Source organism: Delphinapterus leucas, chromosome 11 (assembly GCF_059928025.1).
Source record: "Delphinapterus leucas isolate spDelLeu-1000000601 "Yukka" chromosome 11, BTC_Dleu_Yukka2, whole genome shotgun sequence".
Lineage (NCBI taxonomy): Eukaryota > Metazoa > Chordata > Mammalia > Artiodactyla > Monodontidae > Delphinapterus > Delphinapterus leucas.
In genome coordinates, this window is record NC_143139.1 from 41,722,427 (window position 1) to 41,827,365 (window position 104,939).

The following is a 104,939-nucleotide window of genomic DNA, read 5'->3' on the forward strand; positions in this document are numbered from 1 at the left end:
AGGGGAACAAGGGCACTGGCAGCAGAAGTTCTGGGAAGTACTCCTTGGCGTGAGCCCTCCCAGAGTCTGCCATTAGCCCCACCAAAGAGCCGGGTAGGCTCCAGTCTCCCATCTATTAAGTAGGGAAGCTCAGGAGATGCAATGCCTTCTCACCTATAGGCTATGGCAACCCCTGGATTTCCTAATCCCTGCAAACTTTCAAGAGGGTGGAGAAGTTGTTAGAGAGAGGATATCTGTGGATATAGGATTGGGGAGAGTCAGTCTAAGGAAGGTGGGCAGAGTCAGAGGAGGCTGGAATGGTTGCAACCAGGAGGGCCAATGGGCATGTATGTGGCACAGGGCAATGAGAGGCTGGGGGCGGGGTGGAGATCTGCAGGACCGTGTGGCTGCGAACTGAAGGAAGGGGATGGAGAACAGCACTTTTAGTTACTTGTTTACCTCTGGTATATTGTCAGTACCTAGATAGGTTATACTGTGTTCTATGTACCCGTGAAGCACCCCATTCCAATAGAGCAGGTCTAGAAAAATGATACCATAAAGTACAGGGGTTTGCATTAAATGGAAGGGAAGAAAAGAGAAGTGAAACGCCGCAGCTAGCAGTCTTCCCCGCCCCCCCCCTCCGCCCCCATAGCTGCTGTGTCTTAGGGGCAAAGGCAGGCAGATCAGCTTAGGGCAGGAGGGAGGTGGGGGGGGTTGGTGGGCAAAGAGAATAGTGTGTCTGTGCAAGACATTCAGGAGTGGGGCTTGTGACAGGACTGACATGGGGGCACGGACTGTACCAGCCATCTTGCCATCCCAGAGGAGGGCGTCACTCCTGATACTTTATGTGTTTGGGGAGCTGGGCCAGCTCTTCTGAGGCCCTTTATGCCCTCATCCGCCACTCTGGGCACTGCCCACAAGGCAGCCGTGGTGCTCCCAGCCAGCCAGCTGGCCGGGTGTCCTGAGGAGAAGCCCTGTGAGTCAGGGTGCAGCTCACACACGCTTTGCCTTTTCTACCAGTGTAACTCCCTATAAAAATGCCACGCGTAAACATGAGCTAATTACTAATGGCTGGTCTTTGCTAAGCAATTTGAAAGGAGCAGCAAGCAATTTAAAACAAGATATTACAAAAAATTCAGATGTAACATTTCATTTAACGTCAGGTATTATTAATGGCTGCTAATTTTGAAGACCTAAAAAGACATTCAATCTGTAGGTTTTCTTAGAGTAAAAAAGCTTGTGGTGGGGGAAGAGAAGAGGGGAGGGGGGAAGAGTTGGCAGAATGACCACTCCGTGGTCTTGGCTCTGCCAATGGGAGCTTTATGGAAGTTAAAATTGCTTTTATGGTGAAATATACCACCCCCCAAAAAGAAAGTATAGGTGGTGTGCCTACCACCTGTAGGAAGAAATAGAACATATGTGTAACTTAGGAGCTTCCTCTGAGCCTCATTCTCGCTGTACCCCCTTCCTTCCTGATCCAGGGATGGCTCCTCTCTGGGATTTTGTGTTGAATCATTCCCTTGCTTTTCTTTACAGTTTAAGGACCAAGGAATGCATCCCTAGACCGTATATGATTTAGTTTTCCAGTTTTTGAACTTCATATAAATGGAATCATAATGTGTGTATTCCATTGTTCAGTGTTGCTTCCTGTATTGTGTTCATTTTCACTGTGGACTGTATTCTTTGTATGAATATGTCACAGTTTATTCATCTTTCCACCCTGGTAGCCTCATGGTTGCCCCCAGAGTTTGTATTATGAACAGAGCTTTTCCATGTCTTCTGGTGTATTTGTGCAAGAGATTTTCTAGGGTATGTGGTTATTTAAAAAAGATTATTCAGGTAGCGTATACTTAGCGTAGAAAACTATTTTATGAATATTCTTCCAAACTTATAACAACATCTTTTGATGTTCATCTTACTTCATAGTAGATACTATACTGATTGCCCAACTTTCGTTAATGCGTTTAATTTTTACAATTACCCTCTGAGGCAGGTGTTATTATTCTAGTTTTACAGATGAGGACCCTGAGGCCTAGAGGGTTAAGAGATTGCTCAGGTTGTGTAGTTAGAGGCAGAGCTGGCACTCAGAGCTTGGTGTGTTTGATCCCAGTGGAAGGGATGAGTTTATCTCACTGCACTCCTATCCATCCACCATCTGTCATCGCTAAAGTATCACATGGTAGATGGTGTTTGTATAGGACACAATCATACACACTTGCTAATCCCTCCCTCCAGTACCTCTTCAGGGTCCTTCAATGTGCTCTCAGGGTTCAGGGCCAGAGGATGAACTCACCCTTATTTGATGTGAGCTTCCAGTTCTAAGAGAAAAGCTGAACATATACTTAGATCATGAACAAAAATGCAAACCCTGCAGCACACCAATGGGTACAAATGTTTGGTTCATGGCTATATTCCAAGCGCTTGGCACATAGTAGGTGCTCAATAAATATTTCTTGAGTGAATGATATGAATACCAGCTGCATATTAAGTGCTGAGTAATGGAGCCATCAAAGCTTGGTGGTTAATAATGCAAAGCTTTTTGGTAAGATGGGGTGGGGACCAGATGAAGCAGACCAGAGGGCAGCCATTCCTGGGGCTACGGATGGGATGGGGAGAGATCCGGGATGGGGCCTGAAGGAAAGATGCAGTGAGTTGATGTGTTCTTTACCTGAGTCCTTGACCTGAGTGATGATGGGGTGGTAGGGAAAAGCAACCAACAAGGGCAAGAATTCTGAACGCCATGGGTCAGAGTAGAGGTGGGGTAGGGTTGGGGAAAGAAAGAGAGAAGTGGATGGAAGGTAGATTTCTAGATAAAAGGAGGAAGAAGATGCTTGGTGTTAGACCCTCCAGGGCCCCTTGGAAGAAGAATGGAGACTGGCTGGGGTTTGAGGAGAATGGGAGGGAGGGGAGATTGGGGGAGACAGAGAGGAGGGGAGGGAAGTGGAGGACAGTGGAGGAAAAGAGGGAGAAGACCCATGGGAGAATGGTGGGGAGACACTCCAGGGGTGGAAGAGCAGAGGAGGATGAGGTTGATGGGGGAAGGGGCACAGCACTGAGGACACGGTGTAGACCTACCTGGAGGGGTGGGCAACCTCGTCTCCAGCTGTAAAGAAATGAAGCTTCATGGGGCAGAGACGTGGGCTGGGGGCGGTGCAGGGGCTCAGCCTGGTTAGTGGGAATGGGCCTCGCCAAGGGTGGAGCTCCTGAGTCAGGCTTCATCCTCTGCCAGACTCTCCAGGATGGCCTTTGGCCCTCCCTCGTCCGGTGAGTTCTCATGGATAATTGGCCACTGTTTCGGCCTGTCTTGGTGAGAAGGCAGAGCTCTGGCACGACCTCTTGGATACCTGCGAGCCTAGAGTGCAGTTTTGGTATCTTCCAGATGTAGAGTCCACAGGCTGCTTCCCAGCCTCTAGCCATGGAGCAGAAGAATGACATGGGCCCTGCTTCTGAGGTCTCTGTCTCAACTGGCTCTCTACTGTCACAGCATCTCAGGATCCCTTCCTCTTCTGCAGGGTCCCTCAGCTGCCCGTACCGTCCACTCTCTGAAATATCTCCATGTACATCTTGTTACCAACACTGTCCCTCCTGCTGCCTTACTGAAGCCTGTCCTCACCCTTTCCAGGGAGCCTTTCTTGCCTTTCTCATCAGACCAGCTGTATTTCACATTGCCTCAGAATGGGCACTGTCAGTAGGCCTTGTGCTCCTGAGCATCTGATGGTGTAGCTAAAACCCAGCCCTCTTCAGATTTCTGGACTTTCTCAGGAACTTCTGGGTCTGTCTTCCTCATCAGATCAGGAGCTCCAGAATCCATGTCTCCTTCCTCTTAGTGTTTTCCTCCCTCCCTCCAAAATTAAGACAGGGTTCAGCATATTGCAGGGACACATCCATCGCAGAATCCCTGAATCCCGCAACAAGATGTTACCTTGTTTAAGCCATCATCCATTTTGGGGAATCTGCCTTATAACATCCTCCAGAGGAGCAGGATGGACTGAAGGGAGTCTTGAACAAGAATTTCTCAATGTTAAAACCACCTGATTTACCCCTTCTTTCCAGGCAACCCTTGAAACAAGATCTACTTGGGCTAAAAGAAGAGGCTGTGATCTCCAGATATGAAGGTCTTTTGGTTCGCCCTGTCTCCACAAACATGATAGCCACTCCAGAATAAACAGTGTTTCTCTTTTACATAAAGCTTCCCTAAATGGGAGACATAATGCAAGCTCCTTAGGAAACCATGACTACTTGACCCCCTCTGGCAAGTCTTTCCTCAAATCCAACTTCTGTCTTTCCAGTCGCAGCGAAAGCCTGACTTCTCTTGCTCTCTTTGGAATTCCATTATACTTGGATGGATTATCAATGGCAAATCCCCCACTCTCAACCCCATGGTATCCCTGGGCTACTGACCAATCAGGAGTTTTCAGAATCAGGCAAAAAAGCAAGATGAATGAGCATGTCATTGATTTATGGCTGAGGACTTCCAATAAGGCCAAATAAGACATACACATTTATCAGTTACTACAGAGAACAGACTTTTTGGACTGTCCAAGCTTTTCTTTTCATTCAGTAGTGTGGTTGCCCAAGGATTGGTGACATTTTCCCTTTGCCTAAGAGGAGAGATTCTCATTGGGCCATCCCTGGGGCAGTTGGGTTTGAGGATGGATGTTTGATTTGGGGTTCTTTTCCAGGATAAAGGAAGTGACGATGGTCAAAGGTCTCCAGTCCTCCCTGCCCCTTGGACTGACCTCCATGGTAGAATAAGAGTTGATAACATTTATTGAGCACTTGCTATGTGCCAGGTGTTGAGGTAAGCATTGTCCATGTATTTTTAAATTTAATCCTTCTATTAGTCCTTTCAGATAGGCACCATTAGCGGGAATTTTACATAGGCGGTTTAGGAATGTGGGTAGGTATGTTCCATCAAACCTGCCACTACAACTACAGCAGCAGCACCCATACCGACCACTAATATGATTACATACTCAGAGTGTGTCAGGCTCTGTTCTAAGTGCTTGACACTGATTAATTCTTTTAATGGGTACTATTATCCCTATTTTACATATCATGAAATGAGATACGGAGAGGTTAAGTAATTGCCTGAGGTTCCACAGCTAGAAAGTGGCAGAGCAGGACTTTGAAACTAGGCAGTTTGGAATCTGGGTCTGTGTTCTTAACTGATAAACCATGTACTTAAACTTTTTAGTTTCAGTTATATTAAGAAATAACTTTGCGTAATGACTAAGTACGCACATACATACATATCACACGCTGTTGAAACAAAAGATCCTGAAATGTTACTTTTACTACAGAAGTTACACTGTAATATTTTCTACTATATTCTACTCTACTTGATTTTGTCCTAATCTGTCTCATTAAAATTCTGGTCGTTCCTATTGGTGGGTCACAATATGAACTCTGAAAAAAAAAAAAATGCAGTCCCAGAGCCTGCTGCTTCTTAATGATTACAGTAAAGCACATCTGCGCTGTGCTCTGGAATTTACTGAGCATATGCACATTTCTGTAATACTCCGAGGCAGCACTAGGAAGAAGAGGCTCAATCCATTTCCCAGAGGAGTGAACTGCTTTGCCCCTAGATCACACAGAGCTATTCATGGCAGAGCCTTGGTTCCTACCCAGCCTTTTACCGTTCAAGGCCCAACCTATCCACACTGGATGGATGGATGGCACACATCAAAATGGATGTGTTCTGACATCTTCCAAGGCTACCGACCAACTGCTGTAAAGGGAAGGGGCTTGCAGGTTTGCTAGAGCATGGAAAGCAGTACGGGCTAAGGGTGGTGATGGCAGGGGGCTGGATGCTCTCCTTATATGTCCCTATCTGGAATGATTCTCTGGTATTTGGAGCCAAATGCTATAGAGATTTATAACAGCTGTGTCTACTCCAGTCCTTCTGGGCCCTGGAGAAAACATGGAGACAGGAGGTGAACTCCAGACAGGCTATCCTTGCCTGGGGCCTTGTTGGAAATGGCTGGGCATTCCTGAGGCCACTGAGCCCGTGTGTGCCCCCTTAGGCCCCACGGAAGACTCTGAGGGAGGGATTGCCTTCTCTCAGCATAGGTTGACAAAGAAGGTCTAGTAAGTGGCCTAGGGACGGGTCTGCGTGCAAGTGAAGGTAGGTAAGTGTGGATGTGAGCACGTGTGAGTGTGTGTGAGATTGTGAATGGGAAGGCCAGCGTGTGAGTGCACAGTGTGTACGTGTGAGTGTGTGAGAGAGGCAGAGAATATGTTGATGGGTATAGGTGAGGGATTTGGGAGCACATGTGCGATTAAGTGAGAGACCGTGTAAGTGTGGGGCTTTGGTGGTGCAGAAAGAGGCCGTCAGTGTGAGGGAAATCACCAAGTGCGCCTCAAGTTCCGCACCTTCTGTTGATCTCACACTCCCCCAGTGTTTCGGGGCACCATGGACAGCGGCATGATTCATCAAATGGGGCAGGACAGGAGGAGCCGCAGCCCGGTCTCTCCCTGCCCTCCATTCCAACCTGAGTCACTGCTCCCCCATCCTCCAAACCCGGAGCTTTGCCAACTGTGTATAGGGAGGTTGGGGGTGGGTGGGGGAGGTCAGCTGGCTCTTTGAAATCAAAAATTGTGCATTTTAGGGTAAAGGCCAGAAACATCTGGTCGCATCTGGCCCCCAGTTAAGCACATTAAGGAAGAAGCAATAGCAGCTAAACAGCCCAAGCCTATAAAAGTCTAACTGCTTGTAACCCATGGATGTGTCAGGCTCCCCACATATATAAAGGGTCCAACGATGTCCAAGAAGTAAACACCTTCGTCCACTGTGCCCTCCATTAGGCCGTCTTCCTCCTCAGAGCCTCCCGTGCCCCAAAAAACACCATGACTTGTGGATCTTACCGTGCCGGCCAGCCTTCAGCTGCGTCTCAGCCTGCGGGCCCCTGGGCCGGCCGCTGCTGCATCACGGCCGCCCCCTACCGCGGCATCTCCTGCTACCGTGGCCTCAGCGAGGGCTTCGGCAGCCGCAGCCTCTGCAGGGACTTCCGCGCCGGCTCCTGCGGCCGCAGCTTGGGTACCGCTTCGGCGGTGTGTCCGGCCCCAGCCCGCCCTGCATCACCACCGTGTCGGTCAACGAGAGGCTCCTCGCGCCCCTCAACCTGGAGATCGACCCCAACGTGCAGTGTGTGAAGCACGAGGAGAAGGAGCAGATCAAGTGTCTCAACAGCAGATTCGCTGCCTTCATCGACAAGGTGGGTGTCCTTGATCACACCCTTCCTGAACCCTCCCTTCCTGGGCAGGCACTGAAGGGGTAGTCGGGGGGCAGGAGAGATGTGGCCCAGGTGAGCCCCGAGTCTGATGGAGGAGACGGACACATATCCAGGGCACAGAAAGATCAGAGAGATGAGTCTAGAGCAGGGGCTCCTGATGATGCAATTGTTATTATATACAACCTCTGTCCAGACAGGCAGGGTCCCCATAGACAGACAAGGACAAGGTTGGGAACCGCATGTCGGAGGAAGAAGGCCATACATGCAAACAAGACACAAAAAATGCACATAAGATATAGAAAGAGGACCACAGGTCACCCTTTGGGTGGGTGTCCTTGATCACACCTTACCTGAACCCACCCATGCTCAATTCAGGCTGGGCACTGATGGGGGAGTCAGAGGCAAAAAGATCTCTACTTGGCTCCTGACCACATGCCACCTAGGCTCAGCACGTCAGGATAACTCAGTTCACCTGAGCAGAGACTGATCATTCCCGGCCACTTGCTCTCACCCCTAACTTGGAAAATCCAAACATAGATCCCAATCCCAAAATCCAGAAGTTGCCTTGTCTTCCACAGCACCCTCTGTGTAATCTCTGCTGAGCTCCTGGTTTGGGAGTTTACCTTAAAGCAATCAGCACCCTCTCCCATCCCCACATGCCCCAAGTAGGCTTTGGGGCAGTGGGAGCCATCTGACCCATCCTCCCACCCCAAATGGCAGGTGCGCTTCCTGGAGCAGCAGAACAAGCTGCTGGAGACCAAGTGGCAGTTCTACCAGAACCGCCAGTGCCGCGAGAGCAACCTGGAGCCCCTGTTCCAGGGCTACATCCAGACGCTGAGGAGGGAGGCCGAGTGCGTGGAGGCCGACAGCGGGAGGCTGGCCTCGGAGCTCAGCTACGTGCAGGAGGTGCTAGAGGGCTACAAGCAGAAGTGGGTGCGGTCAGGGATGATGCTGGGCACAGGGATGGACTTGAGTTAAAGCCTACTGGATGAGACTGGAGAAGACTTTCCAAGAAGGGCCAGTGACCTTGCAGGGCAGGTGGGCGCTGTGCAGCAGGATCTTCACATCAGGCAGTCATCGATCAGATGCCTGAGAGCAGGGCCGTGATTCCCCAGGAGGTCTCTCTCTGCTCCTTCAGCCTTCACTTCCTGGAGCCTGATCACCCAGCAGCTGTGCCCTGCGGTCTGTGGGGAGGGGGCTTCTGCAGTCTCCCAAGCCATCTCCTCCCGGCCTCTCAGGCTCTCACCTGTAGCACCTGGACTTGATATGAGTCCCAGTGTCGCTCAGGGCTGCCAGGTCCTGGGGCTGCTGGTGTCCCACCGTCTAGGGTGCGGAGTGCTGAGGGCCTCTGGGACTCATGGGCCCTCCCACAGCTGAGCTAGGATGGACACCCAGGAGAGCGGAGGCTGCAGTGCCCCACACGTGCTGCTGTCCACTCCTAGCATGGGGCTGGTGCTGAGTCCTTATTCTCCAGACGGGACCTCAGAGCAGCTTTGGGAACAGGGCTGTGAGGTCCCAGAAGAGTGGCCCCCTGGACCCCTCAATGCAAAGTGGAGAGAGAATCACAAACACATCCCAAATCCAACCACAGCGGACCCCAGCAGGGCTGCCAGGGGGTGGGCTCTGTTGGCAGGTCCCTAACATTGCCTCCTTCACTGGTATGAAGTGGAGGGGGTTCTGGGGAGACCTGCCCTGCCATGACCTCCCTTTCTGCCCTCTTCTGCCTCAGGTACGAGGCGGAAGTCACTCTGAGAGCGACAGCGGAGAATGAGTTTGTGGCTCTGAAGAAGGTGAGTCACATGGGATCGGGAAGCAGAGCACGAGGGATCTCAGAATGACAGGCTCTTGCTGGGGAGACCCATGGTCTCAACCTCAGTGCGGGGTGCAGTGACCTTGCCAAGTCAGGATGGGAAATTCCCAGGGATTAGGTCATGAAAGGCCCATGTAGGGCTCTGAGAAGGGCACTAGCCTTGGAGTATCCACCAGCACCCTGCCCTGAAGCCGGGGCATGGCTGAGTTGAGCTCTGGATGTTCTTGTGCTGCTCCAGAGGTGGTGGTGTGTGGCTGGGGCCCCATGGAGGCATGGCGGCTCCAGTCTCGCTGTTGAGGGATGGTGTCCTGTCTAGTGATGCAGGAAGTCTGATTAGGAAGAGGGGCACAGTCTCAGGATCTCGGGGAGGATGGAGCAGAGCCAGGAGAGGCCAGGTGGAGTCTTGGACGACTGCTGGGGGACAGGGAAGTGTCAAGGTGGCTGAGTGAGGGAGCCAGTCTGGCAGGCTTCCTGGTACAGGGGAGGGTAAGAAGGAGAGCTGGGAGGTAAGAGGTCTCAGGTAGGAGGAGTGAAAGGCTGGTGACCCATCTCCAAGGCACGAGGCGTTTGTTCTTAGAAGCGGAGGAGGTGGTAAAGTGCCTCCGGGGAAGGTCAGAGGTATGGAGATGGCACGGGAATAGTAGCACTGGGAATCCTTTCCCCCTCACCTCCATGTAATGGGTGAAGAGAGAGAGGAATGTGGGGGTGGTGATCACCAGAGGTCCTCTGAACTCAAAGACTCCCCACCTTTCCAGGATGTGGACTGCACCTACCTCTGCAAGTCAGACCTGGAGGCCAACTCAGAGGCCCTGATTCAGGAGATCTACTTCCTGCGGCGACTGTATGAGGAGATGAGGGGTTGTGGTCCAGGCAGAAAACCAGCAGCTGACTTGGAAGAGAGGGTGTTGGTCTGGGATCAAAGTGGGACAGGGATTTGGGCAGGAGCTGCAGTCCGTGAGGCTGTCAGAGAGGGCGGGGGCTAGAGACCAGGCAGGTCTCTCACTGTGGTGGGGGAGGGTATGGTGTAAACCACACGCATCTTCCTCCTACCCCACCATCTGCAGGAGATCCGAGTTCTCCAAGCCCACATCTCAGACACCTCGGTCATCGTCATGATGGACAACAGCCGGGACCTGAACATGGATAGCATTGTGGCCGAGATCAAGGCGAACTATGACGACATTGCCGGCCGCAGTCGGGCCGAGGCTGAGAGCTGGTACCGCAGCAAGGTGAATGTCTCAGGGCACCTACCTCCTAGACGTGGTGGGAGGGATGGGTGGTATATATGAACAAGGCTTCTTTTGTGTGGGGACTCTGATTCCTAGAGGTGGAGAAAGAAGTGCAGACCCCTCTCAGGTTGTAGTGGCAGGACATGGCTGCCACGTATGGTTGCACAGGCTGTGCTGTACAATTTGCAAATCATCTGTGGTGTCCCGAGTGGGTGCGATGTCCCATCCTGAGTTTCATGAGCCTCTCTGCTTCCCTCCAGTGTGAGGAGATGAAGGCCACGGTGATCCGGCACGGGGAGACCCTGCGCCGCACCAAGGAGGAGATCAACGAGCTGAACCGCATGATCCAGAGATTGACGGCCGAGGTCGAGAATGCCAAGTGCCAGGTAGGGGTCGTTTGAGGCCCACCCAGGGTCCCACAGGCAGTGTGTGCACCCAACTGGATCTCACCTTTCATTCTCCAGCCCATCTGCATGACCTGAGTCCCAGGTTGTGGTCACTTAAGGAAACCCATGTGATGAAGAGAGACCTGTTTCTGGGGTGATCCCAGCTGGCCAGGAGAGACTGGATGCATCCAGGAAGTGGACACAGAGACCCAGGGACCATAACCCATCTTGTTCTCTTCTGGGCCTTTAGAACTCCAAGCTGGAGGCCACTGTGACCCAGGTGGAGCAGCAGGGCGAGGCGGACCTTAATGATGCCCGCTGCAAGCTGGCCGGGCTGGAGGAGGCCCTGCAGAAGGCCAAGCGGGACATGGCCTGCCTGCTCAAGGAGTACCAGGAGGTGATGAACTCCAAGCTGGGCCTGGACATCGAGATCGCCACCTACAGGCGCCTGCTGGAGGGTGAGGAGCACAGGTGCGTACAGTAGCCAAATTTCTCTCTCAGCCCTGCCTGGGTTCTCAGTGTGCTGTCCCTCACATTCCTACTTGACTCCTGTTTCCAAACCTCCCCATCCTGCAACTGGAAAGGTAATTTGAGTTATTCATTAGGTATGTTTCTAGCCCCATTTGAGTCTCTCATGCCCACTTAGGTGCTGATCTGAGATTGGTGCCTTTTGCAAATCTGTTTCTCAGAGCCCGGGGTCAAGGCCATAGTCATTGCTTTTCCTGAGAAGCCCTGTCTGGGCTGGGCCACCTTCCCTCTATAGTGCCTCTTCCGTCCCGGGCCCTCGTTGCAGATGTCCCTCAGGGTTCCAGGTCTCTTTTCAAGCCTGGTGCTGGCCCCAGCCCTGGGAGTTCAGATTTCTCCCCAAATGACAGCTTCAATAGGAGGTTTTATCAACACACACTTATATATTTTAACCACAGTGAGCATCCCTAAGTGGTCGTCCATTGCAGCAAGTGGGACTAAGGATAGACAGACAGCAGGGACTGGTCTCTTGAAGCAGCTGCCCTGGTCTGGGCATTTTTGCTTGTTGCTTGTTTTGAGGGCGTGGGGAGACCCACTGGTCTTCAGCCTTCTATGTTCAGCTGGAGGGGGGCGGCTGAACAGCTCCTATGAGGACAAGAGTCCCGGGGTGTTGCCTTTGGTTCTTTCCCCAGTTAGTCAGGTGCTCTTACCCTGAGCCTTCCTCTTCTCATGTCCAGCCAGGCCCTTGGTCCTGGGAAGAGTAGATTGAGGATGCAGAGGGAGCGTCCTGTGTGTTGGGGAAATGAGGACACAGGTTTGGTAGCTGGAATCAAAGCGATCACATGTGAGACTCGCAACAAACGCAAGTAATTGCCTTGGAGATTTCAGAGGCACTGGGGCTCTCTGGGCCTGGGTAGTTTCATTGGGGCAGAATTCTAGGAGGGAGAATTTTTCAAGACTGAGTTTGAATGCTGGAGAGACACTGGAAACAGTAGCACTGGAAACAGAGGTCCACCCCTTTGCCACAAAGCGCTCTTGGAATGAACTCCGAAGCTTTGGTGTGGGTTCCCTAGGAAACCTGGGCATGGGACGGTAGATGGTGGGCTGCGGATTCTCCACATTTCTGAAGCTGATCTTGACAACCCTTTGCCACGGTCCCTCAGAGGGACTCTGTGTGTTTTCCTTAAGGAGAGAGCGTTGTGTGGGAAGGAAACACGGGCTGGGTGGAGTTAGGTGGCAGGAGTGATATCCCTGCCTCCGGCACTGGTTATTTCCTGTCTCTGGGCCTCAGTTTCTCCATCTGTTAAGTGAGGGAATTGGTGTAGCTAGCCTCTGAGCCTGCTCTCAATGGGTTCTAACATCCCATTCATTCATGCAAGTTATTTATTGAGCCAGGTATCGTTTGGGGCACTATCTGCAATGGGGAAAAGAATAGACAAAAAATTCTGTCTTCCCGAAACTCACATTTTAGTGACACCAATCAGACCAGATTCAGGAATTTTAATTTGCTGCACCTCAGTTGTATTTACAAGTCCATAAGAACCGAAATAAAGAGTAGCAGCTACCATTTTTGAAGTGCTTACTGTGTGGCAGGCATTATGCACTTGTAGGCGTATTCTGAGTTCATTCTCACAACAGATCAGGGAGTAGATTTTCCCCAGGAGGAGACAGGCTGAGGGAGGGCATTTCTGAGGTTGCTCAGCTAATAAGGGGTGGAGAGCTGGCGCACCAGGTGATCTGTCTCCAGAACCCATACAGTGACCCGGCTACCGCTAAATCGCCCCTTCCCCTGGGCAAATGCGCAGAAGGAAGGTGGGGGACCTCACCTTTCACCTTGTTTGTGTGTGGTCCAGCGACTTTTCAGGGCACTGACCTTTCTCCGCAGGCTGTTCGAGGGCGTCGGGGCTGTGAATGTCTGTAAGTAGCCTCCCCTCCCCCTTCTCCAGCTGGGTGGTCACAGTGCCTTTGGGGAGGGAGCATTTTCGCTGCCCCAAGCCGCCTGGCTGTGGCAGTGCCTGACCCGCGTCTCTGCCTGTTCTCCCCCCATCCAGGCGTCAGCCGCTGCCGCGGGGGCGTCGTCTGTGGCGATCTCTGCGCCTCCGGCGCTGCCCCTGCTGTCACCACCAGCGTCTGCAGGGCCCCCTGCAGCGACAACGTGGTGGTGGGCACCGCCGACGCCTACGGCCCCTGCTCCGGGCTGGGCTGCAGCATCGTGGGCTCTAAGAGGTGCTAGGGTCGCCCTGCGCCCAGCCAGGACCTCTCGCAAGCGGAACGCCCCTTCCGTGGCCCCACGCGCCGCCGGCTGCTGGCCTCCGGAGAACAGGCTCCAGATGTGTACCTTTTGCCTCTCCTGCTCCCTAGCTGCTCCCTCTGTGTGCCATCCCCCGGCACCTGAGCCCCACTGAGGCTGGGGCGCACCTTGGCGTCTTTCTGCAGTCTTTCCTAGTAGTCGTTTGGTTGTTCTGAGGACTTATCCTTTCTTCCGCCTTCTGTTTTTTGCTGGATTCATTGGTCTTGCCTGATCCCTTCATCTAAGCTTGGGGGAACAGGACAGGCCCCAGAATCTCCCCATCTGCGCATCCTGGGGAATCTGCCAGTGTGCTTGTACCTATGGAATGGAGATAAAGAACACTGATGGTGGTTTTCCTGTAACTCTGTGAGGGATGTGACCCATTGGAGGGGAGACCATCACCTTCCAGGGACGCCTGCGGAGGCTTCTATAAAAGCCGGTGAGTCAGCTGCCTGCAAGTTTGTTTGCCTTTATTTCACTCTTTGTTTCCAATAAACTAATTGTAACTAATCCAGCCTGGTGCCTCAGAGTCTTGCAAACGCCAGGGCCCTCCTGTGATAGGTGCTCCCTGCCAGAGATTTCTTCAGGACTTCTCATGCACTTAGTTATTTTTCAGTAGGTGAAAATGACTGCAGTAGAAGCTGCCCACCTGGCCTTGAGCAACCTGAGGCTTGGAAAAACAAGAGAAGACCCATGGAGGCAGGGAATCCCTCCCTGCCTTGTGTGGTTACGGGTTTCTATAGACCAAGGTTTCTCAACTTCAACACTATTGACATTTTGGGCTGGAGACTTCTTTGTTGGGGGTGAACGTCCTGTGCATTGTAGGGTGTTTAGTAGTAGCAATGGCCTCTACCCACTAGAAGCCAGTAGTACTCCTCACCTCCAATTGTGACAACCAAAGGTGTCCCTAGACATGGCCAGATGTGCCCTAGGGCTTCTCAACCAGGGTGATCGTCCCCTCCACCCTGCTGGGGACATTCCTGGAGGGGGAAAGTACATGAGGAAATGGGTGAAGGAAGGCATGTGGGACGACAGTGTGAGGGAGACGAAGAGCTTTGGGTCAGGAGAACCAGGCTTCTAGCTCAGAGTCCCGATTCTGCCATTTCTTAAGTGGGTGACTTTGGGCAAATTGCTTCCACCTTCTGAGCTTCAGTTTCTTTGGCTATAGAATGAGGGATGTTGGACATTATTCCTAAGGTCCCTTCTGGCCGCCTAAGTGAGATTATGTATTTAAAAGAGCTTGGTTAATACAAACCTATGTTTGAATGTTGGTTCGCCATTTACTAGTTCTGTAATTGTGGGCAAGTCATTGATCCTCACTGAACTTTAGCTTCTCCATCTGTAAAATGGAATAATGATACCTCCTGGGTTGTAGGGAGGTTTCAGATATCTATTACACATAACGAATCACTCCAAAATTTAGAGGTTTGAAACAATAATGCTTTATTATTTCTCATGATTTGATGGGCTTACTGGGCAGCTCTTCTACTTTATGTGATGTTGTTTGGGATGCTAGGATGTCTGGAAGGTCCAAAATGATCTCATTCCATGTAGCTGGACTTGGTACTAGCCACCAGCTATGAGTTCAGCTGGAGCTATTGGCCAGGATGTGTCAGTCAGGGCCTAATCAGGAGACGATAATTTGAACAGATGAAGTTTAATATAAATAATCATTAACTATAACAGGGGATTGAGTAATGAGAGACTGGCTAGTAAGAAGCAAAAAATCTAAAGCGTACAGGAGCTGCTGGACTACCCTGGTGGTGCCGTGGTTAAGAAGCCGCCTGCCATTGCAGGGGACACGGGTTCGAGCCCTGGTCTGGCAAGATCCCACATGCCGCGGAGCAACTAAGCCCGTTTGCCACAACTACTGAGCCTGCGCTCTTGAGCCCTCGAGCCACAACTACTGAAGCCCACGTGCCTAGAGCCCATGCTCTGCAACAGGAGAAGCCACAGCAATGAGAAGCCTGCGCACTGCAACGAAGAGTAGCCCCCATTCGCCACAACTAGGGAAAGCCCGCATGCAGCAACAAAGGCCCAATGCAGCCAAAAATAAATAAATAAAATAAATAAATTTATTTAAAAAAAATAAAGCATACAGGAGCTGCAGATATAAGGAGCAGCCCCTACCCCTAGGCCTGAGAGAGTGCACCCAAGGAAGTGGACCCCCTGTGGCCAAGATCTGGACCTCAGATCCAGGGAAAGCTAGGGAAACCTGTTCAAGAAGACATGTCTCCACCTCAAAACCGCCTGAGAAGGATGTTGGAAGCTGCTGGCCACAGGATACTGCTGACTACCGTGCACTGCAGCAGTGAAGCTACTGCACGGCAGGAGCAGTTCTGGAGAAACTGTGGGTGCTGCCAGAATCTGCGAGGAGGAACCTGGAACCAGGAAGGAAAGCCCCTTCCTCCTGCAATATCTCTCCAGCGTCCTCTACTGACAAAGCTTAATACTGTGCCAGCAAACAAAGGAAAATATTGAAAGAGCCCCTCTAAATTTTCACAGAGCAGGCAATGACGGGTGAATCTGGAGCTGAGAGAAAATACATTGATAATTGGCATCCAGAGACTTGGTTGTCCTCCATATGAGCCTTTCTCATGTAGCTGCTTGGGCTTCCTCACAGCCTGGTGGCTGGGTTCCAAGAAGAAGGAAGGTAGGAAGCAGAAGCAGCCAGTCCTCTTTAGGCCTGAGCTCAGACGTTCACTTCCACCATATTCTATTGGGCAGAGCAGTCACAGGGCCGGCTCAGATTCAAGGGGAGAGGAAATAGGCTCCTCCTTGTGATGTGCAGAGAGGGAAGGAATTGTTGGGGCCACGTGTGGAGACTAGATCCCACAGTGCACTCTCTGTTCACAACAATTCATGTCCCTCCCACAAACAACATATGCTCACCCTTCCAGAGATCCCCCCAGGTTTCTCCCCATTATTATATCAGCTTGAGTTTCAGGATCTTGCTATTTGGATTCAGTCCAGTTACACGTGAGGCTCGTGGGATATGGTTCTTTTGTTGCAGCTCCCCCATGATGGTCTACCTCAGTCTGAAGTCCTGTGAACCAAATGGCAATTATCTATGTCCACCACACCTATCATGCAATGGTGAGATGGGATAGGATAGCCATAGTCTGCACTCTCATTTATTTTTTTAATTTTTACTTTTATTTTGGCTGCGCCACATGGCTTGTGGGATCTTAGTTCCCTGACCAGGGATTGAATCCGGACCCACGCCAGTGAAAGTGCTGAGTCCTAACCACTGGATAGCCAGGGGATTCCTGCACTCCCGTTTAGAAAGAGGAAAAGCTGGAGGCACTTGGAAGTCCCTGATTCATAATAACTCTAAGTATAGTCAGGCACCCACTGCAAACGCCTCCTGTTGTAGTGGCAGAGGGAGTATATCTGATTCACACATGCCTCTTATGTGGGGATCCAGAATTAAAACTCAGACTTCTGGTGGGAGGACATTTGCCCTGATGGCCTGGACAGAGACAGTTGATTGGGGACCTCTGTCTCCGGCATATTCTTGAATTGACAGTCCTCAAGAAGTCCCACCAGGGAAGTCTGTTCAGAGTCCCCTCAGATGCAAAGGGTGTCCCCCCTGGATGTGATAAGATGGAGAGAGGGGTTTCTGGTGGACAACATTCTTTCACTTGTTTTATAGGAAAAACTCTTACTTCTCTCACCTTATGTTATTTGGGATTTATAAAAAGCGATAGCACAGGGAGATCAGCTCGGTGCTTTGTGACCGCCTGGAGGGGTGGTATAGGGAGGGTGGGAGGGAGGGAGATGCAGAGGGAAGAGATATGGGAACATATGTATGTGTATAACTGATTCACTTTGTTATAAAGCAGAAACTAACACACCATTGTAAAGCAATTATACTCTAATAAAGATGTAAAAAAAAAAAGACCTGATTTGGTAGAAGATATTTTGTCACAAGAATACATATTTGATCTGAAGATATAGAAAAACCTTTGAGTAGTTCTCCCTGGCAATGCCAGGGGTGACTTCAGAAGGTGTCCCCAAGGGGCACATTGGTCCCGTGGGACTCTGGGATCTTTCTCCAGATCTTTCTTCATGTGGTATTCACCTAGTCTCTGCCTCCTGGGCTTAGAGGGTCCTGCAGGGGCTGCACCTTGGGCACAGCATGGTCTGGATTCCACCAACTTTGAGCTGGCGAGAAAATCAGGTTCAAAAGGCCACTAGATTTTCTCTGCGGAGGGAAAGGTGTTGTACCAGGATTGGAGCTGGGGAAGGGGGGGTGGTAGAAATGGGGGAGGGTCTACCTCTTCTTTCAGATGGTGGTGGTGGAGGGTGTGTATATGTATATTTGTGCCTCTAGTGTTTCCTCCATATTTAATGCAAAAGCTCATCTTCTGAATGCTCCCTTGACCCACTCCCTTCCCTGGCTGCTTGCCTCTCACCACCGCTCTTCAGTAGCACCAAGAGTATAAGAGCGGGGTAGCCAGACAAGAGGCGATTCCCAGATGGTCATTTCCAATGTCCCTGTCCATTCCAAAGAGGGTTACACTTTGTGATTTCCTTGATCACGTGATTACCCTGCATTTCTCACCATGCTTGGTTCGGGTGGATAACGGCTCCAGTTTGTACTTCCCGAGATCCCAAGGACTGAAGCAGGGGACAGTTGGCAGCACCAGGGCCGGGAGAAGGAGAAGCCTGGGTGTGGGTGTTTGTGAGGATGGTCCAAAGCAGAGGGGATTTGAGACTTGCTGGAAGAGCACTTGTGGCCTCCGAAAGGAGCGAAGAAGACCCCAAAGCCCAAGCTTACCTGACTTTTTGAAAGCACTATAATCCATACTTCTTTATCCTTTGGAGATCCTGTGTATTTTGGGGAGGGGCATTGAATGTTTGCATAGGAGTAGAATGTGGATAGAAGGTCTGATTTTCTCTCGATGGGGGTCTCAGCTTGGTTTGTGGAGTTTCAAAAAAAAAAAAAAAAGAGCCCTGGAGCCACCAACGTGGGCCTCATTATTGTCTGGGCCCCTTGCTCTCCTGGCTTGTTCTTGATCTAGAGATTCAGACCACTTGTCTTCTCCTTAAAATTTTTGTTTTTTCTAATGAAACTTTAATCCTCAGTTACTCTCGGAGCGTGCCCTTGGCTTTCTGCAAGGAATAGCTCTTTTCTCAGGAGAGAGCTGTGGGAGACCCAGAATCCTTTGAAAAGAGAAGAGCTTGCTCTGCATTTTTGCTGTTGGCTGCAAGGAGGGTGGTGGGGAGAGGTTTCATCTTCATAAGTCGATGGCACCTCGGGCTGCCGTGCACACAAAACATGGAAACGTATTAAAAAGCTTATCGATATCTCCCAGCTCCTGGTTGTTTGACTTTTCAATGCACGGTGTCATATTTTTGGATATCAGATTTGGCATTTTAGTTGTGCTTGGCCCAGACCCAAGGTAACATCAAGGTGTTTTCCCCAAGCACAGACTCACTGCACAGGCCCCCAGGCTGACGCCCAGAGCATGGAGGCCACTTCTTGCCCAGCGTCTCTCTGAGACATGGCAGAGCTGATGCTCAAATTCTGATCTCCTGACGTTTCAGCCCTGGAGATTTAACCTTTCCTGTGGATGAATGATGTGCCTTAAACTGAACGTTGGCCTATTGTGAGTGTGACCGTACCCTTGAAGCCCAGAGAGATGGTAGAAAGAAGGAGAGGGGGCCAGAAACTTGGAGGAGGCCTGTCTGGTGTCAGCTGGCAAACCTCAAACAGCAGCAGCCTGAGCACTCGGGAGAGGCCTCCAGTGGAGTCATAGCTCTTTGGGTCTGAGATGAGGATTCATCAGAATGCACAGGCCCTTAACATCGCCTCCCAGGGACAGGCTGGGGGATGGGGCAGCAGAGGAGGCCGGCAGGGGGACATCTGCCTGGAATAGCGATGGCCAGTCTGTTCTCCTAATGGAGAAATAGAGGTGAGCCCAAGAGGGCTGATGTCTACACCTCCTGCCCTACCAGCTGCCTGAGTTCATCCAACCGTCTCAGGCCTGACGTGTTCTGGAGCCCCATCCTGGGACTTGGTTGGGGGTCAAAGCCAGGAGGAGACACTTCCTACTCTCCAGGAACTTCCAGCTTGATCCAGTGTCCAGACACACCCAGTGACATCCCTGGCCACGAGCCACAAAGAAAGAACCAGAGATCCTCAGGGTCTGAGACACTGTGGGGCAGGAAGCAGGGGATGTGTATGTGTGTGGGGAGGGAGGGTAGGGAAGGGGGGCAGAGGGAGTGCTGAGCAAAGGCAAATGGGAGGAGGGGTGTGGGGTAGCCTATGTGTCCACGTGGGATAGTCCTGGGAGGCCTCAGGCGGCAGACTTGTCTCCATTGGGTGGAGCCTGCATCTGGGAAGGTGAGCATCTGGGTGGAGGGGTTGCACAGGGCTGAGGAGCAGCTGGGGAAAGAGAAGATGGAGGAGCCTGTGCCTGACATAAGGAACACATGCATATGCTGGGAAGTGGTGTGAACCAGGCAGTGGGGGATGAGAGCTACGAGTCTGGGATTCTGGCTGCTGGGGAGGGGGGTTTGTGGAGTGGGGAGAAAGAGGTCATGTGGGGATATGGAGCTGTGGTCCAGGCCTGAGGGGTCTGAGCTGGAATCAGGCTACGGAAGTGGACAGGAAGAGGCAGAATCACTGGAGGGCTGGGAAACACTGCATGGGGTTGGAAAGGACTGGCCAACTGGAGATGGGGCCAGAGGGCTCCGAGTGTCCGACTTGTTGCAGGTACAAAGACAGTGTTGTTCACAAGATCACGTGTCTTTGCATAGCAGCAGCATTTATTGAAACAAGGATTGAGACAACCCAGAAGGCGAGGCACCCACAGACAGTCATAGCAAGAGGGAGACCCAGGTAGCGGCCTCACCTGCTCCATCCCACCCACTCAGCACTGGACAGATCCCTCCTGCACCGGCAGGGGGCGACCTTGGAGCAACCATGGTGTCTTCTTTGAAATGTATAAAGGCGTATTGAATAGCAAGACCTGTCCAAAGTCCGAAGAATTTCCCCCATAATGGGCCTCTCAACTGGGAGGTCACAGGAGGAGTTTGGCTGGAACAGGTTAACCCAGAAGAAGGCAGTTGGTTAGAGAGACAAGCAAAACACAAACAAAAATGACCAAGGGGCAATTCTTTCCTGCAGAGACCTTCCCGGCCAGGAGAGGGGAGCTGCTGGAAGTGGCGGGGTGCTGCTTCCTCTCTGATTCTCAGGCTGTGGGAGACCAGGCTGTAGAGTTAGGCTTATTCCTTGTGCCAGGAGAAGGTCAAATTTTCAGCATGTCCAGCGGCCCTGGGTGACGGGTAGGGTCCCAGAGAGCCTGGTGAATAATACAAATTGGCCACTGGTATTTAGGAGTCAAATCGGAATTGAGTAAAAGGGCTGGGAATGACTCTCTCTAACTGAAGCCTGTTGGAGAACCAGGAAACAACTCCCTAAAGTGAGAAGGTGGTGGAGAGCAGTGGAGGGTCTTTCCCTTGGAGGAACACGTGGAGGATTCTGGCAGCAAGCACACATTTTCCATTCACACACCATTCCGTGCCCGGGGGACACAGGCGGGGCCTCAGACTCTAGGCAAAGCGGACGGACCTGCTCCCGCAGCGGAAACTGGAGACGCGGGGCTGATAGGGGGCGCAGGACTCGGGCGCCATCACTGTGATGCTGCCCCCAGTGGCCACGGGGCCAGAGGCATTCTGGCGGCCCAGGGTGGTGCTATACTTGAGTCCCCCCAGGTGACTCCACCGCGGGAGCTGCTGACGCCTGTGGGAAGAGAGGGGACAGGAAGGGCTGAGTGGCCTGTTGTGATGTCACCAACCCCAGGACAGGCCCTAAGGGCTTCTGCACCGCAGGAGCTTCCTCCTCCTCAAAGGGGTTTAGTGGTTCATAACTCAGACTCTGTTCTTCTCAGCATCTCAGCCTTCTAGGGCAGGGGTTCCCAACCCCTAGGAACCGGGCCACACAGCAGGAGGTGAGCCATGGGTGAGCAAGCGATGTTTCATCTGCTGCTCCCCACATCACTCCACCATCATCCCCCCGCACCCCACCTCCGTGGAAAAATTGTCTTCCACGAAACTGGTCCCTGGTGCAAAAAGGTTGGGGACCAATGTTCTTGGGCACCTGGGTGAGAAGGAATCGAGGACCCCTACACTCAGAGGGGCAAAGTTACTGTGCCCTTATTACCCTGGCCTGCAGTTCACATCGCCACCAGTGGATGGCCCTCAACTATGCCTTTGTTTAGTGCCTCCAGGGAAGAGTGGGGCAGGAGGGGGGCATGAAAGTCCCCCTCCCTCCCAGGCCCGGAACATTCCGGGTTTAGTGGGTTAGACTGTCAGGTTCAGATCTGCCCATCAACAAAGCCATTTTTCTAGGGGTGCTTCAAGCGGGTACTTACAGACATTCACAGAGCCCACACCTTCGCACAGCCTAAGGGGAAAGAAAACTCCGTTCATTCTGGGCACTGAGCTGGATTCCTTGAGGCAGATGGTTGCTTGGCCACAGAGAGGGCCTTCCTGTGTACAGATCCAACCCCCAAGAGGCAGGAAGTGCTCCCGCAAAGTCTCTATTAAATGCTCACTCTCTTTAACTGTTCTCTGACCACAGAGACAAGGCCTTCTGATTTTCAGCAGAGGTGAGTGAGTTTATGAACTCCACCCGTGGCCTCCAATCTGAATGGCGTGGCCCACCCTGGATAGTGCCGATCAGGCTCACAGAAAGGAGAGTCGAATTGAATGCAGCAGCGTGTGTGAAAGGGCTTGATGCCAAGGAAGAGCTACAGCCGCAGGGTGCATCATTCTTATAATGCACCCGCCTCCGGGGCAGGCCACGCTTCAGTCTCCTTTAGGAAGCTACTGGAAGACAATGGATTTTAGAGCCATATGTCTTGGGTGCAGGTCCTGGCTCTTGTGCTTGTTAACCGTGTGGCCACGAGAAAGTCACTGAACGCTGGGCCTTCTTTCCTTATCTTTGGATGGGAAAAATGATACCTACCTCACTGGACTGGGAGGATTAAAATGAGCACCTAGCACAACCCTAATAAGCATTCAGTAAATTATCATTATTATTGAAGCTTGAGTTGTGCTAGCAGTGGGCAGAGATACAGCTCACATTTGGGCTCAGCAAAATTCACTGCCAGAGGACCAGGGCCTCCCCCTTCTAGACCCCGAGGTCTCCCTTAGCCCCACCTGTGCTCCTCGCTCTCCAGCAGGCGCCTGTAGGTGGCGATCTCGATGTCCAGGCCCAGCTTGGAGTTCATCACCTCCTGGTACTCCTTGAGCAGGCAGGCCATGTCCCTCTTGGCTTTCTGCAGGGCCTCCTCCAGCCCGGCCAGCTTGCAGTGGGCATCATTAAGGGCCACCTCGCCCTGCTGCTCTGCCTTGGGCACGGCAGCCTCCAGCTTGGCCCGCTGTGGGGAAGGAGATGTGAGGACGTGCAGGAGAGAGAGAGAAGGTGCAACTTGGCTCCCCTGAGCGGAGGGAGCTGGGGCAAGGGTCCCAGAGAAAAGGTAGGTTAACTACCTATAAACAGGTAGTTAATGGGACTATGAACACGAGGGAGGAATGGGCACTTTTCACCACCTCTCCTTTGGTGGTGTTGCAGGGTGGCCAGGGAGGGGGAACATCAGTGATACAGCTCATCCCAGCTCCAGTGCTGTGTGACGTGCCAGGGGCCCTGCCCTCTCTCTGGACCCCTGCTTCCTCACGGGCACATTCTGAGGCCTGATTAGGGCCAGGCCTTTGCTCTCCTGCTGGCAAAGGGCCTGGTGCTGCGGTCTCCCTGTGCTGGGTATTCAAGCTCTCCCGGAACCCATACCTGGCACTTGGCATTTTCAACCTCGGCCGTCAGCCTCTGGATCATGCGGTTCAGCTCGTTGATCTCCTCCTTGGTGCGGCGCAGGGTCTCCCTGTGCCGGATCACCGTGGCCTTCATCTCCTCGCACTTGGGGGAAGCAGAGATGCTCCTGAGGCTCAGGATGGGCCATCCCGTCCATTCAGGACAACACGGATGATCGTGCAGGTTGTACAGTGCTCAGCCTGTGCAGCCAGACATGGCAGCCCCACCCTGATGCCCAAATTGAGATCTGTCAGTCCTTTTCTTACCATCCCTCAAGATCAAAATCCCCAGACAAAAGAAGCCTTTTCTAATATACACCTTGCATCCTTCCCAGTGCCATGTCTAGGAGGCAGATGTCCTGGGCGACTCACCTTGCTGCGGTACCAGGACTCAGCCTCGGCCCGGCTGCGGCTGGCAACATCATCGTACTGAGCCTTGATCTCGGCGATGAAACAGTCCATGTTCAGGTCCCGGCTGTTGTCCATCTTGACGAAGACTGAGGTGTCTGAGATGTGGGCGTGGAGGACCTGGAGCTCCTGGGAGGCCGAGAGCCAATGCATTTGGTCCTGGTGCCTTGTCTGGGCCACGTGCTCCACCCCTGGGGGCCATGTCCACTCCCTGGAGTGGGCACTGGTCATGTATGATACATGACTCCCACTCCCTTTCATTCACACAGAGGTACATCATAAGACAGTAAAGCTGGGAGGGGCTTTGGAGGTCAGCTGGGGGCAGTCCACGACTTAACAAAGGGGGAAACTGAGGCCCAGCATTTGAAAAAGGACTGACTCAAAGTCATTCAGCAAGAGAGCTGGGGTCTGAATGCCGGGACTAGTGATCTGTCCAGGAATTAAGACCCCCTCTCTAACTGGAAACTCACCCTACCCCCCTCCCACATACACTCTTTCATATCCATGTAGAGACCAACACGCACAAAGGCCAGCACACAGGCACACACGCTGCAACACCCAGGGGCTCACCAGCACAGAGAGGCCCAAGCACACTCGAGCACCACCGTCCTTGGGGCTTACCTGCACGTGTCTGTGACAGCTACACGACAGGCCCCTCTTGCCAGTGCGTGCATGTTCTTTACATGTACATGCTTCCATCACTCAGGGGGCAAATGTGCACACAACACCTCCCCCCACTCCTCACGCCTTCCCTCCCTGCTTCCTGGCTGGCTGGCAAGGGCCTCCTCACCTCGTCATAGAGGCGCTTCAGGAAGCTAGACTCCTCCACCAGAGCCTCCATGTTGGCCTCCAGGTCTGACTTCCGCAGTTAGGTGCAGTCCACGTCCTGGCAGTGGGGCGAAGAGGAGGGGGTGTGCATGTGGGAAGAGGCCCCCGGAAGGTGCCTCTGCGTCGGTGTGGTGACCCACCACGGTGCAGGCTGCACAGAGGGTGCCCCTCCCTCCCTGCCCTGTGACCAGCCCCTCACCTTCTTTAGAACCATGAACTCGTGCTCTGCTGTGGCCCTCAGAGCCCCCTCCTCTTCATACCTGGGGGTGGGGGAGACAGGGGCTGGAGGTGAGGGGTCGGGGCTTGGCAACCATCTCAGCTCCTGGGCAAGCTCTTCCTGGGCTCAGAAGGGATGAACTGCAAATGTCATCCTGTCCTCTCCTTGGTCTATTTTGGGCATTGTTCGTGGGCTAGCCCTGTCCCAGCCTGGCTTATTCCACCCCACTCCTGCTGCCTCTGGATGAGTAACACTCCATTCCCCAAGTCTAAAATCATCTGTGCATCTTAGATCCAAAGAGAGGTGGTGCCACGGGCAGGAAGGGCACGGAGCCCGTGTCATGAAGGTGAGCGGGAGTGGAGGAACAAGAAAGCTGTAGAACCCCATAGTGGGTTTCCTTACTCCCCCGAAAACAGCTCTGAGACTCACGGGCCTCCACGGGGTTGAGGTGGAGCCAAAGAGTCTGAAAAAATCTAGGCCCCTCCTGACTATCCCCTTGGGTCCCAGGCAGCCCCTGTTGACAGACAGGCAGGAATCTTAATGAAGCTGCTTCAAGAGGCTTGTGGGTGGAGCTTTCCCACTGCCCCTGTTATTCTGGGTCCGGCGCACTCACTTCTCCTTGTAGCCCTCCAGCACCTCCTGCACGTGGCTGAGCTCCGAGGCCAGCCTCCCGCTGTCGGCCTCGACACGCTCAGCCTCCCGCCTCAGCGTCTCCACGTAGCTCTGGAACAGGAGCTCCAGGTTGCTCTCGCGGCACTGGAGGTTCTGGTGGAACTGCCACTTGGTCTCCAGCAGCTTGTTCTGCTGCTCCAGGAAGCGCACCTGCCGCCCAGGGTGGGAGAAGGAGACTCAGGAGGAGACTGGGGAGGTGCCTGCCTCCCCAGAGCTCTCTCTCCCTCTGCTCTGATGTTCTCTGAACAGCCAGGGCCAGGCGAGGGCTGAGCCATGGAGTGTCTGCGACTCAGCGGGCCTTGCTCCCAGCCCCCTAGGGAGGCACTGTGGGTGTGAGTGCCCCCGGCTTGAGGCCAAGGGTCTGATTCAGCTCCCAGGTCTGCCACTGTAACAGCAAGTTGTCTAACCTCTGGGTGCTTGGTTTTCTCATTTCCAAAACGGAGATGATAATAGTACCTTCCTTAAAGTTGTAAAAATTGAACAAGTTACTATATGTAAAGCGCTTAGAACAGTTTCTGACACACAGTAAGTGCTCAATCAGTTGAACTATGGCTCGTTAATTATCAGTCATTCTTCATTTATTCATTTATGCAGCAAACATTTATTGAATATTTACTATGTGGTGCCAGGACTTGTACTAAGATACACACACACACACACATCTTTGTCTATGTCTGTACCTATCAATCAATTTTATTCAATTCTCACAATGCTTTGGGGGGAGATCTTATTTCTCCTATAGTACAAAAGTGGAAACAGAGACCCCAAGGTGTGAAGTGACTAACTTATTGTCTCATAATTAGTAAGGAGTCAGGATCTCATGTCCCTTGAGTCCCCTTCACTTGCCTGTCACCATAGTCTGTCTAAGCTGCTCACTAAACTCTCAGCTTCAATTTGTTATTCAAAAAATAAAGATGATAATATCTACTCCATTGAGTCATGTTGAGGATTAACTGAGATCACTAAAGAGAAAGGGGTAATAAGAAGGTACCCCTGTTGCCCCCGATCCCAGACCCCAGAGCCTGGTCCTCCTTCCTCAGCTGGAGTAAGGCCTCAACGACACAGTAGGAGCCGACATGAGGGGAGATGCAGAGGTGGCCTTTCTGAGAGGCAGCCTCAGGGCAGTTCCGGGTTTCTCACGCTCTGCACTGGTGGGCCTCCTCCCGCCATCCTGGCGGCCTTGCCTTCCCCATTCCCAGCTCTGCATCCGTGAAGGAGGCTGCCAAGCCTGCTTGGTTAACTGTTACACCTCCTCGCCCACTACTGTCCTTGGAAAAGAATGCTAACAGCTAACGTTTATCAAGCACTTATTGTGTGCCTGCACTGTCCTTGCATGAACCCCGTGAATCCTCACACCACGCATGTGAGGCCGGACAAGCAGCCCGCATGAGGACTCGCGCGGCGGAGGGGCAGAGCGAGGGTGGGGAGGCAGCGTGGCTCTGAGCAGCACCCTAACCACTTCCGGAGCTGCAGCACCCTAACCACTTCTGGAGCGGCCCCACCGCAGGAGTCTCCTCTCCCCACTGTCTCCCGCTCTTCCAGTACCCAGTGCGCTGTGTTTCAGCGGCAACTCTGATATTCCCATGCTGTCTTGTCTCGGGAAACACGCACACTTTAGACTATAGACTCAATTTCTGGACCACAATGGGTGTCCGATATACTTTGCAGGAATTAAACGAGAAGACAGATCCTTCCACGCATTTTGGTCTGCATTTCTCTCCCGCTGCTGGCTGCCATGCTGGCTCCCCTACAGATCCTCCTGAGGGGAGGGCGGGGCTGCGGCTGTCTCTGGACCATCCCAGGCCTCACTGACCTTGTCGATGAAGGCAGAGAACCTGCTGTTGAGACACTTGATCTGCTCCTTCTCCTCGTGTTTCACACACTGTGCGTTGGGGTCGATCTCCAGGTTGAGGGGCGCGAGGAGGCTCTCGTTGACCGACACGGTGGTGATGCAGGGCGGCCTGGGGCCGCACACGCCGCCGAAGCGGTACCCGAAGCTGCGGCCGCAGGAGCCAGCGCGGAAGCCGCCCCCCGTTATGCGGGGCCCACAGGATCCCAGGGCTGAGACGCTGCGGCTGCCGAAGCCCGTCAGCCCCCGGTAGCAGGACATCCCTCGGCAAGGGGCAGCGCTGAGGCAGCAGCGGCTGCCAGTTTTGGGGGCCACAGCTGAGCACGAGCTGAAGGTCCTGGTGACCCCACATCCCGGGCTGACCCTGTAGGAGCGGCAGGTCATGGTGTGGGTCTGAGCGGATGGAGGCTGAGCGCGCTGGGGTGCCGAGGGTGGCGGGTACACTGCTTAGGACGCTTCTGGCTCCTCTGATCCTGGTCCTTTTATTGGTGGGGAGAGCTGGGCTTGGCTGCATGAAAGGAGTGAAAAGTCATTTTATGTTGTTTATTGGCTTGGGGAGTTTGCCAGCAACTCCCCAAGGACTCGTCTTAAAGGTCAGCTCAGTGGCAACTCTGGGCCTCCCTAAAAGTATTGAAGATGTTATTAGGGATACTGTGTGCTTGCACTTTTCATCTTCAAAGCTCGTTTACATACATTAGGTAATGAATTTTCTTGCAGTCTCCCTGTGAGATGGCCTTCACCCACACCTGGAGGCGGGTTTGAACTCCACAACAGTCTGAGGTGGCTGGGCATGGAGTAGGGGCTGGGACCACTGTCTCCAGGGAGAAGTTCTAGGGTCCCAGGTTGGGTGAGACCACCAGCGGTCATCACCTCTGTCCTCTTGGCTCCACACTGAACACATTCTCAAGTAAATCGATGTGTTTCAGGGGCTGATAGATCAGGTGAGTCAAACCCACTCAGGCAACATTGCTTGGAGGTCGTTCAGGTCCAGAGGGGCCATTTTGACCATGCTCCCTGCAGAACAGAGGGCTGGAGCACGTGGTCCCTTAGAACCTTCTGGATTCCACCCTAGCAGTTTCTGTTCCAGAGCCTTCATTTCTCACCCGCAGAATTGCAACTCTCAGTGGCCACAGTGACGGCCCCTTGTGGATAAGGGGGCGCCTCCCTTTAGCCACTTTCTCCCACTTGGCTGAAAGGATGGCAGAAGCCGGGATAACCTCGCTGCTACGGACTTGCTCTGGACACCGTCCCTGGGTTCTTTAAGAAGAAACATGCCCTGTGAGTCTCACTTCCTTCCAAGACCACCAGCCAGGGCAGGGGCAGGGGCTCAGCCTGTTTGTCAGCTCCAGAATTGTCGCCCCTAGAAGAACATTCAGAGACTGCTCTGCACAGAGACGGGGGTGGGAAGGTGGCTTTTTTTTTTGTCCAAGGACACTGTGATTTCTGGCTCCTGGGGGATCTGAAATCGTCGTTCCTTCTAATATCCCTGCATCCCTGTGTGTCCTGGGGCCATTTACTAGGATAATGGTGGTTAGTCTTTAATGTTCATTGAGCACAGACCTAGGGATGTGATCTGTGCTGAGGGAGGATAGCCAGGCCCCTGAGGGGTCAGGAACTTCAGGAAGAAGAGCTGAGGAACTTCTTCTGAGGGTGACAACCCCTCCAGGGAGCCTCCCGGAACCGCATGCTGTCCCTGTGCCACGGTTCCCTGAATCCTCCCTCAGATGCCCCACGTTCTGTCCTGGGTCTGCCCTTGTCTTCACAGCCAGATCCACTGCAGGTCTTTGCCCAGCACCAAGCTGACTGGTTTCTATCTCCACATCCCAAGCCTGTCCTTCCAAGTAGGGCAGAGACTTTGGGTAGGCAAGGAGCAGGAGACCTCACTAGCTGGCCCCAAATAGTCTTCAGATCATACAGTCACCCATGGTGAAGCCGCTGGCATTTAGCAATCTGGGCAATGGAATCCAAATTGGAGGACCTGGTATAAATGTCAGCTTGGACACTTCCTAGCTGTGTGGCTTTGGGGAAGCTCTTAACCTCTCTGAGCTTCTGATTCCTTGGCTGTAATGTGGGATTCATTCTTATCTTCTGGGGTTGTTGGGGGGATGAAGTGGATAATATACAAGAATGTGCTTTGGGGACCAAAAGGGTCTGTATAAAGGAAAGGGACTCTTGCTTCCCATCAGAAACTCCCCTGCCACCCCCTGCACCCCCCACCCAGCAGAGAGTGGGCCTGCTCCTTGCCCCGTCCACAGCCTTCACTTCCTCTGCACATTTATGATTTCATTATCCTTTCAAGGTTGCTTTTAATGTTTTCTTTAACCTGTTTTCCCTAGTGTACAAATTTGGGGTGGAGTCTGGGGTGGAGAAAGGAGGCTATACTGGGGAGACAGGGGATGGTTTCCCAGCCCCCACCCCTCAAGTGGGGCCCTGTGGGCCTGGATCCAGGGATGGATTCTTGAGCCTTGGACAGTGAGCTCACTGACTGATGGTGGTGTAGACCTGGATGGCGTGGTGTGGCCAAGAGGGATTCAGACCCTTTGAAAGTGAGGAGGGTGGGGCCTGAGCATGGGAGGTGGAGGAGGGATGGGCCCTCCGCTCTGCCAGCCTGGAGAGCCCATAAAACCTCATTCGCTTCTCAACTCCTGTGAGCCTCTGCTCTCCTTCAGCCTATTGAAGAGGATGGAAAACCCATGTCTGCCTCTTGGTAGCGGGAGGGAGCGGAGGCTTAGCCCCAGAGGGAGGTTCTTGTGTCAGCTGTCCCCTCAGGCCCCCAACACACACACACACACACACACACACGCACACACCCCGCAAGCCTCCACCTCAAATTGGGCCTAGGCACTGAGGATGGGGAAGGAGAGCCAGCGGACTCAGGAGACCTAGAGATACCCCACTGCCTTCAGAAATAAAAGACCCATCCAGGACCAGCAGGACTATTCAGAACCAGGGTGTGAGCCCCTGGGTGGGTGTGCCGGGAGTGAGGGCAGGGCCCGCCCAGCACAGGGATGTGCTCGTGGGCGCTGGGTGAAGTTTGCATCACTGCAGGTGGCAGCAGAGCCCAGGGCCAGTGGGGAATGCTCGGGAAGACCATCCACATGGTGCTTCGGATTGAAGGGGCTGGGCTGGAGCGGGAGGCTGAGTCCTTATGGGGCTGTTCCCAGGTCATCCTGGGCAAGTGAGAAACTCACAGATCAGGCCAATCTGGCACAACGCCCTGGAGGGTTTGTGTAGACCTATGGGACCTGGGTCTTTTCCATCTGGTTCTACCCAAGGGAGGCACAGAGAACCCATAGAACCATGCCCATCTCTACCCATCATCCAAACACACTGCTTAGTGAGACCAGATCCTTGTCTGGGTGCTGGGGTGGGATCTGGATCTCTCTTTACTGGCCTTCTCCTCATTTACTGCCCACATGTGCCCTGTGGGTTCTCCGGCCCCCTCTCCCTATCCCCAAGCCTTCTCCCTGGTCACACCTTTGCCTGGAATGTCCCGGAACAGCCGGCCACCTCTTCCAGGAAGTCTTTTTGGACTAGTCAGAGGAAGGCTGTGATTTCTCCTCCTCTGGCTCAGCAGGCAGCTCACTAAATGCCCTTTCCAGGGCTGCCCGGTTAACTCCAATTAGCCTCCTCCACACCCTCTTGTCCTGGGTGCTGGCATTCATCATGCTCTTTGGTCCTGTCCCATTGTGCTCCCCCCACCTTTTGAAAGCCACACCCAGTGTCAGAATGTCCACTCGAAAACCCATGGCCCTCCCATAATTTAAAATACTCCCGAGAGGCCACTTTTTCCAGGAAGTCTTCAAGCGCTAATTGGCTGAGAGAGGTTTCCTACTCCACCCTGGCAGCTTCCATGACTCCCTTTGAATCTGCTCCATTCCTGGAGTCCCTCTCCTGGGGCTCCCCAGAGGCCTCACCGCTCATACTCACACCCACGGCTGATGCTCCATCCTCCTCCCGCATGTTGCCTAAGCTGGGATGCCTGCTGGGGACACGCGTGCTCTTCCACCCACCAGGCACTCACTACCTGCCTTCCCTTCTGCTTTCTCTACTGTGCTTAAAATCTCCCTGCTCCTAGGAGGGCTTCCTGGATTTGTCCAAAGATGGGAGAGCGCTGATACCTTCTCGTCTTGCCCTACGTGTCCTTAGAGCTGCCTGTTGACCCGGCTGACTAGTTCTCTGGGATTGACCCTGAGAGCTCCCATGGGCCTGTCCTGATCAGGGCCTTGGTAGCTGCCCACACAGTTCATTCAAGTTGGGCATCTCCCCTCATCTCTGCCGGTCTTTTCCACAATTTTATTATGCGTCCAGATCTACGCCACCTCCTGATGCTGGGACACAGTTCTTGAAGGGTCTTTTAGCCCCGTGACACTTCCTCTGGCTTTTGCAAGACTTGGGTGTGACTCAGAGACCCTATGTGAGAGGAGTGAGGTCAGAGCAGCAGAGAGGCGTTGGATGAACGCTGGACCCTCCCAAGCGCATCTGGGGCTGGGCCCCTCATCCAGCTGGCAAAGCCGCTCCCTGGGCCACCCCATCTTTCCTCTCATGGGCTTCCCTGCCAGAAACTCTAGACTCTCCTCCCGAGCCCTGTCCACATGCCTTCCTGCAGGCAGCTTTCTCTCATGGCTTTGCTGTTTCCTGTGGCTATTCTGGGCCAGAGCACATGCTCAGTAAATACAGAGCCTCAAATTTCAAAATTGGACCATATTAATGGTTTTGAAATTTTCTTCCTCTCCTCCTCCTCCCCCTCCTCCCCCTCCCTTCCCCTCCCTCGTCTTCTCTTCCTTCATCTCCTTCTCTTCTTCTTTAGCAGTAGAACCATTTCCCTAAATCTTAGGAGGAAAACAGCTATATAAACCTGCCTGTCTATCTATCTATCTGTCTGTCTGTCTGTCTGTCTGTCTATCTATCCAGCTATACAAACAGATAAGATGGACATGATGGGGCTTCTCTGGTGGTGCAGTGGTTGGGAGCCCGCCTGCTGGTGCAGGGGACACGGGTTCGGGCCCCGGTCTGGGAGGATCCCACGTGCTGCGGAGCGGCTGGGCCCGTGCACCACAACTACTGAGCCTGCGCTCTAGAATCCGCGAGCCACAACTACTGAGCCTGAGCTCTGGAGCCCACGAGCCACAGCTGCTGAGCCGGCGTGCCTACAGCCCATACTCTGCGGTGGGAGGGGCCACCACAATGAGAGGCTCGCGAGCAGCAAGGAAAAGTAGTCCCTGCTTGCCACAACTAGAGAGGGCCCGCGCACAGCAATTAAGACCCAACAGCAGCCAAAAATAAATAAATTAATTTATTAAAGAAAAAAAGGTGGACATGCTGATCTCTGCTTGCCCTGCCCACCCCCACTCCAGTGATCCCCTTAAGACACTGAGCTGCGCCACTCCTCTGCTCAAATGCCCCGATAATTCTCCATTTCACTCAAAGCAAAAAAAGAAAGAAAAAAAAAAAGTTCTAATGATGCACCGCCTGTGCCTGTTGTTACAGTTCTCACCTCATCCCCTTGTTCTCGTCACCCACACCGGCCTCCCTCTGCTCCTCAGACACACCTGGCCCACTCCTGACTCAGGGCCTTTGCACTGACTGGCCCTTCTGCCCTGAATGCTGTTCCCTCCGCCACATGGCCCGCTCCGTTGCCACCTGTGGCTCTTTGCCCAAACATCACTACTCAAACAGGCTTCTCTGGCATTTCTTTTAAAAATGGCAACCTCCCTTCTCCCTCCCAGAGCGTTCTCCATCCAGCTTATCCTGCTCTGATCTATTTCTTTGTTCCATAACACTTAACACCTTCTAGCACACCCTATAATTGGCCTGTTTGTTCTATTTCTTGATGATTATCAGTCTTTCCTCTCACCCCAAAATAAACTCCATGGAAGCAGGATTTTTGTCCATCTTGTTCACTGATGGTTCCCAAGCACTTGGAACAGTGTTGGGGATAGAGTAAGTGCCCAGTAAATACTTGCTGACTGAATGACTGTGTAAATGAATGGATGTCTTGGATACTTTAAATATTTTATGTGTGGCGTTAAATGCCACTGATGGGAAACTGGCCCTTGAGTCCGGAGGAGCACACTTAGTTTGAGAACCATGGCGCTCAGAGCCCTCCATGGCTCTTTCCTGATTCAAGCCTGTGGTTTTCTGAGCATCTGTGGGAACACAGGCTGACAGAGCCACGGGACGGTGAAAACAGTGCTGTGCTGGGCTGGTGAGTGGGGGGTGGATTTCTTTTCCTAAAGTTGCTATTCAGTGTTGCAATGTTTGTGTCCTAAACACAGTTTTGGAGAAAACAATTTGTTTTTAAAAGACTCCCCTCTCATAGCACAGGGAACTGCACTCAGTATTTTGTAATAAACTATAAGGGAAAAGAATCCGAAAAGGAATATTTATATATATATTTGTATATGTATATAGAAATGAGTCTCTGTGCTGTACACCTGAAACTAACACGATATTGTAAATCAACTATACGTCCATTAAAAAAAAAACTTAGGGAAATTGATTTAAAAAAAAAAAGGAAAGAAAACGAAACAAAAAACTCCCCTCTCCCTCCACAAAATCCTATTGCGGGAGTGCTTTGAAAATGCCCTGGTGCGGTGTCTCCAGGGAAGTTGGTGGCCAGCAGAGGGCAGCAAAGCCCCACAGGCAGCCCCGCAGAGGCTCAGTCCTAGTTGCCGGAGCTGGAAAGGCTAGGGAGCCGCCTGCCTGCGGATCAGAGCTGGCGCTTCGGTGCAGACGATGCAAACAGTCCGCTGACACCTCGGTATCCACCCTTGTTTGGTCCTGGAGTGGCTGAGCTGCTGAACACAACTCTTCTCCATTAGCAGTAAAACTAGAACCACCACCACCATCACCATCAAAACAGTAGCAACGGTTTACTGTGCATCACCATGTGCCAGGCTATGTGCTAATAATCTTTGAAATAGGAACTATTTTCCATTTTACAGATGAGGCAAGAGGCTTAGTGAGATTGTGACAGACAGAACAGCATGGTGGTGATGAGTGTGAGTTTTGGAGTCAGAGTGCCTCTGCTTTGACCCCTGGGCCTTGATTTTGTCATCTGTCAAAAGGGAAATTATTAAAGTGCCTACTGCGTAAGATTGTTGAAAAAGTCAAGTTAAAACACAAAACACACTTGAAACTCTTCTCAGTTCAATCTATAAGTATTATTCTTGCCTATTATTACTTTTGGTCACACAGCTATTTTAAGTAGAGAGCCTGGGATTTGAACCGGGGTCTGTGAGTCCACAGGTTTGAACCTTATGCCATCTTTGGGGGAGAATCAATGTCTTAGCAATATTGAATCTTCCAATTCATGAACATAGTATGTATCTCCATTTATTTAGGTCCTCTTTGATTTCTTTCATTATTGTTTTATAGTTTTTAGCATACAGATCCTTTTTAAAGGCTGATACTTAGGTATTTCACTTTTTGGGTGCTATTGTAAATGTTAAAAATACTTTAAAATGTTTTAATTTCCAACCGTTCTTTGCTTTTATAGAAATGCAATTAGTTTTTGTATATTGAGCTCACGTCCCATAATCTTACTAAACTCACTTATTAGTTCTAGTAGGTTTTAGAAAAAAGATTCCTTGGGGTTTTCTAAATAGAAAATTATGTCTTCTGAAAATAGAAAGAGTTTTATTTCTTCCTTTCCAAACCATATGACTTTTATTTCTTCTTCTTGCCTTAGTTCACTGGCTAGGCCAGCTTGTGTAATACTAAGGGTGGTGTGAACAGATACCATTATCTTTTCCCAGTCTTACAGCAGAAATCATTCAGCCTTTCACCATTAAGTATGTTGTTAGCTGTAGGATGTTGCTTTGTTATTTATTTATTTATTTATTAGATGCCATTTAGGTCAAGGAAGCTCTCATCTATTCCTAGTTTGCTGAGAGTTTTTATCATGCCTGGAGGTTGAATTTTGTCAAACCCTTTAGTGTATCTATTAAGATAATCATATGATTTTTCCTTTTCAGTCTGTTGATGTCATGAATTACATTAATAGGTTTTTGAAAGTTGAACCAGCCTTGCATTCTTAGGATAAACTCATTGTGATGATGTGTTATCTTTTATTTGTTGCTGTATTCAATTTACTAATATTTTGTTGAAGATTTTTATATTTAGGTTCATGACAGATACTGATTTGTAGTTTTTCTTTTCTTATTATTTCTTTGCTTGGTTTTGGTATCAGGGTAATGCTGGTCTCATGAAAGGAGTTGGGAAGTTTTCCCTCCTCTTATGTTTTCTGGAAGAATCTGGGTTGAATTTTTCCTTAAATATTTGGTAGAATGCACCAGGGAAGGCATTTGGGCCTGAAGTTTTCTTTTTTGGAAGATTTTAAACTACATGTTCAATTCTTTTAGTAGAAATACAGCTATTCAGGTAGGACTGGCTACACAGATTGTGGGGCTTAATGTAAAATAAAAATGCAGGGCCCCTTGTTAAAAATTATTAAGGAATTCAAGATGATGACAAGAGTCATTAAACCATGTGTGGGGACTTTCTATGGTGTGAGGTCCTCTGTGGTTGCACAAGACACACGTTAAGAGTTCTGGTCACAGTTCCGATGTGTTTGTGTGCGTGTGTGTGTGTGCATGGGGTTTCTTGTACCAATAAGCAGCTGGTGTCCCACAGTTCAACTCAATTCTGACACTATCTACCTGGAGATAGCATCAGATTCCACAGGTCAAGGGTTCAGTCCTACAAGACTGCCCACCCCCAACCCTGCTTTAGTTGCCAGTTGCAAACCCAGGCTGTCACCTGGACTTTTGACCAACCGGCTATAGATTGAAAGTTTCAAAGACTTCTCCTTGGCTTTGATTAATTTGCTAGAGTGGCTCACAGAACTCAGGGAAACATTTTACTTACTAGATTACCAGTTTATTATAAAAAGATATAACTCAGGAACAGCCAGATGGAAGAGATGTATGGGGGAAGGGTGCAGAGCATCCACGTTCTCTCCACGTGTGCCACTCCTCCACATGTTCACCAACGCAGAAAGTCTCTGAATCCCCCAGTCCTTATGGGGTTTTTATGGAGGCTTCATTACATAGTCAGGATTGATTGATTGATTCAACCTCCAACCCTGCTTCCCTCCCTGGAGGTTGCGGAGGGTGGACTGAAAGTTCCAATCCACTAAACACATGGTTGGGTCTCTTGGCCCCTGCAATGATCCCAGAGGAACTGGGGGCAGGGTGGGACTTGGGGAACAAGTGAAGGATTTCGCCCTGGTAGGGAGGAGGCTGGAGGGCAATGCGTGGAGAGAAGTGGGCTGCTTGGCATTTGTTTTCAGAGCTTTTGCTATATGTCTCGTCTCCCTTGCTGAGTTGTGAGCCCCTCCAGGGAGGGGCCTGAGCGCTCTTTCCTCAGTACCTCCTCTGTCCCAGGACACCAGCCTCTGCCCTTGGCAAGTCCCCAGGGGGGTGGGCTAGTGGAGTCTAGGAGGCAGGCTCCCCCATCCCCAGTGTGATTGGGAAGGAAAGGCCAGAGTCCTAGTGATGCTAGCTTGGCAAGTTTATTGAAATCCCAGCAACACAAAGAGCAGTACAGGCAGGCACCCACCCCAGCCCAGGCCTTCCTGGAGCGTGCAGACATAAACCCCCCTGCAGTGAACAGAGTTGGGCCTCCCTCACACCACCAGCAGGGGCGTGGACTGTTGCAGGGTCCATCTCTCTACCAGCACCCACCCACCTCTTGGACTCACATGCCAGGGTTACACCAGCACCCCAGGAAGAGAAGCAGCTAGGATCTATGCCACTCGGAGAAGAACCATCTCTGGGGACTCAGGGATCCCTTGGCCCACCAAAAACGGTGGATCCTTCTGGGTCAGGAAGAGAAGGAAAGGACCTTCTCCTGCCAGGGAAAGGAAGGGGAGGGAAGCAGAGGACGGTGGCTGAGACACCTGCTGTGTGGACAGCCAGCTCTCCATTCTCTAAGTTAATCCAAAGCTAGGACCAACATGCTGATTTTTGTAATTGCATTGAATCTGCATTTCTTGAGGTCTTTGGGCTGGGTGGTGAGGAGTGACCCAAAGGAAGGAAACTGGGAGTCAGGGAGAGGCCAGTCCGCTGGGGCTGTGGATGGAGCATCTAGGTGGTGAAAAAAAGCCCCCCAGAGGACACAGGCCAGGCAGAGCAGCCCTTGGCTTCTTGGCAGGATGGGTACCTAGAGCGCCCTCGGCCCAGAGTCCGGGCACTTTGGGGACAGAAGCAGAAGCCGTGGAGATGGTTCTTCCTGGTCGGTGGCTGGCCGGCGCTCGGTTCGAGGTGGTGGTGGACACGAAGTGGACGCTGGAGCCGTGGCTGCTGAAACCGCCTTCAGTGGGCAGCAGGCAGGGGACGCTGGGGGCTCAGGTCTCGCCCACAAGCACAGAGCTCCCCTCCCCGGAAGCCCGCGCTCAGCGGGTCCCCACCGCCCACGACCTGGGCCCCGCCCACATTCGAGCTCCAGAAGCCGCTGGACCGGTTGCTGCTGCGGCCCGAGATGGTGACCCCGCCGCGGGAGAGGCTGCAGGTGGTGACCAGAGGCTCGGGCCCGCACACCAGGCCGCCCCGGGAACTGCTCACTGCTGTGGGAGGATGAAACCCTCAGTGAGGCTGCCTCATCCTCCACCTCCCACTGGGGGTGGGGGGAGGGACGGGCGGTGGCAGCAGGGGAAGTGGCCTGGGTCCGAGTAGTTCCTACTGTCTACATAGTCAGTACCCACTTTTCCCTTCTCTTGTCTGGGTGTCTCAAAGGCTGTGACTCCACTGAAGTCAAACATTCGGACTAAAATGGAAGAATTCAGCCAGTTCCCCAGGTGTTGGCCTATAGCCATAAGTCCACCACCATTTATAACGGCCAAAGTCAGGTTGGGTTGAGTGAGGCGGGTAGTGATCTGGGTTACCCAGCAGCTGTGCCAGTAGCTTCTATGAAGCCACAGGGCTTCTCTCCTCCAATGACATCATGCTCCTTGGCGGTCCCCACATTGCCCATCAAAAAGGTAGTCCTGGGCTCCCCTGGTGGCGCAGTGGTTGAGAGTCCGCCTGCCAATGCAGGGGACACGGGTTCGTGCCCCGGTCCGGGAAGATCCCACATGCCGCGGAGCGGCTGGGCCCGTGAGCCGTGGCCACTGGGCCTGCGCGTCCGGAGCCTGTGCTCCGCAGCGGGAGAGGTCACAGCAGTGAGAGGCCCGCGTACCGCAAAAAAAAAAGGTAGTCCTTCGTTCCTCCTGACCCACTGATGGCTCTGCTCTCTAGCCCTCTGGTCTTCACTGGGCACACCTCCATGACCCAGGACGCTAATCTGATTAAACCTTGCTTAGACCAGCCCCCAGGGTGGACGGCCTCCCTATCTTCCTTCTCCTCTCACCAGAATCCTTCCCGCCATCTGTGACCCACCCGGTTTAGCATACACAGCTGTGTATATTTGCGCTTTTGGATCAGAAATCTGGGTTTGAATTCTGGCCGTGCCACTGACTACCTTTGTGATTTCTGGCAAGTCCTGTATTTTCTCTGATCGAGTAAAAGGGGGTTGTGCGTGCCTATTCCTCCCCCCGGGGTTTTGAGGATTAGGTTGACGGTGGATAGGACCCATCTCAAGAAGATTATAATTCTGGAGAGGAGGGGCTGGGTCTCACCTTCTTTGTGTCCCTACCCTGCAGAGCCCAGCACAGGTCCTGAGCGCTTTGTTTGGTGGCTGTAGCCGCAGCAGCAGCAAGGGGACTTGCGTTTAGCCTTGCCATCCCCTGCCATCAGGAGGGGAGGGAACTCCCTGGCATAGACCTTTCCATTCCTCCTCTGGTCTTTGCCCTCGAAGGACAAGACCACCCAAAGCAAAAAGGCTGACTGTCTTCTGGAACCCTCTCCCACCTACCAGGCCCTGCAAACCTTTGTGATTGCTTAGCTCCAGGGAGGAAGACTCTGGTGGTGTCTCAGACCTCAGCTAAAGGGATGCTCTCAGTTTAGAGGCCAGATGGTCCCTGCTCCCCTGGATGTCATGGCCAGTCTGGCCATGGGCTCCTGACCCCAATGTGGGCTTGAGTTTAAAGGACATTTGAAGGGCCCCAGGAGAGAAATGTGTGAAGAGGAAAAGACTGAAGGTTCTTACATATGTCTACTGGTCCAACACCTTCATAGATCCTGGAGAGAGAAAGAAACAAGTTCACAAGGTGTCATTCCCTGAAAACCTAGGTGCTATCAGAGGGCTCAGTGGACCAGTGGTTCTCACCCTTGGCGGCACAAGCATCAGGGAGCTTTGAAAAATGACACGTTCCTAATCCCTGCCCCAAAACTATTGAATCAAAATATCTGAGGGAATGTCTTCTTCTTTTCTTTCTTTCTTATTTTAAAACAAGCTAACCAATCAAGCAGAACTCCCTGTGATTCTGGTGCAGCCCGTCTACAGGCTTGCACTGAGAGGCACAGATCTAGAGCCATCTTCTAAACCCCTGCCAAGGGCAAACCCGCCTAAGGTTTGCAGAAAACATAGTTACCCCTAGAGAGTGCCCATTTCAGCAATTCTTCATGTAGTTCCCTCCCCCACTTAGTCTTTCTAGAAGCCGGAAGTCTGACCCCACTCCCACCTGCTGCACTGAGAGCACTTAGTGGCTCTCCTCGCCTTCCAGCAGGCGCTTATAGGTGGCGACCTCGATGTCCAGGGCCAGCTTGACATTCATCACCTCCTGGTACTCCTTCAGCTGCCGTGCCATGTCCTGCTTGGCCTGCTGCAGGGCAGCCTCCAGCTCCGCCAGCTTGCACTTGGCGTCGCTGAGGGCTGCCTCGCCCCACTGCTCTGCCTCGGCCACAGCGGCCTCCAGCTTGCAGTGCTGGGGGGAGGGCAGTTTGCAGGTGGGCTTTGGCAGGGACTAGGGGATCCTCAGGTCAGACTAGAAACTCTGCCCCCTGTGAGTGAGCACATGGCATGGTGCTAAGCCAGGGATGGAGCCTGTGGAGGATGCTTTCCCAGGGATTGTCATCCTGTAGTTTGACGTCACCAGGGAGCAGAACATTGCTTATCGTCCATTTCTGTCCTCACTGATTTTGCACTTACTGATCTCTGCTGCTCTAAGACCAATGGGGTCCAGAGAGTAAAGTCATTCTTTCTGCCTCACCTTCCCCTCTAAGTCAGCCCCAGGTCTTTCCTTCTACATGGGAGACTCTTTCCCTGGTTCCACATTTTCCTCCCCCAGGAAGTCTTCCTGGACTAATTCTTTTATTCCTATGTTTCTGGGTCCTGGTGGCCTCCCCCACATCTTCAGACTTGGGCTCCCCAAAGCTTGGGGCCCTGCCTGTCCTCCCTGTGGGGCTTTTTCTCCTTTCTTTCGCCCACCTGAGCCTTGGCGTGCTCGATCTCTGCCTTCAGCCTCTGGATCAGGCGGGTCAGCTCATTGATCTCATCCCGAGTGTTACGCAGGTTGTCACAGTGTTGGCCAGCTGTCACCCGCATCTCCTCATACTGGGCCTCGATATCGGTGATGACCCCATCAAAGTTCAGGTCCCGGCTGTTGTCTATCTTCACGATGACTGATGTCTCAGAGATGTGTGACTGCAGCAACTGGATTTCCTGCGTTGTAGGATCAGCGAGACAGATGGGCTCAGAGTCCCGTCAGTGACCAGGGCTCTGCCACAGGGTCCCCAGGATGCGGAATCGGGGGAGAGAGCATTGCTTGTTTGTTCAGAGCAAAGCAATGGGGCAGATCATCCAAACCAAAAGCAAAGAAAAAGAGGTGGCCCAGAACCGTTTCAGTTCGACTTTAAACCCTTGTTATATACTAGGAGATATTCCTTTAACATCTTAACTTCTTAGGTGACTATTAAAACCATGGGGGCCTAAGGACTTGGTGGAGAGGAGTGAGACCATGCTAAAGCTTAAACTTCCTTTGGCTTATCCACACAGTGGCTGTGCCAGTCTGGATCATTGAGAGCTGACAATATTTTAGAACATGGTGGTCTAGGAATTCCTATATCCCAAGTCCTTAATAGAACCAGGCGTGGGGCTGGGGGAGGGCTGGGAACTGGCCTGCAAGGTGAGGGCCCCAGAGGGAGCTTTCTTCAGCCTTTCCACTCAGAGCCAGCCACTTAGCTCTGATTGGGACCGTTCCAGACCAAACAGAAGCAAAAGATCGCTAGTTCATTTGACTAATTAGGTAACACAATTTTTCTTACATCTCCTAGAAAATCAGTTTTCCAGGGTCTTCTCATCAGTAGATAGGAAGTGACATTCCTAGACCCCAGTCTTGAGATTGGTCAACAAGAAGTTGGCTCATGGATCCAAGGAGTTGATTCATAGACCTGAGTGAGGCTGCTGAGAAGCCTGCTCCCCTTACCTTCTCCACTTGTACATACATCAACATATAGAGGATATAGATTTGATGGGAGGAAAGATGTATGATACCAAAGGTTAGAAAATACACTAGTCCAGTGAATCCCCCAGGGAGTCCAGACCACACATTGAGCTCCTTGGATAGCTCAGAGGGGATGATCACTTACCGCCATGTATAGGGTTTTCAGGAAGTTGATATCCTGAGTTAAGGTATCCACGTTGGCCTCTAGATCAGACTTATTTGAGAAAGCTGTATCCACATCCTGTATCAAAGAGAGAAGGATAAAATGCTCATTACTTGCACACTGTTTAACCTCCCCACCTTGGCAGGCTCTGGAGGTGGGTGGGAAGACCAGGCCAGTTCCCACAGGGCCAGGCCAAGTGGGACAGATGGGAAAGTCATTGGGTGGAAATACAGCTTAGTGACTCTTGTTCTTCTCCCTTATATAGCATGAAACCCCCAGGGATGCTGGACATTTTCTGATGCTTATTTAGCGGCAAGAAGAGTCTGGATAATCCAAGACTCTTCAAATGTCATCCCTTCAGACCTCTGCTCTCATGAAGACCCAATCCTAAGTCACTGGAGGCCAAATCAGAACTTCGAAGGGAAGCGGTTGTGACCTTAGGGGGTCCGCTGTGTGCGAGTATTCACAGGGCTGTCCGGGCAGTGTCCTGGAGTTGCGAGAACATTTGTCTGTCTGGAGGAGAAGTTTGCCTGGGCCTGTTGCTCTCCTTACCTTCTTCAGAGCCACACACCCATTCTCAGCGTTGGCCACGAGTCCCACCTCCTCTTCATACGTGGATGATAAGGATGAAGAGGGTGAGTCCTCACTCTGAACTGAGAGCCGATTACTCCCAGCTCCCCAGTTATCACCTCTTGTGACCTCTCTGCTCCGTCCAGGAGCCTGGCTCCCTGTTGCCATCTGCATGTTTTCATCCACTCTGTCCCATCTTTAAGACCTTTTATGAGTCCACAGCCCTTGGTTTCTCCAAATCCCTTTTACTTTCTCAAACTGGATGTGGGGTCTGAAAATCTGGACCTTTGCTGGGCTCTTCTGCTGGAAAAGCCTGAGGGTCACTGCACTTAGAGGAAGTAGGACCTTATTTGTGGCCGGACTTAGGCACTGTTCTCAAAACCAGAGAGTTTCTTTTTCTGGGGTCAACTCACCCATGCTCACAGGCAGGATTAGGGACAACCATGCCCAATTCCAAGTCTCCTTTCTCCTCAGGACCCATGGAGGGCCTCCTCCTCCCATACATATCACATCCCCACCCCTGTCTTCAGGCTGGGAATTGAAACCAGCATTCAACCCTGATCCTTCCGGCAGCTCTCATCCAAGCTTGGCTGCTGCTTTGGGGACCAGCCCGTGCCCATCCTAGGTCAGTACAGTCCAGCAGCCGCTCACTTCTTCTTGAAACCCTCAGGGACATCCTGCATGTTGTTCCTCTCAGCCTCCAGCCGGGCCCGTTCGCTGTTCACTACGTCCAGCTGTCTCTGCAGGCTGGTGATGTAGTTCTCGAAGAGGGGCTCCGGGTTGCTCCTGGCATATTTCTGCTCTTGGAGGAAGTTCCACTTGGTCTCTAGGAGCTTATTCTGCTGTTCCAGGAACCGCACCTAAAGCCACAGGGGCAAAGACATGGCAATTGAAGTGCTTGATATAGTTACCTGTATGTCAACGTTGCTCAGATGGCCAGAGGTGACTTAAACCTGTGGTGACATCGTTCCCCCGCCCCTGTTGAATTTAGCTCCTCCTCTAACTCAGTAGAATCTGGCAGAGCAGGTCTGCAACCCCTCCTCGTGCTCAACCAGGCTTATCTACAAACAGAAGCTTTGGAACCAAAGCTCTTCAACCATTTCCCTTTCAACCCTCTGAGAAAGGTGAGGGCTGGTTCACTGGAAAGTTGGAGATCGATTCTACCTGAGCTGGGGTTTGCCTATATCTAAAAACTGATTTCAGCCATCCCTAGCAGGGAATGAGGAACAGAGTAAAGTACATTGGGCTGGGAGGTGGTGTTAGGAGGTGGGAATTCTCAGGTCATAATTCATACCCATCACCTCAGAAATTCCATCAGCTGAGACTTATAGAGCTGGAGGGGAACATAGAGGCCATTTGCTCCAACCCCTCATTTCGGAGTGAAATGAAGCTCACAGAGGTGAGTTTCCAATCTCAGACACAATAGAGCATCCCCACTTCACGGAGACACGGTCTGGGGTTTGGGGCTGTGTCAGTTCCACCTCCCTGTTCCTCTCATCAGCCTGAAGACCAGTGGCCACCAGTGGTCATTCCCTACTCTTTCCCTCAATCTAGGCGACTCAGCTGAAGCTGGATATCCCAGGTGGGGGAGGGGTATGAATTCTTTGCTTTGTACAAAAATTACTCAACTCCATTCTCCATTTCTTTAAGCCTGAATAGGTGTGGCCACTCAGCCTCAGAAACCATGGAAACTTCAAAGAGAGCATGAGGATCTCAAAGGATAAAACCTCTTAAACCTGTACCAGCCAACACCTGGTGGAGGTGTTAGTGTTTCTAGCCTGTTTGGGAGATATTTCTAAGTGACTAGGTGGTAGGTCTTAGTTTGTTCAGATGCCTTCAGATTTGGCTGGATGTTCCTCCTTCCCCCAGAAGACACCACCACTGTCTTAATCTATCCCTCTATGCAGCGCTTCCTCGGGCTCGTCCTGGCTCCGCAGCAGAGTGACCCAGAAATCATACCGCCATGTCTTTGGCTGGTGCCTGAAGGATCTGGGGTCAAGGTCGATGCCCTAGGTCTGGACCAGTTCTTCTTAAGGGAAAGAACATCTCAGTGCATTTAGCTCGCATCATCCCAGACCCAGAGGTTGAGCTGTCACAAGTACCTTGTCGATGAAGGAGGCAAATTTGTTGTTGAGGGTCTCAATTTGCTCCTTCTCATCCTTCTTCACCCTCTGGGCATTAGGGTCAATCTCCAGGCTGAGGTGGGTCAGCAGGCTCTGGTTAACAGTCACTGCTGTGATGGACGGGGCTGCTGGCACTCCAGCTCCTCCAACTTGGTAGCCAAAGCCAGGGCCGCCAAAGCCATAGCCGAGGCCACTGCCAGCTCCAAACCCCAGACCAGCACCGCTCCCATCACCAAAGCCAAAGGCCATCCCACTGCCAGAACCAAGGCCAATTCTGTAGCGGATGGGCCGAGGGCACACAGCTCCTATCCGGGGTGAGCACGATTCAAACGTGATGACACTCCGACTGCCAAAGCTGCTAAGACCCTGGAAGCGGGGCCCACTCCTGCAGGAGACAGAGCTGGCCCGGAAGTGGTTCAGGTTCTGGGGGGGCATTGCTGAGCAAGAGCTGAAGCTGCCCACATGGCGACCAGAGCTGACTGTGTCAGAGCGGCAAGATGTGATGGTGTCCTGGGTGAGAGGCAAGCAGCGACTGCAGAGCAGGGGGAGCTGGAGCTGGGAGGCCCTCTGAGGCCAGTGGATCCCTCTAAGCACTTTTATGTGTGTGGGGATCTGAGGATTGGCCCCATAAAAATGGAAAAAGCCATTTGGAAGCATTTATGAGCTTGAGTAGTTAGCAGAAAATCTTCCAGCCTGCAACTTCCTTCACAATGAGTTAATCTCAGACACACCTATTTTCCTCAGAATCAGGGCCATAACATCAAACCTATAAACATTAAAAACATATAAACACGTAAACATTATGGTCCTACTTTTCCCACAAGTCCACCACTATTGCCATTATGGGGACCTTAATTTGCTTTGGTCATAAATCCAATAGACTTTCCACAGTAAGTGTGGCTAACCACCAGAAAGTTAGGATGGTAACTGCTCCAGCAAGAGGCTGCAAGGGATGCAGCTATACAGATAACACCCTCAATAGATGGGGGTGTGCAGAAGACAGGCAGGGTTTTCATAGCTCTAAGTAAGAAATGATATGGTAAGAATACAGTTTGTTGCATTCCTGTAGGAGGATTAAACAGTCCAAAAACATTTTGCAGTGTTTTATCTAACCTCTATGATCTGATTTGACTGTTTACATAAAAATTGAATTGTCACTAAAGCTCATTTGGGGTAGTGTAGATACATGTCTGATTTAAGACACTCAAAGGAGATCCATTCATTCATACATTCATTTATTCATTTGACAATTACCAGTTACTCTCTCTCAGGTAATGTGCTTGGTGCCGAGGGTACAGAGATAAAAAGATGGTCTCTATCCTCCTGGTGTTGGGGGGAGATTAATCTTGAGGACTTCTACCAACCAATACTTTTGTGGCATAGTTTGAGGCCAAAATTCTGTATGATTTGGCCATGTATCTGTGTGGAAAGTTAACCACATAATTTTGAGCCCCCAAAATACACATTAGGGCTGATCTATAGTCCTGCCTATGCAGGTTCCTTGCATTATTGATGAATGTTTGGTTAGGAGGGAGAGACACCAAGCAATAAGCATCTGGGTAGGAAATGAAAAGTTCTAAGTCACTGGATATCATTATCATTGTTAATCAATATCGCAGGTATTTCAGGACCCAGAGACAGATGTTTGCCTTTTCTATTCTAGAGAGTGAAATGATTTGTCCTACTCGTCTGTGCCTGGGGGAACTTGTGCTTGACTAGATGCTCACTTGGGATTCTACTTGGAAGGGGATATGTGCTTTTCTCTGGAGCTATCCATCTCAGGTCTTCACTATTTTCTTCCATCCCAATCTCTATATCTTTGATTTCTTTTTCTTGTCTTACTGCATTAGCTAGGACCTCCAGTTTGATGTTGAAAAGCAGTGGTGAGAGGGGGCATCTTTGCCTTATTCCTGATTTTTGGTGGGAAATCTTCACGTTTCTTACCATTGAGTACAATGTTAGCTGTAGTTTTTTTGTAGATATATATATATATTTTGTCAAGTTGAGGAAGTTTTCCTCTGTTCCTAGTTTACTACTGTTTTATACAGACCCAGCTATCAGGTGTATGTCTAATGGGAGAAGCAGAAAAATAATAATAACACAATACTTCTTGTGAAGGTTGCATGTGACCTCCAGGTTGCTAAAATCACTGGTCCATTCCCAGCTCTCATTTAACTTAGCAGGATTTGACATAGTTGATCATTCCCTTTTCCTTAAAACAATTTCTTCTTTTGGTTTCCAGACACCACATTCTCCTGATTTTCTATACATATTACTGACTGCTTCTTTTCAGTTTTCTCAACCAGTTTATCCTCATATCCCTGACCTCTACACACCACAGCATCATTGGGCTCAGCCCTTGTACCTGTTCATGTCTTTATCTATACTTGTTCCCTTCATGACAGCGTACAGCCTCATGACTTAAATACCATCTTTCCACTGATGACTGCCAAGGTGTATCTCTATCCCAGGCATCCCTTCTGTGCCCCACATGTATATATATATATATATATATATATATATATTTATGGTACGCGGGCCTCTCACTGTTGTGGCCTCTCCCTTTGCGGAGCACAGACTCCAGACGTGCAGGCCCAGCAGCCATGGCTCAGGGGCCCAGCCGCTCCGTGGCATGCGGGATCCTCCCGGACCGGGGCACGAACCCGCGTCCCCTGCATCGGCAGGCGGACTCTCAACCACTGCGCCACCAGGGAAGCCCCCGCGTCTCTACTTGGATATCGATTAGTATCTCAACCTTCATCTATCCAAAGCTGTTCTCCCGATTGATTGTTCCTATGAAATATGTTCCACTTGCCAGGCTCACTATCCCTGTAGTGGCTCAGGCCAAAAATCTGGGAGTCATCCTTTATTCCTCAGCTCTTTCCATATCGCACATTCAATCCATTGGCAAGTTCTACCTGCAAAATATACCTGGACTCCTACTACTTCTCATCACCCCACTGCTACCATATTGGTCCAAGCCCATCACTCCTCACAGGGTCTATTGAAGCCTCCTTCCAGCTAGTCACCCTGCTTCCTCCTTTGCCCCTTCTGACTTTCCTCAACACCATAGTCAGAATGGTCCTTTAAAAACATGTCAGATCATGCCATTTCTAAGCTCATATGCCTCTGGTGGTTTCCCATCCCACTCAGAGTAAATGCCACACAGGACTCTACATAGTCTGCTCTCCTCTTTCACTGACCTCACTTCCCTCTATCCGTCCTACTGCTCACCCTGCTCCAGCCACCCTGGCCTCCTGTGTGTCCATCAGACAGGCAGGAAAACTCCTAATCAGAGGCCTTCCCATTTGCTGTTGTTGTTGTTTTTTTTTTTTTACTGCTGGGAACTCTTTTCCTGCAAATGGCTACATGGCCGGGTCCCTCAACTCTTCCAGTTCTTTGCTCATGGGTCACCCCCTCTTTAAAGACCCCTCCCCTGTGTACTCTCTATTCCCCCTCCCCGCTTCCTCTTCTCCTTAGCAGTGCTTACAGTCTGAGGTCCTTTCCTGCATGGATTTGCCTGTTTATCACCTGTCTTCCCAGGCTGGAATATAAGCTCCAGGAGGCAGGCACTGTTGTGTGTTTTTTTCCTCCTCTGTGTCTCCTGCTTAGGATAGCAGGGACATGTGGGAGGCATGCTATATGGTTTTGTTGAATGAATGAAGACACCGCAAAGATTAACAGCAGGAGGAAAAAGGGAGAAAGGACAGGGGGTGAAAGAAGAGGAATTTGGGCATTTGGCTTTGTAAGTATTTCAGGAAGAGGAGACTCTAGTCTCCAAAATGGAGAGGAATGACCCTGAGGAGGATGGTGCAGAAATCCAAGAGCTCAGAGAGGGTCAACCCAGTTTGCCCTCCAGCTCCAGCCTCTTGGGGTGTGAGCCTGGCTGCTTGGAGGAAAGGGCATCCCCCTCCACTGAGGCCAGGCAAGGGGATCCAGGTCACTGGGAAGGGGATGGGGGACGCCTGTGGAGGAGAAAAGGGGAGGGGAGCAGGAGGGATGGCATAGAGGACACCACTGAGTGTGCCAGGCCGGGAACAGAAGACTTGACACAGCCCTTGGAGTCAAATGGAAGTGGGTTCAATCCCAATTTTGCCATCAGTCAGCAGTGTGACCTTGGGCAGTGGCATGGGAATGGCACGGTAGTGGCACACCCTGGATGCAGGCAGTCAGGGGTGCGTGTCTGTAGAGAACTTAAAAACAACAATACACCCAACTAAAAGTCTGCTTGCCTTTTATTATCACTGTGCAACATTCGCCCTCCATGGTATACAAATGACCTGGGGAAATTGTTTAACCTCTCTAAGCCTCAGGTTCTTCATCTGTAAAATGGAATTATACCTACTGCACAGTATGTGCGAGTTACATGTGAAAATGTTTGGAGTGTATGCTGTGTGGAGCCTGGTGTGGTTATTGTCATCATTTCTTTCCCCCCTCCGTCCCCCTCTTTTTCTCTCTGCCCCCTTCCCCTCTCTTTTGCACAATCCTCCTTTCACTGGTAAGCCGTCAGTTCTGTTCCCGTCCAGCACCCCACCTGCTTCCCACTCCAGTGGCTGTGGCATCATTACCCCACCAGCCATTCCCGGGGCTGTCCTGTGGTTCAGCTTCCTTCAACCTTAACAGCCCAGGCGGGGTGGCGGTAATTGAGACCAGTCACGCATAACCCCTTTTCTGAGATGGGCTGTTGCCATCAGCAGTTTATACTTCTGAGGCGTTATTTCATCAGACAATGCAAAACACAATCCTCAGCCATTTTTTAAAGGGTGGCAGGTGGGGAGAGGGGAGTTGTCCTGGCAACTCTGGGCTGGGGCTTTTGCTGCTCTGACAGTTTCTGCTTCCTGTTGAGAGTTGGTCTGGATGTAATCCTGAGATCTGCTGGCTGAGCTAGTGTAGACAGATTGCTGGCTCATCCCGATGCTAACTGCTTGAGGCGGGGGGGCGGGGGGGGAACTGCTGACGAGGGCTTGGCGGGGAGGAGGGGATGGGAGGGGAAGGGGCCATCCTGGTTGGCTGAGCAGAGCTTGTGAACCCTGGGTGCACAGTGGCTGCACTGTGTGTGTGTGTGTGTGATTGTGTGTGTGTGTGTGCATGCCTGTGGGAGGGGAGGAGGGTGACAGGGAAATCCAGATGGTGAGAAGGCTTTGCTAAGGCCACCTTCTTCAAATGTTTCCGTTTAGCCTAGGGACAAGTTTGCACAGGAGAGAGGCACTCACTGGGAGGTGTTCACGCTGAGACCTGCCCTGGTGGGAAGGGAAGCTCAGGGGTCCCCCAGCAGAAGGAGGGGGGCGATGAGGAGAGAGCCCTCTGCCCTGTCAGACTAGTGATGCTTGGATAGAATCTAAACACCTCCCAGGAGAGTCAAAGCACCCCTCTTGCTTGAGCCCATCCCCACCCTTTCAGGCAGAATGATTTTTTCAGGTTTAGCCCAAATTCTTCACTTGCCCACACAGTTATCACCTGTCAGGGTGAAATGTGACAGGTGACCTGCTCGCAGGCGTGCAGGTCGGTTTGCTTCAACAAACCTTTATTGGGTGTGATGTGAGCCCGACATCAAGATTAGGTGCTGGGATACTTGCTGGGTGCAGCCCTCTTCCTTTTACCAGATTCAGTGATCCTAAGTACCCCTTCTCTGCCCCCAGTTCCATTTCTGCAGCCATTTCCCCCAATCCGAGCCCCAAGGGGAGAGAGGCGGTAGTGGGCCCACCTGGGGCCGCTGATGGGACTCGGATGACCAAGGGATCCTGGGACCCAGGGGAAGGGCAGAGTGCATCTGAGGGAGGGCACAGTGGAGCAAGGAAGGCTCTCCTAGGGAGAAGAGGGACAAGAAGTGGGAGACATTCGGGGGAGACAGACACAAAAACAAGGGGCTTCATTCAGGGTCCTCCCACCCGCCCCAGGCCTCTTTGGGCTGTTCCCCACCTGTCCTCATGGGGGCGCTCTGGGAAGGGCTGGGATTTGGATTCCCGAGGCCGAGTGGAATGCGGGGAGGCTCTGGCTTCCAGCAGTAGGCTCTCCCTTCCTTCCGAGAGCAGGGCGGGGCCTGATCCTCCCTATAGGTGCAGGGTGGGTCCTGGGAGAAACTCAGATGTTTGCCCAGGTAATGGAGGTGAACCGCCCAGGGAACCACCGGGAGGCACTTTTGTCCTGCCTGCCTAGAGTCACCTCCTCCCTGGAGAGAGGGGGAGAATGGGGGCACGGCTGCACAGCACTGAGGGGGATGCCTTGGTGGAGGCTCTAGAAGGGCGCGCCGGGGCCTGTAGCTCATGTCCAGGACTGAGCTGGGGTGCCCTCACTACTGGGATGAGTCTGCCTAGTGGATGGTTCCAGACAAGTCTCCCTTCCCCTGGGGCCTGGGCCACTCTAGGATGGGAATTCCCAAAGGGATGGTCGCCAGGCTCAAGCCCACCTCATTGTGAGGGTGGGGGAATCTTCTCTCCTTCTCCTCCTTTACTCCACTGGAGTGCCTCCTGGGCCTTGGGTAGTCATCTTTGGGACAGGGGTGGGTGGCCGGTTGTCATCTCTGTTTCTGCTGACTGCAGGCCAGGACATTCCTGTAGTTTTCAGAGTTTTCAGAGCAAGGAGCTTAGCTGGCTCTAGGGCCAGGTCCAGAGTGACAGGGCTTCCAGTGGGAATGGAGGCCATGAGGCCCCTGTTGTCCCACCCCCTCCTTCCCTGGGTGTGGATGTGCATCCCTAAAGTCACCGGCCCTCACCCGTCTGGCGCTGCACACTCTGGTTCACGGCTGCTGATCCCTCAGCCTGGAGCCCCTGCTGGGCTTCCTTGCTTCCCCTCAGTCCTGCTGGCCTTTGGGATCCAGCTTGCCTGCCCCCTCCTCTGGGGATCTTCCCAAGGCCTGTGACCAGGGTAGGACCCTCAGTTATGTCCTCCTTCACAATAAGCCTGACATCTGTAATTTCCTGTTCCGGGTCTGTACCCTCAGGTAGGCTGTAAGCCCCAGGGGCATGGATTGGGGCCAGGGCCCCATTTTTTAAAAATAGCTTTATTAAGATATAATTCACATATCATATAATTCGCTCATTGAAAATTACAATTCAGTGGTTTTAGTATATTCCCAGATAAGTGCAACCGTCACCCCAGTCCCTTTTAGAATGTTCTCATCGCCTCAAAAGAAACCTTTGGCTGTCCCCGCCACCCCATCTTCTCTTCCCTCCAGCCCACTAGGCAGCCACGGATCTGCTTTCTGTCTCTGTAGATTTCCCTAATCTGGAATTTCATATGAATGGAATCATAGAATATGTGGTCTCTGTGTCTGGCTTCTTTTCTCTCCCTCATGTTTTCAAGGTTCATCCATGTTGGAGCACGTATTAGTGCTTCACTCCTTTTTATGGCCAAATAATATTTCATTGTATGGAGAGACCAAATTTTGATTATCCATTCATCCACTGATGGACATTTTGGTTGTTTCCACCTCTTGGCTCTTGTGAATAGTGATGCTATGAACATTCACGTACGAGTTTTTGTGTGGACGTGTTTTCATTTCTCTTGGGTATCTACCTAGGAGTGGAATTGCTGGGTCACGTGGTAACTCTATGTTTAACATTTTGAAGAACTGCCGGACTGTTTTCCAAAGTGGCTGCACCAGTTTATGGTCCCTACCATGGGCTCTAGGAACTGTGTCTACTGTCCCTACTGGTAGGTCAGCCCTGACTGGGGCTGCCTTGTTCACCACAGAGACACCAGCCCTTGGGTGGTCTGACCCATAACAGATGCTTGATAAATATTATATTGAGTGAATGAAAAAGCAAGTGGGTGGGTTCTTTTTAATATGCTGCCCATAAGTCAGTAACCCTTGTCTGTTCAGACCCTGTCCTTGTGACCCTCTCTGTGAGCTTCTCTCTGATCTCCGTGCCTGGAATAATTACAAGTTGTTTTTCCTTGTCGCTTCCATTCTCTCTGGCTGTCACTGCTTATGACTCCTCTGTGAGGCTGAGAGGCACTCTAGGGTTCCGAGCATGTTGTAGTCACCTCTGTATCACCAGCTTCTCATGCAAGGCTTGGCACAGAAGAGATGCCCTATGCGGGGCTGTGGGGGAAGAGGAGTTGCACCCCAGCGCTCAGGAGAGGGGAGCCACAAGGGGGCATCTGTAGTGGGGGGATTGTTACAGGGGATCAGTGAGGCAACAGGGAGGGTATCAGGGCCAGGCAGAGGGTGGAACCGCTGCCACCAAGTCTCATTTCCTGGTCTTGGGGCTCCCGAGAGGGAGAGGAGGCTAGGAGGTGCCCCGCCCTAGCCAGTCTGCTGCCTATCTTCCCTGCTTTCCCCAGGCCTGCACCTGCCCTGCCTGGGGACCTGGCTGGGGAGGCAGAGCCCAGGCTTTGAGGCTGCCGAGTACAGACATGACAGACTTTCTCTAGGACATATGCAGGGGGCCATGTGGTGAGGAGGCCTGTGGGGAATAGGGCTGTGGTTTTTAACGTGGCAGGTGACTTGCAAACTATTGGGGTGTGATGTGCAGGTTTTAAGTGGAATTTGTATGGCTCCACACTCACTCCACAGGCCACTTGCCAATCATTCATATGTAGTTTTCCCTTTTGTATAATAACCTCTCTTTCCACTCCCAACCCCACACCCCGCACCAGCCCCCAGTTCCCCAAAGCTGCCCATCAGTTCCCCTTCAGCCTCATTGTCCTCCACAGAGCAGGGCCAGTAATCCTGATTCCTGTAGCCTGGGAACAGTCAGTTGATTGGCAATAGACAAGCCCAGAGGCTCATGGCAGAGATGTGGATCCCTGGGTGGGCAGGGCTTCTGCAGATGCAGCACAATTCGGGAGTAGGGGTTGTGCTCTGGGGAGGTGGGGTCAGCTCAGCACCTCCCCTCCCCTCGCAGCCCCTGAGTCAGGGCCTCCAAGTGTGCTGAGGCAGCCCCGTACCACTGCAGCCAGGAAAGCACATTCATATCAGACCCAAAGCAAGAGGAACTCAAGGGAGAGGGAGCAGGGCAGGGTTGGCTACGTGCAGAGGGTAGGGGTGGGGCTGATTCCTTTGTCCCTTTGTTCAGTAAATACTCCATGTCCCCTTGCCTTTGTGCTAGGCATTTCTTAGCCGTCAGCTGCCACTGTGAGCTCAGGAAAAAATGTATTTTTATAGCGCCAGTTCAACGCACCTGAGCAGGTAAATCTACTGCCCAAAGACCACCTCTTGATTCTGTGTGCTAACTGAGAGGAACATGGACAGGTCCCGAGCGAAGCTGAAATCCTGGCACTTGGCTTGGGAATTTGGAATGGGATTTGGGGGTATTTTCATGTTTGTAATAGTGCGTGTATTAGGTGGGTGTTAAAAGGAGTTCACTTTTTAGGCGCATGACAGACCGAGGTAAGAGAGGAGGCGAATGTCCCGGGGTCAGGGGAGGCTGGCTTTGTGGGGAAAGTTCCATGGGGCGATCCACAAAGCAGAGCTGTGATGTGCCCATTTGGCCTTCTCATGGGGAAGAGAAGTGTTTGGGGGCCATTGCCATTCTCTTGGCCGCACTAGAGCCTGACTGTCAGTGGTCCAGATATACGGCGGATGCATTTTTGTTCTTTGCATCCCACCCCGACCCCAGGACCTAGCGCAGGGTCTGCACACAGCTAAGTGAAAGGTGACTCTTGAAGATACCTGAGGGGCGGCTCACGGAGAAAACCCAAGGGAAAACTTCGATCAGTATAGGAAGGTGGGATTTTGGAACAGCCTTGTCTTCAACCCTGGTGGCAGGGGGACAACATCCAGGCTGGGGGCTGGTGCCCTGTCCCCTGGGCTTCTAGCCTCTGGGGCTGTACTAACACTTGTGGCAGGAGGAGCCACCCCCAGCCCCTAGCTTCATGCTGAAGCTCCACCTGCTTCCACAGCCCAGTAGCCCCTGGGGCTCACAGGGGATGTAGATTTCACTGGTAGCCATGATGCTGCAGCCCCTGCTGCTCTTGAGGACACTGGTGTCCCCTGGACAGTACATGGGTGTGCTGACCACACTTGGCTCGTAGAGGATGTGCCTTTGGAGCTGTTCACAGCTGCGGGAACAGGAAGGGATACTCAGGGCCCTGCCCTGAAACATCTCGGCCAGGCCAGGCCCCCACCTGCTGCAGCTCACTTCTAAGGACATTCCCATCCCAGCTACCAACTTCCATGTCTCTCACTCTGGCCACATAAAGTGCTTAGCAGTTCCCCACGTGTCTCTCCTCTTGCCCCAGAGCCCTATCTTCTGCTTCACCCTCTCTGTTTCTATTTGTCTGAGCCTGCTTCAAATCCTCTTTCTCCAGAAAAGCATCCCCTTGTCTATATGGTTCCTTGCAGCTTCTGGGCCCTGAAGCACTGGGACCACGCTGCATGTCTGCCCCTGATTCTCACTCCCATAGACTTGGGTAGCTCTGAGGGAGAGCCTTTCCATCCTCCAGGAGCTCCAGGCAAACAGAACTCTTCCTTTGGGGTGGGGGAAGCACGCTGAGGTTTGGGCAGGGGCCAGTGTGGTCTATTATGGGTCGATCAGCTCCCAAGACCCCAGAACCGCTGGGGAGGGCTCATCTACTCACACATCTTCACGGGCCCAACACCTTCATGCAGCCTGGGGGTGGGAGGCAAAGGAGACACAAGGGAACTGCATCAGAGAATGAGACCAAGAAGCACGCGGCACCCCACCGCTTCTGCCTGCTCCGTGCACCCTGTCAACGAGGAGGGCCTGTGGTCTGCGTGCTGTTTTAGATTTTCCACGACTGTGGGATGGGCAATGGCAGCAACAGCAAGCAGAGGGCAGGAGAACAGACATCCCTGGTGCCCATCCTTGACTGACCCGTGCTCCTCGCCCTCCAGCAGGCACCTGTAGGTGGCGATCTCGATGTCCAGGCCCAGCTTGGAGTTCATCACCTCCTGGAACTCCTTGAGCAGGCAGGCCATGTCCTGCTTGGCCTTCTGCAGGGCCTCCTCCAGCCCAGCCAGCTTGCACTTGGCATCGTTGAGGGCCGCCTCGCCCTGCTGCTCTGCCTCGGCTATGGCACCCTCCAGTTTGCAGCGCTGGGAGGAGAGGGCACAGAAAGGCATTACGGGGTGCCCTGGAGCCCTGGGCTGACTCTTAGAAGAACAGAGAACATGGTCGTTGTGAGACAATTAGAAACAATATATATTGGTCTCTTCCCCCAGTTTCTGGACAGAACGCCCCCAAACCTTGTAATTTCCTAAGTGATAAGCACACTAAGATCATCCTTTGTTCTAACATTTGGTCTTTGACCCTGGTTTCTGACACAGAGTCCCTAAACGCCTTAGAATTTCCTGGGTATTGGCAATGTCTTTTGTTTAATTAAGGTGACTCTAGGTAGGCTCCTGGATGGGGGCTGGTCACCAGAAAGACCAAGCCATGATTAGAAGCTGGGAATTTTCAGCCCACCCCGCAAATCTCCCGAGAGGGGAGAGAGGCTGGGAATGGAGGTAATAATTGATCATGCCTATGAGAGGAAGCCTCCATAAAATCCCAACAGTAGAGGATTCCGAGAGCTTCCAGGTTGGTGACCAGGCGGAGGTGTGGAGAGAATGGCACGCCTGGAGAGGGCATGGAGGCTCCACACCCCTCCCACATACCTTGCCTTATCCATCTCTTCCACCTGGGTGTTCATCCGTACCCCTTATCATATGTTTTTATAATAAAGCCGTAGATGTAAAGGAATCTATTTTCCTGAGTTCTGTGAGCGACTCCAGCAAATTAATCGAACCCAAGGAGGGGGGTCATGGAGACCTCCAATATATAGCCGATTGGTCAGAAACACAACCTGGACTTGTGATTAGCATCTGAACTGGGGGCAGCCTTGTGGGACTTGGGGGGCAGTCCCTAACCTGTGGGATCTGATGCTATCTCCAGGTAGGCAGTGTCAGAAGTGCGTTAGGTTGTAGAACACCCAGCTGGTGTTGCAGAACTGGTTAGTATGGAAACACCCTTCCCCCATATCTGGTATCAGAAAGTGTTGTGAATGTGATGGTGGGAGGGTAAAGGAGGGACACAGGAGGAAGAGTGAGTTTTTCCCTCAGTCATGGTTATGTGTCAGATTCAAATCTGCTGTGGGTTTCATCCTAGGATTGTGACATCTGGTTCCTCTGGGGGATGGGGACCAGTTCTCCTGTCTACAACACCTCAAGGAGATCTGTGAGCTTCCTCTAGATAAGCCAAGCAACTTCTTTGTGACTAATAGATTTTAAGTGTCTGCCTGGTCTTCACTAGCCTAGGAGAAGAGAGTGAGTCTGAGTTGATGAGCTCTGCGGGGTCACCTTGAATTTCAGGATCATAGAATTAGAGTCTTTGGTTGGAAGGGGCCTTGGAGAACATCTTTTCTATACTCCCATCTAGTGAAGCATCCTTGCTATTCCATCTTGATGCAGTAGGTTGCCTAGCCTCTGCTGGGGGCCTCACTGTTTCCTGAGCCTGCTCATCCTGCTGTGGGTCAGCTCTTCTGTAGACAGGGCTCGCTCCCTCTCGTGGGACACAGCGCAAGTTTATTCCCTCCTCAACTGGGCCCCCAGGGAGGATGGACCCCCCAACATCGCGACCAAGACCAGATGGCGGGTTACCCTGTGATGGCCTCATCTGGGCTTTGACATTCTCAATGTCTTGCTGCAACCACTGAATCAGCTTGTTTATTTCCAGAATCTCGTTCTTGCAGTTGTGGAGGTTGTCACAGTGGGTCCCGGCTGTCAGCCGCAGCTCCTCATACTACCACATAGGGAGGTCAGAACCTGGGCACCCACACTGTGGTCCCTCCCAGCCCCCTTTCCCACTGTCCCCCGTGTCTCCTCTCCTAACTTCCTGGGTCAGGTGCTTTTGGATTCTTATACTTGTTCTGTTCCCCATCCCCTATCCATTTCTGGTCCTTTTCTGGGCTATTCCTTATTCCTTTCTCATATTCCAGCCCTGAATCTTTAGGCTTATTAAATTCTCCTCTAAGCTCCAAACTCTCCAACTCTCTGTTTAGTGATTCTGTGTCTTGTCCTTTTCTCTCTGCCCTGGGATTTCCCTCCTTTTTTTCTCCATCCCTGCTCTGGACCTTGGAAAGAGATTCTGTGCTCAGCCTGGGGTACCTAACAGACCAAGGACTGAGGACACAGCACATCTGCCCCCACCAGGGTGAATATGTTTGTATATTCTCCTTCAAAACAATTGAAAACAAAATGCAATATTATCTCCTATCTTGGCTTAACACTTTTTTATTAAACTTTTGCTCATTGAATCTAATTTCTGAATAGTGTGTTATAGATTACATTAATAGATTTAAAAATTAGCCAACTTTGTATTTTCTGCATATAATGGATGGGAGCGTTTTGCATAGAAAATGCAAAACAAGATAAGCACAAGTCACTCTCTTTGGTTATTGTGAAAAAGCCTGTAGTTGCCCAACCAATACCCATTCTCCTCTTCTTCAAACAGAAGCCCAGATAAGAGAATATTTCTCAGCTTTCTCAACGAGGTGCACAGCCATTGCTGGGTAGGGCTTCTAGGAAAGCTGTTTAAAGTCAGAGATGATTCAATTGTCATGTTCCTTTCGCCCTCTCTTCTTCTGCCTGCTTGGAATGAACATGTGAGATTGGTGGTATCGCAGCCATCTTGGGACATGGGGCAACCATGAGGATTAAAGCACCATGCTAAGAATGACAGAATAGAAAACTAGAAGGAGCCTGTGTTCCTGATGGTAACATAGAACCCCAGAGCCACCTGTGGGCAGTCTACTTCTTTACTTTCAAATTATTTGAGAAAAAAGTAAAAATCAAATTTGTTTCAACTGTCATTATTATTATTGATTTCTGATCCTCACGGCTAAATGCAATTTTTAAATAATAGAGTTATCTTTCTGGTTCTAACTTAGGAGGATGGGAAACTGTGGTTATTTTTCCTGAGCCCACCTGACTGATGAATGGCCCAGGAGAGCAACTGGAGGAGGGGCCGGCTGGAGCAAAACCTGGCCGTGGGTGAACCACAGACTGAGTCACAGGGAGCTGACGTCAGGCCAGGGTTTGACACCTTGATCACCATGGATCTCCAGGAAAAGGGTAGAGCATTGCTTGGGACACTCCCTGGAGATTGGTACCCATTGCCTTCAGAAAAACGTCCAAAGGCCTCAGTGCAGCTCTGCAGATCTGCTGTGATCTGGCCCTGTTGTCTCCAGCTGCATTTCTTTCATGGTGCTTCCTTTCATGCTTCACCTCAGCCAGACGTCCTTTCCCCCATGCTTATGGAAATCATACTTGGCCTTCGAGATCCAGACCACGCCCCAGTGCCTCCGCCTTTCCAGACACAATTTGTTCCTTCCACCATCATCCTATTCCCTTGGCCTGCAGCTTGACCTTAGCGGCCACTTCATGCTACCTCGCATCTCAGTTTGGCTGGTTACACGTTTCTCTCCCGTGCACTGTAATTTCCTTGAGGATGGGCATGCTGTGACCCTTAGTATCCTCATGGTTCCACACACCCCAGTAAGGCCCTCCTTCCCTGGCCACCCTGTTGCAAACCGTATTCACACCACACTCCCTACGCTTCACCCTGATTTATTTTCTCCGTAGCACGTGTCCATCTAACATACATCCACTGTACTTATTTGTCTTGCCTGTCCCGCCCCTGCCCCTGCCTCTGGAATGAAAGTGACACGAAGGCAGGGATTGTTTGTGCTGTTCCCTGCTGGACCTCCAGCACCTAGAACGGTGCTTGGCAGACGATGGATGCTCAATAAATGAATGAATGAATGAGTGAGTGAGTAATAATGGTGCCTTTCACAGATAGGGTGGGCAAGACTGAGATGATAATATTTGTTAAATCAAATTGCCCTCAGGGACACCAACTGCCCTCCCAGCAAGGCCCTAATTACCTAAGTCTGGGGCCACCTGAATCACGGTTTCTGCTCCACTATTAGTAACCACCCCATGCCATTAGCCTCCTCCCCCGGCCCTGGTACCAGGCGGCCCTGGTACCAGGCCTCCGCTTGCGCTTTGCTGCGGCTGGCGATTTTGTCGTACTGGGCTTTGATCTGGGAAACGATGCCGCCCGCCTGCAGCTCCTGGCTTTTGTCCACCTTCACAATGATGGAGGTCTCTGAGATCTGAGACTGCAGCAGGCTGATCTCCTGGGTGTGGGGACCCTGGGAGATTGGCCCCTGGCTGACCACCTGTGGGCAGCATGGCTGCAGGTACCTCCTCATATAAGCTTTTCAGGAAGTCGATCTCCTGGACTAGAACCTCCACATTGGTCTCCAGGTCAGCCTTTATCAGGAAGGCTGTGTCCATATCCTGCGGCCAGAGAAGTGACAGTCGTAACCTGGGGCCACCCCTCTGCCAGCTGGGCCACCAGGCAAGGTGGTGGCAGGTGGCGGGTGTGGGACCCACCTTTCCTCACTTAGGCCTATGTGGAAGGGAAGGGGTGACAAAGCCAAGGATGGAGCGAGGGGTCCCCAGCCCCAGGACCCCATGCCTGGGCCTGGCATTCTGATGGGGAAGCATCTGAAGACAATGGGGTTAAAGGAGCCTTGAATGCATTCCTCAGAGCTCCCTATGGACCTCAGGCCAGAAAATACATCGCTATCTATGTGAGGGATCAACAAGATGATTTTCATCTCTGGGAGTTTGAGTCAGAGTCTTTGTTTTGGCTTTGATTTGGCATTTGCAACATCTCCAGCTTCTTGCGCAGGTGTAAATACAACACTTAACATGAGTTGGGAGGTGGAGGCCAGGTCAGTCCCTGTCCTTCTGCAAGGGGCGGGGGAGGCTGACCTTCCTCTCTCCCAGGGTCAGTGGGGCTGGCACCAGGGTCTGTGGGGTGGGCGGGCTGCAGGCACATTTGGACACGGTCCAGGGGCTGAGTGTCCCCAGGCCCAGTGGGCCAGCTCAGGGGGCCTTCTCCCTCCCTGGGCCATCCTCCCTCACCTTCTTCAAGGCAACAAACTCATTCTCAGCAGAGGGCTGCAGGGAGAGCTCCTCTTCGTATCTGGCGGAATGAGCAGGGGAAAATGTTTTAGTTGGGCTTGTGGGGTTTGGAAGGGAGTTGGTATCGGGCCTGAGGGTAGGAGCCTCTGGGGGCAAATCCGTGTCTCACCGACTGAATGCCCTAGGGAGGCACCAGGTCCAGCCCCATCTCTGGACACGTCTGGCTCCTCCATCCACTCAACACAGATGACTTTTATCATTGCCTCTCATTAGCAAGTTTACCTTCCATGCACTTTGCAAGTTTACCTTCCATGCCACTGCCCAGTAGCCTGTTCCTGTGTCGAATCATTCTCTGGGAAGTCCTTCTTAAAGCTACCTTTATTCTATCTTGCTACTGAGGAAGCTTACGTCATCTAGTCGTTCCCTCTGGGAGGGCAGCGAAGAGTTGGCTGCCTGTTGCTGGCACAGCTGTCTTTTCTGAGTTGTTCTGAGAGTTGGCTGTAGTCACTGAAATCCCAGCTGACCCCGAGCCCCTCCTCACCAAGAGAGTTCTGAGCCTGGCCTCTGCCTGCAGCTCACTTGCAGAGGTAGCAATTACTCACTTTACCAGATCCTCAGAGACAGCCCGCCTATTTCCTCTAGGCTCCAAGGGAGCTCCTCACCCACTCACTGCCCCCGAAGGCAACGGAATCAGGGTCAGGGATTTAGTCTGGCTGAATGACTCACTTTGATGAGTGACATGGATGCATTTAAAGCTTCCCCATGCTTCCTAATGCCTGTCCTTCCGTTTTCCAGCATAACTCTGGCGCTGCAGGCTCAGGACACTGAGCCTGCCACCTGGGTTTCAACCCCAGCTCTGTCCTGTGCTAGTCATGTGACTTTGGGTAAGTGACTGGGCCTCTCTGGGCCTCAGTTTCATCATCTGTAGAATGAGGATAACACTGGTCCTGCCTCGCAGAGCTGCTGTGTTACAAATATCACACTAGTCAACGTCTGCAAAGCACCACGCCTAGGCCTGGCACAGGGTACTGTGTGTTTGCTATTATTGTTAAAATACCATCTGGTCTCATCCTTCTCCTATTGCCCCACTTTTAAAATCAAAAGTCCTGGGCTTCCCTGGTGGCGCAGTGGTTGAGAGTCCGCCTGCCGATGCAGGGGACACGGGCTCGTGCCCCGGTCCGGGAAGATCCCACATGCCGCGGAGCGGCTGGGCCCGTGAGCCATGGCCGCTGAGCCTGCGCGTCCGGAGCCTGTGCTCCGCAACGGGAGAGGCCACAACAGTGAGAGGCCCGTGTACCGCAAAAAAAAAAAAAAAAAAAGAGTCATGTACCCCAATGTTCACTGCAGCTCTATTTACAATGGCCAGAACATGGAAGGAAACTAAGTGTCTGTCGACAGATGAATGGATAAAGAAGATGTGGCACATATATGTAATGGAACATTACTCAGCCATAAAAAGAAATGAAATTGAGTTATTTATAGTGAGGTGGATAGACTTAGAGTCTGTCCTACAGAGTGAAGTAAGTCAGAAAGAGAAAACAAATACCATATGCTAACACATATATATGGAATCTAAAAAAAAAAAGTTTCTGACAAACCTAGGGGCAGGACAGGAATAAAGATGCAGACGTAGAGAATGGACTTGAGGACAAGGAGGGGGGAAGGGTAAGCTGGGACGAAATGAGAGAGTAGCAATGACATATATACACTACCAAATGTAAAATAGATAGCTAGTGGGAAGCAGCTGCATCTCACAGGGAGATCAGCTCAGTGGTTTGTGACCACTTAGAAGGGTGGGATAGGGAGGCTGGGAGGGAAACGCAAGAGGGATGGGATATGGGGATATATGTGTACATATAGCTGATTCACTTTTTTGTACAGCAGAAACTAACACAACATTGTAAAGCATTTATACTCTAATAAAGATGTTAAAAAAAAAGAAAGGTGTGGAATTTGGGGAGGTGGGAGGTGCAGCCGGTGGCTCTTCCAAACCCATGCAGAAGGATTACATCAAACCTCCCATTGCCCCCTCTGTGGTCCCTCTCTCGCTTGCAAAGAGGTAAGAATGGTGACTTTAAAGACCCTCCTAATACAGCTCTTTTTAATGAACTCAGAACCTCAAACCTTCTCAAAATGAACCCCCTATAGGTGGGATCCCCTCCAATGCCCCATGTATCCCTGCCACCCTCCAGCATGCCCACCAGCTCCCCAGACCCCAGCCACATACACTCCAAACGATACAAGAGGATGTCATACTCACAGATATTAACCGGAGAAACACCCTCTCCACTCAGCCTGATTGGGGGGGAGGGGAGAGAAGGAAGGTTACTGTGGTGTCCAGCAGCTTGCAGCCATTTGAAGCGACGTTTTTGCAATTGTTTTAAATGTATTTAGAAAAACCTGAATTATTTTTTATTGCAGAAGTAATGGAGGCTGAAATTATTGAAATACTAGTAGTATTAAAAATAATAATCTAATGAATGAAATAATGAAGAGTTTGGGGTTCATAGGAGTCAAACCTGTAATCTCAGAAACACGTCTTTTGGTGTAAATGAGGTAGACACCTTAAGAAAATTAAAGCTAGTCATATGCTACTGTCAGCTGGAAAGGTAGGGCTGTCATAGAACAAGAAGAGCTCTCTTTCAATAATGGACTATTGTCAGGCACTGAGGTTATTACAGGTGTGGAGAGGAGTCTGAGTCATAAGTGTAACGATAACAATAATAAGTCTATCATTGTTGTAGCAAGTAGGGTAGTTTTGCTTTAGCATCTTGAGGACAGAAGTGGCATTCATTATAAACACAGACAGAACATTAAAAAGGGCTACCTACCTACTACCTACATTATGCCACTTAATTCTCTCAACAACCCCATTAAGTAGGTTTTATTATCTCAGTTTTACAGATGACGAGATTGAAGATCAGAGAGGTTGATTAACTTGCCCATGATCACAAAGCTGGATTTGAGGTCAGATACATTTGACTCCAAAGCTCATATCTTTGGCCATTAAACTGAAAGATAGCTAACATTTATTGACCATTTGCTGTGTCCCATGCATTGTTCTAAGAGCTTCATATATAGTCCCTCATGGTAGGAGTCCTGTAAGAGTGGCAGAATGACCCGGAAGAAATGAGTGTGTGGGGAGCTCTGGGCCCTGCCAGAATGTACCTGCATCTTGACGTTGTCGATCTCGGCTCTCAGCCTCTGGATCATCCGGTCCATCTCAGAGATCTCTCGTTTGGTGTTGCGGAGATCATCGCCGGGCCGGCCTGCCATGACCTGCAGCTCCTCGTACTGATGCCACCAGAGTAGAGTCAGTCACTCCATCAAACACTGGCAAGGGCACTGCCTGTGCGCCCAGCCTGGCCCTCGGCGCCCTGAGCGGGCCCATCCATTCACTGATCATTCGCACATTCCCTCGCTTGTTTCTCGAGCACATCTACTCGCCAGGTGTGTCCTGGGCTCTGGGAATATCATGAAGAGCATAATCAGAGCCCTGCCTACAGTTTTCTGGCAACAATCAAACCAGCATATTATCGAGTTTATGGTTCCAAACTGAGATGAGTCCCTTAGGAATTGAACAGTGGCTTATGGGGGTGTGATAAAGGAATCTGACCTAGATATGGAAGTGGCTGGGGGGATGGGCAGGGAAGTCCTTCAAGAGATGGAGATACTTGAGCCGGGCGCTGAAGGCTGGGAAGGATTGACTTAAGTGACCGGTTTGGGGGAGAATATTCCAGACCGGGAAACAGCCTGTGTGCGAACACCCTGGGATAGGAAAGCGCATGCAGAGCTCTAGGAGTAACAGGTGACTTGGCATTGTCCTTGGGGGGGTGGTTCTTGGTCACGGGGCATACGTCCAGACCAACTGTGACCATGAATTTTGGTGGCCCTCCTGACACAGGTGTTGGGGAAACAGGGAGGAGATGCAGGGGTTACGGTGTTGGACGGTGCCCAGACTGTAGAGTACCCCGTTCTGAAGACTTTGTAACAGAATCCTCCATCTCAGGTGGCTCTCTGTCTAATAGTGCGTATCCAGGACACACTCATTTAGGAGAAATAAATGCACCCTACGTCCTCCAGCCGCCTGAAGAAAACCCACGCCCTTGCCCAACAGAAGAAGAGCCCCTGCCTGAGTGAAGATCTGTCCAGTTTCGAAAGTGTTGAATAGTTCACCTTCTTCGTTTCTAGACACACACAGTTAAAGGGAACAACAGCCTTGCCAGCAAAGGGAATCATTCGCTATACACTTCAACTATCCCACCTCGAGTTAAGTGCATCCCACCTCCACTTACCACCAAGGGGCTGCCTCGCCCTTGCACCCCTGGCACCTGACACCCTGCTTCCTTTCTACCATGCTGCAGTGGTAGGGACTAAGTCCATGCCCAGATCAGGGCAAGGGATGGGAGCCAGTTTGTAGGTGAGCAGCTGCCCCAGAAAAGCACCTGCGTTTGGCAGAGAACTGATCTCATGGGTTGGACCATCCACGCTACTACACCCCCCCAAAGCCAAACCTTCTGGCCATCTGCGTCTTTGGGTAGTAGCTCTCTGTGGTTATTCCAACCTCCCTCTTCCCAGTACAAACTCTTTTGTTCAGCAGTGTTCATGTCTGCCTTGCAGCCCCACGGGACCGCTTGCTCAGCCTTGAACCCCTCCCTGCTCCTTGGCAATCTTTTCCTCTCATTGCTTCCAACACAGCCTGAAAACCCACCCTTCTTGGAAGTGTTTTATTAGTGCTTTTTCCTTTCTGTGACTGTTCATTCACTTCATGGCCTCCCAGACCTTGGATTCCTTTTGTAGTCCGTTCATTTACAACTTTGTAACCCTGCTTGTCATATAGTAGGAGCTCCGTAAATAAACAAGCCCTTTAGAAAAGTTTTATGACCGTTTCTTGGTTGTTTGAGTCTCATCCAACCCCCAACCAGTTGTAAGTGGTGTGGGGACTGTGGCTGTCCTTTTGAGCACCCAGCATTTCTTGACCACATATCAGTGTGCGTGTGTATTAGGGTTTCCGCATGCATTTCAAGCTCAGTTTTCATAGTTTTCAACTTGGCTCCTGCCAAGTTGAAAGAAACAGGAATGCTCACATGATTCCTGAGGCTTGTGGCTAGTAGTTAAACAATGATTTGGGGCTTCAGAGGACACTAGCCCTGGAGCCTATCATGGAGGTGCCCACGCTCACCTTGGTCTGGTGCCAGGGCACAGCATCAGCCCGGCTGCGGTTGGCGATGTCCTCGTACTGGGCTTTGACCTCGGCGATGATGCCATCCAGGTCCAGGCTGCAGTTGTTGTCCATGGACAGGACCACCGATGTGTCGCTGACCCGGGTCTGCATCTGGGACAGTTCCTGCAGAGCCAGTTAACTCAGCATCACTACAGCAAAAAGAGAAGGGGTCTCGAAATCATGCAGTTGACCTCCCATCTAAGTCAGGAATCCTTTGGTAACCCCAGCAGGGATTTCCCAGCTCTTCTTATGCCAGGCATTTGATGGAGGGGGAGGTCCCATGTCAACCCCTGAGGAGTTTCTGGGTCATAGATCAGTGTGATGGGAGTGTGTCCCAGCATCCCTTCTCAGGGCTTCCTTCTGCGTATTTTCCCTGAGTATGAAGGATGAGTAAGTGTTCTCTGAATCCAAATTATATCAGGTCGAATACGACTTATGTGATTCATATGCCAACATTAAAGGTTTCTTCGGGATTGGGTGATTTTTAGGACCCTGCTCCCCTCCCCCTGCACAGTGTGAATTCTTCACTCTCTACCCCTCTCTCCCCTTCCACAGACCCAGGTCTCTGCCATCAGAGTGGCAGTGCCCAGAAAGAGGCATCTTTAGGGACCAAGAAACACCCTGACCAAAGGGCTGAGGGGCAGCTTGCCTTATGAACTTTCTGGGATGGGGAAGGGAGAGGTGGGTCTTAATTCCTTGGGAATGTTACCCAACAACATGGGATTTTCGGAATCAGCACTCCCTCCTTGCTAGGCCATGGGGTCGGGGGCAGAAGCCTCAGAGGTGGGATGGGGTTGAATGTGGCAGGATTTCAAGCAGTTCTTCCCAATACCCATGACCTCCTAAGCCCTCCATCCCGGGTAGAGGCACTATATGGATAACACCCTGCCACATCCTTTTCTTTTCAGGGTCCAGACATAGGAGGGACAAACACATTTGCAGGCTCTTACTGCCTCAAAGAGCACCAGGAGGAAATTGGTCTCTTCGGTCAGAGAGTTGACCTTGGCCTCCAGGTCCACCTTGTTCATGTAGGGGGCATCCAAGTCCTGGAAAGACAGCGCGGAATGCTCCTCTGAGACCCTGGCACCAGGCAGCAGGTCCGAAAGAAGCTGGGCAGACTCTTCCTCCATGGCCCTTACAGTTTGGATTTTAGCAAACTCTGTATCTGGGGTTTGGGGGTGGGGGTGGGTGATTGCTGGGAACTGCAGGCTCGAATCTCCTGGGCTAACCGAAACCCAAGCAGGGTCATTGGGGCCATAAATACAGAGGGAGGATTTTGGCAGGTTTGAGCTATCCAGATATTCTCAAGTTTGAAGTCACTTTTCTTGGGTGGCCCAAGGGTCCATCACCCCACACTCCAGTATTCGGTTTTGAATTTTCTCCTTTGAGAGACATTCCCAACCGCTTTCTTCAGAGCCACAAACTCATCCTCAGCAGCCGTGCACTTGTTAACTTCATCCTCGTCCCGTAAGCACAGAGGAGAGAGGGCGTGCTTGTGAGGAAGGGTTATTCTTTGTTTTATTTTTTAACATCTTTATTGGAGTATAATTGCTTTACAATGGTGTGTTAGTTTCTGCTTCATAACAAAGTGAATCAGTTATACATATACATATGTTCCCATATCTCTTCCCTCTTGCGTCTCCCTCCCTCCCACCCTCCCTATCCCACCCCTCTAGGTGGTCACAAAGCATCGAGCTGATCTCCCTAGCTGCTTCCCACTAGCTATCTATTTTACGTTTGGTAGTGTATATATGTCCATGCCACTCTCTCACTTTGTCACAGCTTACCCTTCCCCCTCCCCATATCCTCAAGTCCATTCTCTAGTAGGTCTGTGTCTTTATTCCCATCTTACCCCTAGGTTCTTCATAACCTTTTTTTTTTTCTTAGATTCCATATATCTGTGTTAGCATACGGTATTTCTTCACTCTTTCTGACTTACTTCACTCTGTAGGACAGACTCTAGGTCTATCCACCTCACTACAAATAACTCAATTTCATTTCTTTTTATGGCTGAGTAATATTGCATTATATATATGTGCCACATCTTCTTTATCCATTCATCTGTTGATGGACACTTAGGTTGCTTCCATGTCCTGGTTGTTGTAAATAGAGCTGCATTGAACATTTTGGTACATGACTCCTTTTGAATTATGGTTTTCTCAGGTTTTATGCCCAGTAGTGGGGTTGCTGGGTCGTATGGTAATTCTTTTTTTAGTTTTTTAAGGAACCTCCATACTGTTCTCCATAGTGGCTCTATCAATTTGCATTCCCACCAACAGTGCAAGGGTGTTCCCTTTTCCCCACACCCTCTCCAGCATTTATGAGTAAGGGTTTGATTGAACTCTTCCCAGACCGAGGAGGACTGTACTGGTGCAGCAAGAGCTAAGAAACCTTAAGTTCTTCCCAGCTCTTCCGCTGACCTGTGTGTGACTTTGGGTAATTCACTTAACCTCTATTTCTCCCCCTGTAAAAGGGGAATAATTTCTTCTGCCAGAGTTTCTTTTTCCCTTTTTTCTTTTGTAAGACTAGAAGGTGAGCGTGCAACTGATAGGAATAGAAATACATATTTATGCAACTCCATCCTCTTAGAGATGCACAATTCCAATCTTTAAAAAATTTTGCTGGGCTTCCCTGGTGGCGCAGTGGTTGAGAGTCCGCCTGCCAATGCAGGGGACACGGGTTCGAGCCCTGGTCTGGGAAGATCCCACATGCCGCGGAGCAACTAGGCCCGTGAGCCACAACTACTGAGCCTGCGTGTCTGGAGCCTGTGCTCCGCAACAAGAAAGGCTGCGACAGTGAGAGGCCCGCGCACCGCGATGAAGCGTGGCCCCCGTTCGCCACAACTAGAGAAAGCCCTCACACAGAAACGAAGAGCCAACACAGCCAAAAAAAAAAAAAAAAAAAGGCAGGTGCTTGCTTTACCAAAAAAAAAAAATTTTTTTTTGCTCCCTCAAGTGCCTGCTGGAACTGTGGGGTAAACTTTGTTCAGGACACTGTTCCGGTCGATTTTGATATATTTTCACTGAACCTCAGGGCAGTCATTTAAGTAGTGTGCTTTTAGTGAGTAGGTGTTGCTCTAACTCAGAAACCAAGGGTGAGCCAGCTAAGGGATTGGCGAGGACCTTCCTTTCTGTTAGATACCTCACCTACTGTAGCCTGGGTGATGGCAAGTCAAAATTGCCTCCCCTGAGGAGGATCAGATTGACTGGTTTATACTCTAGTGTGCATCTTCGAAATGCAGGTGTCTCAATAACAGAGCCCATGTCCAGCAGAGTTAAATAATAAGCCGATTATAAAATAATATATTGCTTTCCAGAGTCGGAATCTTTTGTGAGATGACACAGATGTCCCTTTGCAGTCATGGAGACAGACAGAGTAGGCTTCTTGTTAATAGTGATGCATGAGATGAGGGTCCCTTGGTTATCCCATACTTTGCTGTCTTCTTCTCATGAGATAATGACTGCAAGTCCAAACCTCCTTGACACGGGCATCTGCTCCTTCGCACCCCTCTGGTCCTCATAAAGAGGAGTTCTGGGATGACTGCATGTGATCAGAAGGGTCTCCCACTCTCACCTGACTTTTGAGATATTCCACGACATCCTGCATGGTTCTCAGCTCAGCACCCAGCCTGCCTCTCTTGGTGGTGACGCTGTCCAACTGCCACTGGAGGTCGTTGATGTAGGTGTTGAAGATGGGCTCCAGGCTCTGCCTCACGGTCTTGGTGCCCTGCTCCTGCAGCAGGCTGCATTTGGTCTCCAGGACCTCGTTCTGCTGCTCCAGGAACCACATCTGGATGGGGGAAGAAGAGAGCGAAGTCTGGAGAAACTGGGGAGGCAGAGCCAGGCACCCCAATTAATACGGGAGAGAGGAAAAGTATGCCCATCTGCCAATGATATAACTGACAGCTCCACGTCAAAATGGAAAAGCCCATCAAGCCACCCCGATGTTCTCTGGGGCTCCACAGAACAGTGCAGTGGGCCTTGGAGGCTTTGATGGGGAGCCTCCATTCCTGGGGTAAGTGTCTCTACAACACCTGCTCTGGGTTAAGTTAGTTTGCCCACGGAATTTAACAGCTTCACCCTTCCCTCTGTGTTGACTGAACCAGCTGGCATGGCTCCCAAGGAGGATGAGGGGAAATTCCCACAGGTCCTGCGGGGCCCCCCTGCAAATACCTCTGCCCCTGGGAGATGCTTGCCGAGCGGATGCGCTTTTCCACAGGGAGGTCGTTGGGTGACTGCTGCGCTCTGGCCGGGGCCTCTCCAAAACTTCCTGCCAACCCAACCGCACGGACAAGATGCAGCCCCTGGCTCACCTTGTCAATGAAAGAGGCAAACTTGTCATTGAGGGTCTGAATCTGCTCCCGCTCTTCTTTCCGTACCCGCTGGATGGTGGGGTCAATTTGCAGGTTGAGGGGAGTCAGGAGACTGGTTGATGGTGACCTCTTGGATGCCTCCAGGGGGACAGACGGAGAAGCTGGGGCCCCCATAGCCCTCTCCAGTTCTGCCCCCATAGCCGAACCCACCACTGACCTCAATCTCTCTGCTCGCCCTGCCATCAAAGCCACTTCGGAAGCTGCTGCTGTACCCACTGATGGAGACCCGCTTGGTCCCCCCCAGGTTGAAGAGGCTGAGGCTTCCACAGTTGGTCCCAGCACCGCTGATCCTTCTCATCCCTCCACTGCCCACCCCAGGGAGTGGGCCACAGAGACGGAGCTGAAGCGAGAGCGGCTGGTGGCTAGGGTGGTGGCTGAGGCCATGCTGAAGCCCCTGCGGCTGCCTGTCTGGAAGGTGAGAGTGGACTGCCTGGACATGGTGGCTGGGAGAGGCTGGCGAGGAGAGCTCCTGATGTGGGTACGTGTAGAGGGGGATGGAGGAGACAGGGCAGCTGGGGCGCCCTGCCCCCTGGGCTTTTATGTGTCTCTGGGAGGGGCGGGGTGTGCTCAGGCAGGCCTCTGATGGCATCTCCTTGGCATCAACCAACCTTGAGCCCACACTCAGCTCCCCTCTGGAAACAGTGTAAAAGCCACTGGTTGGTTCCCTGACATCCCTCCTGCATGTGGAAACTCCTTTCTAGTCGCAACTTGATCAGCAGATGAATGAGAAGCACGTAAATAGCTTTCAGTCACGTCCTAATCATGCATCTTATAATGGACTCAGAAAACACTGCCTCATTTCTAAACCGCTCTCTTAGGCCTGGGACCAACTCTCTCTTGTCCAAACATCTTGTGTCAACCCCAGTGACTGCAGTTCACTGTTTCCTGTTCCTTCCTATCCCTTAGGTGTGCATCTTATTCCTGAGCACTTTCTGGGCAATTATCCCCCCTCCCGACCCCGTCCCCAGCTCAAGCAGTCCCTCCAGATCTTGAAAATCCTGCTCTACACTCACCTTTATCAGGAATCCAGCCATTTTGATTGCCCCTTTATTTTACTCTGAAGCTGCCATCTCTATTGCATGGGTCACACACGACATTCTGGGGCATCAGTGTGTGCGTCCGTGCACGCACGTATGTCCTGTCCATTCCTGTATAACGTGACCCTCAAGGCCAGGTCTTCTGCCTGCGTGGAGGGCAGTTGAGAGAGTGGGAAGATGGGCTTGAATCCCGGCCCTGCCGCTTCCTAGTGGTGAGACATGGGGCCAGTCATGAAACTTCTCTGGGCCTCGGTGTGGGTGTCTGTAAAGTGGGGTTTGTGATGACTATTCATGGCAAAACAGCTTTTGCAACACTGAGGACATGTAAATGCTGAGCCAATGTTTGTTGTGTCTTCTTTCCTGATATAATCACGCATGTGTGAAGGAAGTGCCATCAAGGCGTCTGTCCTGAGCAAGTCCTGTGGGGATTCGAGAGAAGCACAATACACGTTCTTGTTCTTTAATAATAGGCTTGCGGTCCTGTTGGGAAGACGACATGAAAGCACACTGAGTAACTTACGAAAAGGTGGTACGCAGTAAAATACCACCTCTTGGCTCTGTTTCAGGTCGCCTTATTCCAGAAGTCTCCCTGACTGGCCACTTTTCCTATTGATGGCCAAGGATCCTGACCCTTTAATCCTTCATCAAAAAGCCCCAGTGGCTACACTGAGTAGAGGAATTGCTTTTTGTTTTTGGGGTTTTTTTCCCTGTTAGTCTTAAAAATTTTTTTTTAATATTTTATACAATTTTAAAAGGTTACTTTCCATTTACAGTTATTACAAAATATTGGCTATATTCTTCATGTTGTAAAATACATCCTTGTGGCCTATCTTACACTCAATAATAGTTTGGACCTCCCACTCCCCTACCCCTATATTGACCCTCCTCACTGGTAACCACTAGTTTTTGTTCTCTATAACTGTGAGTCTGCTTCTTCTTTTGTTATAGTCACTAGTTTGTTGTATTTTTTAGATTCCATGTATAAGTGATATCATACAGTATTTGTCTTTCTCTCTCTGACTTATTTCACTTAGCATAATGCCCTCCAAGTCCATCCATGTTGCTGCAAATGGCAAAATTTCAGTCTTTTTATGGCTGAGTAGTTTTCCAGTGTATATATATACCACATCTTCTTTATCCATTCATCTGCTGATGGACACTCAGGTTGCTTCCATATTTTGGCAATTGTAAATAATGCTGCAATGAACATAAACACATGGAGGTTAAACAATATGCTACTAAGCAATCAATGGATCATGGAAAAAATTAAAGAGGAAATCAAAAATTACTTAGAGACATGGGACTTCCCTGGTGGTGCAGTGGTTAAGAATCTGCCTGCCAATGCAGGGGACATGGGTTTGAGCCCTGGTCCGGGAAGATCCCACATGCAACGGGGCAACTAAGCCCGTGCACCACAACTACTGAGCCTGAGCTCTAGAGCCCAGGAGCCACAACTCCTGAGCCTGTGTGCCACAACTACTGAAACTGGCACACCTAGAGCCCGTGCTCCACACCAACAGAAGCCACTGCGATGAGAAGCCTGCACACCGCAAGGAAGAGTAGCTCCCGCTCGCTGCAACTAGAGAAAGCTCACACGCAGCACCGAAGACCCAATGCAGCCAAAAATTAAAAATAAATTTATATTTAAAATATACCTAAAGACAAATGAAAATGAAAACATGATGATCTAAAACCTATGAGACGCAGTAAAAGCAGTTCTCTTTTCTTTTTTTTTGATTCTTTAAAAATCAAAGTATAGTTGATTTACAATATTTCAGATATACAGCGAAGTGATTCAGTTTTAAGCAAAAGCCGTTCTAAGAGGGAAGTTTATAGTGATCCCTGTTGGTCTTGTTGACTGTGTCCTCCAGCCCCTATCCATCTAAATTGATAAGGAGTCTCCAAGGCTTCTCGTCCAGTCCCCTTTTGTCTTCATCTCACATCCCGGGGGTGGGGGCGGAGTCAGACAGAGAAATCCTTAGATCTTCTTTTGTCTTGCTGACTTCTTGCTTCTTGCAGTGGTTTTGGAGGATGGGAGAAGCTGAAATGTATTCCGTCTCTGTTTTGTTGATGAGGAAACTGAGTCCCCACTTGGTAAATGAAGGAGACCAACATTGCCGAGCTAGAGAGAAGCAGAGCCACATTCCGTGGTCTCTCCACATAGGGGTCCTTTCAGAGATGCACGTGGTGGGTTGGCAGACGCTCGCCAGCCTCAAGCAGCAGCTTGGCCCTTGGAGCGGCAGTTCTCTGTTTTCTGGGCTATTTCCTCCTTGGGGCTGAGGCCAGGGAATGGGCCTCTCCTCCATCGAGAAATTGCTTGAGAGTCTCATTTTCCACAGGGAACCCGTGAATCATAGCTTTTGTTGATACAGACCAGGAGGAGCACAGGAGTTCTCTTGCCTGGTTGCCAACGCGTCCAGATCCCAGCTGGCGTGATGAATGCGTCTGCAGTGGAAAGAATAATCGTCTTTGCTCTCTGTACTCATGGCATGATGATCTTTCTCCCAGAAGAAGGGACACTTGTTTCCTGAGCCATGCTGAGGAAACTCTTCAGAGCTTTCCAGGGAACAAAGCTTGTGAAGGGTCAAGGCTGGGAGGGCCTTTGTTGGCCCGTCCACGGGAATGGGGGTCACCGCAGCTCTTGCCCATTAAGCTTCCTGTGTGGAGGATGCTCCAGGCTGCTTTCCCTCCTGGGTCATGCCTTTCTTTCCCAAACCCTCTCCTGGGAGCCTATTCCAGGCATTGCCGTCTCATCCTGTTTCTAATCTTGTTTTCCTTGGCCATCACCTCTTGTCTGGGGTTTCCCACTTCCTTCCTTCCCTCCCTCCTCTCTCTAATTTTCCCACCTGGACCGTTGTTTCCAAAGCTAGATTGTCTTACTCGTTGACTCTGGTGAAGTAGATGGAGACAGATATGTCTTACCTCTCTTTCTCCTTCATTCCCCCCTCCTGTGACCTTTGACCTTCACTGTGACCTTTACCCTGGTGGACGATGTCTACCTGAATGCCTAGGACACCCTGGCGTCCCACTTTAAAACCTCAGAACTTAGAGACTATGACATCTCTGCTTTCCTTCCTGCCAACGAGGTTTCTTTTTCGATTTTTAACCTCCTTTATAATTCTGCTTTGAACTCTCCCTGCAAGAAGCCTTCTCAGATAAACTGTGCCCAAGACCAGCCCCTTCACACCTATTCCCTGAGCAGGCCTGTGTGTGGCTTGCACATTGGCGTATTGTTCCTCCTGCCTTGGTTTCCTGGTGGTCTGGAGGGTTGGGGTGTGTCCCCTTTCCCCTGCCCTGCCTCGTAGCACCCTACAGAGAATTGTGACTGCAGCTCACTGGACATAGGTTGTCTAATTTAAAGAAGAGCTTTAGGAACATATTCCTTTCTGTTCTCCAGATCTCCTGAGTGTCCGAGTCCCCAGGCCTCAGTCACCCACCCCCAATCCCTCAATATGCCAGATGCATCCCAGACAGCCCTCTCCTACTGTCTCAAGGAGTTCTGCTTGTAGTTAAAAACTGTTTATTAGCACTTGCTATACGCCAGGTGTTCACTGATGGAGACACAGGAGATATAGCAGTGAACAAAGCAGACAACCCCTTCCCTCCCGGAGCTCACATTGAAAGAGAAAGGGGGTTGGGGCCGTCTGGAGGTTCAGTCACAGCCTGAGTCTTACAACTTCTGGGGACTGGGTACAGTGATGATAATTCTGTTGCAGTGGTACCTGAGACATCCCACCAGAAACACTTTTCAACCTTGACTGTTCCTGCCGGGGCAGCCGACTTCCTCAACGCTTGGCATCTCTAACGGGTACCACCCAGCCTGCCTGTACAGGGGTCAGACATTCCACCACATGGCCCCTTTGCTCCTGCATTCAGTGGCAACAATTCCTCTCCAAAGGGACTAAACGTGACAATTGACCCCAAGAAACCAGCGAGATTCAGGACGTGGGATGTGTACTTGCACACGGCCAGAACTTACCTGATCTGCTTCATTCCATTGCCCACATAACCAGGGCTCTCACTCAGGTCCAGATTCAATGGCCAGGTACAGAGCCTGATGCAGGTGGGCAGGTGGCCCTCAAGGCCCTTTCCTCAATTTTAGCAGCAAATTGGGGTGCTCTTTCCATTCAAGCTTGTGCTTAAGAGAAGCAAGATGGAGCAGCCCCTTCCCTCCATGATCAAGAGCTTCAGACACACCCAGAAGACGTGCATGTATGAAGCATGGATGGACACATGGACACCCACGTCCTAAGGACATTCACGAGGCGATAATCTACACATGAATGTAGTGTTGACTGGATGCGTCAGGGTAGAGAGGTGACGCAAAGGAGCAGAGTCAATCTTCAGAGCTGAGGGAGGCTCAGAGAGGACGAAACCAAGGATAGGAACCACCGAAGTCCACACAATCGTCTGGTAGACAAGCCAGAGCTCCCTATCCCTTCTGATGCCTTTTGCCCCGGACGTCCCTCACGTCATAGAGCCAGTGAGAAAAGCCCCCTTTGCCTGGGAAGCACAGCTGGGGTTCTTCCTGGAGGGAGGGGGTGGTACGATGCCAGTGTCTCAAGGGCCGTCACAGTGCCCCCCCCCCAGAAAGCACCTGGAAGGATTCAGATGTGTCTTGGCCATCTGCCTCTGACCATCTTAATATCCTCCCGTGTCCCCAGGAGGGGGCACTTCACCAAGTCTCTCTGGTTGGTGCTGAGGAGGAGCTGCCAAACGGGGATGCTGCTGGGAGAGGAAAGTGGGGGAGCAATGGGATGCCCCTGCGGCTCTTCCTGGGCCATCTGTGAACAGAGGAACACACTACCTAGGAATCCCGGCGAGGTAAACGTGCAACGTCGTCATGGTCTGTGGGCACAGGGTGGGTGGGCTGGACGATACCCGAGCACCCAGGGAGGCTCTTTACACCATCCCATTGGCTCGTTACTGGGCTTGGGGGTAGCAGTTGAGGGTGGGTGTGTGTGTCACCAGCTGGGAAGAAACAGGCGGATGTGTCAGCCTCACCCCTATGCTGGGCTGGGCACTGCCCAGTGTCTCGTGGGCTTGGATGTCATGGAAACGCTTTCTTCCTTCCTGCTTTCTAGGCTCATCCTCTCAGCCCCAGTTATTTTGACCTGAGCCTTCAGACAAGATGCAGTTGTTCATGTTTTCATTCAACAAATATCTGTGGAACTTACAGTGTACTCGGCACTGGGATACCAGAGTGAAGGGGGTCCCATTACCAACCCATCCAGGGAACAGACCATTAGGACAGCGCCACCGTATGGATAGGAGTAGGCATAGGATGTGCATGGGGAGCTCTGACACAGCTGCCACGTGTCTAGGGAGTCAGGCCATGACCCTGGGGTGTAGACCCCAGGCCCTTGCTTTCACCTCAGCTCCAGAAAAGTTCATGAAGTACATGTTACAGAGGTCCCTATTTTATGGATGAGGAGAGTGAGGCCTGGAGTCCCACAGGAAGTTGAGAGTAAATCTGGAGTTAGGACTCTTGTCCCCTGTCCCCTAGCACAGGACTTGTGCCCATGTCACCCTGATCCCTGCTAGGTAAAATGTTCTGCACGATTCCCACCCCAAGGGGCTTGCTGGGCTGTGAGGAAGATAAAATTGACGTACTTATATGAAACAATAAAAGTCGTATAAAGTGGCATACAACAGAATTTAAAAAGGTGAAATTCAGACAGTGAGTGGCATGACTGAATGCAGGATAGACGTTGAAGGCTGCAGACGAGCCTTGCTCTCCCTGCTGGCTCCAAGGACCACATTTTGGGTGCACACAAGAGGACGCAACCTCCTGAGCGTGGGAGGAGAGTCTGGGGGAGCTGGGTTGGTTTAACATTTCTCACTGATAAATCAGAGTGATTCCATTCGTGGATCCTTGAGATGGGATTGCATCGATCTGCTGAATGCACATGCACCTTGTCTGTAAAGTTGCACTACTGTCTAAGACCTTTTGGTGACACGTTATTTACCTGGGTATTTCTACGGGCAGGAGTTTATGGGTGGGGGGCTGTGCTCTCCGCCATCCCCTGGAGGGCCGGGCCTGCGGAGCATTCCGCCTTGGCCTCGGAGTCCCCGTCTCATTCTGGACTGCCTGACACCCAGCTGACCTGCGGGCACCCTGTGAGCATACGCTGTTGATGAGGATGGTGACAATGACGATGGTGTTGGGAAACCAAGAGCCATTAAGCTGGGAGCGATTGGCCCCAGGTAACTGGAGAGCAGGTAGCTCTCCATGCTCTACTTTAAGAGGGTAAATATTCAAAAGCCTAGAGACAGAGGGATGAAAAATTAAGATCTGTGAGTTGTTACTGCAAAAGAATTTGTCTCTTTGAAGAAGGACTCAGCAGAGGACCCTTCCAACTGGTCAGCTCTCCTTGCGTGCACTCAAAGTGTGATTGACTGACATGCAGCTTCCCTGGAGGGCTTCTAGGAAAAGCCCTCTGCAAAACCACGTGTATTTCTGGAATCTGATGGGATGAAATAGTTTTCACGAAACGACCAGCGCCATGTCTGTGCTGCAGGTTACACTGCACGGCCAGGGCACTGCTCTCACCTTACTTCCTGGAAAAGGGCTAAAATGGTGTATGATCCCACAGGCAGACGCCTCAGTGCCCTCTGGTGATTCTCCTCCGGTGGATATTCTGGATATGCTCCCATCAGGCCAATGAGAGACACTAATTCCTTTTAAAGGAATGCTTCAATGTGCTTTCCACTTGCCCCAGCACTGGTTCATTAACCAGAGCTGGCCAGCCTGGAGTGCCCAGAGGTGAAAATGATGAAGGTATTGGGAAACAGGAGGTGTGAGGGGAGGGGAAAGGCATGATGCAAGGAGGCCAGTCTGTTTCTTTGGCTTTGTTGTAGCCACCAGGGAATAGAATACACTTAAACTCAGCAAGAGGAATTCAACTCAGTAACAAAGGGCTTCTACTGTCTAATGGTAAACAAGGAAATCCTCTCTCCAGGAAGTCATGAGATTTCTGATTCTTTCTGGAATGATTGAGAGGGTGTGATTCTGGAATAAATGGAGTTCTTTTTGTTTGCTTGTTTTGTTTTGTTTTTCTGGAGCATTTAATGTCTCTGTGAGATTAGTACCTATACGCTGTACCCTGATAAGGTTGTTTAGGTATCATGGTATTTTATGGATTTAGATCTAAAATGTGGTTTCCCTACATTTAAAAAAACTGCCCTTCACTTGAAGGAATTGACAGTCACTCAGCCTCTCTGATGTTGGACCCGCCACTGTTCACGTACCTTTATGCTTTGCATGCATGCACCACTCTTGCCTCTTAATTTACATGGGGTGTGTGTGTGTGTGTGTGTGTGTGTGTGTGATTATGGGTGTAGTTCTGGCTCTGTCAAGTGAGAGGGATTTTTCTTCAAGGGTAGGCACATAATTCAGTTGAATCCAACATGAGCTTAATAAGGCACCTACCTGCCTTTCAATTATCTGCAGTGTCTAGAAGCTGGCTCTGCCACAGGTAACCTTACACTGCATTGCTGAGTGACTTTGCTGGGTGGCTGAGTGACACAGAGCATATATGAGCAAATAATGAGGTTTGGAAAACATGTTTTTAGATGAGAGTAATACAGGCTAAAGACAGTCATACTCCACTCATCACTGCTACATCACCAAGGAATAAACGAGAGGTCAGAGTGGGGAAAATAAGGCTGCAGAGACTGGTAAGGTTCTCAGGAGGAGGAAAGACAAAATAAAGCTTGGATGGAGTCCAGAGCTGGGGGAGGAGAGAATGGGATGCTGTGCCAGCTTGGGCAAAAGCAGTCATTCCTCATTCTCCCAGTGTGGGCTGGCATTCTCAGGCTCAAGGGCAACACTCCTTGGTGTTTGCCCTCGGTGCGGGGTATGTGACACCAGCTGATGTCATGAGCCAGCAGATGTCCCACTGAGGAGAGAAGCCCACTCCTGTGTTTACTCTTAGCACCCTAGCACAATGGCATCTCCACCGGAGGGCAAGCACAGCCAGGAAGGGCTGGAGTGATGGGGGAGACCGGGTCGGCCCTCCTGGTCCACACCTGCACCTCTCCCCATGGCCAGAGGGGGAACTGATGGAGCCAGAGTCCAAGGGTGAGATCTCACCGCCCTAACACTGGGGAAGAGCGAAGATCACGAAAGGAGGCAGGTCGGTCCTTGCATCCTGGCTCTGCCTCTTTCTTGTCACTTCATCATTAGAACTGGGATAAAGTTTAGCAAGGTGGTTGGTACAGGAATCAGTAACTCTCATGCACTACCTTCCAGTGATTAGAAAATATGACAGAAGAGGTTCTAATTCAAAACAAAAAAACTGTAAGATCCCTAGGGGAACCTAATAGCAACAGCAACCACAAAACAAAATGTACAAGAATAAGAAGAAAACATTGAAAACAAACAAGCAATGAGTAGAAATCACTGTATCAGAAACCATCATGGAATAGAAAGCTTTAGTAATGACAATGGTGTGATCGCACAAAGAGATGACTGGAACAGGACAGAGAATGTATGAATTCAATGTAATAAAAGTAGTATTTCAATGGGGGAAAAGGAGGATATACTTTTATGCAGCAAAAATGTACAAAAGGGAAAAGAACATTGACCCAAATTCCCACTCCTCAGAATCAATCACTATTAATATTTTGACGCATGTATTTGCTTTCACCCTTTTCTCCGTGTTAACATCGTTTAATAAATCACATACGTAATAAATAAGGACAATGTCCTTTAGAATCCATGGCTTAAGTTCTGTCTAAAATGGCCAGCCAGGTGTACTGCTGTCTCCTTCTCCCAGGATCAAGCCTGAGAAATTATAGAAACATGGAAGTCATGGATACTAGGAATCACCAGTGATGACACATAACTCTGAGAAACCCCAGGGGATCTCAAGGCTGTTTGAGCTGACTTATGCGGGGGTTTGGTCCTTGCCCATTGTCTGCCGCTTTACAATAGAAATATGGAGCAGCAGCCCAACCACCAGTGCCCTTGTCTGTAGTTCAATGTCTGTCATTCAGTATATCTGTAGTTCATAGGTAGGGTTGTCATATTTAGCAAATAAAAATATAAGATGTGCAGTTCAATTTTAAATTCAGATATAACAACAAATAATTTTTTAATATAGGTGGGTTCCATACAATATTTGGGGCATGCTTATGTTAAAATGTTTTTGTTGTTTATGTGAAATTCAAGTTCCACTAGGCAGCCTCTATTTTTTCTGGTGGCCCTATTCATAGCTGACTGGGATAGTAATGCCTGCCCTGAAGGTCAAGCTGCTGGCATGTAGCTGGCCTCCACAGGACTGGGGACATATCTGGCCTTCATTCCAGGGTGATGAGAGAAGCCTGTAAGTAACCTGCTGTCATGGAGCTTTTCACATGGGGAGGGGGAACCAGAGTCTGTGCCCGGCTCATTGGGATGTTTCCCCACCAGTTTTTGGGATTTTGTACAGCTTGGTAGTTCCTAACCTCTGCTTCCATCATTCCCTTGACTCAAACCCTACAGCTGCGTAATAGTAGGGTAGGGAGGTCACTAATTCTCAGAAGTCTTCCGCAGATCCAAAACTTCTGCCTAGTGACCTGCCCAGCTGCAAGACCCTTGCACACCTGTGGACCACCATGGCATAGGGCTAGATTGCAACTTGATCTATGATCCAGGGCAGAGAGTCTCTGCTGTGGCTCCAAATAAGCAACAATTATTATAATTGAATTGGTAATTGTTGTTCTTATGGAATTTTTCCTTGCTTTTTATTCTTCTGCATACAGGTAGGATCTGGTTGGAAAGCCTGATGAGCCAAATTCTAGAAAAAGCTTGTGTAAACTTGGCCTAAAAATCTGTTTCTGTCTAAAAGTCAAAATCATAACCCTGACACTGATATCTGGGAAGATTTGAATAAACCTCTAACATCTGTTTTGCTTGTCAAAACTTGTATAGAATTTTACACTGAAAATGGTTTTTGGATATCCTATCACAAAAGGAGAATGTTCCCAGCCATAACCGCCTCCATGCTAATCTAAGTGTCATCTGTTAACCGGGACCATTATTCTTTTTTTTTTAATTAATTTTTATTGGAGTATAGTTGCTTTACACTGTTGTGTTACTGTCTACTGTACAGCAAAGTGAATCAGCTATACTCATACATATGTCCCCTCTTTTTTTGATTTCCTTCCCATATAGGTCACTATAGAGCATTGAGTAGAGTTGCCTGTGCTATACAGTAGGTTCTCATTAGTTATCTATTTTATACATAGTATCAATAGTGTATATATGTCAATCCCAATCTCCCAATTCATCCCACTCCCTGCTTTTCCCCTTGGTATCCATATGCTTGTTCTACATTTGTGTCTCTATTTCTGCTTTACAAATAAGATCATCTATACAATTTTTCTAGATTCTACATATATGCATTAATATACAATATTTGTTTTTCTATTTCTGACTTATCTCACTCTGTATGACAGGCTCTAGGTCCATCCACATCTCTACAAATGACCTAATATCGTTTCTTTCTATGGCTGAGTAATATTCCATTGTATATATGTACCACAGCTTCTTTATCCATTCATCTGTTGATGGGCATTTAGGTTGCTTCCATGTCCTGGCTATTGTAAATAGTGCTGCAGTGAGCATTGTGGTACATGTCCATCTTTGAATTATGGTTTTCTCTGGGTATATGCCCAGTAGTGGGATTGCTGGGTCATATGGTAGTTCTATTTTAGTTTTTTAAGGAACCTGCATACTGTTCTCCATGGTGGTTGTATCAATTTACATTCCCACCAACAGTGCAAGAGGGTTCCCTTTTCTCCACACCCTCTCCAGCATTTATTGTTTGTAGATTATTTGTTGATGGCCATTCTGACTGGTGTGAGGTGACACCTCATTGTAGTTTTGATTTGCACTTTTCTAATAATTAGTGATCTTGAGCATCTTTTCATGTGTTTGTTGGCCGTCTGTATGTCTTCTTTGGAGAAATGTCTATTTAGATCTTCCACCCATGTTTTGATTGAGTTGTTTTTTTTTTGGTATTGAGCTGCATGAACTGTTTGTATATTTTGGAGATTAATCCTTTGTCAGTTTCTTCATTTGTAAACATTTTCTCCCCTTTTAAGTGTTGTCTTTTCGTCTTGTTTATGGTTTCCTTTGCTGTGCAAAAGCTTTTAAGTTTCATTAGGTCCCATTTGTTTATTTTTGTTTTTATTTCCATTACTCTAGGAGGTGAGTCATAAAAGATCTTGCTGTGATTTATGTCAGAGTGTTTTTCCTATATTTTCCTCTAAGAGTCTTACAGTGTCTAGTCTTACATTTAGATCTTTAATCCATTTTGAGTTCATTTTTTGTATGGTGTTAGGAATTGTTCTAATTTCATTCTTTTTTTTTTTTTTTTTTTGCGATACGCGGCCTCTCACTGCTGTGGCCTCTCCCGTTGCGGAGCACAGGCTCCAGACGCGCAGGCTCAGCGGCCATGGCTCACGGGCCCAGCCGCTCCGCGGCGTGTGGGATCTTCCCAGGCCGGGGCACGAACCCGTGTCCCCTGCATCGGCAGGTGGACTCTCAACCACTGCGCCACCAGGGAAGCCCCCTAATTTCATTCTTTACATGTAGTTGTCCAGTTTTCCCAGCACCATCTATTGAAGAGGCTGCCTTTTCTCCATTGTATATTCTTGCCTCCTTTATCATAGATTAGGTGACCATAGGTGCATAGATTTATCTCTGGGTTTTCTATCCTGTACCATTGATCTATATTTCTGTTTTTGTGCCAGTACTGTCTTGATTACTGTAGCTTTGTAGTATAGTTTGAAGCTGGGGAGCCTGATTCCTCCAGTTCCATTTTTCTTTATCAAGATTGCTTTGGCTATTTGGGGTCTTTTGTGTTTCCATACAAATTGTAAAATTTTTTGTTCTAATTCTGTGAAAAATGCCATTGGTAATTTGATAGGGATTTCATGAAACTGTAGATTGCTTTGGGTAGCATAGTCATTTTTCACAATATTGATTCTTCCACTCCAGGAGCACGGTATATCTCTCCATCTGTTTGTGTCATCTTAGATTTCTTTCACCAGTGTTTTATAGTTTTCTGCGTACAGGTCTTTTGCCTCCTTAGGTAGGTTTATTCCTAGGTATTTTATTCTTTTTGTTGCAATAGTAAGTGGGACTGTTTCTTTAATTTCTCTTTCAGATTTTTCATCATTAGTGTATAGGAATGCAAGACATTTCTGTGCATTAATTTTGTGTCCTGGAAGGAGAAATTACAACTGACACCACAGAAGTACAAAGGATCATAAGAGACTACTACAAGCAACTATATGCCAATAAAACGGACAAACTGGAAGAAACGGACAAATTCTTGGAAAGGTACAACTTTCCAAGACTGAACCAAGAAGAATTAGAAAATATAAACAGACCAATCACAAGTAATGAAATTGAAACTGTAATTAAAAATCTTCCAACAAACAAAAGTCCAGGACCAGATGGCTTTATAGGCAAATTCTATCAAACATTTAGAGAAGAGTTAACAACTATCCTTCTCAAACTCTTCCAAAAAATTTCAGAGGGAGGAACACTCCCAAACTCGTTCTATGAGGCCACTGTCACCCTATATCTTTTTGAATTATAGTTTTGTTTGGCTATATTCCCAAGAGTGGGATTGCTGGATCATATGGTAATTCTATTTTTAGTTTTCTGAGGAGTGTACATACTGTTTTCCACAGTGGCTGCACCAACTCACATTCTAACCAACAATGTAGGAGAGTTCCCTTTTCTCCACACCCTCTCCAGCATTTGTTATTTGTAGACTTTTTAATGATGGCCCTTCTGACCAGAGTGAGGTGGTACCTCATTGCAGTTTTGATTTGCATTTCTCTAGTAATTAGCCATGTTGAGCATCTTTTTATGTGCCTATTGGCCATTTGTATTTCTCCTTTGGAGAAATGTCTCTCTAGGCCTTCTGCCCATTTTTTGATTGGGTTGTTTGTTTCTTTGTTGTTGAGTTGTTTGCATATTTTGGAAATTAAGCCCTTGTCAGTCGCATCGTTTGCAAATATTTTCTCCCATTCTGTAGGTTGTATTTGCATTTTGTTTATGTTTTCCTTTGCTGTGCAGAAGCTTGTAAGTTTGATTTGGTCCCATTTGTTTATTTTTGTTTTTATTCCTATTGCCTTGGGAGACTGACCTAAGAAAACATTGGTATGATTTATGTCAGAGAATGTTTTGCCTATGTTCTCCTATAGGAGTTTTATGGTGTCATGTCTTATGTTTAAGTCTTTAAGCCATTTTTAGTTTGTTTTTGTGTATGGTGAGAGGGCGTGTTCTAACCTCATTGAGTTACATGCAGCTGTCCGGCTTTCCCAACACCACTTGCTGAAGAGACTCTCTCAAAGACTCCATTTTGAGAAAAAACCCTGAGTGGAAGAGGGCTGAATAGTAGTTGGTAGTAATCCACCCACAGAGTAACTGAGCATCACATGATGTTGACTGATAGAGTTGGGTATGAAGCAGGGTAAGTTGTCAGTGGGGCTGAGAGGTGGTTCTCCAAAGATGAGGATCACTGAATGGGATGAGTAAGTTTCAGAACCAGTACATGATCAACACTACAATCTAACACAGAATCTTTATATTAGAAATCTGCTTTATTCAACACAACAAAAGAAAGCAGAGAGCAGAGAAAAACATTGTAGGGATATAACTGCTGCTGAGAGGGTGGTGTCAATACCATTTAGGGACACTGCATGGGAAGATAACTTATTTGTTCTGTGGGGAACTCCTGAGTCTAGATAGAATGGGCAGGACAGTTAAAGGGAAGATTCCCTGCTCTGCTTTCATGATCTCGAGTGACGGTTTTCAAGGAGGGCATAGGTCATTTTCTTCCTAGAATCATGGTAGACTGATGAAGCTGATAATGAGATGGGAACATCAGTAGGATGTCTACATATGTTCATGACACTGATTGCTGACCTCCTGATAGTGAGTAATGGAGGCTCGGGTGAAGCCAGTATAGACAGAGGAAATGAGGACTTACCACTTCTGCTCTAACTCATAGGCCAAGAGAAGTTGGAGACAGGAGAGAAGCAGCAACCCAAGAAGAGGGCAATGCCGCTGGATGGGGGGTTGAGGCAATGTGGGACCAAGTACCAACAGGAGGACTTCAGTGCTTGTAGTTCTTCCTGCTGGAGGAGGAGGTGGTGGTTTATTTGACGGTGGAACTGCTGTCCCTGGAGGAGCTGAGGCCACCCACTATGGCTCTGCCACTGCCGGAACTGAAGCCACCTCCAACGCTGTGACCACTGCTGTAGGAATAGCCATTGCCTCTGTCCAGGCCTAAGCTACTCCTGATACCACGGACACTGCCATAGCCACTGGAGACGGTAGACTGCATGTGGCCATGGTCTGTCTCAGATCAGTCTCTGGATCATGTGGTTGAGCTCAGCAGTCTCCTGCTTGGTGTTATACATGTCATCCCTTTGTCTACATACCTTGACCTGCAGCTCCTTACACTGTAGTCCAGAAGAATAGAGAAGCAGTGTGCATGGGGGTAGATACAGTGTTTATGGGCTTTCACATGCCAAAAATGGCTTTCAATTCCCAGCCATCTAATAAACTCACACCAAACGGTGCGACATCTCTAGAAATAGTAGATGGCACAAGATTATTTGCTGCTGCACACCTGAATAGTTCTGTATGATCATTGAGCACCTAGTTTTTCAATAAACTAGTGATGTTCTTAGTGATATCTAAGGGATTTCACAATCAGGAAGAGGTTGAAGGCAAAACTCAGTAGGGCAATGTCATTAAACTCTTTTTTCTTTTTATTCAATAGGCCCAATTGTAAATTCTTTAATTGTCTACGTGAACTGAGCAATGACAGACCTCCTATGAAATCATCCAGGGTCTTTGTATTTCAAACTCCACTCAAAAAACTGCGGTAGGCTGGTGCAGCTGAGTGTAACCACCTGGGGCGTGGGCACAGGATTTCTCTCCCGTTGCTGGCAACTGCTCACCTTGGTCTGGTGTAAGGACTTGGCCTCAGCTTGCCTCATTTGAGCAATCTCCCCATATAGGCCTTTGACCTCAGGAATGGTGCTGTCCAGGTCCAGATTATGGTTGTTGTCCGCGGAGAGGACCGCAGAAATGTCTGAGCTGTAGGATTGCATCTGAGAGCACTCCTACCAGATATGGATTGTTAGTACCTCTGCTTCCAGTGATACATCTATGAGATCCAACTCCCAAACATTCCATCCACTCAGACTCTTAAGCAGAAAAATGAACAAACCAATGAACAAACAGGGTAAGGTTCTCTCCATCTCAAAGTAAGAACATAAGTGATCAATTTGATCGTTAAGGGTATTTATCTTGGTGTGCAGTTCAACCTCATTCATGCAGCATCCTCGTCCTGGGAAACGAGGAACAACTCAGAGTCAGCCAACCCCTACTCCCAGCCCACCCAATATCTTCTCCTCCCACGTGTGGGCTCTTCCAGCCTTCAACAAAGGAATGGGGACACCTAATATTGCTAAGCTCACCTTCTTCAGTGTTACAGGTTCATTCGGTGCTGTTGCAGGCTTATTTATTTCTTCTTCATTTCCAGAGAGGGTGCTGAAAGACGCTTGAGCCAGTGAGCAAAGGATTTTGAAAGCCAATGGAAATTTTCATTTCCATTGGATATTTTTCCTAAGCAATGATGCCCTCAAATGGACCTAGTCACTCGGTAGACTTGAAGTGTGGTTTTCAGAAAACTGAGCTCACTTCTCCCCTGTAACTCACTTGTTCTTGAAGTCCTCCACCAGATCCTGCATGTGTCTGAGTTATGAATCCGGGAAGCCACTAAAGAAGAGGAGAGATTCCTTCCACCCCCTGAGGTTGTTGATGTACTGCTCAAACGTAGGCATCAGGGTCAGCCTCATGGGCTTGGATCCCTGCTGCTGAAGGAGGGTCCACTTGGTATCCAGGCCCTTGTTCTGCTGCTCCAGGAACCACATCTGCAGGAAGGCAAGAGAGTCGTTTGCTAGACATAGAAAGAAAGGAACAAGTGTCTGTATTACCTGGTTTTCATCACTTCCTCTCTTTCTCTTGAGAAGCAGAATCAAAAATGTAATTTAAAATAGTTTTTACCTGATGTATTATACAAAGCTTTTATTTTCTAAAATAAAAGGGATGTTAAATGTTATCTAATGATTAGATTCTAATCTAAACTCCCATTTAGTGCATATATCTCTTCTAAAACACTCTTGATAGATGGTCATACTCTGTTTCTAGAATAACTTTTTAAAAAAAAAACAAATTATAGGGGCTTCCCTGGTGGCGCAGTGGTTGAGAGTCCGCCTGCCAATGCAGGGGACACGGGTTCGTGCCCTGGTCCGCGAAGATCCCATATGCTGCGGAGTGGCTAGGCACGTGAGCCATGGCCGCTGAACCTGCGCGTCCGGAGACTGTGCTCCGCAACGGGAGAAGCCACAGCAATGAGAGGCCCACGTACCACACACACACACACACACACACACACACACAAAACCAACAAATTATAAATATTTGCACATCTCAAATGTTTCTTTTTCTCACCTGGATGGAAAATAATTCCATTTTTATTTTCTTCTCTTTGTTTTTCTTTTTTTTTCTTCCTGCTGGAAAGGTAGGCCAGAACCTCGGAGAAGGTAGTGACTGGCCTTTTCTTTGTATCCCATTGTAGACCCATTAGTGGTAAGTGTTAATCCACTTCATTCTCTCTTTTCCTTTTCTTTGCTTGAGGGTTATCAAGAGTGGAGAATTCTTCCCAGGCAGGAATGAGAGACATTTAAGGGATCAGTAGTTGTAAATGATTTTTATCACCTTCTACCCGTGGCCCACATGGAGCCTGTCCTGCATCCCAGTGGAGAGCTAGCCCGAGTCCCCTCCTCCCTCTCTCCCGAGGCTCCCCCTGGTAGGACATTGGTTGCGTCTCTCGACTGGGGACTCTGAAATCCCAGTGGAGGGCAGGTGCTCCCGGCTCACCTTGTCGATGAAGGAGGCGAACCTGTTGTTGAGGGTCTTGATCTGCTCCCGCTCCTCAGTCTTGACTTGCTGGATGGTGGGGTCGATTTGCAGGTTGAGGGGAGTCAGGAGACTCTGGGTGATGGTGACCTCTTGGATGCCTCCAGGGGGGCATAGAGGGAAGCCAGAGCCCCCATAGCCACCACCAAAGCCAGCTCCACCACCGAGCCCAAAGCCACCACCAGCTCCACTGCCGAAACCAAATCCACTCCCGGCTCCACCTCCAAAGCCAAGGCCGCCTCCAGCTCTGCCGCCATATCCGCCACCGAGGGCACAGCTGCCCCCTCCGAGGGAGATCCTTTTGGAGCCCGCCATGCCATAGAGGCTGCGGCTGCCAAAGCTAGCTCCTCCACCCACTCCAGCGAGGCCACCACTGCCCCTGGAGCAGCACACGGGCATGCTGCTGAAGCCAGAGTGGCCGACCCCAGGGACTCTGGCTGAGCCGGCACTGAAGACACGGCGGCTGCTGCTTTGGCTTCTCACGGTGGATTTGGAAGTCATGGTCCCTGAAGTCGAAGAGGCTGAGGAGGGCGTGAGAGGTGGAGGGTAGAGCTGAGAGGAAAAGTATGAGATAGGTTTCCAGCAGCCAGTGTACAGGGAGGAATGCGCTTGGCTGCAGGTTGGGAAGGACTGGGCTTTACAAACAGTGAGATCATACCTGGGTTATTAGAAAAGATATAAAATATGAAGAATGCTTTTTGGCTTCCTTTAGCCCGGGAGAAATTCTCCTGCCTTTGATCTTTGATTTATATCAATACAACAAGACTATTCTCAATTCACTGAGGCTGGGAGTTAGACTGTCTCAAATAAAGGTTCAATATGGGTTGCTTGTGTATCAGAATGAACGTGCCCATCATCCCAATTTTGCAATTATTATGTCAAAGCCAGATTTATTTCATCCATAATTCCAATCTGATCTTTTGTAACAGCTGAGAACTTAAAAATCTAACAGCAATCTCTTGCTTATGCCCTAATAGAAAGATTACCATTTCCCTAATGATTACAAATATGTTAAATTTGACTTGTTTTTTCTGTATGTAAAAATTTGAACAGATAGAAAAGTATAAGAACAACATAATAGACCCCTATTTGTCTAGTAAGGATGGATACACATCACCCAGATTTTGCAATTATTATCTCAAGGCTGACTTTATTTTATCCATAGCTCCACCTACTTTCTTCATCCACCTTAAGTTATTTGAAAGGAAATTCCAGAAGAAAGGTCATATGATTTCATATTCAATTCAGTATTTATGTCTAAATAACAGACTCTTTAGAAAATGACCAAAATGCTTTTTTTACTTTATTTTATTTTTTTAAACATTTATTTTTATTATTATTATTTTTGGCCACAATGCACGGCATGTGGGATCCTAGCTCTCCCCGACAAAGGATGGAGCCCGAGTCCCCTGCATTGGAAGTGCAGAGTCTCAACCACCAGACTGCCAGGGAAGTCCCCAAAATGCTATTTTTATATCTTAAAAATTTAACAGTAATTCTTTAACATCACTAAGTTTAGTGAACATTCAAATTTCCCTTTATTCTTACTTATTTTTATAATTTGTTTAATTCAGGGTCCAAATAAGGTCCATACATGTTTATTTGGATGATACATCCTTTAAATAATACATCCTTTACATCATTTGGCTTTTCATCTTTTTTGACCATTTATTTGTTAAATAAACTAGGTTAACTGTCCTGTAGAGTTTTCCATTCTTTGGCTTTTGTGATTGCATCCTCTGATGTCATTCCATATGTTACTCTCTCCTCTATATTCCTGTAATCTGGAATCTTAAATCTGGAAGAATAATGAGTTTATTTTCCAGAAGTAGACGTAGTTGAAAGTGTATAAGATTGAGTATTACATTATATACATCCATAAATATATATATTTGCAGAGTGGTTGTATCATTTTCTTTTCTGTTTTGTTTTGGTTTTTGTTTTTTTGCGGTACGCGGGCCTCTCACTGCTGTGGCCTCTCCCGTTGCGGAGCACAGGCTCCGGACTCGCACACCCAGTGGCCATGGCTCACGGGCCCAGCTGCTCTGCGGCATGTGGGATCTTCCCGTACTGGGGCACGAACCCGTGTCCCCTGCATCGGCAGGCGGACGCTCAACCACTGCGCCGCCAGGGAAGCCCTGGTTGCAGCATTTTGAGTTTCCAGCAGCAGTGTATGAGTGTTCTGTTTGCTCCATATTGTTGCCTTGGTATCCTCAATTACTTTGATGTTAGCCATTCTAATAGTATGTGGTTTTATCTCTGTGGGCTTTTAAAATTTAATTTATTTAAACTTAAAAAAAAAACTCACGAAAACAGTTCACCCATTTCTCCCACTCCCATCCCTTCCCCCGCCTCTGGCAACCATCAATCTGATCTCTGTGTCTATGAGCTTAGTTTTTAAATTTTTGAAAATTTGTTTTGTAGATTCCACATATAAGAGACTTTGCAGTACTTGTCTTTCTCTGTCTGACTTATGTCACTTAGCATAATGCCCTAGAGATCCAGCCATGTTGTCACAAGTGGCAAGATTTCATTCTTTATACCCATATACAATATTTACATATTTTAAAAATGCCTAAATTGTGCACATTTGTCTATCAAAATAAATTTCAGGGCAAATCCCCAGCCACCTAATTGAAGCTGTTTCTGTGCTTTGGGGGGGACAATTTGTGTGTATGAGTTTGTGTATGAGTGTGTATACTCCTCCTTTAGGTGTTTCAATTATTCTTGTGTTGAATCTACTTTGTCTTCTTTATCTATATATCCTCTTGACCCTCCTTTAACCCCTCGTTAACTCCCTCTATGACCCCCGATTCTCTTTTCTCGATATTCTCCCATACGCCCTTTGTTGTGCATTCAGCACGTCTATTGTCCTTTGTACTGACATCAACTTGGCCTTCATTTCCCTGCTGGCTTTGTTTTTCTCTCTGCCTCATATCTGACTTCTGTTAGTAATGTTTTATCTCTTATTGTCTCATTATATACTTTTTCTTCTCTAATTTTATAGAGGGTTTGTTTTATTTTGGCAATATTTTATGGTGACTTTGTTCTGATGAGTGATCATTATCTACCTTTTGTTTTTCCTGTTCATTTCATTTTTGAATATGTATTCTCTTTAGTGAGTCCTGGACCAGTTCCTTTCTGACTAGTGCTCATCTTTGAATGAGGTGAACTCCTTCTAGACCAGTCATTTGCAGAAAGTATTCTGGGGACTGAGCTGGGGCCATATTCAGGTTAACAGGCTGTGCGAATAATTCTCTTATTCCTTAAAAACCTTGCCCAACAAATCACTGCAGAGTGACAAATTCACATTCTCTCTGCTTTTTGTCCCTCTTATTAACCAAATGCTGCCAATAGGCCTTGTTTCTGATTTGTTATTCAATGCTACTTCCCAGTTTCTAGAAAGTTCATGACTAATGTGGTCCTGCCTCAGGTCCTACTCCCAGTTCTGACTTGCAAACAAGGGATTCTTGGATTTGCACCTGAGGAGGACCTGTCCTTCACATTGACCTAGTTGTGTTAAATGAGTCAACAGTGCCTGGCATGCAGTAAAACCTCAACTTCAGGCTGCTCCTACAGCTTGTGTTCAGCTACTGTCTTGATGAAGATTTTCTTGTATACCAGGAGCTGAAAAAAGAGCAACAACCAAAAGCCAAAATAACAAACTGAGAACAACCAACTCTCCCTGTGACTGGATACTCCTTCACCACTTAGTGGGGCTTGCTCTGAACCTAGAGATCAGCCCAAGGTTAATGCTTAAGACCTTCTCAAGAATTTTCTGAGCGGGTGTCTTGTCTGGACCTAGGCACAGTTTTCTAAATTCTCTCATATACACAGCGGCACCTGAATGTCCTCATTTCCCAGAGTCTCACTCCAGCTTAGCCTCTAGACCTTAGATGGTCAGAGGGTCTATTGCATATCTTCTCCCGTAGTCTTTTGCCCCAGGCCTCTGTGGGTTTGTAGTCTGCCGTACAGTTTTTACTAACTGTACCTGCTGCTTCTCTTGTCTGCATTTGGATTTATGTGGAACAAAGGTGAGAATCTTGTATTATTTCTTCAGGAATGCCCCAGATGGGTTTGAAGAGACTTGCACAGTAATTTGCAAATAATCTGCCTCTGCTCTCTGGTTCAAGATGCATGTGTTGGGTGGTGGAGGGTGACCAAGAGGAGCAAATGGGTTTGAGAGGGGACTGGAGGGTGGGAGGGGGGTGGGGGAAAGTTCTAGAATAAGGCTGCTGCTTTCTCAAGACCACAACTACACCAGGTATAGGGCAGGGCAAGTGCTAGGAAAATTGTCACATAGCTTTGCTATCGTTTTGAAGGTGGATTTTCTTGATTGGGCATTTGCTTGTTTGCTGTAAACTTTTGAGTGTTTTCCAGAGGTCCTGCAAAGTTTGTTCAGACAGCTTCTGGTTGTTTTTTCAATGTTTCTTTGGCAAAAGGAGAGCTTGGTGGTTTACAGTCTGCCATTTTGCTATCAGCACATGTACCATAAGATTTTAATAAGATAAATCCATGTGTACATATTATTTTGCAACCTGTTTATTATTCATTGATATATTCTATATATTTTTCCTGGTCAGTATTTTCTTTCCATTATTCCTCACGGGTACATAATAATATAAATACTAAGTGGGCTTAGATTTTGGAACCAAATCATCACATACCAGCTGTTGGGGAAGTTCTGGGCAAAGTGAGGAGGTACCAATGTGAGAGGCTGCCCACTTTGCTGGGGGAATGGTTATAGGTGAATACAGCAGAATACTGATACAAAAGGATCCAGATTCACCCTCTTTATATTACTGAATCCAAGAAACTTTCGCTTGTGTTGTAAGAGCCTGGGGGTAAGGGACATACTGGTCACTCATGAGGAAATAGGGAATGGTGTGGACAAAAGGCAGCACTAGTGAATGATGAGCCTTGAACCATATCCTGAGTTTTCATTACCCATTCAGAGAAGTCACAGTAGCCAGAGCACACCAGAGAGATGAAGGATTCAGCTTCATCCATCTCCGCAAGGGTCTTAAGGTGTGTGAGAAGGTAGATATTTCCATTCTCGTTTTGCCTTCACACTTTAAGAAACCAGAATCTGAGTTTGGTGGTGATTTGACCAGCTCTCCTGCTTTTAATTTTCCCTGCTGGGAAGATGGGATTCACATCCATGTACATACTTCTTCCTGCATTTGTAGTATTTCTTCAGAATACTTTTCTAGAAATAGAATTTCAGCTCAGCAGTATATCCACTTTAACTACCCTTGATACACCTTGTCAGGCAAGTTTGTTGGTCATGAAGTTAAGTCTAAATAAAAATCAAACATCTTACTCTCTTGTTAAATGTCATTTTGCTATGTTAGACCAGAAATATCTTTCCCCTACTGGACATTGAGAGTTGATCCCTTGGGCATGGCTGGAGTGATATTAGAGAAGAAGGAAGAGAAACTCAACCATTGCTTCTTGGTATGGGCATTTAAAAGGAGAGTATACAATATGGTGAACCATATTCTTCCCATTACACTTGCCAGACATTTAGATGAAATCTTATCCGTGAAGGAAATCTGAGCATAAGGATGCCAAACTGCTGTTTGTTGAAGTTCTCTAAAGGAGGGGGGTGAAGCACAAGGGGATTGGGAGTATGCTTCATTCCTGAAAAGGCATTTGCCCGATGAAAACCGCAAGAACCATTGGTGACAAAGCAAGGCAATATGAAACCACGCATTATAGTACAAATCTGCTTTATTTAGCAATACAAGTGAGCAAAGAGCAGAGGAAGCATCACAGGGATACAGACCCCCGTACATCATAGAACTAGTCACTTGTGCTTTCATGATCACTGCAAGGGAGGAACACAACACCTGTGAGATGGGACATACTGGGCCAGTGGAAAGCTAGGGGGATTGTCCTGTTCTGGAGTAGGACCCAGACAGGGACCTTCCGATGGTGAGCAGTGGAAGCTCAGATGCAGCAGGTGTGGCAGAGAGGACATGAGGGCACTCAGCAACTTCAGTTCTAACTCAAGGAGTAAGAGAAGAAAGAAGCAGGAGAGAGGAAGCAACTGGAGGAAAGGGCAGTGAAGCCGGAGAGGGAGCCTGAGACGCTGTGGGACCACGAGTCCGTGGCAGGCGTTCAAGGCCTGTAGCTCTTCCTGCCGGAGGATGAGGTGGTGGTGAATTTGACGGTGGAACTGCCGCCCCCGGAGGAGATGAGGCCACCACTTATGGCTCTGCCACTGCCGGAACTGAAGCCACCTCCAACGCTCTGACCACTGCCGTAGGAGTAGCCACTGCCTCCGCCCATGCCGTAGCCACTGCTGCCAGCACCGCCAGCACCGCCAGCACCGCCGTAGCCACTGGAGGCGGTGGACTGTACCACGGCTGGAGAGGCAAGGGGACAAGGCCATGACAAGACATGGTGAGCTCACTCTGCCACACAGAGTCCAGTCAGAAGACACAAGGGCAAGGGAGGGAGGCAAGTGAAGGTACTTACAGATGTTGACTTGTCCAACGCCTTCCCCATACAGCCTAGGAGAGAGGAGACACGGCCATTATGAGACCTGAGAGCCAGAGCTGGACCGGCGTGGGAAGCTTTGGCGTGAGGAGAGCCCATGGGGAACGTGCCTTCTACGTGGTTTTCTGGGAGTGGCATTATGGCCACGACTAGAGTGCCTTCCGGTGGTGCTCACTGGCTGGACACCTTGGAGATGGACCCAGATGTTTGAGGAGGTTGTGTGAGTTACTCACCTGCACTCCTCACCCTCCAGCAGCTTCCTGTAGGTGGCGATCTCCACGTCCAGGGCCAGCTTGACATTCATGAGCTCCTGGTAGTCCTTCAGTAGCTGCGCCATGTCCTGCTTGGCCTTCTGCAGGGCGTTCTCCAGCTCGACCAGCTTGTTCTTGGCATCCCTGAGGGCCAACTCCCCACGCTGCTCTGCATCGGCGATGGCGGATTGCAGGTTGGTGCACTAGAGGGGAAGATGGGCCGATGAACCTGCAATCTGGACTCCTGAGGAGATGAACCATGGTTCTTCTTTCCCAGTGAGGAAGAGCTCTAGAGCCCAGATTCCATGGAAAAGGAGGTTTGATTCTTTTTGTCCAGTCGTTTTCCATTCTGCAAACCTGAACTAGGCTAGGAGCTCCCTATGCGCCTCTGCGTTAACCACCCTAATGAAGATGGAGGTGGTGACTGCTGGAAGATACTACAGCAGACCCAAGACCAGGGGACATTGGAAGAAATGGACCCACTGGCTTCTTCTGAATATTGAGTTTGGGTAAGTGCATGTGGGTGCACACTAACTCACACAAAACCACAGACACCCACAGTGAGGAGATGATCTCACTTTAAACTGTTGTGACCTTGCCTTCCTTCCACTTCACATTTTTGGAAAACCCTCATTTGTCCTGTGTCTTTTCTCAGCTTCTTTTTCACATCAAATCTGAGCATATTTGCAGCACTCTACCTCACACTTTCTGGCCTGACCTTTTCTTTGCCAACTTGTGTCTTGCATTCCCAAATCAATCATTCCTCTTATTGAATCTCACTTCAGTGCCTCAAGACTGTATCTTTGTACCGTCGACCTGTCGGGATTGGTCCTGTCATGCATTTGTTTCCTGCTCTTGGGTTGGGATCCATCTCTCTAAACTGTGGGAACTCACTAAGGGAGGAAGTACATGTCCTCCCCTCCCTGCTGTTCCCTCAGTGCCCAGGAATTCCCTACATGGTGGTTGATGATCCCTGGTGGTCTAGGAAGGAAAGGATGTTTTTCTCCTCCATGGTCCCCACCATACCTGCTTCTTGACGTGGTCGATCTCAGATCTCAGCCTCTGGATCATGCGTTTGATCTCAGAGATCTCCTGTTTGGTGTTGCACAGGTCGTCCCCATATCTGCACGCTGAATTCTGCAGCTCCTCGTACTGTAAACCAGAGGGAGAGAGGATGGTGTTCATGGGCTTCACAGGACACTAATCAAGGTTTTCACAAATCGAAACTAATGGTTTCTCCACAAGGCGTTTTAAGAAAATTGGTGTTACAAGGTCATGGACACTGTACACCCATCACACACCACCCTTGGTAGGACCACTGACTGCCTGGTTCTCTTCAGGACCAGAACATCCTCTGTACTGTTTCTGAGAACCAGCATAAGGGTGAAGCTAAAGCAAAGATCCCTTGGCCTTTATCTATGGTAGCTTTTGTCCTACATTTAGGTTCTTTGACTTACTAGTCAAAGAACCTTGGACATAAATAATGTAAAGATCTACTCTGTTGGTTCAGGGTACACGTTCTTTGAGAGGACCCCTGCTTCCTAGATGTAGATTTCCCGAGTGACGTCTCGGGAAGCCTTGCTTGTCTTCAGGGGGGAGGTACAGGGATTCTTCAACAGCTTCCCCCTCACTGCTCACCTTGCTCTTATACCAGGACTCAGCCTCCTCCCGGCTCCTGTGAGCGATCTCTTCATATTGGGCTTTGACTTCAGCGATGATGCTGTCCAGGTCCAGGGTGCGGTTGTTGTCCATGGAGAGGACAACAGAAGTATCTGAGACGTGGGTTTGCACCTGAGCCAGTTCCTGCAGAACATGAGATCGTCAGATCCTCTTTTCCCATGACATTTACAGAGGTACCCAAGCCTAAGATTTTCCATCCTTTGCAAATCTCTTTAGAGTCAATAAAACAGAGTGTGGAAAGAGCTTACTGCTTCATAGAGGGCTCTGAGGAAGTTGATCTCATCTATGAGAGCGTCTGCCTTGGCTTGTAGATCAACCTTACTCATGTAAGCAACATCCACATCCTAGGGAAGAAGCCAAAAACTTGGGATCAGATGAGCCAAGCCCTCCTTCCCAGTCTGCTCCTCCTTTAGTCTCGCTGATTATTCTTTTCTGAGAGTCCTCTCCTTCGGCAAAGAAACATGAACCCCTGATCTTACTCATCTCACCTTCTTTAGATTCACAAATTCATTCTCTGCTGACATGCGCTTGTTGATTTCATCTTCATATCTGGAATTAGAAAGGGTAAAACCTAATTGAGTCAGTGGTGAAGATGATACAGAAAAGGCAGCCTGGGATCCCAACTTCCCACAATGGATATATCCAAATGGAGCTTTCCTGCCAGTAAGCCTAAAAGATGAATTCTGTGGTGCCTAAATTGTTTACATCTTTACTCTCCCCATCCACCTGTATGGCCCTTTTGTTCTTCGGGGTTTGTGTTTAGGCAAGAATTGTGGTTTCATTTCCATGGACACGTTTTACTAAGAATCATGCCCTCATTTGGACCTGGTCATCTAATAGACTTGAAGCGTGGGCTTCAGGAAACTGAGCCCTTTTCTCTCCTGTAACTCACTTCTTCTTGAAGTCCTCTACCGTGTCCTGCATCCCGCTGAGCTCTGAGTCCAGGCGGCTTCTCTCTGAGACAAGGTAGTCCAGCTGTCCCCTGAGATTGTTGATGTACTGCTCAAACAAAGGCTCCAGGCTCTGCCTCACGGTCTTTGTGCCCTGCTCCTGCAGCAGGGCCCACTTGGTTTCCAGGACCTTGTTCTGCTGCTCCAGGAATCGGACCTGGAGAAAGACAAGATGGTTATTTGTCCAACAAAGGAAAGAAGGAAGGAAGGAAGGAAGGAAGAGAGGTGAGTTGACTGTCCCCAAGCGGATCTGATGGTCCCCAGAGATCTGATGGTCCCCAAGCAGATCTGATGGTGCTGGGCTACTCCAGAGCATGTACAGAGGCTCAGGCTGACAGTTCTGCTCCCCTGACTGTTTTCTTTCACACCACACAGATCTCACTGGCCAAGTTTCCCCAGGGAGCTATCAGATAGTCCCTCTTCTCAATTACGGAGCCTGTCAGTCAGTGACTTTCAACATTTCTTTTCTTCCTCTTGATAAGCACAATCACAAATGTACTTTAAAATAGTATTTCTCTCGTATATTGCACAGAGTTATTTTATAGAGTGTATCTCAGTTAAAGGGATGTCAAATGTTTAGAATCTAATGGTTAAATTCCAACCCTACTGATGATTGGATTTAATCTTCTTTCCCATCTAGTGTATGAGTCCCTCTAAAACAAGCTCCCTTAATGCTCATGATCTGGTTCTACAAGTTAAGTATTTCTATGCACATACACATGTTTCTGAGTCTTTTTTTCCTGTAATTTCCTTTGGTTTTTTATCTTCTTTCCTTCCCCGCCGCCACCCCAGCTAAGGCTCAAGTGCTGTTTCCACTTTAATTCCCTTTTTAATTTCTTAGACCCTTCAGAAGATCAAGCTAACTCGTTCCATTCTCTCAGTTCCTTTCCTTTGCTTGAGGGTTATCAAGAGTGGAGAATTCTTCCCAGACAGGAATGAAGACATTTAAGGGATCAGTAGTTGTAAATGATTTTTATCACCTTCTACCCGTGGCCCACGTGGAGCCTGTCCTGCATCCCAGTGGAGAGCTAGCCCGAGTCCCCTCCTCCCTCTCTCCCGAGGCTCCCCCTGGTAGGACATTGGTTGCGTCTCTCGACTGGGGACTCTGAAATCCCAGTGGAGGGCAGGTGCTCCCGGCTCACCTTGTCGATGAAGGAGGCGAACCTGTTGTTGAGGGTCTTGATCTGCTCCCGCTCCTCAGTCTTGACTTGCTGGATGGTGGGGTCGATTTGCAGGTTGAGGGGAGTCAGGAGACTCTGGTTGATGGTGACCTCTTGGATGCCTCCAGGGGGGCATAGAGGGAAGCCAGAGCCCCCATAGCCACCACCAAAGCCAGCTCCACCACCGAGCCCAAAGCCACCACCAGCTCCACCACCGAGCCCAAAACCACCACCAGCTCCACCACCGAGCCCAAAGCCACCACCAGCTCCACTGCCGAAACCAAATCCACTCCCGGCTCCACCTCCAAAGCCAAGGCCGCCTCCAGCTCTGCCGTCATATCCGCCACCGAAGGCACAGCTGCCCCCTCCGAGGGAGATCCTCTTGGAGCCCCCGATGCCATAGAGGCTGCGGCTGCCAAAGCTAACTCCTCCACCCACTCCAGGGAAGCCACCACTGCCCCTGGAGCGGCACACGGGCATGCTGCTGAAGCCAGAGCGGTTGACCCCAGGGACTCTGGCTGAGCCGGCACTGAAGACACGGCGGCTGCTGCTTTGGCTTCTCACGGTGGATTTGGAAGTCATGCTTCCTGAAGTCGAAGAGGCTGAGGAGGGCGTGAGAGGTGGAGGGTAGAGCTGAGAGGAGCAGATCGGTGAGACGAGGTTCCCAGCAGTGGCTTATATATGGGGAAAATGGGCTGGGCTCAGTGCTGGAAGGTGAGCCTGCAGGTTGGGAAGGCTGGGCTTTACAAACAGTGAGATCACATGTGGTTTATTAGAAAAGTTATGAAATCTGAAGATCGCATTTTAGGTTTCCTTTAGTCAGGGAAAATTTCTCCTGCCTTCCAGCTTTGACTGCTCTCAGTACAATAGGACTGGTCTGAATTCACTTAGCTGGGAGTTAGTCACTGACTCACACAGAGGTTCTCCATGTTATGCTCGTGTATGAAATGTACTGAGGCTCCTCTGCCTTGGTGTTTCACCCACAAGGCAGAAATACTGGAGATCAAAATAACCTATTGCTTATCCCTTACCTATAATTATTAGCGTTTTCACTGATTACAGAAGTTAAACATGACTTTTTTTTGCTTTCATTAAAAATTTCCCACAGGTAGATATGTAGATTTACAATATAATGGGCGTCTGTATATCTATCACTGGATTTTACACAAATTATTAACTCATGGTCAGCCTTATTTTTTCTGTACTCCCACCCAATTCCCTATCAATCTTAAAATATTCAAAAGCAAATCCCAGAGGCCATATCATTTCTTTAGTACAGAATTCAACATTTATTTTGTAAATGAGGTGCTTTTTAAATACATAACCAAATACCATTTATATATCCTTAATATTTATGTATTCATTAACATTAAGGAGTATCTATTCAATCTTGAACTAAATCTGTTTGTGTTATTTATATTTTATGTTTTGGTTGTCCAAATCAGGATTCTAATAAGTTCCATACATTTTGTATTTCGGTGATATGTCTTTACAGTAATACATCTGTAAAATCATTTAAGTCCTTAAATCCTCCTCCGCTTTTCCACTTGCAGTTTATTTGTGAAAAAAAAAAAACAAAACAGGTTATTTGTCCTGTGCATTTGCATAGTCATGTTATCTTATTTAACATGATCTCGTGTCCTTTGTGTATCCTGTAAACTGACAGTTCAAACTAGAAGCTTAGTAAGCTATCTACTTAAAAGTTACAGATACAAATGTCATAGAATGCCTATTTATATACTGAATACTGACATTTACACACCTACTTATTAACTGAAAAATTAAACAAGTAATACATGATTAAGGAAAAAATTACATGCTCAAGATCATTCCCCACTCCTGTCTAGGAAGACAAAGCAGTGTTGCCACTTCCCTGTGTACCCTTGTAGTCACGTCACTTAGATATGTTTCTGTGTTTTTCCTCGGGTATGTGTGATGCATGCGGGTATATATATTGAATATGTACATACATATATATATATGACACACACATATATATTTTCTTTTGAAGTTGTGCTCATGGTATATGTACTTTGCCTCCCATATCTATGTTTTCACTCGATTCTCATGCTATTTTCTACAGGCTGTTTTCTCCGCCTTTACCTGTGGTCCACTGCTGTGCATGAGCAACGCCTTATGCTGCTTTCAGCTTGGCCTTCATTTCTATTGTGGCTTTACCTTTCTTCTCTGCTCCTTTTCGGAGCTCTATCAACTAATATTTTAATCTTTTATTTCTCATTCTACTGCCCCTTTGTTCTCTTATTTCGCCGTGGTGTTTATTTCATTGCCTTTTCGGTAATAATTTTTGTCACTTTTTTCTGTGGAGTGTTTTCTAAGTGACTTTTGTTTTTCTGTTTCAATGGAAAGTATCCTTCGTGGGGCCTGGAATTGTTCCTTTCTAACAAGGGCTCATCTTTGAAAGAGGCGAGCTCCTTCTGGACCTGTCTTTTGCAGACAGTATTCTGGGAGGAGGGGCCAGGCTGCAACCAGGCTAACAGGAATTCTCATTATGGCACAGGCTGTGTGAATAATTCTTTTAATTTTAATTAGACGAAGCCAAGGAAGATGGCTGCAGCATGGCTCGCAGTTCAGTCTCAGTCTTCTTTGCTTCCCCGACAACCTGTTGCCAATAGACCTTGCCTCTGATCCCTTACTCAACCCTGCCTTCACTGGGTCTTGAAACTTCATGGCAAATGGGTCCTCCCTGGAACACACACACCCACTTCTGACTGTTGCAAACCAGCGATTCTTGGATTTGCACCCGAGGACGCGTTCTTCACATTCATACAGTAGGAGTTACATGAGTCATCAGTGCCTGGCAGTAGGAAAACCTCAGGGTTAACTTTGTGTGCTGTCCCTCTGTGGTTACCACATTGTTTAGTTTTGATTTGTTTGCTCTCAAGAGTGTTCTTCACTGGATTTTCTGAGATCTGCACTGAGGGCATCTTCTCTCTCAGTTTCCCAATAACTGTGTTTGATTTCTTTCTTTCTGTGAGAAGAGTTTTCTATTTTTATTGTTTTTTGATTGAAGGACTTTAAGATGTTTTCCTTTTGGGGGTTGAGTGTGGAGATTACTTTTACATTTCTTGTTCTCCTTGTTTGTTTTAAGATAATATCTGAGAAGGGGAAATGCCTCCCTTTCCTTCATTAGGCTACATTCAGAAGTCTCCCATTCATATATTTATATTTAAAATACATATAGCATTTAAAATATTAAGCAATAATTGAAATTCAAAATATTAATTTTCCTTTCTCATGCTGCATGGAAACTATTGGATTCAATGAAGACGTCATTGTGCTCAGGGCCTCTCCCTTCCCTGAGCCATGATAAGAGTCACCTGAAAGTTTTCTACAAGCCATCATATTTACCATAATCAGAAATTTAATCCCAAAATATATTTGTGTCCTCCTCAGTGGAAGAACCTCCTTTATTGCTTAGTCACAGTTTGCATCATTGAAAGCCCAACAGATACAATGAAAGAGAATAGTATGTAAACCGCCATGTACCAATCCCCCAGATTAAACACTTATCCATATTTCTCAGCATGTCTCATCTAATTCCACTACTTCTTATATTGAAATCTTCTACTTCTGTTGATGTATCTTCAAGGAAATTAAGACATTAAGTCATTTCACTTGTCAATATTTGCACGCATGTCTAAGTTCTTAAGGACTTTTAAATCTAACTGTACAACAGTTTTATATCGATCATGAGCAACAGTCACTTCTTAATGAAACCTACTCACTTATGTTCATACTTCTCTGATAATCTCAAAGATGTCTTTTTATGCTGGTTTGCTTGAAGTAACATCCTAACTGGATTCACATATTGCATTGGACTGTTGGTTCTCTTAAGCTTCTTTCATTCTGTAATAGATTCCATTGTTTTCTTTTATATACCGCTGATTTGTGGAGAAATTGTTTTCTTTCTCTAGAACGTCTACGTTCTGGATTTGGCTCGTTCTTTCTGTTGGTGCCACATAACTTGTAACGCCGGTTTTTCCTAGGTACTAGTTATATTAGAGTTGATTAGATTTAGTTCCATTGTTTCAGGCAAGATTATGTCCCAGCTGGTGCTGTGTGCCCCATGTTGCATCAGATCATGAGGCATATAATACAAGCTGTTCAATTTAGTGATGTGAAGATTGATCCAGGTATATCTATAGTTCCAATCTTAACCCTCCCTGAAAAAGTGTCCAATAAATTTGTCATGTAATATTTTAATATTCATTGATCAATTCCCAGATTGACATTTCATGAGGGGTTGCAAACTGGTAACTTATTAATTTAACATCCTGCCTCTGCATTTATCACCTGGGAGTCATCTATAAGGAAGGAATTGTCATTGTTTCCTTTTTAGGTAACCTAATATGTAGTTAATTGATACAGGAAAGGCAGAATAAGTGCTTTTTTTTCTCTATTTTGCAATTTTAGAATAGTGGGTTGGGACCCCAGCAATTTCCAAATGTAATAAAGAAAGTTATTTTTTTTTGTTTGTTTTTTGGGGTTTGTATAATTATAAATTCACAGTTCAAAAAATACATTTGATATGTTTGAGTCCATTGCAGGCATTAATCCTTCTGGTGCTTAAACTGTCCATTTTAGGCCAATGGGAGCTCCTCAGATTGGCTTCTGTGTCCTTTTGACAGAAACGCATTGGACTTTGAAAGCTCCCTTGTTGACAGGGATGAGATGTCTCAAGGCTACCTTGTACTTATCTTGCAACAGACATGGAATCAGCCATTTCTGTGAGTAGCTCTGGTACCTTTTATTGAGAAATGATATTCACAAGCTAAAATTTGCATGCTATGGGTGCTCATTGTTACTGGATTATTCTTGCTTTGAAGACTTTTCAATGGATAGAGCTAAGAAAAATGTAAAAATATAATTAAAAAGTGCTCACATCAGAAGTTTATACTGATATTTCTAATTCAAATAGAATACAGGATGATCTTATACCTGTATTTATTTTACTCACTCTGAAAAGCTGAGCTCTGAATGACATATTACTTATTTGCTTTATCCTACAACAAACTTATGATAGTGTCAAAATAACAGTACAAATATTATTACCAAAAAGAGGTCTATTAAATGCAGTTTCTGATTTCTTTGTGGCTACACCCTGAAAGTGCTATGAAGAAAATCAGTTTAGGCAAGAGGAATGGAGAGATAGAAAGGCGGGATGAAGGAAAACCTTCATAAGAATCCAGATAAATTCTAGGTTTGCAGTTTCAAACAGAAGCAGGAAGGAAAGGTCTTCCATTATTGCATTTGATGGAGAGGAGTTTCTTAAGGGAGGGAGTACAGATACAGATGGCAGTGGGGTTAAAGAAGGGGGTTCTATAGGTGCATGAGGAGGTTGGGGACAGTAAGAATGTTAGGGAAAATGGCACATCTGAGGGGATCGGCCTCCCAGACCTCAAGAGGATGGTTTTCCTCTGCCACTCACTTTCTAGTGCTAAAGGGACACCCCTGGAGCCCAGGAAGTAAGAGCATTGAGGAGAAGGCACTGCCCAGCAAAACTCATGGTTAAAGGAATCCAGCTGCTGTTAGAGAAGAACTCCTCAACCCTTTTCTCCTCCCATCCTGGGATCTACTGTCAGCTTTTCTCAAGGCCAAGTACAATGAAGAGTTAGCTAGCAAGGGATTCTGTAGGGATGACTCTGGGAGCATGGAGCAGGGCAGAGAAGAGCAGCCTTCTCTCAGCACCTGTAGAAACATTCCCTCCTCTGGCTGTTCTGCACCCCATGCCCCCACCGTGAGCTGGGATTCCATGCACTGGGCTGTACTGGCGATTCTAGCCAATGCAGCTAGAATCCACATGGTATGGCTCACAAGTGATCATTCTGAGTCACAGAAGATTCAGGTAAGGTGAACTTTGGATACAGCCTCTAACTGGAAAATGTTTTTCTATTGGAGGTTGTTATTTTAAAAATATTTTCCTATATTTTCCAGGTACATGGGCTCCATACAGGAGGAAGCAATTGGCTAGCCTCCTTAGGAGTCAAATCCAGTATCTAAGGACCGTCAGAACTGCCGAGTCCTTCCTTGACTCAAAAACACGTCTTTGCTGTTGCAAAAGAAATATGTTTCCTCTTATTCAGTCCTCAGTGAGCAAAGGAAATCAATCTGAATGTTTTAATCTCAGGGACCTTAATCTAGAGACTGAATCTTTCCTTCCTTAGTACCAAAAATTGTAACCACGTTTAATCTCAGATGTCATACAATGACATTGTGGGGAACACACTTTCTCTTTTGAAATGAAACATGTTCAACATCAAAAAATTTAGAAAGTACACAACGTAAAAGAAAGACCGTTTACTAGAGTTAACGCTAGCTTGAGATGATGAACATTATTGTTTTAGCATTAGTTCTTCAATGATTTCTCTGTATCTGTGGCCCTGCAACCGTCTTTGTGTTCCTTTGTGATTCTGTCTCTTTCTCTCCCTTACTTGTTTCATAATTTTGTGTACAAAATTAGTTAAGTGAAAAATACAGATGTTACTT

At 49.3% G+C, this 104,939-nt stretch overlaps 5 protein-coding genes, 1 long non-coding RNA gene and 1 pseudogene across 6 annotated transcripts; 2 read left to right on the forward strand and 5 right to left on the reverse strand.

Annotated features, from left to right (window-relative positions):
* Positions 1-6,828: 6,828 nt before the first annotated feature.
* On the forward strand, positions 6,829-11,138 carry LOC111173974 (keratin, type II microfibrillar, component 7C-like). Its single transcript, XM_089920753.1, is given in 10 exon segments — positions 6,829-6,850; positions 6,853-6,890; positions 6,892-7,012; positions 7,015-7,196; positions 7,935-8,143; positions 8,944-9,004; positions 9,780-9,873; positions 10,087-10,253; positions 10,514-10,639; positions 10,890-11,138. Coding segments are annotated over 10 exon segments (1,254 nt in total). The 3' UTR covers positions 11,124-11,138.
* An 8,742-nt stretch (positions 11,139-19,880) lies between these two features.
* LOC111173973 (keratin, type II cuticular Hb5-like) lies at positions 19,881-27,621 on the reverse strand. The gene is given in 10 exon segments (XM_022572101.2): positions 19,881-21,118; positions 21,121-21,147; positions 21,779-21,810; positions 22,569-22,789; positions 23,197-23,322; positions 23,589-23,753; positions 24,415-24,510; positions 24,652-24,712; positions 25,283-25,491; positions 27,155-27,621. Coding segments are annotated over 10 exon segments (1,518 nt in total). The 5' UTR covers positions 27,575-27,621; the 3' UTR covers positions 19,881-20,957.
* Positions 27,622-35,916: 8,295 nt separating this feature from the next.
* On the reverse strand, positions 35,917-50,301 carry KRT84 (keratin 84). The gene is given in 12 exon segments (XM_089921580.1): positions 35,917-37,565; positions 37,567-37,760; positions 39,281-39,316; positions 39,782-39,998; positions 40,502-40,735; positions 41,662-41,757; positions 42,232-42,292; positions 42,901-43,109; positions 44,352-44,891; positions 44,893-45,036; positions 50,077-50,177; positions 50,292-50,301. Coding segments are annotated over 12 exon segments (2,166 nt in total). The 3' UTR covers positions 35,917-37,241.
* Positions 49,346-71,072, reverse strand: LOC111173715 (keratin, type II cytoskeletal 75-like). The gene is given in 13 exon segments (XM_089920755.1): positions 49,346-54,357; positions 54,360-54,377; positions 54,897-54,928; positions 55,154-55,379; positions 56,938-57,058; positions 59,289-59,456; positions 59,524-59,619; positions 60,253-60,313; positions 66,797-66,800; positions 69,055-69,265; positions 69,789-69,900; positions 69,902-70,158; positions 70,161-71,072. Coding segments are annotated over 13 exon segments (1,641 nt in total). The 5' UTR covers positions 70,287-71,072; the 3' UTR covers positions 49,346-54,148.
* LOC111173972 (uncharacterized) lies at positions 57,787-59,079 on the forward strand. The gene is made up of 2 exons (XR_002644336.2): positions 57,787-58,099; positions 58,206-59,079. It is a non-coding gene; the product is annotated as an uncharacterized LOC111173972 (long non-coding RNA).
* Positions 71,073-87,708: 16,636 nt separating the features above from the next.
* LOC149748002 (keratin, type II cytoskeletal 6B pseudogene) lies at positions 87,709-88,409 on the reverse strand (annotated as a pseudogene).
* A 5,193-nt stretch (positions 88,410-93,602) lies between these two features.
* LOC149748003 (keratin, type II cytoskeletal 6B-like) lies at positions 93,603-99,093 on the reverse strand. Its single transcript, XM_089920754.1, has 9 exons — positions 98,415-99,093; positions 97,215-97,429; positions 96,811-96,871; positions 96,571-96,666; positions 96,281-96,445; positions 95,669-95,794; positions 94,625-94,845; positions 94,371-94,405; positions 93,603-94,258 (listed from the first exon to the last, which is right to left on the reverse strand). Exons 1-9 carry the CDS (start codon positions 99,012-99,014, stop codon positions 94,011-94,013), a joined length of 1,767 nt encoding a protein of 588 aa, XP_089776880.1. The 5' UTR covers positions 99,015-99,093; the 3' UTR covers positions 93,603-94,010.
* Positions 99,094-104,939: the final 5,846 nt, after the last annotated feature.

Bases quoted from the DNA above. Each gene is read 5' to 3' on its own strand.
- LOC149748003 (XM_089920754.1), bottom strand. From the start codon at position 99,014: ATGACTTCCAAATCCACCGTGAGAAGCCAAAGCAGCAGCCGCCGTGTC. The intron at 96,446-96,570 runs GTAAGCTCTTTC...CATGTTCTGCAG, and splicing joins TCAGAGCCCTCTATGAAGCA to GAACTGGCTCAGGTGCAAAC. The intron at 94,406-94,624 runs GTGAGTAACTCA...CCTCTCTCCTAG, and splicing joins CTGGAGGGTGAGGAGTGCAG to GCTGTATGGGGAAGGCGTTG.